We start from the raw sequence: 144,179 nt of genomic DNA, 5'->3' as shown, positions 1-144,179 counted from the left end.
TCTTGGCACGAAGGAACTTCTTCCACCCTGCCCTGCTCAAGACAGTGCGACCGTCCGTGTCCACTGTATAGGCACAGCTGGTGATGGAGCCCGTTCTGGTAAGGCGTAGTCCAGTAGCCATGCCTTCTTCGTCCGGGTCGGTGCCACAGCTATCAAATAACCTCTTAGGTAATTTCTGAAAACAGTTGACATGATCATATACATTAGTGAAAATAGCAAAACAGTTGACATGATATATGATCATGTCACGTGCAATTATCAACAAAGCATACACTTCAAGACACATATATCATTGGATTCAACACTGAGCATATATATCATCACATCAGTACACTATACGCCAAGCATCAAATTACTACAGTAATTAGGCATATCATTAGATTACTGCATACACTAAGCATATCATCGCATATTACTACACTACATGCATGTCATAAAATTCTTCACTAAATGAATTCTAAACTAGGCCTCTCATCACAGTACTACAACATGCATATCATATGAACTACTACACTAACTAAGCATGTATATCATGTAATTACCACACTAAGTAACATACCATGATATGCCGTTTAACATTCGTCCTTGTGAGGCGAGTCACGAATGGCTTCCCTAGGTAGTCTTCACATAGCGGAAGCATGTCCCAGAGGTTGCCGATTTCCTCGTCGCCCGGTCTGAGTCCTTGGGCATACAGGTATTCAACAAGTGGGTTCTCATCATCATTAGAATCGTCATCATCTGAATCAGCACCATCTTCCTCCTCATGAACTTCATCCTCACTATCCGGAATCAAATTTAGATAGATAACAGAAATCCTGGGCCTATCTTTTCTGAAGGAGAAGCTGATCAATTCACCCCCACCAAGACGCATGCGGGCGATGAAACGATCCCAATCATCTCCTCCTATCTGGGTTATCTTTCGCCCCTTCTCGACCTGCATAGTGTATGGGCCCCCAAGAGCATCGAAGGTCACGGTGTCTGCGACGAGCTCATTGAATGCCAATCTCACATTGCATGGCACGATCTATGTAAGATAAAAACAAATAACAGACACAATACATTAGTGGAAATAGCAAAAAAACAAAAAGAATGTACTGTCAGAAGGTTCATATAAATTGTTACCTCTGCAAAAACAAAAGAAGGCTGGAAGTAGATGCCGAACAGCGTGGCAGTAGAAAGGCTGGTCCGGCACCGTGAGTTGCAGCGTCCACATTGTGCTTCCTCCATTCTACACAGAACGTGTTGAACTCTAAGTTGAATTGTACATAGTACAATACAAAGATCATACATATAATAAATCATAGTGATAACCTATACTGGCAATGGCCAATCAATCTATTTTCTATCATCTACGTAATAAAGCAATGCCAATGACAATGGCAATGCCCGTCTCATCTAAACCTGGGAATAGTTCGGCATCCAAACTAAAACCAGTCCAATCCACACCACACATCAAAACCAAACCAATCCAGATATTTTCATTTAGAATCTAGACCAAACCGAACTATACATGCTCGTCATCCAACCCAGTCCAAACCGTTTTCAACTTTTGGATTGAATCCAAAGGTTCAAACCGTGGACAAAGCCATACGCGAGGGCACGTCATGAATCTAGATCAGACATGGCGTCAAAGCTCGAGAGAGGCGACGAGCTCCGGCCAGCAACAGTGGCTCTTGGATTTGAAGCAGTAGTAGCTGGTAGTGGTGGCTCAAACTAATTGATTGATTTGGTCTCAAACCATAGAAACCAAATCAAGATCCAATCCAAAAACTAAGTTTCAGTCCAAACCAATCGGCTCAAATCCGCCTCCGTAGGGAGACGCAGTTGGGGAAGGGAAGAAGAGGGGAGATCTCACGTACTTGCCGGAGTTGGCGGCGGCCGCGCACCGGCAGCGAAGAGAGGGGTCGTCGAGAGATGGCGGCGATGGCGGGGGCGCTGGTCGAGAAGGGGAGAAAGAAAGATGTGGAGTGGTCGAGACGGGGAGAAAGAAAAATGTGGTACGTGTGGTGGCTCGGTTGTGTGGATGACAAGGGGACCCACTTGTGAGACCGATAGCAATTAATGGCAAACCGCAGGAGGTGCACGATCGCGTGCACGACCGCCACGTCCCCACGTGGAATGGGGACGGCCGGGTGGGTGTGTCAAGTCAAATCGGCACCCGCGGCTTCTCGGTAACTCCAAGAGGCAGGAGCAGTGCATTTCTTCCCCAAATCAGGTAGAAAACCCTCGTCCTCTCCCCACCCTCTCTTCCTTCCTCACCACCTCACCACCCTCTCCTCCTTCCTCACCACCCTCCTCCCTTCCTACGCCTCCCTCCTCCTGTCTTCGACCGACGATGAAGCGCGGGCGTGAAGATGCGGCGGACGAGCCGGAGGCAACCATTGGAGCACAACAGTTTGCTGCCGTGGCTGTAGCCATGGGTGCACTGGCTGAGTCCGCCGTAGCGGCGGAAGCTGGCGGTGCAGCGACCGTTGTGCCTGCTCCCGCTGCCATCGCAGCCGTCGAGGCACCCGTCGGCGAGCACAAGGTCAGGGAAGATCTGGAGGAGGAGGAGATGAGAAGGCGTAAGCGCAAGGTGCATGACGAAATCGAAGAGCTCATGGAGGAGAACACCATAAAGGAGTTCAACCTAGATAGCAGGAAGGGCAGCGACTTCGACGAGGATGCCATCGACGAGCTATCTGAGGTAGTACTCTGTTTTTTGCTCTGTTTTTTCATCACATTGGTGTTTTTCTTGTAAACTAGATGAGCATCAATTTCACTTGGGCATGCTAGTTCTACGTATGTAGGATTGTATGGATCTAGCATAGATCTTCATGTTGGATGTGGATTTTTAAATCTGATTCACATTCTGATTCCAGCAGATACTCTGGTTTTTTTCATGGCATTTGGGTTTGTCTTGTTAACTAGATGAGCATAAGTTTCACAAGAGATACATTAATGAAAGAAGTGGGGTAATGAACCCAAATACAAGAAAATGTTCATGGCAGGGATACATTAATGAAAAAGTGGGTTAAACAATGGATATATGGCAGGATTCTCCATTGGCTTCCCAAGGACAGTGACAAAATGCTGCAGTTCCTGATTCATTTTAGTTTATGTAGATGAATTAATTTGCACACATGTTCATATATGATTAGTTTGCACACATGTTCATAGATGATCCATTTGCAAATTCTATACAGATTTCCATTTTGCAAAGGAAGTGATCGCTCCCTTAATAATTATGGGCTGACACTACATATCCACTGGATACCAAAAAATCAAAACATTTCATCTAGCCAATTTTCCACAGTAATAGATTAGCTAAGTTCTTCTATGTGTACTAATTCACTAATTCACAGGAGGATGACGACGACGTGGACTACAGCATGGAAAGCAGGCACAGCAAGAGCCGGTACACCCTGAGGCATCTGATTGCTGGGAAGATCAAGTACCGTTTCTTTGGCAAGATTGGGTGCCCTTTCTGTTGCAAGGTGATCGGTGGCGGCATAGATGGCATGATCCAGCATGCCTTCAGCACTGGCAATGGACATGGTAGGAAGCATAAAGCCACTACTCTGGCTAAACATGCTGCCTACGCACGCTTCCTCGAGATTGTCAAAGTCAATGAGCCCTACAACTTGCATTGAAGAAGGGAGAGAAGTGATGTGCTGCTAGAGTGCTGCTGCTGCCCCAGGACCACCGTGTCCTGTTATGTTATGTATGTTTGTTTGTTGTTGGAGTCTAAAACTGATGTCCTATGGTGTGTCTGAACCTATGCTGAGCGGCGGTTGATCTGCCGTTTATGTTAAGAGTTTGCTGCTACTCTGGTTTAGTGTTCCTAGTTGTTAATACTATTTTGGTGATGCACGTCTAAGCCTTGTACAATGCTAGATGCTTAGGGTGGTGCTTAAAAAATAAACAGGGTATTTCTGAAGCACCAGTGCCTATTTCTACAGGAGAGACGCCTAGTTATGCGTCTACCCTGTACAAATAAGCACATGTGCTTAAGAAAAGCCTGGTTTATTTCTATAAGCAACTCCACTAAGCACCTTGCATTGTACAAGGCCTTAGCAACTCAAGTATCATACGGTGGTCTATGTTATGGTTGCTGTGTTATTCTGCCGTATGGTGATGCATGCTAGGAACTCTCATAATATGACTATGGTAGTTATAGCTTGGCATGACTATGTTTAGTGTATAACTCAGCATGTTCATGCCATATCTATGAGCAATTACAACTGAACTATGCATTAATTTTTGACAAAATTAAAGCATGCAAATGATTGCCGATTCCACCTATTGCCAAATCAAGCTTTGTACTGATGATGCATTAGATATTGCAATAAGTCGAGGATGCTCATGATTGCCAAAAGTACCTATTTCCACTTTCTGATAAGAACTAAACGTGTATCAAATGATGCTAAAAGTAGAGCATGAGCATGAGAATGTATCAATGCATTAGATATTGCAATAAGTAGCGGATGCTCATGATTGCCAAAAGTACCTATTTCCACTTTCTGATAAGAACAAAATGTGTATCAAATGATGCTAGAAGTAGAGCATGAGCATGTATGAATTGATGATCAATTGATGCTACCTATTTGTGTTTGAATGGGCTCAATAAAGCTGGTGCTAGTTTATGCTCTCTGCGTGACCGTGATGGTAACGAAGACACTTGGTTGGCTATGGTCTTGCTGTCAAATTTAAGTTTCAGTTCTTTAAGACTCTTTGTTTTTGCTGCTTGCTCGGGATCGACTAGCTTTCTTGGGCGTCCACGTGCTCTCTTCCTTTTGGGGGAGTTGGGTGCACCATTATTGGGGGAGTTGGCTGCACCGGTATCCTTCTGGGAGTTGGATGTGTCAGGTTCGTTGGAACCATCGGGATTGTTGACTAATTGTACGTCCTCTTCTGAAGCATCAGGTAGAACTGCTTGCTGGGCATCGTACACCTCCTTCTGTATAAGAGAGAGTGCTGCGTTAGTTCTAATCATGAGACTTATGAAATAAATGATATATTCTTCATGTAGCGCTAACCGTTATGGGGAACTTATATGATTCGAGACGAAGCGCATTGCAATTTGAATGCAGTAAGGCTGTACATATTTTCCACCTGAAAATATCTATCCTTGCCTATATTGGATAACCGACACTGACGTTAGCATAGCTTTCAAGCTAAACAAAGTACAAATTTAAATTAGGCATTCAATTACCTGGTTCAAAATATCGGTCATTTCATCCCTGTTCCATGACAACATGTACTGTAGTGTCCAAACCGCATAGGAAGTCCTGCGATGTTTAGTTAAAGATCAGTAATCTTATTCGTGTACGCACATAATAATTTATGAGGCCATGCGTACCCATCGGTCTGTTGTGGTATGTTCTCATAGCGTTTTTTGGTCCATTTGGCAAAATTGATGTTATTAGCTGGTGATATCAACCCTTTCTTGACAGCTTCGTCAATGCAGAACTGAATCGAGTCCACCTAGGGTACGACGAGTTATACATAGGGTTACGGTACTTTGCGAGCTCATGTTCCATGCGGATCAAAAGAGGCAGCAAGAGAACACTTACAAGAGAATCTTCCTTGGTCTTGTCGCAATGATAATTCATGGAGTTCAGAGTCTGAATTTCTTTTTTGTCAAAATTAAACATCATTAGCATCCAATGGTTTTGGTGTACATTGAGTGCGACATGCACCTGCAGTAAAATTTGGGTTGGGTTGAGAACCGAAATTTGTCGTGTACAGTGTGTACGTAAACTATGAAAGTCTGGAAAACGTGTACCTTTCGGCGCCCTACAAATTTTCCTGCTACACGAGCTAACCATGAGGCTGCACGTCCAACAGAAACCACCCCCTTCATTTGTAACAGCTTTTCGGTTTCTTGAGGGGATATGATTGAGGTAGTATCATTCTCAATTTGGCTAATGCGAGCATATGCCATAATAACCTGCCAAATTTTCAATCATACAATAATAAGATAGTTGTTGCAGTAATGATGTAGAATAGTGTATAATGGGCTTACATCACCATAAATGTATTTGTCGTCCAAATTTCGCTTCAGATTTTCTGCTGTGAGGGAAATGTCTCCGATTCTAGCTATTTCAACAGGGTCATATGTTCCGCGGATGTAAACGGCTGTCTCTATGTCCTCATCCGTGAACTTGTAATCATTACCAAAGACAGGCTTCATCGGAGTTAATTGTGGTTCCTCATTGTTTTCCGTCACATTTCTTGCACTTGGTGTACTCGAAGTCCCTGCCGTGAATTGGCTAGCCCTAGGAGTTCCTGTCAGGGATGAATTGCACACATTGACTTGATCCTACAATGAACAAAGGTAGTTCATCATTAGTTTGTTAATTTTAGATATTAACGTGTTGGGCCAATTATGATCACCTGCACGCCTCCTTTCTGTGACACTGATTGTAGGTTCCTTGTAAATTCGTATTTTAAGTCCTGTAGCAATGCAAACAATAATGAACATGAAGGAATATATTCATAAAAAATACAAAATGCATAGTATGACATACATGGAGTTCCCTCCTTAAGTCTTTAATTTCGTCCTCGGCCTTCGACAACCTAGGATTAGTGCCAGTTTTAGTCTTCATGTCGATCAAGTCTTCACCTAGAGTCTGGTATTTGACATCAAATCTGTGCTCAATTTCCATTAACTTCCTGCATACCTTCTTTTCATGATCAGCAATGCGTGCATTCATGACTTCAACTACCATTTCAATCTGTGTAAACAAAATAAAACCCCGTTGATAACAATAGCTAAATGAATGAGGTTCCATGACACCTATTTGTGATATTGCAAAAACAAATAGTCTTTGGAGTACATACTTGCTGGCTACTAAATTGTTGTCCTTGTGATGGTGCTCGATACGAATCATGTTGATGCACATGTTCATCTTTTTTTCTTGGAAAATTAATAGAATTCTCGGACGGTCGTTGAGGAGCACAAATTTCCATGATAGCCTATTTTTTCAAAATATAATGAACCATTAGTAGCAAATAAAAAATCGGATATAGAAAGTTCAATTGTAGATAGGTACCAGCCCGTTATGAAGACCTCCTTTCTCATAAGCATCGCTTCTTAAAGTAGCCATCATTTCATCCCATCGTGCGATCAATGGAGGGGGTCTAGAAGCATACATTAATCAGCCACTACGCACGTGCTCCCAGTACCAATACTACACAATAAATTAGTTCATCACCATACAGATATGCAACAGAACAATAATTAAAGGACATTAAGTAGTGATCTATCACTAACCTGGAGCAGAATTAGATTTCCTTGTAGATTTACGTGATCTCGATTTCTAAACTTGTGAACGGACTTGAAGAAGTGATTAAGTGTGAAACATCCCCAGTTAAATTTCCGAAGGTTTTCAAGATCTGTAACAAGGTTGAGAAATTTCGAGTCCACATAATGTTGTGTTGTTGGTGCTACAACAGTACCAATTGCATACAGAACGAACCGCCTCAGGAAATCGCCGTCTGGGGCTTTGGAAGCTCGGATCGCCATTTCAAGGTCAGAAATCAAAATTTGCCCATTGTTTGCATAGGCGGTAAACAATTATGTGTCGGTTTGCATTTCCAGATGTGGCTCTATATCCTCCCCTTCTATCGGAATGCCAAATATACCTTGCACGTCCTCTTTTGTTATAGGAATTGGCGTTTTACCGATGGTAATGGATTGCGTGTCCATATCTATGCTCTTGGCTAGTCTGACCAACATTATGCTCTGTAGAGTCACTTCATGCATCTGGGTTAGACCGCCAAGACTGGTTTCTGATATGATGTACTTTTTGTGGTCTTGTGACAACAGTTTCATGGTTTTTCCGAACCTTGTCTGTGAGCATACTAACTTCATATGACCATGCTTTTCGGCGAGTTCCTGTTACATGCCATTAAATATTACTGAGTACACATGAATTATGTGTACGAAACGATTGTACACAAACAGTAAATTACTTACCGCATCGGTAATTTCGGAGATGGGCTTTTCTCCATTATTAAGGTTCGTATCTGAAACTGACATTGCTGCCTCATATGCAATGATAAAATCAGGCTCAATTAATCTGAACAAAATTGGAAAATGTATAACAAAATTAGCAGAGAATTAATTTTAACAAAATTAACTGGGTCATTTAACATATGATCCACTTATGGGTTTAAGCACAGAACCTATTTGGGTGCAAAACCTATGAGGGTTCAACAACTAAAGCATCGGCGGACAACGATTATAAAGAGTTACGATCAGCTAATACCTTATCTCGGAGATGGTGCCACCGAGTAGCTGGCGGCGGTTAGTGCGTCGGAAACTATAAGTGCCGGTATAGCGTGGTCGACGGTGCAAAGGAAAAACGGCGGGTTCACGCGAGGAGGAGGCGGCGAGAAGAACACTGACGTCCGAGCCCTCAGATCACGTTGGCGGTGGGCGGCGAGTGCTGGCCGCCGACTCCTGTATTCTGTGGGCGACCGGCGTCTCCGATCTGATCTTCCAGCGGTCGTGGGAGGTGCGGACGGCCCGGGTGGTTAGAATGCGGAGCTGTAATCGCGGGATTTAAGGAGGGGTGGGCCGTGTGAGTTATGTGAGATTTGGATAAATGATATAAAGAAATAAGAAAATCTTGTCAACTCGGTGTGGGGTTTACGGGGTTTAGGGTTTAGGGGTTTAGGGTTATTAGGGTTTAGGGGTTTAGGGGTTTAGGGTTATCAGGGGTTAGGGTTATCAGGGTTTAGGGTTGAGTGTTTACATGCAAGCCCGGAAATGCGCGTGTCAGAGAACGTACTTGCATGTATATGTACTAATGATCCCAAACTTTCTTAATGGCATCCCATGACCACATAGAAAATGAATGCATAATGGTTTCCATGTTGGGCAAAATTTTGAATGTTTTTACGGTTTAGTGGGGGGTTTAGGGTTATCAGGGTTTAGGGTTTAAGGGTTTTAGGGTTGACGGAACTATGTTTGTCTTACGGTGGACGTAGCACACACACCGGACATTGGTGGAGCGTTGGTCTACAATGGATTCCCTTCGGTAGCATCGATCCGATCCGTTGAATGGCTCGGCCGACAAACTTCGTGCCACATAGAGCATGCATCCATCCACTGGACCGGATCAATGTTGGGTTGGTTTCATACAGGTGAGGAAAGCAGCTAGTGCTTTCGGGGTGTTGACATGCTAGCCGGAAATGCGCGTGTCAGAGATCGTACTTGCATGTATAATCCCAAACTTTTTTCATGGCATCCCATGACCCCATAGAGAATGCATGCATAATGGTTTCCATGTGGGGCAAAAATTTGAATGTTTTTATGGTTTAGTGGGGGGGGTTAGGGTTATCAGGGTTTAGGGTTTAAGGGTTTTAGGGTTGACAGAACTATGTTTGTCTTACGGTGGACGTATCACACATACCGGACATTGATGGAGCGTTGGTCTACAATGAATTCCCCCCGGTACCATCGATCCGGTCAGTTGACTGGCTCGGCCGACAAACTTCGTGCCACATAGAGCATGCATCCTTCCACTGGACCAGATCGATGTTTGGTAGGTTTTCATACAGGTGAGGAACCCAGCTAGTGCTTTTGGGGTGTTGACATGCTAGGCCGGAAATACGCGTGTCAGAGATCGTACTTGCGTGTATAATCCCAAAAATCTTTCATGGCATCCCATGACCACATAGAGAATGCATGCATAATGGTTTCCATGTGGGGCAAAAATTTGAATGTTTTTACGGTTTAGTGGGAGGGGGGGTTTAGGGTTATCAGGGTTTAGGGTTTAGGGTTTAAGGGTTTTAGGGTTGACGGAACTATGTTTGTCTTACGGTGGACGTAGCACACACACCGGACATTGATGGAGCGTTGGTCTACAATGGAGTCCCTCCTATAGCATCGATCTGGTCCGTCGACTAGCTCGGCCGATATACTTCGTGCCACATAGAGCATGCATGCATCCACTGAACCGGATCAATGTTGGGATGGTTTACATGTACATGTACAGGGACCCGAAATGCGCGTGTCAGAGATCGTACTTGCGTGTACATGTACCATACGTTCCATCCAGTGGCTGGGCCGACAACCTTCGTGCCACATTGTTCACATTGTCCAATTAACACTTTGTATAGATTTTTTTTGGTAAAAAATGAACGAAATAATGCAACTAATCTGAACGTAACGTTTGGCATGTATCAAACCAAGTTGCCACTATTCCTCAAAAAAAAAAGAACCCAGTTAGCCACTAATTGCACCAAACATATCTCGTAATTACGAACGAAAATGGGTTGACAATTATATCTGGAAATTCATGGACTGAATTTATTGCTCTTCCTTTTTTAGAGAACAATAAGTTAGAATGGTGGGCGGCGGGTTGGCACGGGCACGGCGATGGCTCGGGCTTGTGTGATATGTGGTTCGACCCGCGGTCAGTGCACATGTTTTCGAAGCCCGGAAAGATCGCGCTCGTTAAAAAAAACTTGCATCGAAGCGCATTACTTTAAAATAAATAATTAACCCTACAATCACGGATATATACCTTCCCATTCTACCGCATATCTACCCTATCCTAACCACCCCCATCTACCTTGTTTCTCCTCACATAGCCATCGCCGGGATCGCGCCATCGCTTCTCAAGCAACCACGCCGACGCCGGATTAAAAAGGTCTCCTCCACGGCTTCTCTCATCTTCGATTGCAGTGCTCATTATTTTTTCCATTGATTCGACCAACAAGTAATTTCCGAAGAGATTAGAAAATCTAGCTTTTGCCATAGTTGAGTAGTTCTAGTGTGATTCGAGTACAGGATGTCATGCAAGAGCTTTTTGATTGATAGTTTGTACTAGTTGATCGTACGAACTGATTATGAATATTTTTTCACGGTCATATTGTTTCGAATTAGTTGGATGAGGGTGTAGTTTTCATACTATGGGTATATGTGTTGCTGTAGGGACCATGGTCTGAGAGGCGCATAACATCCGTGCGGAGTACGACAAGTCTTTGCATGAAGCGCGTCGGGAGATCGACTTGAAGGTGCAAAAGGATCGCGATGAGGTAGATAAGAAACTGAAAAAAGAATGTTCATACGTGGACAGGATGATAAAGGAGGAGCGTGAGGAGTTTTCCCGTAAGATGGCGAAGATGCGTCTTGAGATTGAAGAAAAGTATAAGAGGGACTGTGAGTACATGGAAATTTTTTTTGTCTTAGGCTACAAGGAAATGCATCAAACGTTGCAGAAGGACCGGAAGCTTGTGGACAGTATTATACAGACAGAGCGAGTCAGGATGGATGCCTATGTGTTGCAGGCACGTGCGGATATGGACAGTAAGCTGCTACAGGAGCGGTCGGACATGGATTATAAGGCCATGCTGGAGAAGGTCCGCTTGGAAGGACATATGTTGGAAGACCGTGCGATCTCACGGCCACCCCGACAACATGCCTTCAATTATTCTCCCCCTGTAAGTATCTCGCACCGATTCTATATATTAAGGACCTACGTATTCTACGATACAAACATCTTCAATTTGTGGCAACCTTATGTCCGCGATTGTATGTAGGCTAAGCATCATGAGACGGCACAGGCGCCATTCACTCGAGACATTGCAATAGAGTCACCCGTTCAATGCCACATCAGTCCACCCCAACAACATATTGTCAATTCTCCCCTTGTAAGTACCTCGCAATGATGCATACCCAAGATATGGTATGACCTTTCAAAACTTGTGTGTAAACCCACTATCGACGTTTCATACGCAGGATAAGAAACCTGTGATGGCAGAGTCCCCAGTCACACCACATGAAGGATACATTCCACATAACAAGGTGAGAAGGTTTGAGATGGCACAATCCCCAGTCACTCCACATGAAGGATACATTCCGCAAAAGCAGGTAACAACGCTGCAATGTTGCTATGCACATAAAAATTATGTTTGCCCCTTTACTCATTGAATGTAATAACTCTGATGTGAGATACTAGGTGCTGGTCATGGAATTTTTTGTTAGTAGGGATGATGAGATGTCACATGTCCCGAGAGCATACTTTGATGAACACCCGGCGGAAGTCAGAATTTTTGAACCCGCCAAAGTGACCTATGATCTCATTATGAGTGAAATGAGAGATACTTTTGGTTGCAAACTGGGAGCAGAACTGTACTACTTCTTACCCGGGTCTGCGTGGAAGCTGCCAGAAGGAATGTTCTTGATTGCAGGACCAGATGATGTACAAAAAATGCTTTCTGATCTGAATGGCAGCAAGACATGTCACCTGTACATTGTATACAATAGAACTACGGGTTATTTTCCCGAGGATGACATTGATTCCGAGGTTCAAATTTTACATGTTACATGCATCTAGTTTATGGCTACGTCTTTTTTGAGTTCTTCCTAATACAATTCCTATGGTTTTCTACAGGAAGTGAGAATCCAAGAAATGGAGGGACTTGCAAGAGAGTTGGCAGAGAAAGACCAAGAACAACTTAAGTTGTATGGTTACATTGATGTTAAAGAGAAAAAGATTGAAGCACATGGGTCGTCGCCAATGACGCAACGCAAGAGGTCACTGGATTTTGGCAGTGCAGAAGACAATATGGAGTAGGCTCAATTGTTTTTCAACCAGTTTAAGCTTCAAACCAGGATTATTTAGTTGCAAACAAACATTTTGTTTTCTGTTTCACACTATGTTCGCAATTATGGTACAATTTATTCATGAGACAGTTCTTTGAACAACAATGCATGTGTTTTATGATCAATCATACAGTTGTTTCTGAGTTGTTTTTGAGATGGCATTGTGTCTAAAGAAGTTTCCATCTATAAAACTTGGCACGTAGTCGCATCAGAATCGCGTATCACGCGAGAGGCGTGCGTCGCACGGGAGAGCGTCGCACGCGAGCTTGTTTTCGGGTAGAAATCATAACATATTTCGGATAGATAAAGTTCACGTCCGCCACCCGCGCATGCAAACCCACGTCGCCGCCATTCCCATGCATGCATGCCTCAAGCGCAAACAACGAGACGGCCCATCCGAATTAGGCCCATCCGAATTAGGCCCATCCGAAGTAGGCCATTAGAACCCTCCCTGCACTCCACCTATTCCCCTCGCACTGTGGCCTCCCTCCCTCCATCGCCAGATCCCCCACTCGTCCCCCTCTGTCCGCCGCCCCTGGACGCCGTCGGCGACTCCACCCCCGCCGCCCCCGCGCCCCCCGAACGGGATCGGCTGGATCCATCTCCTCAACCACCGCAGGACAGTGCAGGTACCCCAGTTTCTGTTCACGTCTCAATGGTACCCATGCTGATAATGCTAGGTATATCGACTGAGTGTAGCAATTTTGTGCCACCAATCCACTTTTTTGGAAAATACTTGCTAGAAAACCATCTGAAACTTGTGATGCTTGCTACTGTATAATATAGGACTTTTCAAAGTTCTGTTATGATGGCACTATTGGACACATACAGTAGAGCTGCGTTTTTAGTTGTTATACTTTCAGTTACTATCACTGCTTGGGAAAGGCCGAATTGGATGCATTTAGGTCTGCAGTTGATTGTGTATCATCATAATGTAGGTGCTGTGTTGGGTGATTCCTCATGCTGACAACTTCAGCATTTTCAGTTATAGTGAAAGGCTTCTGTATAAAAAAACTACTAAATGATCACAAAAACTTCTAGACAACATTCTGTATGATCTGACCAAAACTTGAACTAAATGATCACCAAAAGTTGAAGGATTTTGCATCACATCACAACCATAAGTGTTCTGCACCAGCATCATAACAATCACATAACTACATAACAAAAGCAAACTTGTTCATCATTACAAAAGCAAACTTGTTCAACATAACAAAAGCTAACTTGTTCAGCCTTACAAAAGCAAACTTGTTCAACCACATAACTGCAAACTGAGACACATAATACCACAAACAACTCAATATCCCCAGTAGTAGGGGTCATCCCAATGATCCTCCGCCTCTTGCCAGTACTCCAAACCTTCTTTGACGATTTCAATTTTCTTCCATGCCTCGTAGGTGACGTACGCATCTTTCGCTGCGTACTCGATGAGGTTGTTTGGCAGTGGGCTGTCCCCCCATAGTTTGTGGTCCAATTCCTTGTTGATCTTCTGCTTCATTTCCTTGTACAATGGGTGGATGAGGCTGGCTGCAAACTCAGCCAAAGCCTGCCACTTCTTTCCATTGTTTGGAACTCTCCATTTGCGCTGCATGTCGACATACTTGTCGGGGTTGATCTCCAAACCAGACAATTTCAACTTCTCCTTGTCACCTCCAATGGAGAAGCCAACAAAGGTGTACAGCTTCTTCTCCTGCAGGAGTGGGCGGAGTTCCTTGGGCCTGCATCAAATTAATCTGGTGCATCAAATTCATCTACTTCAAAAACTTCAGAAACTACTAATTAGACATAAAATTCAGAACTAGTATTGCATCTACTCCAGAACGTCAGAACTAGTATTGCATGTACTTCAGAACTTCAGAACTATTGCATCTACTTGAGAAACTTCAGAAACTTCAGAACTATTGCATCTACTTGAGAAACTTCAGAAACTACTAATTAGACAGAAACTTCAGAACTTCAGAACTAGTATTGCATCTACTTCAGAACTTCAGAACTATTGCATCTACTTCAGAAACTTCAGAAACTACAGAAACTACTAATTAGACAGAAACTTCAGAACTTCAGAACTAGTATTGCATCTACTTCAGAACTACAGAACTATTGCGTCTACTTCACAAACTTCAGAAACTACTAATTAGACCGAAACGTCAGAACTTCAGAAACTTCAGAATTGGATTATTTTACCATTTGGTTACCGCGGTGATGTGGTATACCAGGACGAGATCCTCCCCGCGTAACTGTAGAAGTGCAGCCTTTTGCGGAGGTTCGTCTTCCCTCGTATACTCGACATCAACGCCGATCGACCCAGAAAGCATGCCGCCGAGCCTCCTCCCGATCTCGCGGATCCTCTTGTCGGCTTTGTCTGGATTGCTGGTGCATACGACATCCAGCTTCTCCTTCTTCAGGTGGATATCAACCATGAGCGGCACGGTGTAGTCCTGCTTCTGCCCGGGGACCGGAACATCGTCGTCGACCACCAGCGGCTCCTTGCGAGACGCCTCACCTTGGTGGTGCTTGGCAGACGGAGGGGAGTTGCTCCATGATGCCTCCGCCATTCTCTTGGCAGACGTAGGGGAGTTGCTCCACGATTCCTCCGCCATTGCCCTCCTGGCCAGCATTGGTGGAGGCAAAGGGGAGTTGCTTGATGGTGGAGGCAGAGGGAGGAAGATGGAGCGGCAATGGAATGAGGAGGGAGGTAGAGGGAGGCATATTGAGCGGCAATGGAATAGGAGGGGAGTTCCCTACATCGTGGGGAGTTGCCAGTGGAGGGGAGTCGTGGGGAGTTGCCAGTGGAGGGGAGTCGTGGGGAGTTGCCAGTGGAGGGGAGACATGGGGAGTTGCCTCGAAAACTCAAACGTCCTGCCCTTTGGCCCTCGAAAAATCTAGAGGGGAGACGTGGGCCCTTTGGTTTGTCCTGTTTCTAAAGCAAACAAAAAATAACAGCCATATATTGCTCTCACTTCAACCATATTAAAAGATAAAAAATGGCACCAAAAAGTCACTGCAGCCATCCTAAATGGCACGAAAACAGCACCAAAACAACATCACCAAAACAGCAAAAAATGCATCCATCGATCGTTCTTTATTTTTTCTAACATTCCGTGTTCTGTGCAGTGAGATAGACACAACGCTACAAATGCAGGCTGACAACGCCCATGATTTCATGACCATCAGGACAGACGGCGGCTTCATCCACGCTCCGGTCTCATGAGTCGAGTCGAAAGTAGTGATGCTATGTGTAGTTCTGATACATTGATTGGCTCATGTTGTAATTAAACTTTAATGAATTGTATGTCTCTTTGGTTTGGACAGTCGTTCAACTTAGATGTAATCGATGCTATTTATTACTAGGACCATGAATTGTGCTATTAATGTCTTGCTTTTCTCTTCCGATCCTTTTGTTGCATACTTATTTATTGCTTATGTATTGTCTGTTGTTTGGCTTGTGCATAGAGATGCCGCCGTATGTCGTGTACAAGGGTAAGGTTCCCGGAGTCTACGACGACTGGGAGGAGTGTCGAAGATAGGTTCACCATTTCAGCGGTAACAGTTACAAAGGGTACACCACTAGGGCGGAGGCGGAATCTAGATACGCCCGCTATCTAGTGGGAGAGAGGAGGGAGCGTTGGAGGAACCGGATGAAGACCAGTTTCATCACGATGATGCTCATCGTGATGACCGCTACTCTCTTCTATGTGATGGTAGTTTAGCTGATCGATATCGACTTGTAATGTGAAGACAAACTCGCTACTCGCGGTCTCGAGACTTGTAATGTTCTATCTTTGTTTGGTCTTTTGAATTCGGAGACTAATATGATGAATTCTATTCGAAGAGCTATCTTCTATTGTATTCGAGGAATGTGCTGTTGCTGTGTGGTGTTGTCTATATTCTGTCCAATAATATATTTTGTAACCTGTGAAAATATCAGAAATGTGCATTTTTTCGACCACCTCCAAATCACCTCAGTTTTGGCACACATGATCTCTTCCACAAACAAAATTAGGTTTCCAAGTTTTTGTATTTTTTTTAATTTATAATGCCCTCTAGACTGACTGCTGAAAACATCGGTCTATGCCTCAAGGGGGCATTGTAAAATAATTTTTTTCAAAATTTTCTTGCATACACATGTTTTGCACATGTGGGTGACCATGTACAAGAAAATTTGGGTGATTTGGAGGTGGTGGAAAAATTCACGTTTTTTCAAAAACTGGCTTAAGTTGACCAAATGGTCCCTCCGGGATTGCGGACATTTTTTCGACCACCTCCAAATCACCTCAGTTTTGGCACACATGATCTCTTCCGCAAACAAAACTAGGTATCCAAGTTTTTGTATTTTTTTGAATTTTTTTTTGAATTTATAATGCCCTCTAGACTGACTGCTGAAAACATCGGTCTATGCCTCAAGGGGGCATTGTAAAATAATTTTTTTCAAAATTTTCTTGCATACACATGTTTTGCACATGTGGGTGACCATGTACAAGAAAATTTGGGTGATTCGGAGGTGGTGGAAAAATTCACATTTTTTCAAAAACTGGGTTAAGTTAGACCAAATGGTCCCTCCGGGAATGTGGGCATTTTTTCGACCACCTCCAAATCACCTCATCTTTGGCACACATGATCTCTTCCACAAACAAAACTAGGTTTCCAAGTTTTTGTATTTTTTTGAATTTTTTTGAATTTATAATGCCCTCTAGACTGACTGCTGAAAACATCGGTCTATGCCTCAAGGGGACCTGCATACAAGAGTCGGGGACCTGCACGCAGGAGTCGGGGACCTGCATGTGAATAGTGATTCATCAAGGCCTTGATAGCTACTAGCACAGCGGCTGCCGCCCGATTTGCATGCAACAAAGATGAACGTGCATGGAGGTTTTTCAAAGATTTCCAAGCACACCCCAGTGGGCCCCGCTTATTTAAAAAATACGTCAGTCATTATTGCTCTGTAAATGAAGAATATGCATGATGATTATGAATATGCATGACAACCATAGTAAGGGTGAACAATCATAGTGCCCAATTTGTCGAAATACATCATCATTCTTGAAGTTGGACATCAAATGATATGCACAGAAAATGGAAACGAAAGATGTCGAACTAATACAGTAACATGGTAGTACAACTGCACTTCACTAAATTACTGTCACGATGAAATAGAATGTAAAGACCACGTCACACAAAGCTGAATGGCACACGACTTTCTCTGGCTCATCGTCGGTTCATGTTGTATGTAGATATCACAGTTCAGCCTCGAGATCCTACACAAAAGAATACAATAAATCACATGGACATCAATTATGAGTAAAACACATGCAAAGAAAATATGAACATATTTCATACCTCTAGCAATTTAGCGCATTTACGTCGATTGTGACCTAGTTTCTTGCAATAGCCACAGATATTCTGTGATCTTGACTTCTTTGTCTTTGCCTGCAGCCTTTTCTTCGGTGCACCTCGTCCTGGCACATGCACGGGATCCAGAACCTTATCAACTTTCTGCGAGTGCGGCATCAACGGGCCAAACCTAATGCTGTTATGCTGAGCATTAGTTGATTCCTTGCTGTCAGCTTGTTCAAAACTTGATTCCTTGCCATGATGTTGTGCTTGCAAAAGCATCTTTAGATGGTGATAGTCCTCATCAGAGTGGCATGCTTGGAAACTTGCGGCGTGACTACAATTCCGCAACTCGCGGTACCTCTGCAGGCTTACCGAATAGTCATACATCTGGTTTTTTCTGGTAGGTGCGTATGCACATTTTGCATTCATAGTCCACCTAGTGGGAACGCAACAACCGGGCAGAATTGTTTGTTTTAAAATCCCCAATATGTAAAAAATGTGGGAACATGGTGTGCCTGCGCATTCCAGCTTACGGCAAGAACAACTCACCCTGTGCAAAAGACCTCCTTGCTCTTCAATGCGTACTCCAAACTTTTTATCCATTCTTTCCTGCTTGGACACAACATAAGTGGAATCTTCTGATCCATCTAGCATCTCTCTAATCTGACATTTGCTGACAGCATCTATGCTCCATAAGACCATCTTAAAGACACTAGGTGTGAAAACTATTGCGGCGTGTTTCTCAAGCGGCGAAGCATTTTCCTTTGTAAATGGAACGGACTGCAAGGCTTCGACGTCATGGAGAGCTTCGTTAATCCGTCGCGACGCAAGGCAACGCTCATAGTGCTATAGCATTTCAAACAACGACATCTTACCCTCAAGATGCGTATGTAGCACAGAGTTCAAGCTCTCACTCCTCTGATTGCTGCTCAATCCTAGGAAACAACGCCCCTCAAGATATGGAGCACACCACAACTTTCTCATCTGATACATCTGATGCAGCCAAGGCTCCTCACTGGTTACTTTATTCCGTTGTAAGAATTGTATCCATTTTATCTCATGCTTTTCAATGGAAGAAGTATCATAAATGAAAGATCTGAATTCCTCCTTTACGTCGTCATCATGCAGATGGCGTACAATGTTCTGCTGAATGTGCCATATACATAGTCTATGGTTTGAGTCTGGCCAGACCACCCTTATTGCTCTCTGCATTGCAAGGTCCCCATCTGTGATCACAGATATCGGATGCTTCTGTGCCATGCAATCAGAAAAGGTCCGCAACATCCACTCGTATGCCTGGCTTGTTTCATGAGAAATTATACCACAGCCAAATATAACAGTGCTGCGGTGGTGATTCAACCCGACAAAAGGCACGAATGGCAGATTGTATTTGTTGGTTCTGTATGTGCTATCGAAAACAATGATGTCTCCGAAAGCCTCGTAGTCAAGTCGCGATTGACTATCAGCCCAGAATAGTCCCTTCAGATGGCCATGCTCGTCTACCAAGTACTTGAAGAAAAAATCCACATCTCGCTCTCGCCTCGCCATCATGTGCATGATCACCGTTTTAGCATCACCGGCACTGATTGCCTCCTGCTTATTAGCATGGCCGAAATTATAAACGTCCCTCTTTATGCATCCAACCTTATCAAATCCACCGTATTGAAAGCACAAAATATCCATAATATGGTATTTGCGGATCCCACATTTTTCCATGTCCGCAATGTCCGCTTTCTGCTCATCGCTAATTCGTTTGTGCGAACGCAGCAGACAAGAAAGATCCCGTGGGGCTAGAGGATGGCTATGCTCATCGATGAAATCCTTGACAAACCACCGACTGGTTTCCTCCTGTCTCGTAATGACCAATTTAGCATTACACCCAACACGAGTTAAACTTCGTGGCCTCCTTTTTCTATCTTCCATCTTTCTTTTCATGTGCTTATCTTCGCGAAACCCTTGACGACTATGCACAATTTTCCTTAAAATTATGTATTTGTTGGATCCATCCCACTCAACGTAGCTTTTCCTCACACTAAAACCTTTTTCAAGAGCATATTTGTTGTAGAATTCATAACCTTCAGCCTCACTATCAAACATCTTGCTGACAACATTTACATACTCGAACATACTCTCATCACTTGCATACGCCATGTCTTCCTGCATATGACATGTGAGGGAAACCAATCATCAACATCTTTCTGTTTATCAATGTTGCAGGTGTAAAATAGCTCATAGGCAAAGACAAGTGCATGGAAAAGACTTTGCTGGTTTGACATGTGAGGGAAACCAATCATCAACGTCCAACAAGTAGTATCTCATCTTCCTTTAAACAATATTTCATGCGCTATGCAAACCTAAAGTGATGATGACTTTAATAAACTAAATTAAGTGAACTATGGAACCAGTATCTCATCTTCCTTTAGTATATCTCATCTCAAACGTCAACATCTTACTTAAACAAACCTGATGCGATTAGCTCAAGAGAAACTATGCCACGATGAACCTTTCCATTCGTTGTTCTAGTCCGTACCCGGATCTTGTGGGGTTGAGGTTGTACTGCATGCACGGTGGAGGGGCGCAACGGCCAAGAGAACGAGCAAAACGCCAAGCCGAATTCATACCTTAAGGATGGTACGCGCGAAGAGATGGGATCGCCCGCCGCGGTCGCCGCCGATTCAGCCGGCGCAGATCCGGCCTTCTTCTTCTTCGGTGAGGCGTGGGGGGCTGGGGTTCCTTGGGTGGAGGACGAGGACGATGAATTTATTCCTCTCGCCGGGCAGGTCAAGGATGGAGAAGGTCAGGAGCGGCGAGCGGCGACGAATAGATCGGAGGAGGATTCTGAACTGGATCGAGTAGACATGGATCGGTCCTCAGGTGATCGGTTCAAGGAAAGATATTTCCCCCTGGACCATTATGCCCTTATCGCAATTAACATATTAAATTTAATCAATTAAAATTCCCCGCAAGATCTGACGGCTAATAAAAATCAGACGTGATCAGACATGTAAGTACTGCTAAGTACTCCGAGTACTAACCCAATCACCGTAAAACAGGTCTCCCTTTTATTATCTATCTTGTTTATCGAATCCAAACGCATTAGCAACAACAGCTTGGCTCCAAGAAGAAAAATGCAGAGCATAGGGGCAGCAGCGTGCAACTGAGGGTATGGTCACCATTTTTTTGTAGGGATGCATGTACATGCTGCAGCCGAAGAAATACCATGGATCTTTTGCAAAAACAAACTATGAACTTTTCTGGAGCTTTTTGTTGGACTGAAGCATTTAAGAAAACACTTGATGGCATCAAGAAAACAAGTGACTACAACATCTAGCAATAAAAGCGATGGTATAGAAAAAATGAACTGATGTTTCCTGTCATTCCAACAAACCTCCAGCATATATATTTTTAACTGAATAGTTACATTATATATTTATATATATATATAAATAGAGAGAGAGAGAGAGATTAGTATAAAGTCACATTGATGTTACTGATTTAAACGTCTTTGGATCTATATTTGGCATTCATTCATTACAATTGACTGATAGTATCTCATAGCTACACTGGAGTCTGGCCTGACCGATCCCCACGTTTTCTCAGCATACTTCACGTACACACGCTTCATACGCACAATGGTCTTGCCTGAACTTACTTCCCTCTTTTCTGCCTAATTCGCTACTTACTCATGCATAATAAGGTAATGGGTTGTCATGAGCTGTCACATAATGTAATTGCTTTAAAAAGTTGGAACTACTTTTGGTAACTCATTAAGTGCAATAAACAGCATGGTGTCTCCATGATTTTGCACTTCTCGCGCCTGTCAAAAAAATAAACCAAAGTATTCACATACAAAACGGTTTCACCTGAGTCGGTTCCTCTCTTTTTCCCGCATATTTTACACATGCGACTGTCTCGCAGAACTCACTTCTCTCTTTCCCGCGTAATTCTCATGCATAACGGTATCATCCAGCTTGCTCCCCCATTTCCCATGTACTTCACTCACACACGCTTTCTATGCACAGTGGTCTTGCCCGAACTTACTTCTCACTTTTCTGCCTAATTCGCTACTTACTCGTGCATAATATGGTATTCAAAAATGATAAATTACCCACACAAGCAAATATTCATCATCATTATCATAAAGTATTTATTAGTGAAATGGGTTGTCATGAGCTGTCACATGATGTAATTTCTTTAAACAGCTGGAATTGTTTTGGTAACTCATTAAGAGCAATAAACAGTATGGTGTCTCCAAGTTTTTGCATTTCTCGCGCCTGTCAAAAAAATAAACCAAAGTATTCACATACAAAAAGGTTTCATCTGGGTCGGTTGCTCTCTTTTCCCGTGTATTTCAAACGCACAATCGTTTCGCAGAACTCACTTCTCTCTTACCCGCGTAATTCCCACGCATAAGGGTATCATCCAGCTTGCTCCCCCATTTCCCATGTACTTCACCTACACAAGGGTTTTCTTCCAAACTCACTTCTCGGTTTCCGGCATACTTCACGTACACAACGGTCTCAGTCCCATCTGTACTCGCTTCTCTTTTTACCGTCTCTTGCTTAGTAAGAATTTGATATTTATCCGCACAAAAGATGAATCTTTACCAATGATATGGAAGCAATGAAAACTGGAATGGCCAGGTTTTGAGCAGCAAAAATATTACTTTTTGACAAAATAGGAAGACTGTTCCAAAAATACAAATCGCACCAAGACCGTCGTAGGAAAATTACCCTAGACCTAGAAATTCTGCTGGGTCCCTCCCATCTCACAGCCTTCTATTTCTATCGCGTCCCTCCCACAGCCGATCGAGCAGTCTTCTATATATTTCTGTTGAGTATCGTGATTATTAGGAAAGACGAGATAGATTAGGATTTGTTCTTGCTTGTCTTGTACTCCAAGTAGATCATTGTACTCCTATATATATGCCCACGAGGCTCAAGCAATACAACGAACGAAACAACTATTCCATCAAATCCATCTCTCCCTTCTAACATCGGCGCCTCCTTGCGCCCGCGACTCCATGGCGACATCCTCGACACCGGCTCCCCGACTCGACATCGACCATGACATTCTTCGCGCGGCTACCTCGACCATGGCTCCACCACCCACACTCTCAGCTACATCGACAAACGGCACAAAGGGCTACCACCTTGCTTGAGCAACCTCATCGGTTGTCACTCCAGCCACGACTCCGTGATGCGTCGACCGTTACGACTGTGGGGGGGTGTCCGTCGGCTTGCCTTCGGATTCTTCTCCAGTCTCACCGTCTGCGTCGCTACCGTAGTGACTGTGGGGGGATGTTGAGTATCATGATTATTAGGAAAGACGAGATAGACTAGGATTTGTTCTGGCTTGTCTTGTACTCCAAGTATTTCATTGTACTCCTATATATATACTCACGAGGCTCAAGCAATACAACGAACGACACAACTATTCCATCAAATCCCTCTCTCCCTTCTAACAATTTCTATACATCCACCAAAAAATACAGCAGAATAGGAAAACACTAAACTTCACGACTCGCCGGAGCTCCGCCGCCGCTACTCCCTTCTCCGGACCAACCAACGCCCTCGATTCCATTGCCCTGAGCCGTTTATTGCTGGTTCTCCACCTCCCAGTCCCAGAGTTCTGACGAGGAGGTCGTCGAGGAGGAAGGTGCACTACTAGAGAAAAGCTTACTAGCGGCGCTGGTTTTTTACATACCAGTGGCGCGGGCACCCACGCTACTGCTAGGGCGCTACAGCTATTATTTACCAGTAGCGCGTTTCTAAGCAAGCGCTGTAGCTAAAATACTCATTAGTAGCGCCGACTTCTCCACCAACGCTACTACTATCATCACGTAGTATAGCGCCTTATTTTCTCCCCACGCTACAACTAGGCAAATAGAAATAAAAAAATAAAAAAGCAGTCAGGTGCAATATTCAAGGAAATCAAGACAAGTCCAGTGCAAATAAACTAAGTTCATAGAACCATCTCACAATCCTTAACGACAGTACCACATTTAATATAACCACACAATCTCACAAACTCATATAGTAGTCAACAATGCATGGATAGATCATAGTTGATAAGTCTACTAGGTAGTCATACTAGCATATATATGGTTCAACAGCCACACGCATGCATATGAAGTTCTAGATGATGTCGATGACGACCATCATCCTCAAGCCTGGGCGGTGGGTGTTCCTGATAGTAATTAGGATTGCCTGTCCAACATGAAGATTCTTGCCGACGAGGAAGTTCTTCCACCAAACCGAGTTGAGGTGTGTGCGACCGTCCGTGTCCACGCCGTACGCACAAGTGGTGACGGAGCCCCTTGCGTTAAGGCGTATTCCAGCAGAGCCTTCTTCATCAGGCTTGATACCACAACTCTTAGATAGGCTCTTTGGCAATTTCTGAATAAGAAAAACATATCAATTAATAAGTAGCCTCACACATTCTACACTAAGTATAACAAGAAAGCATATAATATTCACTAAGCACATAAGATTCACTAAGCACATAAGATTCACTAAGCATATATATCATCGGACTCCACACTAAGTATAACAATAAAGCATATAAGATTCAGTAAGCATATAAGATTCACTAAGCATATAAGATTGACTAAGCATATATATCATCGGACTCTACACTAAGTATAACAATAAAGCATATAAGATTCACTAAGCACATATATCATCGGACTCTACACTAACTATAACAATAAAGCATATAAGATTCACTAAGCATATAAGATTGACTAAGCATATATATCATCAGACTCTACACTAAGTATAACAATAAAGCATATAAGATTCACTAAGCATATATATCATCGGACTCTAAACTAAGTATAACAATAAAGCATATCATCAAATTACTCTAAAAACTACAGTAAATGCAACATACCATGATATGCCGATCAACCATGATACTTGTCAGGCAGGTCACGAATGGCACCCCGACGAAGTCAGCACGTGGCGGAATGATGTCCCATAGGTTGCACACCTCCTCCTCGCTCAACTTCATTCTTTGAGATACGATGGCATCACCGAGTGGGTCGTCATCATCCTCATCATCCTCATAATCTTCTACTTTGTTGACATAAATCACGGCCAGCTTGGGTCTTTCAGCTCTAAAGGAGAAGCTGATCAACTCACCACCGGTGATAGCATGTGGTCGATGAAACGGACTCATCCATCTCCTCCCACCCACGTCATCTTTCGTCCTTTTTCGATCTCCATAGTGTAGGGACCCCTAGAAGCCTCAAAGGTCACAGAGTCTACAGTCAGATTGTTGAATTCTGACCTCACATTGCATGGGATGATCTGTGTACAAAAAGCAAAATGATATATACATGATGCATTAATGCCAATAACACTAAAAACAAATTAGTAGTTACTAGTTTCATATAATTTATTACCGCCGCATGAAGAAAACTAGACTCGAAGTAGATGCCAAACAGCGTGCCAGTTGCAAGGCTACTGGCGCACCTTGACTTGCAAGTCGACATGGTGGTGGTGGTGGCGCCATTTACCTAAAGCAATATGATTAAAGGATTAACGATCCAAAAAGTAAACATAAAGTTTTCATAGCTAGAGTTCACATGGAAAGCAAAATAACAACTAAAAAGTAAACATAAAGTTCAGTCCAGGGGAACACTTTATCTATTCCCACATCCAAAAGCTGAACCATCTTAGAGTCTTCCAGAACACAATAAGTAAACATCCATTCCACCTTTGGCATCAGATGCACAATAATTAAAACTATAAAAGGCAAACACCCCCCTTTTCGATCAGATACAACTCTCTATCTATCTGTGTTTTCTTTTTCCGAAATTTACCAAAAATGGGCTCACTAACAGCATCATAAGAACTTAGCAATTTGAGCATCACCACATACAGATACTATCTTCAACCTGAAAGAGAGTATCGAATCAAGCATTGATTTTTCCATGAAACCACATAACAGTGAGGGCTTCTTGGTCATATCTTTATGTGCATCAACAAAGAAGCTAGTGGCAGTAGCCAAGAATTGAAACCCTCAACTGTTGCTGTCATATCAGAGCTAAAAAAATGCTCACGATTCTACGGTCGAGCGCTATGGTTGTTCTAGCAAAGGAATGACAAGTAGTTACAAGTACTACATCAATGATCCTAAATGTCGGAAACAATAGTCACGACATGGACGCCCCCTCTCTAAACCCCAGAACACTAGGCACCGCCGCCGCCACCACTCCTCCAGGGGTAGCGGCCAAGAATTGAAACCCAAGTTTCAATTATATGTGCTAAAAGCCTCTACTTCTCTAGCTACTTCTCTCTACTCTATCCTAAGTTTCGGTGAGCAACAAAAAGCGTCTACTTCTCTCACCTAAACCCTCTCTCTATTCTCTCCCCAATCACGCGAGGAGCATGTCGCACCGAAGTGCGGAGCCACCGTCCAATCCCTAAATCCCAAAACATGGCGAGCCACCGCGGCAAATCAATTGGAGCCCAGCTAGTGTGGTGCGTGCAGGGAGGAGGAGATCGAGGGGGACTTATGGGGTTGGAGCGTCGGAGTAGGCGAGAGGCCACCGTGTGTGGTGGCGGCACACGGCACCGTCGACGGGGGTGAGGCGGCCGAGGACGAACCCTAACCGCGGCGGCGTCGTCGGGCGGAGGGGATCGATTGCGAGAGTGTGAGGGGGTGTGGGGCGCTCGGGCCGGTTTTCTTTTGCTCTAGTAGTAGCGCTATTTAGAGGCCGGCGCTACTGCTAAGCCCACCAGCTGTAGTGCCCGTTCAAAACAAATGCTACAGCTAAGTGGGCTACTGCTTTTGCCCTGCAGCCCATGTAACAGTAGCGCGGCCAAAGCAAATAAACGCTGCTGTTATATATTAGTAGTAGCGTGTTTTCTGCCCAGCGCTACTGCTAAATACTAGTAGCGTGGGGTCATAAACAGGCGCTACTGGTAAACTTCTATCTATAAGCATTTTCCTAGTAGTGCTGGTGGCGGAGGTGGTTGCGGGCGGCGGAGAGATGGGGGGCGAGCCGGGGGTATCTCGCGTGCCGCGGGCAGCGCTTGCTGCGTTCTTGACGTGCCCGCTCTGCAAGGGATACTTCCGCGACGCTAACGCCTTCGCCGAGTACGGCCGCACATGTGAGTTCTCTCTTCTACCCCGCTCCGTCGGTCGCCTCAACGGGTTCGTTTCATCCTCCCCCCATTCGTGTCTGCACTGCGCGCGCTGTCTCCCCGCGGCCTTCCTACGCCGCCGCCCCGTCTTCTTTGCGACCTCGCGTCACGCTGCCGTCCCGTCTGCCATCGCCGTCGCGTCGCGCTACGTTTGCTTTCTCTCCCTGTCACGTCTGTCTGTCTCTCGGTCGGTGCTTGCCTGGTTGGCATTTGATGCGACCTCGTGATCTGATCCAGAAGAGCGCCGGAGGCGATGCTGTCATTGCTGAGCCTTATGATTGATTGCCTGGGCTGTGATCTCGCCGTGGCGGCCAAGCCTTTTGATTGCGTGCGCCGCCGCTGCGGTCTGGCCGTTGCGGCCGAGACGTTTCCTCTCCGGTAGGGCGCGCCGGAGCTACTCCGGAGAAACCCCGTGCCGCAGCCACCGAGCGAGGCCGTGGTTCCAGGTGAACGTTCGCTAACAGGTAGGGGCAGGCGGCCGGGGCGAAATCGCGATCGTTGAAATCAGTCGATCTTTCTCCACTAAGCAGATAGACGGGACGGGACGCGTCCATCCTCCTCCGCCTCCACCAAGCGAATGTCCTTGGCGATGGGCTCGCGCAAGCACACGATGATGCACGACGCACCGCTGTCGCCGATGTCATCGTACGTAGTCATAGACCAGCTCCACTGCCAGCTCGTAGTTGGCCACATACAACACGGCGCTGGGCCGGAGTTGGACACGCACGTCGCCGTCTGCGGAGATGGGGTTTACAGTTACAGGAGTGGGGAAACAAGTACGCGAGCAAACATCAGTCTAACCTGGCCCGTTGGCTATGCTCTCGGTCTGCGGCAGTTTCTTCGCTCGTGCTCTCACGGAGAAGCCCATCCGGAGCCGATGCCATGCTCTCGTGCTCTCGGTCTAACGTCGCCACCTCTCTTCTTTGGAAGTTTAGAGTGGACAACGCATCCGACCTTTGACGTTTCCAGGAGTCTTCCATGTCCCGACGACACGGTGGCCAAGAATTTCGTTACCAAGGAGGTCATTTTTCTCGTGGGTGACTGGGAAATGCGGTTACCACGGTTACCGCAAAATTCCGAGTAAATTTCGGACGAAATTTCATTTCAAATTTAATTCAAATTTGTGGGACCAAAAATAAAAAAAATGAGTTTTTGATAGCATGCCTGCTATATATATAGCATAACAAGCAAGTTTACACAGCACATATAGCAACAAACTACACTCCAGAGACCAACAACAAAATAAATTCAGTCCACAGTCCATAATACAGTCCCACAACAAAATAAATTTAGTCCACAGTCCATATTGCAGCCCCACAACATCAATTCAGTGCATTACATAGCATCGACCAACAAAACCGGTCATTCGATTCCTTTTAGACTTGCAAGTCTCCTTCCTCAACCCTTACAGAGAATCAAGCTGCAAGTGAACAAATTAAATGCCAAGTTGTTAGCAAGAAGATTTGTCTATAGTATTTGTTCTCAAAATAGAATAAATTGATGCATGTCATTAGATGGCAGCAAGCGAACAAAATTTTGGGTGGCAGCAAGCAAACGAACAAAGTCAGCACTTCATTATTACCGTCTTCTTCCTCCTCTTCCTAGTAGACTTCCGCAAAGGTTCATTGTTGTTGGGAAGCATCACATCATTATTAGCTACAAAAATTACTAGTTAGCACTTGAACCACATAAATAAATTCATATAGTGTTGATATAAACTAAAGGGCAATCACCTTCTTCCTCATCTTCCTCCTCTTCCTCTTTCACCCATTCCTCCTCTTCTTCCTCTTCCTCCTCTTCCTCCTCTTCCATCCTACTTGCCCTAGATCTCTTTCTTTGTCCCATCCCACCTCTATGACAACCGGATTGAAGGCATCACCATCATAGTCATTGTTCTGATCCATTGAAGGCATGGAGTCATCCGTTGTCCCCAACCAACCCATGATTTCATTACCACAGTCATAGAGTGAGGTATTCATCAACAATGCACAAGGAACAACCTCGTTCTCTTTAGGCTCACCAAGAATCAAGCGGATTCGCAGCCCAAGGTTGTAGTGGCAAAAAACCATCTTGTGCAGCCGTTCCAAACCAAGACGGTTCCTCACTAGTGTATGCACCAAAACATATTTGCTGCAATTTCATTCACAACCGCTTGAAGAGGTGCATTGAGAGACAATCTGAATAGCAGACTTCTGAAGCAATGGTGTACTATCTCCAAATGTTTCCCACCACTGAATTGGGGACACTTGGCTGGTTGCATTACAAGGGTACATGCCTTCAAAAGCCCCCCTTGTATTGGTATACATGTCAATTTCAGGAATCATTTTAATGAATTCCGAAGGACTAGCCAACTTCCTAAGTGCTGCATTGAGTGCCCTCTTGTGTGATAGACTTGTTCCAAAGTTTTACTTGTAGTGTCCTTCTGGGTCAAGAACACCGGCTTTAGAATGGAAAGATAGCACGGCAGCAGGAATTAGACGGTGACAATACTATGACAGCTACAATACTAGCAAGAACTATTACCATGGCAGCAAGGAAAGATAGCAGGGCACAAAAACTTCATGGCAGCGACAATATAAGTATGATAGCAATAAGAATAATTAGCATGTTATGTAGAACTATATGGCAGCAACAATACTATGGCAGCAGGAATAACAAAACTATGGAGCAAGAACTATTACCGCGGCAGCAAGGAAAAATAGCAGGGCATCAAGAACTTCGTGGCAGCGACAATATAAGTACGATAGAAATAAGAATAATTAGCATGTTGTATAGCACTATATGGCAGCGAGAATACTACGATAGCAGGAATAGCAGTACTATGGCAGCAAGAATAACATCAGTATGGTAGCAAGAACTATTACCTGCCCGGTCCTGCTAGATGCCGCTTGATTCGGGTTGCACCCCCACCAAGTTTAACAGCCCCACAATGAGAACAAGACCATGCATTTCCTTCCAACGATTTTGCATGACACCATATATTTGTTACATCATTTGCATTACCTTAAATAAAAATACAGAAGCAATGTAATGATTTTGCATGTAATTTGGATAACATTTGATTCAAAGAAAAATGAGTACACACTGGACAGGAAATTAGAGATAAAATATACCAAATATAACTGGTCAACTGAAAAACATCTCGAAATCTGAAGAAATAACCTTTCTTTGGTGTTGGAATTGGCAATGGAACCTCCGGGCCTCTGCTTATGCCACCATAACGAGCCCCGCCGGTGGCATATCCGCTCCGATTGATGTCATCTGTGAATCATGTGGATTGTCCTCTTCCTGACGAACGGTCGGCGGGGATGGTCGCACTGCCATTGCCATGACCTCTGCCTCTGGATCTGCTCAGTTGGCCATGAAGGAACACATCCCCTCTTCCCTGACCGACGGTGATAGACGCACGACCCGTGCCACGAACACCGGCGATGATAGCCATCCCTACAGTTCGCGGCTCGCCATCTCCATCACCATCACCCCGCCCCATCCCCCTTGCAACACCGGCCATGACGGGGAGCGCCCCAGGAGGCCGTGGAGGGGGGAAAAGCACGGCCGCGGTGGACCTGGACGGGAGCCAAGGGGTGGATTGGGTGCCGCCGCCGCCGCCAAGTTTTTGTGGGAAACGATTTGGGGAAAAAGATACGAGGGAGACTGGCGTTTTCGGCTTCTAGGGTTCGCGTTTGGGTGTGTGAGTAGCGAGACGCATCGTGGCAGCCGTGGCTTCTCGGGCTCTAGCTGGGCCGGACAAAAAATTCAAAAAAGGCCGAATTTATTTGCACGGGAGGCCCATTTACCGGAGGGCAGCGAGAAACGCGGTTACCACTCGATAACCGGTTTTCTCGAGCGGTACCCAAAACTGTGATGTTGGCCGCACATTGGACATCCCCGCGGTGGCCGCCAGGGCCATCCTCTTGGAAGGACTTTATTCGGTCCCATTTTCCTTTTGGTGCTAGGAGAAAAAGTTGTAAAGCATTGGCACCTATTGCAGGGTGAATGGAACTGTATGGTGTCGATGCACTCTAGTAGCTTCATAGGTAATGGTTGGGGAGGTTGTAGATGGTGGCATGAAATGTTATGTCCGTTTGAACAGGCATTCTGCACTGCGCTGGCCGTGGTCATCTTTTTACGAAATCAACGGCATTGCATTTCATTTCATGTATGAAGAAGAAGACACATTACAAAGACGAGACTGAGAGCAGACAAACCCAGAGCAGCACACAAAAACATCACACCAGCACCACAACAACACAACACTCTACAAGAGATGGAACCAAGCTCCAAATCACGAAGACTCACCCGGGAATCTGTGTCAGTTGTTGGTACTCCTTGTTGGACTAGTTGGTTTTACTTTATTCATAAAGCGGCGCGAAAGCCTATTTCGAGAAGACTCGATCGGGGGGTCCATCATTATCTGCTGGATTCCTTGAGCATTCGCCATCTGGTTGCCACCCAACCACACCCGTCAAAGAAAGGGAGGGGTGTCGTAGGGGAATGAGGTAATTCGAGAAGGATCACACTCACTAACCCAGCTTCAAAGCAAACATCGAACTGCCCACCAAAATGTCGAGAACTCGGATCGCATCTGGCAAACACCAACAACATCGGCAATGGCCTACCAATGGTCACTCGAACCAGTGGTCACTCCTAAGATGATGCCCCAAGAGGAGCATCGCATCGACGTCGTCATCTTCTAGGATCAAAGTTTCCCCCGAAGTTGTTGTCCCGAACGAAGAAGCAAGCACGCCGCCTTGATGCCGCCTTTAATGAGAGAATGCTCCACGGGCATCGCCATTGTCTACCCCGGCCACAACCGAAAGCAAGACCTTAGCCCAGCATAGTGCCACTGCCTCCGGCCCGAGCCAATACCGGTCAGACCACCACCAACACCCCCTGCCCAAGCCCAACAGCCGTCGGCCCCTCGCGCCCGACGACCGCCACCGCCACCATCAAATCTAGGTGTCGGGGCTCAAATCCATCGCACCTCCGCTTACCATTGCCGACCAGAGCGGAGCCCGAGTGGTGTGCTCTTATAGTTATTTGTATTAGGTAAGTATTCCAGTTCTATGTTTTTGCTATAGCCGCGCTTCACATTCTTAAATAAAATGTGGCTGCCCCACTTTTTTCTTTCACAAAGTGACTACACCACATGCTGTAGAGGCCAAGAGGATGATTATTGTTAAATAAAATGTGGTTGCACCACTTGATTGATAAGAATCAATCTAGATGCTACTGCTGCACCACTACTTGCCCTCTCAATCTGGATGCATGCCAAAGATCTAGTCATGTTGCATTGTTGCTAGTAGCTAATTTACTCCTAATATTGTTTTCATTTGCCAAGCACGTCAAATTCGGTTCTTTAAAATCTTTGCATGAAACTTGCATGCCTGCCTGTGGAGTTCCTTGATACGTCCATTTTGCATCATGCTTTTATATAGATATTTATTGCATTATGGGTTGTTATTACACATTATGTCACAATACTTATGCCTATTCTCTCTTATTTTACAAGGTTTACATAAAGAGGGAGGATGCCGGCAGCTGGGATTCTGGGCTAGAAAAGGAGCAAATATTAGAGACCTATTTTGCACAGCTCCAAAAGTCCTGAAAGTCCATGGAAGATGTTTTCCAAATATATAAAAAATACTGAGAGTAAGAACTTCACCAGGGGGGCCACACCCTGCCCACAAGGGTGGGGGGCACGCCCTACCCCCCTGGGCGCGCCCCCTACCTCATGGGCCCCCTGGTGGCCGTCCGGTGACCATCTTCTGATATATGAAGTCTTTTGATGGGAAAAAATAAGAAGCCATCTTCTCGGATGAAACTCAGCCGCCACGAGGCGGAACCTTGGCGGAACAAATCTAGGGCTCTGGCGGAGCTATTCTGCCGGCGAAACTTCCCTCCCGAAGGGGGAAATCATCACCATCATCATCACCAACGCTCCTCTCATTGGGAGAGAGCAATCTCCATCAACATATTCATCGGCACCATCTCCTATCAAAACCCTAGTTCGTCTCTTGTATACAATTCTTATCTCCAAGTCCGGGATTGGTGCTAGTAGGTTGCTAGTAGTGTTAATTACTCCTTGTAGTTGATGCTAGTTGGTTTAATTGGTGGAAGATCATATGTTTAGATCCTATATGCATATTAATACCCCTCTGATTATGAACATGTTTATGCTTTGTGAGTAGTTACGTTTGTTCCTGAGGACATGGGAGAAGTCTTGCTATTAGTAGTCATGTGAATTTGGTATTTGTTCGATATTTTGATGAGATGTATGTTGTCTCTCCTCTAGTGGTGTTATGTGAACGTCGACTACATGACACTTCACCATTATTTGGGCCTAGAGGAAGGCATTGGGAAGTAATAAGTAGATGATGGGTTGCTAGAGTGACAGAAGCTTAAACCCTAGTTTATGTGTTGTTTCGTAAGGGGCTGATTTGGATCCATATGTTTCATGCTATGGTTAGGTTTACCTTAATACTTTTTTTGTAGTTGCGGATGCTTGCAATAGAGGTTAATCATAAGTGGGATGCTTGTCCAAGTAAGGGCAGTACCCAAGCACCGGTCCACCCACATACTAGATTATCAAAGTACCGAACGCGAATCATATGAGCGTGATGAAAACTAGCTTGACGATATTCCCATGTGTCCTCAGGAGCGCTTTTCTCTATATAAGAGTTTGTCCAGGCTTATCCTTTGCTACAAAAATGATTGCTCCACCTTGCTGCACTTTATTTACTTTTGTTACTTGTTGCTTGTTACAAATTATCCTATCACAAAACTATCTGTTACCACTTATTTCAGTACTTGCAGAGAATACCTTGCTAGAAACCGCTTATCATTTCCTTCTGCTCCTTGTTGGGTTCGACACTCTTACTTATCGAAAGGACTACGATAGATCCCCTATACTTGTGGGTCATCAAGACTCTTTTCTGGCGCCATTGCCAAGGAGTGAAGCGCCTTTGGTAGGTGGAATTTGGTAAGGAAAATTTTATATAGTGTGCTGAAATTTACTGTCACTTGATATGATGGAAAGTAATCCTCTGAGGGGCTTGTTCGGGGTATCTTCACCCCGAACAGTAGAGCAAAGAGTTGCTCCTCGACCTACTGAAAATGAAAATGACTGCTTTGAAATTCCGTCGGGTATGATAGAAAAACTGCTAGCTAATCCTTTTTTAGGAGATGGAACAAAACATCCTAATGAGCATCTAATATATGTGGATGAAGTTTGTGGATTATTTAAGCTTGCAGGTGTACCCGGAGATGTTGGTAAGAAGAAGGTCTTCCCTTTATCTTTAAAGGGATATGCATCGACATGGTATAGGCTATGTGATGATATTGAAATTGGAATTTCATCAAAAGTATTACCCTATGCATCTTGTTCATCGTGAACGCAATTATATATATAATTTCTGGCCTCGCATAGGAGAAAGCATCGCTCAAGCTTGGGGGAGGCTTAAGTCAATGTTATATTCATGCCCCAATCATGAGCTCTCAAGAGAAATGATTATTCAAAATTGTTATGCTCGGCTTTCTAATAACAATCGCACCATGCTTGATACTTCTTGTGCTGTCTCTTTTATGATGAAGACTATTGAATTCAAATGGGATTTATTGGAAAGAATTAAACACAACTCTAAAGATTGGGACCTCGACAATGGTATGGAGTCAGGTATGACACCTAGTTTTGATTGTGTTAAATCTTTTATGGATACCGATATTTGCCGTAAATTTAGCACTAAATATGGACTTGACTCTGAGATAGTAGCTTCTTTCTATGAATCTTTTGCTACTTATGTTGGTCTCCCCAAGGAGAAGTGGTTTAAATATCATCCTCCCATAGAAGTGAAAGTAGCTGCACCTATTAAAGTTGGAGAAAAGATTGTCACTTAGAATGATCCTATTGTTTCCACTGCATATGTTGAGAAACCACCTTTCCTTGTTAGGATAAAGGTTCATGCTAAAGCTTCAACTGTAGTTCGTAAAAGCAATATTAAAACATATACACCTCCTGAGCAAGTTAAAGTTGAACCTAATATTGCTATTGTTAAAGATCTCTTGTCCGATATTATTGATGGGCATGTTATTTATTTCTGTGATGAAACTGTTAGAATTGCTAAACCCTGTGCTAAAGATAAACCTAGACCTATGGTAGGCATGCCTGTTATTTCTGTTAAAATAGGAGATCATTGTTATCATGGCTTATGTGATATGGGTGCTAGTGCTAGTGCAATACCTCATTCCTTATACAAAGAAATTATGCATGAGATTGCACCTGCTGAAATAGAAGATATTGATGTCACAATTAAACTTGCCAATAGAGATACTATTTCACCAGTGGGAATTGTTAGAGATGTTGAAGTCTTGTGTGGGAAAACTAAATATCCTGCTGATTTTCTTGTTCTTGGTTCCCCACAAGATAGTTTTTGTCCCATTATATTTGGCAGAACCTTCTTGAACACTGTTAATGCTACCATAGATTGCAAAAGGGATGTTGTTACTGTCGGTTTAGTTGATATGACTCATGAATTTAATTTCTCTAAATTTAGTAGACAACACCGTGAAGAACAATTACCTAGTAAGGATGAAATTATTGGTCTTGCTTCTATTGCCATAGCTTCTAGTGATCCCTTAGAACATTATTTGCTAGACCATGAAAATGACATGTTTATGAACGAAAGAAGGGAAATAGATGAAGTATTCTTTAAACAGGAACCTATTCTGAAAAACAATTTACCTGTTGAAATCATAGGGGATCCTCCTCGACCCAAGGGTGATCCCGTGTTTGAGCTTAATCCGTTACCGGATACTCTTAAATATGCTTATCTTGATGAGAAAAGGATATATCCTATTATTATTAGTGCTAACCTTTCAGAGCATGAGGAAGACAGATTATTGAAAACTTTGAAGAAGCACCATGTTGTTATTTGGTATACTCTTGATGATCTTAAGGGCATTAGTCCCACTCTATGTCAACATAAAATTAATTTGGAAGAAGATGCTAAACCAATTCGTGATCATCAATGACGGCTGAATCCTAAAATGAAAGAAGTGGTAAGAAAGGAAATACTAAAGCTCCTTCAGGCAGGTATAATCTATCCCGCTGCTGATAGTCAGCGGGTAAGTCCTGTCCATTGTGTCCCTAACAAGGGAGGTATTACTGTTGTTCCTAATGATAAAGATGAATTGATTCCTCAAAGAATTATTACAGGTTATAGGATGGTAATTTATTTCCGCAAATTAAATAAGGCAACTAAAAAGGATCGTTACCCCTTACCTTTTATCGATCAAATGCTAGAAAGATTATCCAAACATACACATTTTTGCTTTCTAGATGCATATTCTGGTTTCTCTCAAATACCTGTGTCAGCCAAGGATCAATCGAAGACTACTTTTACATGCCCTTTTGGTACTTTTGCTTATAGATGTATGCCTTTTGGTTTATGTAATGCACCTGGTACCTTTGAAAGATGCATGATGGCTATATTCTCTGACTTTTGTGAAAATATTTGTGAGGTTTTCATGGACGATTTCTCCGTCTATGGATCTTCTTTTGATGATTGCTTGAGCAATCTTGATCGAGTTTTGCAGAGATGTGAAGAAACTAATCTTGTCTTGAATTGGGAGAAGTGCCACTTTATGGTTAATGAAGGTATTGTCTTGGGGCACAAAGTTTCTGAAAGAGGTATTGAAGTTGATAAAGCCAAGGTTGATGCTATTGAAAAGATGCCATGTCCCAAGGACATCAAAGGTATAACAAGTTTCCTTGGTATTGTCGGATTTTATAGGAGGTTCATTAAGGACTTCTCAAAAATTTCTCGGCCTCTGACTAATTTATTACAAAAAGATATACCATTTGTTTTTGACTAGTAAGCGTGCATGTGTAATGCACGTCGCAATCAAACCATGTCAAATTCATGCGAGTATACAATTTTGAATTCATACTATAGGATGACCCTTTCTCTATAAACAAAAGAATACCTACAAACCCATACATTATATTTTCACGATTCCAATCATGCATCCAAGAAATCAGAAGAAAATGTCACAAATCAACTGGCTGAACTTCTCCACAGAGAATGTAAAGGCATAGCCTATTGAGTCTATTGTATAGTAAAAATGGAATCAAATACCCTATGAACATTTTAGAGTTTTTACTGTCTTGGGTGAAAATCAAAGGAACATATAAACATTGTCCAAGCATACATGGTGTCAATGCAAAGTTGGAACAAAGATACACAAAAAAACAGCAGTCTTGGCATAACTAAATTAGTTTTCTTCTTGGATTTGGGCTGCTTGTTATCTTCAAAATTTGAAGGTTTAATGGCTGTGGTAAAACCACCCATGGGAGTCATAACGGGCACCGCCTGCGAGTAGGAAGAGTCAAATTTTTTTGCCCCATTCTTAGTTTATCTCAGCTTCTCATCGAGTGAAACTACAATTCAGACAAACAATATATATTGTGTATATAGTTGCGGAACATCTGGAAGCTAAAAACAGATCAATAAAGCGTTAGATTCATGGTAAGGAAATGGAGAGAGGGAATATAAAAAGAATCCACACAAAATTTAGGATGACCAAATCCACTCAAAGACCTTCCTAACTAAGATGAATATACCAAAGACGCATAAGTAAGTTTAATGGCTAAAATGATGAAAATGCGTACTGTCCTGGCACTTTTAGTTATTCAAGTGCAAAGCCAACAGTAAGCATGATCTGATGAAAGACAGAAAGATTCAAAGTTATCAGTTCTATAAAATGTGCTGAATATATATATATATAGATGCACCTTGTTAGAGGAAAAGCAACTACATAAAATCCCGGTAAGTTTAAAAGAGATACGTCGCAAAGATCTGTAGAAAGATCTTACCGGTTCTTGGAAAGGACTCAATTGCAGTAGCAGTTGCGTAAGAGATTATGCACTGATCTCTTCAGAAGATTTCTTGCTTATTCACATTTCTTGAGTTCAGCCTAAAACACATCAGGATTTAACAATCTGGTCGGTTGTATATAATTTTCTGTGTGATGTTTTAACAAAATGTCGAAGCTCAGCAATATTGTTTCGTGGTTCGGTAGGTCAGTGTAAAATAATTATGTGGCCGTCAAGTCTCTATCCCGGGTTATTTACAATGTCGACGATGAAAGCTTGCATTCTCCGGTTCACCAAAGTTTCTAATTTACTACTTTTTACTCAAAGACATGTTATCTATAGATCTCTCTTAATCTAGTTTTTACTCAAATACATGTCATCTACAGATATCTCTTAATCATATGGCTGAGATTAACATAATTGCAGAAATCAACATCAACTCAAATTTTAGTCTGCATTGGATAGCACCAAACAATTTCTAGTAAGATGATATTTGAAGAACAAAGGGTATATATGACTTCCATTTGTCTAGGAATAATGTAGGTAAACCTATACAGAGAGCACACGTATATACATCCGGACCTGGTAATCTCTAACTGCTCATGACTTGAAACTAGCGGCAGAGTATACAAGGTAGAATTCCCATATATGGATGAACTTCTCATCATAGCCCAGTTTCAAAACTTGACTGCAAGAAATGGGAAGTGATAAGAAATTAATACTAAATGACCAACTGAGTGGACACATACATATATAATCGTCACAACAGTATTCTTCCGATAGGGAGTGTCAAGTGATACTCTTTGTTGGCCATGAGTTAAACATGACAAGTGATACTTACTCTTACCCCCACGGCCCCACCTGCACCTCCTTCGCGTTGTTGCTCGTCCATTGTGTCCATGCAGCCGCTGCCACTGCGCGCTACACATGCATTGTAGTTTGCCGATGTGTCGCTGCTCCCGCCCGTCGTCGCCTCCCCGACTGACCCCATAAGCCACAACCATTCATATCCTGCACCTTGTTATCTTATTTTTTAGCAAAAGTGCAATTCACACACTTGAAACATCATGCAATTTATTCACAAATTTTACTTCAGAAAATATTTTAAAATAAATGGTGCCTCAGCTTATGCCAAAAGTGAAATATTTGGAAATATAACTTCATAGACATAGTGATAATATAAAAATTACACCCCAAATAACTTTTTGAAACACATAACTGTACCAGAAAAACTTCATGCCCTTCTTCCACCCCGGCTTCACATGGATAGTCGGGATCTCCTCCATTGGGATCATCTTTCTACACATGTAGTCGCCATGAGGAAGTAGCCTTTAGTGTTTATTTTAGCACCTGAAATCACTTTATTGTTCTATTGAAGACATGCACCCAAAACAGAAACTAAACAATCCAAAATGACCGAGCAGGCTAAAAATTGAAGCTAGCTGAAGTATTTGATTAAACCAACAAAGATGTTGCACTGCTAATATTCTATCTTCAGAATATATCATGAATAATGGTGGTTGTAATTGCATGTACTAAAGAAATCAAACATACCCAACTGGCCTTGCAGAGGAGGGCCTGGGTAAGGGAGCCCGCTTCCATGGACAACACACACTTGGTCATCAAATCGATTGTGTTCGCATGCCTGTTGGATCAAGCAAGCCAACAGCTGCAGTTTCCATATGTGCATGTGCTCCTCCAAGAAAAAATCCAACCAGCTAGCTGTTTTTTATGGGCGTAGAGGAGAAGAGGGCACCAGATCTTGAACCTGCTACCGCCATCACCGTCAGACTGCTATCTACGCGTCACCCCTTGACTGTTGTGGCATGTGAGTCGGCGGCGGGGAAACCCTAGCACCCTGATCCAACTCTGAGCGCCAGGTGGCCGCCGGAGCCCGCTCATCGGCAAGCATCTCCTCGGACGCCGCCAGGCCTCTCCTTCTCCTGTCCTTTCCTCATCTACCGAAGATGCGCCGCTGCCCCGGCTTGACCCATAACCATCGGTTGGGACCCGCCACTGCCCGCGACCGGTGCATCCTGGGCGACCCGCTGCTGCTTGTGACCGTCGCATCGACGCATCCGTGGCGACCCATCGTGCGATGAAGCCGGCAGCCACCGCCCAACAGCTCGCTCGTGTGGAGCGGACGAGTTGTTTCCCATATATATTGTGCCTTTTTTCTGTCGCCTAACAAATGCGGGTGTGGGTGCGGATGGCAGAGTTTTCGTCTGCCCCCGCAAACTGCTAACCATACTTTTGATGACAGTGAGTTGTTATTTGGACAGCTAGATCTAAATGGATAGGCATAATCATGAGGCTCTAACTATCCTGTGTAGTTATGTGTTTGTTAGCAGGGTGCGTTTAGGGAAGAAAATGTTTGCTTGTTTAATAGTAGTAGAGATGATGATTGTGTAGAAGCATTTGAAATACTCAAGAAAGCATTGATCTCTGCACCAATTGTTTAGCCACCTGATTGGAATTTACCCTTTGAAATTATGTGTGATGCTAGTGATTATGATGTAGGTGCTGTTCTAGGACAAAGAGTTGATAAGAAATTAAATGTTATTCAATATGCTAGTAAAACTCTAGACAATGCTCAAAGAAATTATGCTACCACTGAAAAATAATTCTTAGCAGTTGTATTTGCTTGTGATAAGTTCAGACTGTATATTGTCGATTCTAAAGTAACTATTCACACTGATCATGCTGCAATTAAATATCTCATGGAAAATAAAGATGCTAAACCTAGATTTATTAGATGGGTTCTCTAGCTACAAGAGTTTGACTTACATATTGTTGATAGAAAGGGAGCTGAGAACCCCGTTGCAGACAACTTGTCTAGGTTAGAAAATGTGCTTGATGACCCACTTCCTATTGATGATAGCTTTCCTGATGAGCAATTAAATGTCATAAATGCTTCTCATACTGCTCCATGATATGCTGATTATGCTAATTACATTGTTGCTAAGTCTATACCACCTAGTTTCACATACCAGCAAAAGAAAAATTCTTCTATGATTTGAGGCATTACTTTTGGGGTGACCCACATCTTTATAAAGGAGTAGATGGTGTTATTAGACGTTGTGTACCTGAGCATGAACAGGAACATATCCTACGCAAAGTGTCACTCCGAAGATTATGGAGGACACCATGTTGGAGATAGAACTGCACATAAGGTATTGCAATCTGGTTTTTATTGGCCTACTCTCTTCAAGGATGCCCGTAAGTTTGTCTTATCTTGTGATGAATGTCAAAGAATTGGTAATATTAGTAGACGTCAAGAAATTCCTATGAACTATTCTCTCGTTATTGAACCTTTTAATGTTTGGGGCTTTGACTATATGGGACCCTTTCCTTCCTCTAATGGATATAAACATATTTTAGTTGTTGTTGATTACGTTACTAAGTGGGTAGAAGCTATTCCAACTAGTAGTGCTGATCATAACACTTCTATTAAAATGCTTAAATAGTTGTTTTTTCCAAGATTTGGAGTCCCTAGATATTTAATGACTGATGGTGGTTCACATTTTATTCATGGTGCTTTCCGTAAAATGCTTGCTAAATATGATGTTAATCATAGAATTGCATCTCCTTATCATCCTCAGTCTAGTGGTCAAGTAGAATTGAGTAATAGAGAGCTCAAATTAATTTTGCAAAAGATTGTTAATAGATCTAGAAAAAATTGGTCAAAGAAACTTGATGATGCATTATGGGCCTATAGAACTGCATATAAAAATCCTATCGGTATGTCTCCGTATAAAATGGTTTATGGAAAAGCATGTCACTTACCTCTCGAACTAGAACACAAGGCATATTGGGCTATTAAAGAACTCAATTATGATTTCAAACTTGTCGGTGAGAAGAGGTTATTTGATATTAGCTCACTTGATGAATGGAGAACCCAAGTCTATGAAAATGCCAATTTGTTTAAAGAAAAAGTTAAAAGATGGCATGACAAAAGGATACAAAAGCATGAGTTTAATGTAGGTGATTATGTATTGCTATACAACTCTCGTTTAAGATTTTTTGCAGGAAAACCTCTCTCTAAATGGTAAGGTCCTTACGTTATCGAAGAGTTATATCGTTCTGATGCCATAAAAATAAACAACTTCGAAGGGACAAATTCGAAGGTGGTGAACGGTCAAAGAATCAAACATTATATCTCAGGTAATCCCATAAATGTTGAAACCAATGTTATTGAAACCGTAACCCCGGAGGAATACATAAGGGACACTTTCCGGAACGTCTCAGACTCCGAAAAGGAATAGGTATGTGGTACGGTAAGTAAACGGACTCCAAAACAGTTTTTAAGGCAATATTTCTCCATTTTGGAATATTTAGAAAAATAGAAAAATAAGAAGCAGTTCGGGAAGGACACGAGGGCTCCATGAGGGTGGAGGGCGCGCCCTACCCTACTGGGCGCGCCCCCTACCTCGTGGGCACCTCGTGTGCTCTCCGGGCTCCGTTTTTTATACACGACACGTATTTTGGACGGTAAAAATTCATTATACACTACTAGGAAAAGGGCTATAGATATGATTGACACTAATGGCGCACCAGGGAGGCAGTGCGCCACTACTATATACTAATGGCGCACCAGTTGGTGATGCGCCATTAGTGTGGAAGACACTAATGGCGCACCAGAAAATAGGTGCGCCACTAGTGATAATTTTTTTTTCATTTTTACATACATACTAATGGCGCATCCTACCGAAGTGCGCCATTACTAGTTCTAACTAGTAATGGCGCACCAGATAGGGAGTGCGCCAGTATTGAATTTTTTTTTATTCTTTTTTTTTGCAAAACTACTAATGGCGCACCGCCTCACAGTGCGCCATTACTAGTTTAAACTACTAATGGCGCACCCTGTAGAAGTGCGCCATTAGTATATATTTTGATATCATGAATAATTTTAAATATCATGGGCACTTTTTAATATCATGAATATTTTTAAATTTCATGGGCACTTTTTGAATTCATGAATATTTTTTCAAATTGGATGATATTTTTTCATATTCAATATGATAAAATATTGAATATTCATGAGGACACTCGATCTCAATCCCCCTCCATCTCGATCTCGATTCCCCCTCCATCTCAATCTCGATCCCACCCGCACCTCCTCTCCCCTCTTCATTTTTAAAAAAATAATAAAAAAAAGTGTAGACTACAATTGTTGTTAAACAACAATTATTACTGATTTTATAAAAAAATATTACTGTTTCATATTCATATTCATTTTCTAAAATACCTCTGGCTGGTGCGCCATTGCTATATATGTAAAAAAAGATTACTAATGGCGCACCTCTGCCCGGTGCGCCATTACTATGTAAAAAAAGATTACTAATGGCGCACCGACCGATGGTGCGCCATTAGTAAGATTCCCCCTAGCTAATTCCCTCCCTCTCGCCAGATCCCCTTCATCCCTCTCCCTCGCCCCCTAGCTAATTCCCCCCGCTGCCCCGACCCACACCGCCGCCGACGACCCCCCGCACCCTCCCCCGCTCCACCGCCGCCGACGACCCACCGCACCCTCCCCCGCTCCACCGCCACCGCCGACCCCCCGCACCCTCCCCCGCTCCACCGCCGCCGCCGACGCCCTGCACCCTCCCCCGGCCCGCTCCACCGCGGCCGCCGACACCCCGCACCCTCCCCCGCTTTTTGATAATATTTTCATATAACAAATTTGATGATATTTTCAAATAACAAATTTGATGATATTTTCAATTAAAAATAAAAAACAAATTTGATGATATTAAAAAAATCAAATTTGATGATATTTGATGATATATTTTGTTCTAGTCCTCATGAAAATAACAAATTTGATAAAAAACAAATTATTAGATGCAACAAGAAATAATGAAAAAAGAAATTACTAATGGCGCACCAGAGGAGGGTGCGCCATTGCTATCAGAAAAAAAAGTTACTAATGGCGCACCAGAGAATGGTGCGCCATTGCTATGAGTGTTTTTATGGCGCACCCCTCGATGGTGCGCCATTACTAACATTCCCCCCTCTATAGCTGGATACCCGGCCCTTCGCGCGATACCTCCTTCCCTCTCCCTCGCCAGATCCCCTTCCATCCCTCGCCACACCCGCTCTGGCTCCCCCGCGCCGCCGCCCCCGCTCCCCCGCGCCCCCGACCCGCGAAGCACGTGGTCGCCGGCCTCCCCACGACCAACCGAGGCGCCCAGGAGGACCACCGTCGTCTTCCTCTTCGACTACGAGGCCCGGACGAGCTCGGACGCCCTTGAACCACCCCTTCGACGCCGCCGCCGACCCCGACCCCTCCGGCGACTGGCCACGCCCACCCAGGTACCTCTCCTCCTTCCTCCCTCTCCACCCTTCCTCCCCATTCCCTCCCTCCCTAGTTCTTCTTGCTATATGGATCAGAACATATGGAGCATTACTATTGCTATATGGAGCATTACTATTGTTCTTCTCTGAACCATTACCATTCCCTCCCTCCCTAGTTCTTCCTCCCCATTAATTTGCAGGATCAGAACAAGTTTGTAAAGGATGCTCTACAATGTTGATTAGGTGCATTACTATTGCTATATGTAGCAGCAATTTACTATTGCTATATGCTCTAGTTTGTATCAATGTGATTGTAGTTTTTCTTGTCATCAAGTTTAGTTGATTTTTATTTAAATATAGCTTATATGATCAGCCACTCTATGTATGATTGTGGCTTGAAGGTTCTGGAAGAACGTTTTTCCTTCAAATTCTATCTGGTGGCATTGTCCTAGACTCCCTAGTTGTGTTGTTAATTGTGCTTCTATTAAAAGAATTGGGAGTTACTCACTGTACTAGAACTCTGTAGGTTGAATTTTGGTTAACTAATACTGACGTTATGAGAATGTAAGCACCTATTATTGCTACTGATATCATTGGCTCATTGCTGCCTTTGTGCAATGCAGAACTGTTAAGAGTGATTTGGAGGATTCAAGATTCTGGGAAGCTCTTTTGACATTTAAAACTCAGAACTGAAGGTACTTAATAAACTCAAAAGCATTGATAATAACTCTTGTTTCCTAGAAACAGAGGTAGTTTACATATTGCATTGCTGGTGTTTGTTTATGTTCAGAGTTTAAGCATGTGTAGTGTAGTGTAGTGTAGTGAGCTTGCTCTAGTGTAGTGAGGTCTGAACCATTGCACGATGTAGTGTAGTGTAGTGAGCTCTGAACCATGTTTAGTGTTGAGTACTTCAAGTTTACTGAACCTATTCATTTTTGTGGACTTAGTGAACATGATAAGACAAGCCAGATGCTCTATTTTTAATTAACAGTAATCCATGATCAGCAACAGTTTCTTTCACTAATTTTCAGTTAACAGCAATCCATGATTTTTTTCAGCTAAAACTATTCATGATTTTTTGTTGGGTGACCTATTAGATCTGGAATGGAAGCTCACATAAGTTGAGCTGATTTTTGTCCATATGAAAGCAGAAGACCATATGGTTTGTGGCCTTTTCATCCATATGAAAGTAGAGGCACATTGTGGTGCTAGTTTGCTGGGTTTTGTCTCTGACCATCAAGTCATGATGATTTTGCAGGTACCCTGAGAGGCCCTTGAGTTTGTCGGAATGTCGATTAACTTCCGTTCCGGAAAATTCGGGTACTCCATATGTCTTATTTTCAGCAAAGGGCATGCTGAAATTTTCTGTGAATTTTAGCATGACTTTGCTAAAAATCAGACATATGGGGTACTTGCTACTAATGCATGGGCCGGGGTATCTTAGTACTTAATTAAGTAGGATCAACTGCCCTGCCATTCTTGCTGCATTAAACCATAGGTGGCAATAGAGCCAAGTGATTAGGCCCAACTTAGAATTCTCGTTAGCATCGATAAACCCTAGATGATAAACCCAACATAGGTGGCAATAGAGCCAAGTGATTAGGCCCAACCTAGGGTGCCTCGGCATCGATAAACCCTAAATGATGAAAACTTAACTTGGCTTCTATAGGGTGCCTCGGTGTCGATGAGATCCTAAATGATGTACGCTTAGGCTTTTAGGATGCCTCGGCGTCGACAAAACCTAAATGATGAAATCTTAGGCTTTTAGGGTGCCTCGACGTCGACAAACCCTAAATGATAAAACCTTGGCTTTTAGGGTGCCTCGGTGTCGATAAGAACCTAAATGATGAAAGCTTAGGCTTTTAGGGTGCCTCGGCATCGACAAACCCTAAATGATAAAAGCTTAGCTTTTAGGATGCCTTGGTGTCGACAAACCCTAAATGATGTAGTTTTGAATTATGAACGTAGGATATGTCGTCATCATCATCGGACGACGAAAGTCTCCCGGCGGAGTGCGACTGGTGCCATGACGATCGAGGTCTGTGCGACATGCCTCACCTGGACGATGATCGGCGCTTCAGCATTAAGCTCGAGGAGACCTTCGCAGTTGAAACGGTACACAACGACGACAAGTGTTATTTTCATAATTAAGCATGACTTCAACTATTTCAACGTGTAATTTTCATCTTTTACAATTCGAGTATAGCTTATCCCATGCCATGCAAGACGCTATGTCTTGGAGAGGATGGATTTTGAAGACCATGAAATTTCTGAAACAAAGAAAATTCACCTAAGGACTCATCACGATGTGGACTTTGAAGTAAATCTATATAATTCTGAGAGCGTAACCCATTTTGGTTGCAAAAATTGGGAAGCATTTTGCAAGATGTATGGTTTTGATGAGGGTATGCTTATCACCATGGATCTTGGTAATCCTGACATCAACCAAGACAATATGGACATTTGGGTCCTTGTTGATACGCCTCCAGTTCTACCGCTATGTGAGTTTCTCAAACATAGTTATTAGCTAATTTATATTGTTTATTTCAAAATAGTTGACAGCTTATTTCCATTGACAGCTTATTTTTATTGTTCAAAGAATGTGCGGGAGATGGTAGACAAAACCTACTACACCGATGGCTTCGAATTAACAACTTACCAGGAGAAAAATCATTTGGTCGGATTTTGTACTGACATTGAGAATTACAATATCTACAATCAAACTCCTCAACATTATGGTAAATACGTGCCACTAGTGCATGTGTTCAACTATGGTAACTACCATGGAGATACCCTGGTAAGATTTTTACTATTACGACATCCGTGCATCTTTTGCATACTTCTAAAACTAGTACATCATTGCTAACTATGAAGTTATTACTATGTTTTTCAACAGATAATCCCAGAGAATTGTGTGCCTCATATGATGTATCTGAAAGGTGGTGTTAATGTTTTGAACATACAGCCAGGTCGTCCTACGAATCTCAACTGTCCATACGAGATTTCTAAAAGAAGTGGAGACAAGAAAATCAAAGGATGGAAAAAATGTATGGACAGTCGTAAGGAGCTTCTTGGAAGCAAAAGGAAGCGTAGCACAAGAATTGGAGACAGGATCTTCTCCATTCTCCATAATGGAGAGTCAGGGTCTATATTGTTTTATGCTATTTTAGCTTAAATAGGGTATTTAGGTCCTGCCTAATACTGATGATCATGTGCTAAGAACAATTATGTAGGGTTGGTTCAATGACTATCAAGATGATGATCGTATGACTTGTTATGAATAACGAGTAGAAAGTTGTATGATGATGATTAGTAGGACTTGTTAGGATTAGTATTACTTCCGACAAACTCGATACTCGCGGTCTCGAGACTTGTAATGTTTTATCTTTGTTCGGTCTTCGGAATTTGGAGACTAATATGATGAATTGTATTCGGAGACTAATCTTCTATTGTATTCGATGAATCTGCTGTTACTGTGTGCTAGTGTCTATATTCTGTCAAATAATATATTTTGTATCATGTGCAAAAATCAGAAAAGTAAAAAAAATAAAACATAATATTCATACTAATGGCGCATCACTACAGAGTGCGCCATTAGTATGCCAAGTATACTAAAGGCGCATCCATCCGCAGTGCGCCATTAGTGTGCCAAAGCACATGGTTAAATATGGCCCCTGGGAGGCACACTAATGGCGCATGGTGTTATATACTAATGGCGCACCAGTGGTGCACCATTAGTAAAAATTACTAGTGGCGTGCTACTAATGGTGCACCAGTGATGCGCCATTAGTAGGAAAAACTAGTGCGCCATTAGTAGGCCTTTTCCTAGTAGTGATATAATCTCCCGAGGGTCTTAACTCCCGTATCACGCAAAAATCTCCTATTTTTGTTTCAGGCTGTTTTCCTGACAGATCCAGGTCATCATGTCGTCTTCAAGCGCCCCCAAGGACTAGTTCTTTGAGAAGGTCATCAACCCCTACCTCGCAGAAGTGCTGCAACACCCTCAAACCATTGAGATGCGTGAGGGGTTGTTGCACATCCGTGATGCTGAGGGACCAAGGAAGACCGGAAGCACGGAGGCAAGGCTCGAGGCATTGGAGCAAGAAGTTTTCTAGTGTCAGGAGATGGTGGAGAGTGGACTCGATTCCAATCACATCATGATCACGGAGTTCACCAACAACCACAAGCTGGACGTCAAGGACATTGGGGAGGGGATCTTCAAGCTTCATGAGAAAAACGAGCACCTCCAAGCCCAGATCTATGACCTGCAAAATCAAAACTGTGAGTATGAATATAGATTCAATAGGATGAGTTTGGCTGCAGATTTGAGGTTTCAGGAGACTCGGTCATCCTTCTATGATAGTGAGCCTATGCCTGGGAAGAAGGATGACAAGCCTACGCCATCAACAAAGTCACCACCGTCTCCACCAACAAAGAAGAATTGAGTATCTAGTATGGGCACTCCACTTGGCAACTGCCAAGCTTGGGGGAGTGCCCCGGTATCGTATCACCATCACTTTTATCTTTACCGTTTTTCTTAGTTCGATCCCTTTTGGTAATATCTTGATCTAGTAGAATAAAAGTTTTTAGTATGATCTAGTTGTGAGTTTTGCTTTAGGATCCTTCTATGTAATCGAGTCCATGAGCTATATATAATAAAGATTAGTGTTGAATCAAGGGCTTGATTCTTTTGCCATCATCTTAAGTGAATAAAAGAAAAGAGAAAGAAATAAAAAGAAACAAAGAGATCATATGGATCTCATGGAGAGTAATGAGCTCACATAGAGAAAGTATGATGGATAAAAGTTGTTGAGAGTTGACAAACATAGTTTTGGTCATCGTTGAAATTAATAGGAAGTAATAAAGAAAGAGAGGTCTTCACATATAGATATACTATCTTGGACATATTTTATGATTGTGAGCACTCATTAAAATATGACATGATAAAAAGTTGATGTTGGACAATGAAGACAACGTAATGGGTTATGTGTTCTTACATCTGAGATACATTATATTGTCATGGATCATCCAACATGGTTGAGCTTGCCTTGCCCTCTCATGCTAGCCAAATTCATCGCACCAAGTAGAGATACTACTTGTGCTTCCAAATACCCTTAAACCAGTCTTGCCATGAGAGTCCACCACACCTACCTATGGATTGAGTAAGATCATCCAAGTAAGTTGTCATCGGTGCAAGCAATAAAAAATTGCTCTCTAAATATGTATGAATTATTAGTGTGGGAGAAAATAAGCTTTATACGATCGTGTGATATGGAAGAAATAAAAACGACAAACTGCATAATAAAGGTCCATATCACAAGTGGCAATATAAAGTGACGTTCTTTCGCATTAAGATTTTGTGCATCCAACAATAAAAGCGCATGACAACCTCTGCTTCCCTCTGCGAAGGGCCTATCTTTTACTTTTATCCCCTACCCTGCATAAGAGTCATGGTGATCTTCACCCTTCCTTTTTACATTTAATCGTTTGGCAAGCACGGTATGTTGGAAAGATCCCGGTATATATGGCTAATTGGATGTGAGCTTTCATTAACTATTATCGTTGACATTACCCTTGAGGTAAAACGTTGGGAGGCAAAACTATAAGCCCCTATCTTTCTCTGTGTCCGATTAAAACTCCATACCCATAAGTATTATGCGAGTGACAGCAATTGTGAAAGACTATATGATAGTTGAGTATGTGGACTTGCTGAAAAGCTCTTATACATTGACTCTTTCTTATGTTATGATAAATTGCAATTGCTCCAATGACTGGGATTATAGTTTGTTAGTTTTCAATGAAGTTTACGATTCATACTTGAAATTGTGGTTGAATTATTACACTAAAATAAGAAAGCATATGACAAGAATTATATAAGTTGTTGTTCTAAGAATGATCATGATGCCCTCATGTCCGTATTTTATTTTTTATCGACACCTCTATCTCTAAACATGTGGACATATTTTTCGATTTCGGCTTTTCGCTTGAGGACAAGCGAGGTCTAAGCTTGGGGGAGTTGATACGTCCATTTTGCATCATGATTTTATATCGATATTTATTGCATTATGGGCTGTTATTACACATTATGTCACAATACTTATGCCAATTCTCTCTTATTTTACAAGGTTTACATAAAGAGGGAGGATGCCAGCAGTTGGGATTCTGGGCTGGAAAAGGAGCAAATATTAGAGACCTATTCTGCACAGCTCCAAAAGTCCTAAAACTCCACGGAAGACGTTTTCCAAATATATAAAAAATACTGACAGCAAGAACTTCACCAGGGGGGCCACACCCTGCCCACGAGGGTGGGGGCGCGCCCTAGCCCCCTCGGCGCCCCCCACCTAGTGGGCCCCCTGGTGGCCCTCCGGTGACCATCTTCTGCTATATGAAGTCTTTCGATGGGAAAAAAATAAGAAGCCATCTTCTCGAACGAAACTCCGCCGCCACGAGGCGGAACCAATCTAGGGCTCTAGCGGAGTTGTTCTGCCGGGGAAACTTCTCTCCCGGAGGGGGAAATCATCGCCATAGTCATCGCCAACCCTCCTCTCATCGGGAGAGGGCAATCTCCATCAACGTCTTCATCAGCACCATCTCCTCTCAAAACCCTAGTTCATCTCTTGTATCCAATTCTTATCTCCAAGTCCGGGATTGGTGCTAGTAGGTAGCTAGTAGTGTTAATTACACCTTGTAGTTGATGCTAGTTGGTTTAATTGGTGGAAGATCATATGTTTAGATCCACAGACTAGATTATCAAAGTACCGAACGTGAATCATATGAGCGTGATGAAAACTAGCTTGACGATATTCCCATGTGTCCTCGGGAGCGCTTTTCTCTATATAAGAGTTTGTCCAGGCTTGTCCTTTGCTACAAAAAGGATTGGTCCACCTTGCTGCACTTTATTTACTTTTGTTACTTGTTGCTCGTTACAAATTATCCTATCACAAAACCATCTGTTACCACTTATTTCAGTACTTGGAGAGAATACCTTGCTGGAAACCGCTTATCATTTCCTTCTGCTCATTGTTGGGTTCGACACTCTTACTTATCAAAAGGACTACGATAGATCCCTTATACTTGTGGATCATCATTCCTCTTTTTGACCGTCTTTTCGTAAGTAGTTTGCAGGGATTGTATCATGAAGAAAATAGATGAGGAGGGGATCGAATCCTGCCCCATTTGCAACGCTGCTCTTGGGATTGCTCCTCAAGAGAAACTCAGGTAAGTAATTGTTAAAATAACAAGGTTATCTATATAGTTATCTACAGCATAGTTTTTTCAGCTTGTCAGTTCTCAATTTCTTTAATTCTATGTATAAGTACTACAGCGGAGTTATGCAATACAAGTGTAAACTCTCACTAATACCCAGACGAAACTTGTTTTTTTTGTGAAGCAAAAGCTTAGAATGTACCTATAGAAGAAACTATCTATGTATACATACATTCTTGTTTTGTGAAAAAAAAGCTTAGAATTCCAGCCACTTATTATTTTTTTCCTGTGATGTCGACTCAGGTACTCTACTATATGCTGCTACCTAACATGATTGATTGTTTACTTGTTTGAAGGGATGATCCAAAAATTCAGGCTATCAGGGACCATGCGTTTCCACCTGAGACAGAAGTTGATTTTTCTAAGGCTCCAACTACTACACTACCATCGAAGATAAAAGAGAGGTCCATTTCTTCCTTGGTTGAAACCCCAAAGATGGCAACACAACCTACTCTGACAGGGCAAAGAGCTGCAAGAAGGAAATTCATATCCCATTTGTTTTTTGTCGATAAATTGCCAAATAAATCTGAAGAACATAATCAGTAGATTGAAATGGCCTCAGCACCAAAATCAACCAAGGTGACAACATCTCCAAACAAAAAGAAGCTACTACTAAAGTATTATCAGCACATAGTTTCATATGCAAGTTTGATGCCAATTGTCTTGCAACATTTGCTTATTCTGACTACACTTCCATCCCAAACAGAATAGTGCAAATATTTCTGAAGATGGAAAGAATCACGAGAGGATTGACAAGGAAGAGCTTCATAAGCCCTTATGGAGCTTAGTCGTGGCAAGTGTGATACCGTATATAGGTAGGTATGGTGGACTCATATAGAATAACTTTGGGGTTTATGGAGTTGGATGCACAAGCACTATTCTCGCTTAGTATAGGTGAAGGCTACCAAAAGACTGGGAAGCGACCAGCTAGAGAGCGACAACAGTCGTGAACATGCATTAAAATTTAATCAACACCGAATGCAAGCATGAGTAGGATATAATCCACCATGAACATAAATATTGTGAAGGCTATGTTGATTTTGTTTCAACTACATGCGTGAACATGTGCCAAGTCAAGTCACTTAAATCATTCAGAGGAGGATACCACCCTATCATACCACATCACAACCATTTTAATAGCATGTTGGCATGCAAGGTAAACCATTATACGCTCCTAGCTAATCAAGAATGGCACAAGAAATTATGATCTCTAGTTGTCATTGCAAACATGTTTATTCATAATAGGCTGAATCAGGAACGATGAACTAATCATATTTACAAAAACAAGAGAGGTCGAGTTCATACCAGCTTTTCTCATCTCAGTTAGTCCATCATATATCGTCATAATTGCCTTTCACTTGCACGACCGAATGATGTGAATAATAATAACAGTGCACGTGCATTGCACTAAGCTGGAATCTGGAAGCATTCAATAAACAGGAGAAGACAAGGCAAAATGGGCTCTTTTGTCAGATCAACAATAATGCATATAAGAGCTACTTCAACAATTTAATCATGGTATTCTCCTATCGCCCCCCAAAGAAAAGAAAAGAAATAAAACTATTTACATGGGAAAGCTCCCAACAAGTAAAAGAAGAACAGGAAATCTTTTGGGGTTTTCTTTTTACTTACTACTACCAGCATGGAAGGTAAACTAATTAAAAACTACAACTAATTTTTTTGTTTTTTCTTAAGGTTTATTAAACACACAAGAAGAAAGCATAAAAAGGAAAATAAACTAGTATGGATGATACAATGAAAAAGTATGAGCACCGATATCTAGCAATGAGTGTGTGAACATGAATATAATGTCGGTGGGTAATACGTACTCCCCCAAGCTTAGGCTTTTGGCCTAAGTTGGTCTATGGCCACGGCTGGCCTAGAGGATATCCATAATAATAGTTGGGGTCGTACTGAGATGCAGCGGCTATCGCCTCCTGAGCTGCAGTCTGGCGACGAGCGGCCTCCGCCCTCCTCTCGTACTCATCTGCCTCCTCTCTGGTAATAACATTTCTCCCTTTTGCCTGATAATCAAAGAAGGCAGGAGCAGGGAGAGTAATACGAACAGCACGGCGTCTGTCAAAGATTAAGAGATACTGGAGAGGTGATTCGTTCCTCTCGACAAACTGGTGGTGAACCATAGCCTCATAATCCAAATAAGCAGGAGGCAACTCAATATCATCTTCACGTATGGCTATACCAAGAAAATTAGCTATGCGGGTTGCATAAATTCCACCAATGAAATCTCCATTAAATCTATTAAGGTGCAACCTACGTGCAACAATGCCTCCCAAATTATAAGATTTATATCCTAACACAGCACTCCTAAGAATACTGAGGTCAGGGACACACATGTGACATGGCTCATCTTTACCATTGATGCATCTACCTATGAAGACAGCAAAATAATGTATAGCAGGAAAGTGAATGCTCCCTATGGTAGCTTGTGTTATATCTCTAGATTCCCCCACAGTTATACTAGCAAGAAAATCTCTAAATTCAGATTTGCGAGGTTCCCTGACACTACCCCATTGTGGAAGTTTGCAAGCAGTGGTAAAATCCTCTAAGTCCATAGTATAAGAATTTTCATAAAGATCAAACAAGACAGTTGGAGAATTACGTGAAGATGAAAATTCAAACCTCCTCACAAAGGAACTAGTGAGATAGTGATACTAGTGGCACTTTTCTTCCTCGAAGCTCACAAGATCAGCGTTACGCAAATATGCGTTAAATTCTTCCTTAATTCCCGCTTGATCCATAAAGCTTTCCGAAGGCCATTCACAAGGATGCACTGGAGCGTCTCTTGGTGGTTCTTCATCAGCATCACACATTGCAAACCTGGGTCCTTGCTTCCTTGAAGAACCACCTTGGTTCATTTTGTTAAGCATATTTCTTCCTCTGAAAAATTTCTGAAATTTTTAGTAACTTCAAAGAAAAGTGAAGGTGATTCGTTCCTCTCGACAAACTGGTGGTGAACCATAGCCTCATAATCCAAATAAGCAGGAGGCAACTCAATATCATCTTCACGTATGGCTATACCAAGAAAATTAGCTATGCGGGTTGCATAAATTCCACCAATGAAATCTCCATTAAATCTATTAAGGTGCAACCTACGTGCAACAATGCCTCCCAAATTATAAGATTTATATCCTAACACAGCACTCCTAAGAATACTGAGGTCAGGGACACACATGTGACATGGCTCATCTTTACCATTGATGCATCTACCTATGAAGACAGCAAAATAATGTATAGCAGGAAAGTGAATGCTCCCTATGGTAGCTTGTGTTATATCTCTAGATTCCCCCACAGTTATACTAGCAAGAAAATCTCTAAATTCAGATTTGCGAGGTTCCCTGACACTACCCCATTGTGGAAGTTTGCAAGCAGTGGTAAAATCCTCTAAGTCCATAGTATAAGAATTTTCATAAAGATCAAACAAGACAGTTGGAGAATTACGTGAAGATGAAAATTCAAACCTCCTCACAAAGGAACTAGTGAGATAGTGATACTAGTGGCACTTTTCTTCCTCGAAGCTCACAAGATCAGCGTTACGCAAATATGCGTTAAATTCTTCCTTAATTCCCGCTTGATCCATAAAGCTTTCCGAAGGCCATTCACAAGGATGCACTGGAGCGTCTCTTGGTGGTTCTTCATCAGCATCACACATTGCAAACCTGGGTCCTTGCTTCCTTGAAGAACCACCTTGGTTCATTTTGTTAAGCATATTTCTTCCTCTGAAAAATTTCTGAAATTTTTAGTAACTTCAAAGAAAAGTGAACCAAGCTCTACAAAATTGATAGCAACAACTCCTACAAGTGCCTAGAGCCTATATCATGCATTAGAACTACTTTTGACCATATAAATTTGACATGCAAGCTCAAGAACAGGGTCACCTAGGCAGCACAAATTTGCAATGAATAAAGCACTGGAACAAAAACTAATTGGACCAATGGAGGAGTCACATACCAAGGAGCAATCTCCCCAAGCAATTTTGTGAGAGGTGCTTTGAGCAAGGAGATCGAAAATCGCAGCAAAATGAGCTAGAACTCGTGCTTGAGCTGGATATTCATGTTTGTGGGAGGAAGAAGAAGTGTGTGGGTGCAGGAATAAGTGGAGGAGGGCCACCGTGGGCCCACGAGGCAGGGGGGCACGCCCTCCACCCTCGTGGCCAGGTAGATGCCCCCCGTGTTGTGTTCTCAGTGCCAAATATTCTCAAATATTCCAGAAAAAATCATATTTAAATTTCAGGGCATTTGGAGAACTTTTATTTTAGGGGTATTTTTATATTGCACGGATAATTGAGGTAACAGACGAAAATACTTATTCTTATTTTATTTAATATAAATAACAGAAAGTAAAAGGAAGGTACAGAGAGTTGTGCCTTCTAGTTTCATCCATCTCATGCTCATCAAAAGGAATCCACTAACAAGGTTGATCAAGTCTTGTTAACGAACTCATTCCGAATAACATGGAACCGGAGAAATTTTGAATAACACTATGTTACCTCAACGGGGATATGCACATCCCCAATAATAATAATATCATATTTCTTGTTGACAGTGGGAAGAGGAAATTCAAAACCTCTAAATATAATCGATGGAATTTTTCCAATAGAGTTGATACTATGAACTTGAGGTTGTTTCCTCGGAAAGCGTACCGTATGCTCACTACCATTAACATGAAAAGTGGCATTGCCTTTAGTGCAATCAATAACAGCCCCTGCAGTATTCAAAAAGGGTGTTCCAAGAATAATAGACATACTATCGTCCTCAGGAATATCAAGAATAACAAAGTCCGTTAAAATATTAACGTTTGCAACTACAACAGCCACATCCTCGCAAATACCGATAGGTATAGCAGTTGATTTATCAGTCATTTGCAAAGATATTTCAGTAGGTGTCAACTTATTCAAATCAAGTCTACGATATAAAGAGAGAGGCATAACACTAACACCGGCTCCAAGATCACATAAAGCAGTTTTAACATAGTTTCTTTTAATGGAGCATGGTATATTGGGTACTTCTGGATCTCCTAGTTTCTTAGGTATTCCGCCCTTAAAAGTATAGTTAGCAAGCACGGTGGAAATTTCAGCTTCCGGTATCTTTCTCTTATTTGTAACAATTTCTTTCATGTACTTAGCATAAGGATTCATTTTCAGCATATCAGTTAATCGCATACGCAAAAAGATAGGTCTAATCATTTCAGCAAAGCGCTCAAAATCCTCATCATCCTTTTTCGTGGATGGTTTGGGAGGAAAAGGCATGGGTTTCTGAACCAATGGTTCTCTTTTTTACCATGTTTCCTAGCAACAAAGTATTTCTTATCATAATGTTGATTCTTCGACTGTGGGTTATCAAGATCAACAGCAGGTTCAATTTCTATATCATTATCATTACTAGGTTGAGCATCATCATGAACATTATTATTATCACTAGTTTCAAGTGCATTACCAGATTGTGTTTCAGCATCAGAAATAGAAATATCATTTGGATTCGCAGGTGTTTCATCAATAGGTCCACTAGAAGCATGCAAAGTCCTGTCAATTTTCTTTTTCTTCCTTTTAGAAGTACTAGGTGCATCTATATTATTATTCTGAGAATCTTGCTTAATTCTCTTAGGATGGCCTTCAGGATACAAAGGTTCCTGAGTCATTTTACCACCTCCATTAGCCACTCTAATAGCATAATCATTATTCCTACTATTCAATTCATTGAGCAAACCATTTTGAGCTTTAAGTACCTGTTCTACTTGAGTGGTAACCATAGAAGCAAGTTTACTAATAATTTTAAGTTCACCTTTGACATTAGCCATATAATCACCCAAGTGTTCAAGCATGTTTGAATTGTATTTCCATTGTCTACCAAAATAAGCATTGAAGCCTTCTTGCTTAACCATAAATTTATCAAACTCATCTAAACATGGGCTAGCAAACTTAGTAAATGGGATTTCAGCTTTATCATATCTATAGAGACAATTTACCTTTACTACCTGTGTCTGGTTATCAAGACCATGAGTTTCTTCAATAGGTAATGGATTAAAATCATATGTTTCTTCAACAGGCGGTAAATTAAGACCGTGTATTTCTTCAATAGGAGGTGAATTCTTAACATCTTCAGCTTTAATACCTTTTTCTTTCATAGATTTCTTTGCCTCTTGCATATCTTCAGGACTGAGAAATAGAACACCTCTCTTCTTTGGAGTTAGTTTAGGAATAGGCTTAGGTAGTGTCCAATTATTTTCATTTGTCAACATATTATTCAATAGAATTTCGGCTTCAACCGGTGTTCTGTCCCTGAAAACAGAACCAGCACAACTATCCAGGTAATCTCTAGAAGCATCGGTTAGTCCATTATAAAAGATATCAAGTATTTCATTTTTCTTAAGAGGATGATCAGGCAAAGCATTAAGTAACTTGAGAAGCCTCCCCCAAGCTTGTGGGAGACTCTCTTCTTCAATTTGCACAAAATTATATATATGCCTTAAGGCGGCTTGTTTCTTATGAGGAGGGAAATATTTAGCAAAGAAGTAATAAATCATACCCTGGGGACAACGCACACAGCCAGGATCCAAAGAATTAAACCATATCTTAGCATCACCCTTTAATGAGAACGGAAATATTTTAAGGATATAAAAGTAACGAGTTCTCTCATCATTAGTGAATAGGGTGGCTATATCATTTAATTTAGTAAGATGAGCCACAACAGTTTCAGATTCATAGCCATGAAAAGGATCAGATTCAACCAAAGTAATTATATCAGGATCAACAGAGAATTCATAATCCTTATCAGTAACACAGATAGGTGAAGTAGAAAAAGCAGGGCCAGGTTTCATTCTAGCATTAAGAGATTGCTGCTTCCATTTAGCTAATAACCTCTTGAGTTCGTATCTATCTTTGCAAGCAAAAATAGCTAAAGCAGGTTCTTTTTCAAAAACATAACCCTCAGGAATAATAGGTGATTCATATTCATTAGAGGGAGAGTCTTCATCATCACTTTCATCAATATTATCAGATTCAATATTTTCATTCTCTCTAACCCTAGCAAGTTGTTCATCAAGAAATACACCAAGTGGCACAGTAGTATCGAGCATAGAAGTAGTTCCATCATAAGTATCATGCATAGCAGAAGTGGCATCATCAATAACATGCGACATATCAGAACGAATAGCAGAAGCAGGTTTAGGTGTCGCAAGCTTACTCAAAACAGAAGGTGAATCAAATGCAGAGCTAGATGGAAGTTCCTTACCTCCCCTTGTAGTTGAGGTATAAATCTTGGTTTTTAGATCTCTCAAGTTCTTCATAATGATAAGCAGATATAAATCCCAAGTGACTCAAAGAATACAGCTATGCTCCCCGGCAATGGCGCCAGAAAATAGTCTTGATAAACCACAAGTATAGGGGATCGCAACAGTTTTTGAGGGTAGAGTATTCAACCCAAATTTATTGATTCGACACAAGGGGAGCCAAAGAATATTCTCAAGTATTAGCAACTGAGTTGTCAATTCACCCACACCTGGAAACTTAATATCTGGAACAAAGTGTTTAGTAGCAAAGTAATATGATAGTAGTGATAACGGCAGCAAGAGGTAATGATAGCAAAAGTAATGTTTTTGGTATTTTGTAGTGATTGTAACAATAGCAACGGAAAAGTAAATAAGCGAAGAACAATATATGGAAAGCTCGTAGGCAATGGATCAGTGATAGATAATTATGCCAGATGTGGTTCATCATGTAACAGTCATAACCTAGGGTGACACAGAACTAGCTCCAATTCATCAATCTAGTGTAGGCATGTATTCTGGATATAGTCATACGTGCTTATGGAAAAGAACTTGCATGATATCTTTTGTCCTACTCTCCCGTGGCAGCGGGGTCCTAGCGGAAACTAAGGGATATTAACACATAATAGAGTACCGGACCAAAGCATTAACACGTAGTGAATACATGAACTCCTCAAACTGCGGTCATCATCGGTAAGTATCCCGATTATTGTCACTTCGGGGTTAACGGATTATAACACATAATAGCTGACTATAGACTTGCAAGATAGGATCAAGAACTCTCATATATTGATGAAAACATAATAGGTTCATATCTGAAATCATGGCACTCGGGCCCTAGTGACAATCATTAAGCATAGCAAAGTCATAGCAACATCTATCTCAGAATATAGTGAATACTAGGGATCAAACCCTAACAAAACTAACTCGATTACATGATAAATCTCATCCAACCCATCACCGTCCAGCAAGCCTACGATGGAATTACTCACGAATGGCGGTGAGCACCATGAAATTGGTGATGGAGGATGGTTGATGATGACGATGGCGACGGATTCCCCTCTCCGGAGCCCCGAACGGACTCCAGATCAGCCCTCCCGAGAGGTTTTAGGGCTTGGCGGCGGCTCCGTATCGTAAAACGTGGTGAATTGTTCTCTCTGATTTTTTCTCCCCGAAAGTAAATATATAGAGTTGGAGTCGAGGTCGGAGGAGCTCCAGGGGGCCCACGAGGTAGGGGGCGTGCCCCCCACCCTCGTGGCTAGGGTGTGGGCCCCATGGTCTTCATCTTTTGCAAGGATTTTTTATTATTTCCGAAAATATGTTCCGTGAAGTTTCAGGTCATTCCGAGAACTTTTGTTTCTGCACATAAATAACACCATGGTAATTTTGCTGAAAGCAACGTCAGTCCGGGTTAGTTCCATTCAAATCATGCAAGTTAGAGTCCAAAACAAGGGCAAAAGTGTTTGGAAAACTAGATACGACGGAGACGTATTAGATCTCTTGGCGAAGATGGGCACCGGCGTTGGGATGAAGATCAGTAAAGGGAAATTCGGTTTCATCCAAGACAACATCCCATGAAATATAAACACGGCCAGTGGCAACATCTAGGCACTTGACACCTTTATGTTGGGCGCTATATCCTAGAAAACACATTGTTTTGAGCGAAACATGAGCTTGCGGTTGTTGTATGGGCGAAGATTGGGCCAACATGCATACCCGAAGACACGAAGAGATTTGTAGTCGGGTTTAGTGTGGAGAAGTCTTTCTGTTAGATTTTCATTATTATTGACACGACTAGGAAGCATGTTTATGATATGAACGGCGGTGAGAAAGGCCTCATCCCAAAACTTGAGGGGCATGGATGCGCAACCTAGGAAGGCTAACCCAACCTCAACTATGTGCATGTGCTTGCATTCAGCAAAGACATTCTATTGATGAGCATGAGGGCATGACACATGATGTGATATGCCAAGGGTTTGGAAGAAGGAGTTTAATTTTTCATACTCCCCTCCCCAATCAGATTGTACTGCAATGATCTCACTATCAAATTTTCGTTCAATGAGAGCTTGAAAGTTTTGAAAACCTTGAAAGACATCGCATCTTTTCTTAAGAAGATAGATCCAAGAAAATTTGTTGTAGTCATCTGTGAAGCTCACATAATAAGTATGTCTATCAACAGAACGAGGGGCAGGGCCCCAAACATCACAGAAGATTAATTGCAAGGGTTTGGTAGAAACACTAGTAGATATGGGATAAGGTGTGGTTTTCTGGCGAACCGAATGTTTTATTTTGGTTCGATTTGATTCATAGGATCACCGCACTATCAAGAGGGGTCAAGGTGAGAAAAGTCGTGTGGGAACACCTTCAACATATACAACAGCCCTCCTACACCTACCATCTAAAATGTGTCTCACATTCCTCCATGTTCGATCTCTCGGTGTGCCAAAAGGGGTAAAGTCTAATGTTGCTTGTCACCCCGTGCGCACGCTGTCCTGGACCCCTGTGCACATGGTCTGGTGATCATGAAACCTTATGGACACCGCGTGCACACAAGGTCCTGGACAGCCTGTGCGCACAGGGCTAGACCACCCATTCACATGGGGTACTTGTTTCTTCACTGGACACTTGCGCGCACAGAGCTAACTTAAACATGTGCACAGAGTCCAACAGAAGGAAACGCTCACAAGAGAGGGAGCACTATATAAAGAGGCGTTCTTCAACCTCCAACCCTAACCCTTTAGCCTTTTGAGCAACCATCATTTTCAACACCCTATTTTTCTCAATCCCTCCTACCAAACTTGTTGATACTTTGGGGATTGAGGGAGAAAGGCCCTATCTACACTTTCACCAAACCAATTCGTATTCCCCACAAAAAAATTCACCATTGACTTGTTAGTCTTGGACCTTGAGCTCCTAGGTGGTTATGGTTCCTCTAGAAGCTTTATTGCTTGTGGTGTGCTCAGGAGACGTATGTAAAGGTGTCAGATTTGGATGGAATAAAACCAAGTGCTTGCATTTTGTGATAGAGACGAGAGTACCATGCTCTCAGTGCTTGCTTCAACCCATATAGTGCTTTGTCAAGTTTACACACATGAGAGGGAGAACTTTTGCTTTCAAACCGAGGAGGTTGGTTCATGTACACTTCCTCTTCCAGAACACCGTGAAGAAACACGTTCTGTACATCTAGCTGTCTGAGACTCCAGCCCCTAGAAACAGTAATAAACAAAACAAGACGGATGGTGGCAAGTTTAACAAATGGACTAAAAGTATCCTCATAGTCTGTGTCATACCGTTGTTTAAATCCCTTTGCAACAAGTCTAGCCTCGTAGCGCTAAATAGTTCCATCAGATTTTCTCTTGATCGTAAATACCCACTCATAGTCAATTAAATTTCTACCTTGCTGTGGAGGAACTAAGTGCCATGTGTTGTTTTTCCTTAGGGCCATGTATTCTTCATTCATTGCTTTCTTCCATTTTTCAACACCAAGTGCTTCTTCTAGAGTATGAGGTTCACCTGGCTCACCTGTAGAACAAACCATACCATAATTCATAATATATTTGTAATCAACATGTTGTATTACTCCATTTTGTAATCGTGTACGCCGTGGAGAAGTAGCTAGATTTTCAGCCGCAGAGGATCCCGTGGGCTGAACAGGAGTTTCTGCTGAAGCTGATCCCAAGGAAGATCCACGAGTTGCAGCAGCAGTTTCTGCCCCGCTCGAATCTTCTGTGGCACAGGGCAGAAGTTGTGCTCGTGCAGAATCCGCAGAATATCCTGCTGGAGCAGCAAACTCATCATGGCCACATGATGGCGTGTTAGCATTGGGTCGAGCATCGGCCAGGTGCGTGGGCACGCGCGCATTGACGCTGGGTCCCACACCAGCTCATGGCCCCACACTGGTCGAGCGAGTCGGGTGATGGCTCTTGTAGCACACCGGTTGGTTGGTGAAGCACACGCCGCCCAAGCGAACCACGAGATGATGCATAGCACGTGGTGATTGGCGTGAAGGTGGCATCGCGCCACAGCCCGTGGAGGACGACCGCGTGGCGCGCACCGGTTTGGAGGCAGGTGTGCGTGCGGCCGGCGCCCCTGGCGCATCTGCTGACGCTGATCCCGAGGAGGATCTGGTGCACTGCAGTCGGACGGATCCCGAGGATGATTTGTCTCCATATTCGGATCACATCAAATATGGATCTGGTGGAGGTTTTTTTCATGGTTTTCTTCTCTGTTTTCACCGCTTTCTTCTCTGTTTCACCTATAACAAGACAAGGCTCATGCACATCATCAGTATTGATCATTGTCGGTGTCAAAACCGGCGGATCTCGGGTAGGGGGTCCCGAACTGTGCATCTAGGAGGATGGTAACAGGAGGTGGGGGACACGATGTTTACCCAGGTTCGGGCCCTCTTGATGGAGGTAATACCCTACGTCCTACTTGATTGTTCTTGATAATATGAGTAGTACAAGAGTTGATCTACCACGAGATCGAAGAGGCTAAACCCTAGTAGCTAGCCTATGGTATGATTGTGTGTTGTTGGTCCTACGGACTAAACCCTCCGGTTTATATAGACATCGCAGGGGGCTAGGGTTACACAGAGTCGGTTACAAGGAAGGAGATCTACATATCCGTACTGCCAAGCTTGCCTTCCACGCCAAGGAGAGTCCCATCCAGACACGGGACAAAGTCTTCAATCTTGTATCTTCATACTCCAACAGTCCGGCCAAAGGATATAGTCCGGCTGTCCGGATACCCCCTAATCCAGGATTCCCTCAGTTGCCCCCAAACCAGGCTTCAATGACGATGAGTTAGGCGCGCAGATTGTCTTCGCCATTGCAAGGAGGGTTCTTCTTCAAACTCTCAGTACCTGTTAAATAGTGTCCGGCTTCTCGTAAATGTTGCGCTTCTTAGCTTCTGTGCCCAATAATGGCCATCTTCCACGTGTCAAGCGAATGTGAGGAGCCAGGGTGTTTTTACATTTACCACCCCATCTATGTGAATGAATTGTCTATTAAAGAGACGAGGATCCTCAGATCCAAACCACACCATCCTTCCTCAGCGAGCATTCATCGGAGCCCGCGGAAAAATCGGCGAGCGCAGCTCCTCCTCTAGCTCCCGCAGCCCCAAGCCTGGAGACTGGGAGAAGTGTTCCTTCCCGCACAGCCAATTAGTGAAGCTACAGACCCAGGGATTCCTCCCTCCCGCGTATATGGTCCCGGTTCGAGCCGGGCTCGCCACCTATAATGGCGGGGAGCAAGCGGAGAGCTTTCCCAACCCCTCTAAGGGAGAGCGGGTATGCCTTGCCCCTTATATGTTAATGGGAGTCGGGTTTCCAATCCATCCATTTCTCCGAGGGCTCCTGGAGTTCTACGCCCTCCAGTTGCACAACCTCACCCCTGCCTCCATACAGCACATCGCTGGTTACGTAGCCCTTTGCGAGCTGTTTCTGGGTTGTGAAGCTCATTTCACGCTGTGGAAGAAGTTGTTTTGCCTTGTGCCCCGTACACAGAGGGGATCCATATATCAAGTGGGCAGAGCCAAAGTATGGCGCATCGCTGGGACCAGATACCTATCTGGTACCCCGAAGAAGACGTCCGAGGACTGGCCTTCGAAGTCGTTTTATATGGAGGATGTTTCTCTCCAAGATCCTATCCGGATTGGTCTTCCTGAGTTTGACAACGCCCCTTTGAAGAAAGGCCTAAGCTGGCGCCGACGGAGCTCACAGGAGGAAGATGATAGAGACATATTTTATCTGATGGGCCGGATAAAGTTGCTGGCCAAATCAGGACTGACCATAACCAAAGTTATGGCAATATGCATTATGTGGGGGGTGCGGCCACTTCAATATCGAGGCCACCCCATGTGGCACTACAATGGGGAAGATGATGCCACTTGCTGCGGGCGCAAGGGACCGGACTTAGTTGCTGTTCTAGCAAAAATTCTGTCTGATTTGTATAAGGGGGAAGAAGAGGAGTTCCTCCGCATCAAGCCATGGGATGGATTCTCCATGAACAACCCTCGAAGCTGGGTGAGCTTCCGCTCTTTTTACTTCCATCCTACCCTTGTTTTCGTGATAAATATTTACCTTGCCGTTTCATCGCAGGAACTGCGTAAGGCAGTAGGGGAGATCAATGGCCCACCTCCACAACCGGAGGATCCTGAACGGGTCCTCGACACCGGCCTCAAAGAGGATCCAGACATATTCGTGGAGCTGATCGATAGGATTTTCTATCAGCTAAGCTGTGATGATGCCATGGATTTCCTTTTATGCACTTCACCTACCGTATACAAACGGTGTTTTATAGGGAAGGCCCTCGGGACACCATGCCGAGCCCGCGGCGACTCGCCAACAAGGGGTTTCAAAGCCGGACAGGCTAAAAAGGAAGGCGGTCCGGACGGAGACGCCGGCGCAGAGGTATGATGCAACACCTCACTCTGTGGTTGTCATCTTTAAAAACATAATAACACCATGTTTCCTAGAAGGAAGAACGCTAGCCGGACAATATCTGGAGAGGTCGCCGATCACGCCTCTACCAGTCGGGCTCCAGCGCCGGACACAGAGGCGTAAGCTAACACGAAGCACACGCCGGATACTCCTTCTACAAAGGATGAGGATAAGATATCCGCTACAAATTCCAAAGTGGAGAGCGCCATGAATCACAGGCATCGCCGAGCCATACTCCATGACGCTTGTTTCTCCCGAGAGCCGTTTGATGCATTCAACTCAGGAGATGCATACATCTGTGCTGCTCAAAATGGTCTAGCAGAGCCACGGACCAGTATGTAAAGGATGTATAGGTAAGAAAATTTGATGAGTATATATATCAGTAGCCCCTGAGACTTGAAACAGTTGGCACAACTGATTTAAGGATCATTTATTGTGCAGGTTCTTATAGAGAAGAATACTCGACTGTCACAGGAGCTGGAGGAATGAAAGACCCAACTTCGGGCCGCCGTTGCCTCATTGAAGGAACCTGAAAAGTCCCTAGCTGGTAACATTTGTTTCAAAGAATGATAGATACCATATATTGTGTGGCATGGCTACAGATCTAACAATAGGTATTGCAGATGACTCAGGAGAGAATCCGGAGGACCAGCATGTCGTACGACAGCTAAAGGCTGGTGAACGCGTGCTGACTAAGGTCATGCGGGGGAAAAACAATCTCCAAGACGCCAATACCAAGCTGAGCGTGGAACTGAAAGATTTTGAGCCCAGCTTGCGGACTCCGTGAAGGAGAATAAGCGGCTTCGACGCGGCATTTTTAGTAAGTGCTTGAACGAACCCTTAAAAGAGTGTGGCGGAGAAGCCGGCTAATAGAGTTATGTCTGCAGGTATGCTGACAGGTCGGCCCGCGGAGGAGATGCCCGGGTCTGCGGGTGATCTTCTACCCAAGCTCTCACAACTGCACGAACAAGTTCGGCAGGTGATGCAAGGTATTGGCCAGGCCTTGTGGCCATCCGTCTCCCTGCCAGCAGGCATTGGAGAGCTTGCGGAGAAGCTCAAGGGAGCACGGCGGTGCTTCCGATTATGGAAGATATCGGCCTGTCGTCAAGGTGCCAGGGAAGCCTGGGCCATGGTGAAGACGCGGTATACCAAGGCTGACCAAAACCACATGCCGAGGTCGGACCTGTGGGGCCCGATGGGAAAGAGATCCCCGTTAATTTAGTGTATGGGAAAGTAGAATTAGCCGCAAAGTATTCCCAACAGGATTGTAGGCTAGACAGCCTGTTGGATGGTATAGAAGAGGAATTTAGTCAGTCTACATGACTATGTAATTAAAGTGACATGTATAATGCCTTCTAGCCGGATGTAAATCATTTGTCATGGCGGACCTTTTCGCTTCAACCTCAGGACCCGATAGTCCGGAGTGTATCCGAATACCCGCTCAGTTATATAAGAACCAGGGTATGCATGGAAACCACGCGTAGGGGTCATTAGTGCTTGAACAGACAAGTACCCAACTAGTTATGTTATATGACATGGGTAGTAAGAAACATCTTCCAGGGAGAATAGTTTCGTTAAGGGTTCCTTTCCCTAGGTACGCATGCCCTAAAGTGCATGTCCGGACTGCGAGAGGAGACGCAGGCAAAAACATCTAGGGACACATATGGAAAATAAATAAAAATCATCTTTTGTTCACCGACCGAATATTCCCTTAAGAACGCTAGCTTTCGGCTTCACCCAGTCTGAGGTACACATCCGGCTGACCCGACAGTAACAATCGCAGAGGTGCTCCCCTTATGCCCTAGACGAATTAACGAGAACATAGGGCATAAATACAAGAGCCAGGCAACCCAGCTTGGCCAAAACTTATGTGCGGGGCATGAAGCCCAGATAAATAATTAAGCTTTTGTGTAAGAAGCCCCCATGTATAATGAGCGCGGTTAGCGCGTCAATAGTGTACAAGCAAGGCACAAGTTGGCCCTTGAAGGCCTTGAGAAAGAATAAAAGAAAGAAAGAGAAAAAAGAAAGATAATGTATATCCAAAAAATGGACAGAGGAAGGAGACGAACATAGAGTCCGGCACAAGGCGTAGAATCTTCAGAGCCTGGCTGCGTTCCATGGGTTCGGCTCAAGTCGATTATTCGATGCATCCCGCAGACGGTGCGCTCCACTGGTCAGAACTTGGTCAATAATGAAGGGACCTTCCCATTTGGGCTCGAGCTTGGTCTTTTTCTTCTCTGGCAGGCATAGAACTAGCTCGCCAACGTTATAAGTTTTGGCCCGTACTTCTCTGCTTTGGTATCTGCGAGCCTGTTGCTGATAGAATGCGGAACGGGCTTTTGCCATGTCGCGCTCCTCCTCCAGGGTGTCCAGACTGTCCTGCCGATCGAGCTCGGCTTCTCTTTCTTCGTACATGCGCACTCGAGGTGAGTCATGAATTATGTCGCAGGGCAGAACCGCCTTTGCGCCGTACACCATAAAGAAGGGTGTGTATCCTGTAGTATGATTCAGCGTGGTCCGCAGCCCCCAGAGTACGGAGTCGAGCTCCTCTACCCAGTGCGTGTTAGACTCCTTTAAGGACCACACTAATCTGGGTTTGATGCCGCTCATGATAAGACCATTTTCTTGCTCAACTTGGCCGTTAGTTTGTGGGTGATAGACAGAGGCATAATCGAGCTTAATGCCCATGTTGCTGCACCAAAGTTTTACCTCGTCGGCTGTTAAGTTCGTGCTGTTGTCAGTGATGATGCTGTGGTGGACGCCATAACGGTGTACAACCCTGGATATGAAGTCTATCACCGGTCCGGATTCGGCCGTTTTAACAGGTTTGGCTTCTATCCATTTGGTGAATTTATCCACCATGACCAGTAAGTATTTTTTTCTTATGGGTTCCCCCTTTAAGGGGTCCAACCATGTCAAGCCCCCAGACCACGAAGGGCTAGGTAATGGGGATTGTTTGGAGGGCGGTGGGTGGCATGTGGCTTTGGTTTGCAAAAAGCTAGCAACCGACACAGCGTTGGACCAAGTCCTATGCCTCTACCCGGGCCGTCGGCCAATAAAAACCTATACGGAAGGCCTTGCTTACAAGGGCTCGGGCTGCGGCGTGGTGGCCGCCGAGTCCGGTGTGAATTTCTGCCAAAAGCTTCCGCCCTTCCTCTTCGGAGATGCACCTTTGAAGGACTCCGGTAGTGCTTTTTTATACAGCTCTCCCTCGTGGACCCTATAGGGTTTAGATCGCTGCACTATGCAGCGTGCCTCATTTTGGTCCTCGGGAAGTTCCTGCCTAGTTAGGTAGGCCAAGAATGGTTCTGTCCACAGGGTGATGATGTCCATTATTACGTGGGCTAAAGGTGTTATTTCGGTGGCAGAGCCTCCGATTATGTAATAGTGTTCGGTATCGGACATTTTGGCCGGGTCCGGACTATTGTTACCGGTGTCCCCTTCCAATACCACGGATGGCTTAAAAAACCTCTCCAAAATGATGTTGGGGGGGGGGACCGCATCGCGTTTTGCGCCGATGCGAGCGAGGATATCCGCCGCCTGATTGTTTTCCCGAGCCACATGGTGAAATTCGAGCCCCTCGAACCGAGCTGACATCTTTAGGACGGCGTTGTGATAGGCCGCCATCTTCGGATCCTTGGCATCGAAGTCTCCATTTATTTGGGATATTGCGAGGTTCGAATCCCCACGCACCTCCAGGCGTTGAATGCCCATGGAAACTGCCATCAGAAGACCATGTAACAGGGCTTCGTATTCGGCTGCATTGTTGGAGTCTGTATACAGTATCTGTAGTACGTATTGAACTGTATCTCCGGTTGGGGACGTCAGGACGACGCCAGCCCCCAGACCAGCCAGCATTTTGGAGCCGTCTAAGTGCATGATCCAATTGGAGTATGCGCGGAAGTGCATTTCGGCTTCCGTCCATTCGGCGACAAAGTCGGCCAATACTTGCGATTTAATGGCTCGCCGGGGTTTGTATGTTATGTCGAACGGGAGGAGCTCAATGGCCCATTTGGCAATCCGGCCCGTGGCGTCGCGGTTGTTTATAATATCATTAAGTGGCACTTCTGAGGCTACTGTAATTGAACACTCTTGAAAGTAGTCTCGCAGCTTCCGGGATGCTAGGAATAGCGCATAGGCTATCTTTTGATAATGTGGGTACCGTGATTTGCATGGAGAGAGGACAGTGGATACACAATATACCGGCTTTTGAAGGGGGGATTTATGTCCGTCCGTTTCTCGTTCGACGACGAGCACTGCGCTTACAACCTAATGAGTTGCCGCAATGTACAATAGCATTGGTTCGCCGATGTTTGGCGCGGCCAGGATTGGGTTGGTTGCCAGTATGGCTTTTATTTCTTCCAATCCGGCTGTGGCAGCGTCCGTCCACTCGAAGTGTTTGGTGCGCCGAAGGAGGCGATAAAGGGGTAATGCATTTTCTTCTAACGGGAGATAAAGCGGCTTAGAGCCGCCACACGTCCGGTTAATTTTTGGATTTGTTTGAGGTCCGTTGGGATAGCCAACTGTGACAGAGCTCGGATTTTGGCCGGATTTGCTTCAATTCCTCTACTGGAGACAATGAAACCCAGGAGCTTTCCGGCTGGTACACCGAAAACGCATATTTCCGGATTGAGCTTGATGTCGTATGTTCAGAGGTTATCGAATGTGAGCCTCAAGTCGTCTATTAGAGAGTCGACGTGTTTGGTTTTGACGACCACATCATCTATGTATGCCTCTACTGTTTTGCCGATCTGTTTCTCTAGACATGTCTGAATCATGCGCTGATGTGTTGCGCCGGCGTTTTTGAGCCCAAAAGGCATTGTGTTGAAACAGAAGGGGTCGTATGGTGTGATAAATGCTGTTGCGGCTTGGTCAGACTCCGCCATCTTGATTTGGTGGTAGCCGGAGTATGCGTCGAGGAAATACAATGAATCGTGTCCTGCGGTAGCATCGATAATTTGATCGATGCGGGGGAGGGGGAAGGGATCCTTTGGGCCAGCCTTGTTGAGGTCCTTGAAATCGACACATAGGCACCAGGATTTGTCCTTCTTTGGTACCATCACCAAGTTTGCTAGCCAGTCCGGGTGTTTTATTTCTCTAATGAATCTGGCCTCCAATAACTTGGCTAGTTCCTCTCCCATAGCTTGTCTCTTAGGTTCAGAGAAACGCCGAGGAGTCTGCTTGACCGGCTTGAATCCCTTTAGAATATTAAGGATGTGGGATTCCTGGCACATCTGAGGGGTGTCAGGCAAATATGTCCCAATTCTCGAGCAGGAACTTTCATAGTGCGGTGTCCACGGCGGGGTTTAACTATACCCCGATGGAGGCTATTTTTGTAGGGTCCGTTGGGTGGACTTGGAATTTGACTATTTCATCCGCTGGTTTAAAAGAGGTGGACTTGGATCTCTTGTCAAGTATCACGTCGTCCCTGTCCACTATGGAGCGTAGCGCAGTTAATTCCTCGGTCGAAAGGGCTTCGGATAATGCCTCGAGGGCCAATGCGGCTGTTTTGTTTTCGGCGCGGAGTGCTGTGTCCGGATCACTAGCGAGAGTGATTATTCCATTGGGCTCAGGCAGTTTGAGATTCATGTACCCGTAATGGGGTATGGCTTGGAAGATCGTGAATGCCTCCCGCCCTAAAAGGGTGTGGTATCCGCTACTGACCGGGGCCACTTGGAATGTAATTTCTTCGGACCTATAGTTCTCCGACGTGCCGAATACCACATCTAGTGTGATTTTCCCAACACAGCGTGCTTCCCAACTGGGGATGATTCCTCTGAAGGTTGTGCTGCTTTGCTCAATGGGTTCCAGTATATTTCCATTTTTTGAAGAGTTTCCTCATAGATGAGGTTTAATCCACTGCCGCCGTCCATGAGTACTTTGGTGAGTCGAAAGCTGTCCACAATTGGACTGAGGACCAGTGCAGCTGGTGCTCGGGTTGTTCGGAATTTAGGTCCGTCACTGGCATTGAAGTTAATAGCCGTGTCACTCCATGGATTTATTGCTGCCACATGGCAGATTTCGGCAAGGCTGCGGAGTGTTCGCTTGCGCCTATTATTTGATGCGAAGGTTTCAAAGAGTGTTAATACCGTATTGTTATCCCCGGGATGGTGCTCTGTGGCATCTGGGATGAGAAGATCCTCACCACTTTTGGCCACCTGCCGGAGTACCCAACATGCTCTAAGGCTGTGTGCTGGTATGGTATCCGCTGTACTATGAATTTTGAGGGTCCGTTGAGCCATCCCTCCAATACTGTTCCACACCTTGTAGAGGGTTTTTGCTTCTTTGTAATTAACTCAGCTGTCTTATGATAGTGCACCCTTTTACTTCGGACTGGGTGTATATTTGGAGCCGGATTATCCCAAAATTTTGTTTCGGTTTTCCAGGCACTTTCCATCGCACAGTACTTTCGTATTATGGACGCCAAGTCAGCGAAGCGTGATATGTCACGGTGACTTAGGGCATTAAGGATTCCCTTGTCCGTGCAATTATTGCGGAAAAATGAGACTGCGTCTTCCTCGCGACAGTCCTTAACCTTGTTCATCACAAGGAGGAATCTGGCCCAATAATGATGTACTATTTCCTGGGGCGCTTGCCTGTTGTGGGAAAGATCATTTATGTTTGGGTGTGTGGGGAGATTTGAGTCCGAACCCTTACCCGATCTGAGACCCAGGGGCCGAGGAGTTTCCAATCCTAGAATTTCGGGTTCCGAGATGTTGCCCAATAAGTCTGGCCCGCCGCCTGACTCTAGGTTCAGGGCTTGGGTGATGTCCTCCCGTAAACGGGTATCCGGCTCGAGGAGCTCAGGAATCTGGACATAGTTAGTCCTCCAGATAGAGGAAGAATCGCCGCATTGTTCCTCCACCACCGCAATATGATGGGTGACCGGTGGAGAGTTAATCTCCCTTTGATCGGGTTTAAGCCCAATCCGATCATAGTCCGTAGCGACTCCCAAGGTGGTGATGCAATCCAAGAGCTCGTTTAGGGATGAGAGCTCCATTCGATCCATCTGCTCGGAAAATTCCAAGCCGACGTGGAGGCTGTTTTCGATGACCTGAGAAGTCATCGTCGGTGCAGCAGCCGAACGGGCGGTCATGATGAAACTGCCTAGCCGGAGAGTTTGGCCAATAGCCAGGGCTCCCCCGACGGTAATGTTGTTTTTAACAACGAGACGAGGCATCCTTCCTTACGGTGATGACACAGTGGAACTCTCAATGAAAGCACCAATGTCAGTGTCAAAACCGGCGGATCTCGGGTAGGGGGTCCCGAACTGTGCGTCTAGGCAGATGGTAACAGGAGGCGGGGGACACGATGTTTACCCAGGTTTGGGCCCTCTTGATGGAGGTAATACCCTACGTCCTGCTTGATTGTTCTTGATAATATGAGTAGTACAAGAGTTGATCTACCATGAGAACGAAGAGGCTAAACCCTAGAAGCTAGCCTATGGTAGGATTGTGTGTTGTTGGTCCTACGGACTAAACACTCCGGTTTATATAGACAGCGGAGGGGGCTAGGGTTACACAGAGTCAGTTACAAGGAAGGAGATCTACATATCCGTACTGCCAAGCTTGCCTTCCACGCCAAGGAGAGTCCCATCCGGACACGGGACGAAGTCTTCAATCTTGTATCTTCATAGTCCAACAGTCCGGCCAAAGGATATAGACCGGCTGTCCGGATACCCCCTAATCCAGGACTCCCTCAATCATAACAATTGTTTCCCCCTTGATCAACACGAGACATGAGGAGGGAAAAGAAGGATCTCTTGGAGAAGAAGGGCACCGGCGTTGGTATGAAGATCAACAAAGGGAAATTTGGTTTCATCCAAGACAACATCCCGTGAAAAATAAACATGGCCAGTGGCAACATCTAGGCACTTGACACCTTTATGTTGGGCGCTATATCCTAGAAAAACACACTGTTTTGAGCGAAACATGAGCTTGCGGTTATTGTATGGGCGAACATTGGGCCAACATGCACACCCGAAGACACGAAGAGATTTGTAGTCGGGTTTTGTGTGGAGAGGTTTTTCTATTAGATTTTCATTATTAATGACACGACTAGGAAGCATGTTTATGATATGAACGGCGGTAAGAAAAGCCTCATCCCAAAACTTGAGGGGCATGGAAGCGCAAGCAAGGAGGGCTAACCCAACCTCAACAATGTGCATATGCTTACGTTCAGCAGAGCCATTCTATTGATGAGCATGAGGGCATGACACATGATGTGATATGCCAACGGTTTAGAAGAAGGAGTTTAATTTTTCGTACTCCCCTCCCCAATCAGATTGTACTGCAACGATCTTACTATTGAATTTTCATTCAATGAGAGCTTGAAAGTTTTGAAAGACTTGAAAGACATCGGATCTTTTCTTAAGAAGATAGGACCAAGAAAATTTGTTGTAGTCATCTGTGAAGCTCACATGATAAGTATGTCTACTAACAAAACTAGGGGAAGGGCCCCAAACATCAGAGAAGGTTAATTGCAAGGGTTTGGTAGAAACACTAGTAGATATGGGATAAAGTGTGGTTTTCTGGCGAACCAAATGTTTTATTTTGGTTTGATTTGAGTGGCAGGATCACTTCACTATCAAGAGGGGTCAAGGTGAAAAAAGTCTTGTGGGAACACTTTCAACATATACAACAGCCCTCCTACACCTACCATCTACAATGTGCCTCACATTCCTCCATGTTCGATCTCTGGGTGTGCCAAAAGGGCTAAAGTCTAATGTTTCTTGTCACCCCGTGCACACGGTGTCCTGGACCCCTTTGCACATGGTCTGGTGATCATGAAACCTTATGGACACCGCGTGCACACAAGGTCCTGGACAGCCTGTGCGCATAGTGCTAGACCCCCCATTCCCATGGGGGACTTGTTTCTTTACTGGACACCTTGCATGCACAGTGCTAACTTAAACATGTGCACGGAGTCCAACAAAAGGAAACGATCACAAGAGAGGGAGCACTATATAAAGAGGCGTTCTTCAACCTCCAACCCTAACCCTTTAGCCTTTTGAGCAACCATCATTTTCAACACCCTATTTTTCTCAATCCCTCCACCCAAACTTGTTGATACTTTGGGGATTGAGGGAGAAAAGCCCTATCTAAACTTTCACCAAACCTATTCGTATTCCCCACAAAAAAATTCACCATTGACTTGTTAGTCTTGGACCTTGAGCTCCAAGGTGGTTATGGTTCTTCCAGAAGATTTATTGCTTGTGGTGTGCTTAGGAGACGTATGTAAAGGTTTCAAATTTGGATGGAATAAAACCAAGTATTTGCATTTTGTGACAGAGACGAGAGTACCATGCTCTCGGTGCTTACTTCAACCCACATAGTGTTGGTTGCTTCATGTACACTTCCTATTCTAGAACACCGTGAAGAAACGCATTCTGTACATCTAGCTGTCTGAGACTCCAGCCCCTAGAAACGGCAATAGACAAAACAAGACGGATGGTGGCAGCTTTAACAACTGGACTAAAAGTATCCTCATAGTGTGTGCTATATCGTTGTTTAAATCCCTTTGCAACAAGTCTAGCCTTGTAGAGGTAAATAGTTCCATCAGATTTTATCTTGATCCTAAATACCCACTTGCAATCAATTAAATTTTTACCTTGCTGTGGAGGAACTAAGTGCCAAGTGTTGTTTTTCCTTAGGGCCACGTATTCTTCATTCATTGCTTTCTTCCATTTTTCATCACCAAGTGCTTCTTCTAGAGTATGAGGTTCACCTGGCTCACCTGTAGAGAAAACCATACAATATTTCGTTATATGTTTGTAATCAACAGGTTGTATTACTCCCTTTTGTAATTGTGTATGCCATGGAGAAGTAGCTATATTTTCAACCGTAGAGGATCCCGCGTGCTCAACAGGAGTTTCTGCTGAAGCTGATCCCGAGGAAGATCCACGAGCTGCAGCAGCAGTTTCTACCATGCTCGAATCTTCTGTGGCAGAGGGCTGCAGTTGTGCTCGTGCAGAATCCGCAGAATGTCCCGCTGGAGGGGCAAGCTCATCATGTCCACATGATGGCGTATTAGCATCAGGTCGAGCGTAGGCCGGGCGCGTGGGCACGCGCGCATCGACGCTTGTTCCCGCACCAGCTCATGGCCCCACACTGGTCGAGCGAGTCGGGTGATGCCGCTTGTAGCACATTGATAACCCACAAGTATAGGGGATCCCAACAGTTTTCGAGGGTAGAGTATTCAACCCAACTTTATTGATTCGACAGCACTCCTCTTATACTCTTCCGCCTCCTCTCTGGTTATAAAATAACTCCCTTTTGCCTGAAAGTCAAAGAAAGTAGAAGCAGGGTGAGCGACGTGATAGGTGCGTCACCTGTCAAAGATTAGTCGGTACTGGAGGAACTGATCGTTCCTCTCAACAAACTGATGACGAACCATAGCCTCATAATCCAAATAAGCAGGAGGAAACTCAATATCATCCTCACGTATGGTTATACCAAGAAAATTAGCTATGCGGGTTACATAAATTCCACCAAAGAAATCCCCATTAAACCTATTAAGATGCAACCTACGTGCAACAATGGCTCCTAAATTATAAGATTTATCTCCTAACACAGCACTCCTAAGAATACAGAGGTCAGGGACACACATGTGACATGCTTCATCTTTACCATTAATGCATCTACCTATGAAGAGAGAAAAATAATGTATAGCAGGAAAGTGAATGCTCCCTATGGTAGCTTGTGTTATATCTCTGGATTCTCCCACAGTTATACTAGTAAGAAAATCTCTAAACACAGATTTGCGGGGTTCATTAGTATTACACCATTGTGGAAGTTTGCATGCAGTGGTAAAATCCTCTAAGTCCATAGTATAAGAATTTTCATAAAGATTAATCAGGACAGTTTGAGAATTGCATGAAGATGAAAATTCAAACCTCCTCACAAAGGAACTAGTGAGATAGTGGTACTAACGGCACTTTTCTTCCTCGAAGCTCACAAGATCAGCGTCACTACTAGGAAAAGGGCTATAGATGGAATTGACACTAATGGCGCACCAGACATGTGGTGCGCCATTACTATATACTAATGGCGCACCATGTGTTGGTGCGCCATTAGTGTGCAAATACTAATGGCGCACCCCATCCATGGTGCGCCATTAGTAAAAAAAATTAATTTTTTCAAAACTACTAATGGCGCATCGTGGGAGTGGTGCGCCATTACTAGTTGAACTAGTAATGGCGCACCACATCCACGGTGCGCCATTAGTAAAAACAAATTGATTTTTTCAAAACTACTAATGGCGCACCGTGGGAGTGGTGCACCATTACTAGTTGAACTAGTAATGGCGCACCATGCCACGGTGCGCCATTAGTAACTTGGTCCAAACATTCGCCCGAATGCACCCCCCCCCCCTGTGGACCACCTTTTCAGTTAAAAAAAATAAAAGAAAATGATAGAAATGTCAAAAAAAAGAAAATAAGATTCCCATGTGATATGTGGTCTAGTTGTTAGCAAAATTTACAAACATGAATTTTCGACTTTTTTGCAAAATCTCTCGAGAATTTGTAAAAATGGGCATAACTTTTGCGTACGAACTCGGATGAAAAAGTTTTTTATATGAAAAATCATCTACTCGAAAAGTTACATCTGAATTTAACGTGGGGAACCCCGTTAAGCATTTTCAAAATCCTCAAAAACCTAACAGAAAAAAAGATACGGGGCTTTTAAGATCTGGAGAGGCAAAAAAAATTTAAACTTACTAATGGCGCACCTGCCCATGGTGCGCCATTAGTATCTTCCCACCTTCAAAATTCAAAATAAGTCAAAAAAATAAAAGAAAAAGTTACTAATGGCGCACCTGCCCATGGTGCGCCATTAGTATCGTCCCGCCTTCAAAATTCAAAATAAGTCAAAAAATAAAAAAAAAAAGTAACTAATGGCGCACCTGCCCATGGTGCGCCATTAGTATCTTCCCGCCTTCAAAATTCAAATAAATCAAAAAAATAAAAAATAAAGTTAGTAATGGCGCACCTGCCCACGGTGCGCCATTACTATGTCGTATATATGGCTGGGCGCACCTCCTCCACTCCACCTCTCCTCCACTCCATCTCCTCCTCTCCTCCACTCCATCTCCTCCTCTCCTCCACTCCATCTTCCCTTCTCTCCTCCACCATACTACCCTCCTCCTCTCCGGCGACCTCCTCCTCCTCCTCTCCGGCGACCTCCTCCTCCTCTCCGGTGACCTCCTCCGCCTCTCCGGCGACCTCCATCTCTCCCGGGACCTCCTCCTTCCTCCTCTCCTCTCCTCCCCTCCCCTCCCCTCACGGTTTCTCCTCCCTCCTCTCCGGTGAGCTCCTCCTCCCTCCTCTCCTCCCATTCCCTCATGGTTTCTCCTTCCTCCTCTCCGATGCTTCGGTGAACTCCTCTCCGGCGACCTCCTCCTCCTCTCCGGCGATGTAGGCGAGCGCCTCACCGGTGACCTCCTCCTCCTCCTCTCCGGCGAACTCCTCTCCGCCAAAAGAACACGGCAAAAGAACGTACAAGATCCAAAAATAGGAACAAAATTTGAAATAATATCGTGCCAAAAACGAGCAAAAAAACTAGCAAAAAATGGGCAAAAAATCATGATCCAGATCCAAATTCAAAATTCAGAAATAGTAATGGTGCGGGATGGGGGTTAGACGGTGCGCCACTACTATTTTCCCGCCTTCAAAATTCAAAAATACTAATGGCGCACCGTGGCCTATACTAATGGCACACCAGTGGCCTATACTAATGGCGCACCATGGCCTATACTGATGGCGCACCAGTGGTGTGCCATTAGTATACCAGATACTAATGGCGCACTAGTGGTGCGCCGTTAGTAAAAAATACTAGTGGCGTGATACTAATGGCGCACCAGTAATGCGCCATTAGTAGGCAAAACTGGTGCGCCATTAATAGCCCTTTTCCTAGTAGTGCGTTACGCAAATATGAGTTAAATTCTTCCTTAATTCCTGCTCGATCCATGAAGTCATCTAAAGGCCATTCACAAGGCCGCACTAGAGCATCCGTTGGTGGCTCATCATCATCATCACGCATTGCAAGCCTGGGTCCTTGTTTCCTTGAAGAACCACCTTGGTACATTTTCCTAAACATATTTCTTCCCCCGGAAAATTTCTGAAATTTTTAGTAACTTCAAAATAAAAGTGAACCAAACTCAACAAAATTGATAGCAACTACTCCTACAAGTGCCTAGAGCCTATATCATGCATCAAAACTATTTGGAACCATATAAATTTGACATGCAAGCTCAAGAACATGGTAACCTAGGCAGCACAAATTTGCAATGAATAAAGCACTAGAACAAAAACTAATTGGACCAATGGAGGAGTCACATACCAAGGAACAATCCCCAAAGCAGTTTTGTGAGAGGTGCTTTGAGCAAGGAGATCGAAAATCGCAGCAAAATGAGCTAGAACTCGTGCTTGAGCTGGATAATGGTGTTTGTGGGAGGAAGGAGTGTGTGGGTGCACGAATAAGTGGAGGAGGGCCACCGTGGGCCCATGAGGTAGGGGGGCGCGCCTAGGGGGTAGGGCGCGCCCTCCACCCTCGTGGCCAGGTGGATGCCCCCTATTGTGTTCTCAGTGCCAAATATTCTCAAATATTTCAGAAAAAATCATATTTAAATTTTAGGGCATTTGGATAACTTTTATTTTCAGGGTATTTTTATATTGCACGGATAATTCAGACAACAGACAGAAAATACTTTTTTACTTTATTTAATATGAATAACAGAAAGTAATAGGAGGTTACAGGGGGTTGTGCTTTCTAACTTCATCCATCTTATGATCATCAAAAGGAATTCATTAACAAGGTTGGTCAAGTCTTGTTAACAAACTCATTCCGAATAACATGGAACCGGAGAATTTTCGAATAACACTAGGTTACCTCAACGGGGATATGCACATCCCCAACAATAAGAATATCATATTTCTTATTGACATTAGGAAGAGGAAATTCAAAACCTCTAAAAATAATTGATGGAATTTTTCCAATAGAATTGATACTGTGGACTTGAGGTTGTTTCCTCGGAAAGTGTACCGTATGCTCATTACCATTAACATGAAAAGTGACATTGCCTTTGTTGCAATCAATAACAGCCCCTACAGTATTCAAAAAGGGTCTTCCAAGAATAATAGACATACTATCGTCCTCGGGAATATCAAGAATAACAAAGTCCGTTAAAATAGTAACGTTTGCAACCACAACAGGCACATCCTCGCAAATACCGACAGGTATAGCAGTTGATTTATCAGCCATTTGCAAAGATATTTCAATAGGTGTGAACTTATTGAAATCAAGTCTACGATATAAAGAGAGAAGCATAACACTAACACCAGCTCCAAGATCACATAAAGCAATTTTAACATAGTTTGTTTCAATGGAGCATGGTATAGTGGGTACTCCTGGATCTCCAAGTTTCTTTGGTATTCCACCCTAAAAAGTATAATTAGCAAGCATGGTGGAAATTTCAGCTTTCTTTTATTAGAAACAATTTATTTCATGTACTTAGTTTAAGGATTCATTTTAAGCATATCAGTTAATCGCATACGCAAAAAGATAGGTCTAATCATTTCAGCAAAGTGCTCAAAATCCTCATAATCATTTTTCTTGGGTGGTTTGGGAGGAAAAGGCATGGGTTTCTGAACCCATGGTTCTCTTTCTTTACCATATTTCCTAGCAACAAAGTCTCTCTTATCATAACATTGATTCTTTGATTGCTGGTTATCAAGATCAACAGCAGGTTCAATTTCTATATCATTATCATTGCTAGGTTGGGCATCAACATGAACATTATCATTAACATTATCACTAGTTTCAGGTTCATTACCAGATTGTGTTTCAGCATCAGAAATAGAAATATCATTTGGATTCTCAGGTGTTTCAGTAATAGATTCACTAGAACCATGCAAAGTCCTATCATTCTTCTTTTTCTTCCTTTTAGAAGGACTAGGTGCATCTATATAATTTCTCTGAGAATCTTGCTCAATTCTCTTAGGGTGGCCTTCAGGATACGAAGGTTCCTGAGTCATTTTACCTGTTCTAGTAGCCACTCTAACAACAAAATCATTATTCTTACTATTCAATTCACTGAGCAAATCATTTTGAGCTTTAAGTACTTGTTCTAGTTGAGTGGTAACCATAGAAGCATGATTACTACTAAGTTTAAGTTCACCTTTGACATTAGCCATATAATCACCCAAGTGTTCAAGCATATCAGCACTGCGTTCTAATTCTCTACCAAAATAAGCATTGAAGTCTTCTTTCTTAACCATAAATTTATCAAACTCATCTAAGCATGGGCAAGCAAACTTAGTAAATGGGATTTCAGCTTTATCATATCTATAGAGAGAAATTACCTTTAGTACCTATGTCGGGATATCAAGACCATGTATTTCTTCAATAGGAGATGGATTAAAATTATGCATTTCTTCGATAGGCGGTAAATTAAGACCATGTATTTCTTCAATAGGAGGTAAATTCTTAACATCTTCTACTTTAATACCCTTTTCTTTCATAGATTTCTTTGCCTCTTTCATATCTTCAGGACTGAGAAATAGAACACCCCTTTTCTTCGGAGTTGGTTTAGGAATAGGCTCGGGAGTTGGCTCAGGAAGTGTCCAATTACTTTCATTTGTCAACATATTATTCAATAGAATTTCAGCTTCATCCGGTGTTCTTTCCCTGAAAACAGAACCAGCACAACTATCCAGGTAATTTCTGGAAGCATCGGTTAGTCCATTATAAAAGATATCAAGTATTTCATTTTTCTTAAGGGGATGATCAGGCAAAGCATTAAGTAATTGGAGAAGCCTCCCCCAAGCTTGTGGGAGACTCTCTTCTTCAATTTGCACAAAATTATATATATCCCTTAAGGCAGCTTGTTTCTTATGAGCAGGGAAATATTTAGCCGAGAAGTAATAAATCATATCGTGGGGACTACGCACACAACCAGGATCAAGAGAATTAAACCATATCTTAGCATCACCCTTTAATGAGAACGGAAATATTTTAAGCATATAAAAGTAGCGAGTTCTCTCATCATTAGTGAACAGGGTGGCTATATCATTTAATTTAGTAAGATGTGCCACAACAGTTTCAGATTCATAGCCATAAAAAGGATGAGATTCAACCAAAGTAATTATATCAGGATCAACAGAGAATTCATAATCCTTATCAGTAGCACATATAGGTGAAGTAGCAAAAGAAGGGTCAGGTTTCATTCTAGCATTAAGGTATTGTTGCTTCCATTTAGCTAATAACCTCTTTAGACCATATCTATCATTGCAAGCTAAAATAGATCTAGTAGCTTCTTCATCCATAACATAACCCTCGGGAACAACATGCAATTCATATTTATTAGGGGGGAGAGTCTTCATCATCACTTTCATCAATATTATCAGTTTCAATAATTTCATTCTCTCTAGCCCTAGCAAGTTGTTCATCAAGAAATCACCAAGTGGCACAGTAGTATCAAGCATAGAAGTAGTTTCATCATAAGTATCATGCATAGTAGAAGTGGCATCATCAATAACATGCGACATATCAGAATGAATGGCAGAAGCAGGTTTAGGTGTCGCCAGCTTACTCAAAATAGAAGGTGAATCAAGTGCAGAGCTAGATGGCAGTTCCTTACCTCCCCTCGTAGTTGAGGGATAAATCTTGGTTCTTGGATCTTTCAAGTTCTTCATAATGATAATAAGATATAAATCCCAAAGGCCTCAAAGAATAGAGCTATGATCCCCGGCAACGGCGCTAGAAAATAGTCTTGATAACCCACAAGTATAGGGGATCGCAACAGTTTTCGAGGGTAGAGTATTCAACCCAAATTTATTGATCCGACGCAAGGGGAGCAAAGAATATTCTCAAGTATTAGCAGCTGAGTTGTCAATTCAACCACACATGAAAACTTAATATTTGTAGCAAAGTAATTCAACCACACCGGAAACTAAGGGATATTAAGGCCTCCTTTTAATAGAGTACCAGACCAAAGCATTAACACATAGTGAATACATGAACTCCTCAAACTATGGTCATCACCGGGAGTGGTCCTGATTATTGTCACTCACTACACCACGGTATTGTATTCCCTACCGACATGTGTTGGGAAAGATGTCTATTACCGACCGATCATTGGTTGGAAAAACTCTCGTCAGACTGTTAGTTGGAAAAACTTTCATACGCTAAGAATCTATCGGTCGGGAATGCAGGCATATTTTCCATCGAGCGGTCGGTCGGGATTTCTCCTATTCCCATCGAACCGTCAGTCGGTAAATAACATCGACCGACCGCCTGTGGCTAAATGGGCCAAGCGCGCACAGGCGAAATTTTTTAGCGCTAAACTTTGGCCCAGCCCGCGAACCTCACTCCTCTTTCCCTCGAGGTACCGTGAAATCCCTAATTCCCCACCACAAGCCGCCACTTGCGCCGCCACCAACATCGCGACGCTCACTGCTCTCTCTGGTCGGCCGCTGCACCGCTCCGTCGTCCTCAAACCCTCCCGCCGCCCCACACCACCCATCCCCCACTAGCTCAAACCCTCTCCTCCGCCAAGTTGTTCCATCCCCACCTCGTCACCAAGAACACCGGCGTCATCGTCGTCCTGGGCACCGGGCAAATCCCGGCGAAGACCAGGCTCAACCTGTGCCGGAAGCTCTTATCGGCCGTGGCGGAGCACTGCTCCATGCCATCTCGCTTCTCCACTGCTGCCCCCGTGTCGTCCTGCCTCTCCACCAGTGCCCCCACACAACCTTGCTCCCCGCCGTCGCCACGTACTCCCTGCTGTTGCCGCCGGCAATTTCCCACGATGAGGCAACCTCTCTCTCTCCCTCCTGACAACCGAATTCATCTCCCAGATCGGAACTAATCAGCACCGGTGGTTTCTTTCTTCTTTAGAAGGGCAGACTTTTGTCGTTCATATTCAAGAGACCATATCCATTTGACGTGCAATGACACTCTGGTGAGTTTCTCTGCCTTGAGTCCTAACGACCTCTCTCTCTCTATCTCTCTCTCTCTAAAAAATCCTTCAACATTATATTTCTTCGTCTGTGATTTAGTGTGCTGTATGTGGTTGTTCTTTGCTTAGAAAACAATTTCATCAGATCTGTTGGTATATGCTGACTCGAAGTAATTTTAGTCTTAGATGAATTTTGTTCATAAGATGTGGTGTGTCCAATTTTTTTCTTTCAGTATACGATTAATGTTCTGATTTAGTATCTTGGAGGCTGTCACTTCAATTAAAAACTGACGTGAATACCTAAAATGATAAAAAGAGTAGGAAATGGTGGCTAGTAAGCATATATATTTTTATAAAATTTGTGAGCTAAATATCCAGACAATCACTTCGGTGAGTTTCTCCACCCCATGTACAGGCCCTCCTTATTTGTGGATGCCATGAATGTATACAACGTCTTTTCACACTTTGGTTTTTTTCTCAAACACCGATCATGCATGTTGATTGCTGAGGTAGATTACTTTGACAGTATTGCAAGTTGTTTTTACCTACATGTGACATCTGAACTAGCAGTTTTGTCTAGTACAATCTCTTTTAAAGCTTTGAATGATGCTTCGAATCCTGAAAGGTGGGTTATTATGCTTTGTTTGGCTATTAAGCCATACTGCGGGATCAAATATATACACATGGTATAGTTATCCCTGCAGGATCATGCTTGTGTGGCAATAATACATTCTAAGGCAAACAAAAACACGAGATTATACTCATATTATATTATATATGTACATCTTTGTCGCTGTACTGGTATTCCTATATTTTTCCATCTGTACAAAAAACAAAAGCACCAAATATATTCTTACCTCCGCTAGGTCAGGGGTACTTAGACAATAAAGGATATGGTTTCAGATATGAAGTTAGAAAAAATTTCAAGCCATCATCAAGCAATGGAGGAAGCTATAGATCCTGGAGCATCGAACATATAAATCACGCTACGCAACCCGCCATTCTAGAGGCATTATCCTTATGCAGCAGTATGGGTTGATTGATTCTTTTACGATTGTACTTTTTTGGATGCTGGCAGTCAGTACACCATTAATTGTTTCTCCACCTGAGTTGTACACTACCTTTTTATTTTTATTTAGATTCTTTCGGATTTCTAGCTTATTAGCTGCAAAAGCGGTCCAGTAAACTGCATTCTGCATAAAGCTTAGGCTTTAATTGATTGTTATGTCAAGTGAAATCATGCATGATAAGGATTATTGTTGTTGGAGGAAACATTGTGTACAATATGGTTGGTAGTAGTTAAAAGGAGGGGAACATATTATTGTGATGTTATAGTTTCTTGGAAGTAGTTTCATCTATTTGTTTACAACATTATTGGCTTGCTGCCTTTTAGTATTGGAATGTGTAATCACACACGTTCTTATATCTTCTAGGTTATTTCTCATTTTAACTCCTCTCCTGCGGATTCTCCTAGGTTGCAGGCAAAGATGAACTCAGGGATGGTCTATGCCGTCCTGCTTTGCCATGGAGGTAAATGAACCGAAGTGTACCAGGGAATATGCACATACACCACACCTAATCCACCACTATTTTCTTGTGGCGACTGGCGAGGAGACGATACAAATGCCTTCAAATCCACCACTTATCTCCACTACTATTTGGCTATTTTTTGTCCCCTCTCTAATTATGATTCTTTTGTCTATTTTTAATTAACTACAGGCTAAGCAAACCTTGACTCTGGCTAGTTGGTCTTGGAAGCTGGAAACCAGTTCATATATAAGATTCGTAGGTGGTGGTCTACGTCTCTTATTTCTACGAGTGCTCATTTTCCTGATCTGGAGCTATGGTATTATCTTTGGTTTCATCATATTTTCCTTCCTTGATTTTTATTGATGCTTGGCTATGTTAATGGATGGGACCTCCATGTGCCAGTATTTTTAGCCGATCAGTATGCAGTGCTGAAAAATTAATCTCTACATAATGACGTTGTGCACATCCAACTCCAAGCAATGTAAGAAACCTATCATTTGACTAGGTGTATGGTACATCTCATACAGTTTCTAATACTGGTGTCCCTATTAGTTGGATACTCCAAAGGGCAAAGTTAATGTTTTGTTCATCGCTTCTGTACCCATTTCTTCATGTTTCTTCATGTTTGGCAGTGACCTGGGTTTCCATGTACTTGATAGATACTTTCCTTATGCTATGTGTTTTATGTATGTATATATGTTTCTGGCCATAAATATATAGCTGGCTCCAACTTTTACTGCTTTCCGTGGAACTTTGACAAGTACCCTTTAATCCACTAATTCTGGACCTGTTAGTTTGGGCACTGGAACTTTCAAAAGTACCCTTGAATTAGAGGATTAAACCAACAGGTCTGAAATCCTGAAGCCCAAATGAATCAGTTTTCAGTCTAAATGAATGGTGTTATAGGAGAAGCTAATCTGAATGTCTGCACGGGATTACTTCACTTGACGTACATTATCTGGATCCTTGGCCACTTTTATTCAAAAGCCTTTGATCTCTTACTCCACTATGGAGTTTGATCGAGAAGTTTGGGCCTTTGGTCTTCTCTGTTACCTGAAACTTTAAATCTGACTACAAAGCCTAAAAATTCAAAACTCAATTCATGTAAAAATCAGCAAGAGTTTAGAGGATTTGGCTCCACATTTTTTGATCTTGTTAGTACTTTCACCTTGCTAATTCAAAATGTGTGAATGTAGAGTAGGAGAAACTACCACAAGTAAAGGTGAGACCCATGCTTGAAAAGGGGAAATCACTCTGGAGTCGGCTCAAGAACAAGGCTAGACCCGAATCTTGTTTACTCACTATATTCACTATCTATAAAGTTTTATGTTTATTTTCTTTGCAAACAAGTGTTGGAATATTGGCTTCTCATACCTATGTATAGTAACTTAAGTATATCCCCAGGATACTATATGATCAGAAATCATACAAAGTAATTAAATGATGTGTTTTCTTTCAAATAGATAGACAAAAGGTGGACCAAGGGCTTCTTTGCCACATCCATGGCTATTGTTGGAAGTTGATTGGAGGTCTTCACGTGTAGAAATGCTAGTTTTGTAGATTAGGCAAGTGTATTCTTCATTTTCTGTTGTTGTGTGCACAGAGCACATGGGAATTCTGCCTGCATTCAATTTCATAAATTAATTGAGCATTCTAATAATTGAGGCTTGTTTAACTTTTGTAGGAAGCAAACATAAGGAATCGACTCACAATGAACCATGAAGCCAGCGATCTGCATCAGATGGATGTTTTAGTTTTCATTTTGTACAACTGATGTCTCATAGTTGTAGCCTTTTCGCTGTCCTTTGTTGAACCTGATGTATGGTGTCCTAGTGGTTATGTTTGGAACAGACTGAAGTGTATGTATGTGACCATTAGTTAATCGAATAAAAAATGGTTGGTGCACCTGATGTATGATGTCTTAGTGATTATGCTTAGAACACATAAAGTATATATATGTGACAATGAGTACCATTTGTTTAATTAAAGTTGTGATTGGATAAACAAGATGTTAATGAACTGTTGACAGCAAAAGAAAACACCGTCTGACTGTTGGTCGGCAAAACAAACCCTGCCTCACAGTCGGCTGGGAAAGGCTAAAACCAGGCCCAACAGAATGTTGGTCAGGAAAGAATTCCCATCTAAAAGTTGGTCAGGAAAGCCCCATAGCTACCTCAACGGACTGTTGGTCAGTAAAGGCCCAACGGATTATTGGTCGGGAAAGATACAGCATAGCCGTCAAGCAATCGGTCGGGAAAGATATGCCGGCCGGGAAAGGGCTTTCCCGTCTGGACTTTCCCCAACAGACCTGATCGGTCGGCAATAGTCTTTCCCGACCGACTATGTGTTGACGAAAGCTATTTTCCCAACTAACTTGGCTGCTGGGAATATAGTGTTGTGGTGTAGTGACTTCGGGGTTGCCGGATCATGACACATAGTAGGTGACTATAGACTTGCAAGATAGGATCAAGAACTCACATATATTCATGAAAACATAATAGGTTCAGATCTGAAATCACGGCACTCGGGCCCTAGTGACAAGCATTAAGCATAGCAAAGTCATAGAAACATCAATCTCAGAACATAGTGGATACTAGGGATCAAACCCTAACAAAACTAACTCGACTACATGATAAATCTCACCCGACCTATCACCGTACAGCAAGCCTATGATGGAATTACTCACGCACGGCGGTGAGCATCATGAAATTGGTGATGGAGGATGGTTGATGATGACGATGGCGATGGATTCCCCTCTCCGGAGCCCCGAACGGACTCCAAATCAGCCCTCCCGAGAGGTTTTAGGGTTTGGCAGCGGCTCCGTATCGTAAACCGCAATGAATCCTTCTCTCTGATTTTTTTTCTCCCCAAAACTGATTATATAGAGTTGGAGTTGAGGTCGGAGGAGCTCCAGGGGGGCCACAAGGTAGGGGGCGCTCCCAGGGGGGCAGGCGCGCCCCCCACCCTCGTGGCTAGGGTGTGGGCCCCTGGTCTTGATCTTTTGCCATGATTTTTTGTTATTTCCAAAAATAGTCTCCGTAAAGTTACAGGTCATTCCGAGAACTTCTGCACATAAATAACACCATGGCAATTCTGCTGAAAACAGCGTCAGTCCGGGTTAGTTCAATTCAAATCATGCAAGTTAGAGTCCAAAATAAGGGCAAAAGTGTTTGGAAAAGAAGATACGACGGAGACTTATCACACACCGGTTGGTTGGTGAAGCACGCGCCGCACAAACCAACCACGAGATGATGCGTAGCAAGTGGTGATTGGCGCGAAGGTGGCGTCGCGCCGCAGCCCGTGGAGGACGACCGCGTGGCATGCACCGAGTCGGAGGCAGGACGGCGTGCGGCTGGCGCCCCTGGCGCGTCTGCTGCCGCTGATCCCGAGGAGGATCTGGTGCATTGAAGTTGGACGGATCCCGTGCAAGATTTGTCTCCAGATTCGGATCACATCAAATATGGCTCTGGTGGAGGGTTTTTTCACCGTTTTCTTCTCTGTTCTCACCGCTTTCTTCTCTGTTTTCACCTATAACACCACAAGGCTGATGCACATCATCAGTATTGATCATCACAATTGTTTCCCCCTTGATCAACGCCGGATACATGAGGAGGCAAAAGAAGGATCTCTTGGCGAAGAAGGGCACTGGCGTTGGGATGAAGATCAACAAAGGGAAATTTGGTTTCATCCAAGACAACATCCCGTGAAATATAAACACGGCCAGTGGCAACATCTAGGCACTCGACACCTTTATGTTGGGCGCTATATCCTGGAAAAACACACTGTTTTGAGTAAAACATGAGCTTGTGGTTGTTGTATGGGCGAAGATTTGGCCAACATGCACACCCGAAGACATGAAGAGATTTGTAGTCCGGTTTAGTGTGGAGAAGTCTTTTTGTTAGATTTTCATTATTAATGACATGACTAGGAAGCATCTTTATGATATGAACGGCCGTGAGAAAAGCCTCATCCCAAAACTTGAGGGGCATGGATGCGCAAGCTAGGAGGGCTAACCCAACCTCAACTATGTGCATGTGCTTGCGTTCAGCAGAGCCATTCTGTTGATGAGCATGAGAGCATGACACATGATGTGATATGCCAAGGGTTTGGAAGAAGGAGTTTAATTTTTCGTACTCCCCTCCCCAATCAAATTGTACTGCAATGATCTTACAATCGAATTTTCGTTCAATGAGAGCTTGAAAGTTTTGAAAGACTTGAAAGACATCAGATCTTTACTTAAGAAGATAGATCCAAGAAAATTTGTTGTAGTCATCTGTGAAGCTCACATAATAAGTATGTCTACCAACATAACTTGGGGCAGGGCCCCAAACATCAGAGAAGATTAATTGCAAGGGTTTGGTAAAAACACAAGTAGATATGGGACAAGGTGTGGTTTTCTGGCGAGCCAAATGTTTTATTTTGGTTTGATTTGAGTCGTAGGATCACTGCACTATAAAGAGGGGTCAAGGTGAAAAAAGTCGTGTGTGAACACCTTCAACATATACAATAGCCCTCCTACAGCAACCATCTAAAATGTGCCTAACATTCCTCCATGTTCGATCTCTCGGTGTACCAAAAGGGGTCTAATGTTGCTTGTCACCCCGTGCGCACGGTGTCCTGGAACACTGTGCACATTGTCTGGTGATCATGAAACCTTATGGCCACCGCGTGCACACAAGGTCCTGGACAGCCTGTGCGCACAGGGCTACACCCCCCATTCGCACGGGGTAATTGTTTCTTAACTGGGCACCTTGCGCGCACAGAGCTAACTTAAACATGTGCATGGAGTCCAACAGAAGGAAACGGTCACAAGAGAGGGAGCACTATATAAAGAGGCGTTCTTCAACCACCAACCCTAACCCTTTAGCCTTTTGAGCAACCATCATTTTCAACACAATCCCTCCACCCAAACTTGTTGATACTTTGGGGATTGAGGGAGAAAGGCCCTATCTACACTTTCACTAGAGCAATTCATATTCCCCAAAAAAAAAGATTCACCATTGACTTGTTAGTCTTGGACCTTGAGCTCCTAGGTGGTTATGGTTCCTCCAGAAGCTTTATTGCTTGTGGTGTGCTCAGGAGACGTATGTAAAGGTGTCAGATTTGGATGGAATAAAACCAAGTGTTTGCATTTTGTGACAGAGACGAGAGTACCATGCTCTCGGTGCTTTCTTCAACCAATATAGTGCTTTGTAAAGTTTACACACATGAGAGGGAGAACTTTTGCTTTCAAACCGAGGAGGTTGCTTCATGTACACTTCCTCTTCCAGAACACTGTGAAGAAACGCGTTCTGTACATCTAGCTGTCTGGGAATCCAGCCCCTAGAAACAACAATAGACAAAACAGGACGGATCGTGGCAGCTTTAACAACTGGACTAGTAGTGTCCTCATAGTCTGTGTCATACCGTTGTTTAAATCCCTGTGCAACAAGCCTAGCCTGGTAGAGGTAAATCGTTCCATCAGATTTTCTCTTGATCCTAAATACCCACTTGAAGTCAATTAAATTTTTACCTTGCTGTGGAGGAACTAAGTGCCATGTGTTGTTTTTCCTTAGGGCCATGTATTCTTCATTCATTGCTTTCTTACATTTTTCATCACCAAGTGCTTATTCGAGAGTATGAGGTTCTCCTGGCTCACCTATAGAACAAACCATACCATATTTCGTTATATGCTTGTAATCAACAGGTTGTATTACTCCCTTTTGTAATCGTGTACGCCATGGAAAAGTAGCTAGATTTTCAGCAGTAGAGGAACCCGCGGGCTGAACAGGAGTTTCTGCTGAAGCTGGTCCCGAGGAAGATCCATGAGTTGCAGCAGCAGTTTCGGCCCCGCTCGAATCTTCTGTGGCAGAGCGCAACAGTTGTGCTTGTGCAGAATCCGTAGAATATCCCGCTGGAGGGGCAAGCTCATCATGGCCACATGATGGCGTATTAGCATCGGGTCGAGCGTCGACCGGGCGCGTGGGCACGTGCGCATCGATGCTAGATCCTGCACGAGTTCATGGCCCCACACTGGTCGAGCGAGTCGGGTGATGATACATCTCCAAAGTATCTATAATTTTTGATTGCTCCATGCTATATTATCTACTGTTTTGGACATTATTGGGCTTTATTATCCACTTTTATATTATTATTGGGACTAAGCAACTAACCGGAGGCCTAGCCCAGAATTGATGTTTTCTGCCTATTTTAGGGTTTCGCAGAAAAAGAATATCAATCGGAGTCCAAATGGAATGAAACCTTCGGGAACGTGATTTTCGGAACGAACATGATCCAGAGGACTTGTACCATACGTTAGGCAATCAACGAGGAAGGCACGAGGTAGGGGGCGCCTAACCAACCCCCCCAGGCGCGCCCTCCACCCTTGTGGGGCCCACATTGCTCCACCGACGTACTCCTTCCTCCGATATATACCTACTTACCCCCAAACTACCAGATACGGAGCCAAAACCCTAATTCCACCGCCGTAACTTTCTGTATCCACGAGATCCCATCTTGGGGCCTTTTCCGGAGCTCTGCCGGAGGGGGTATCGATCACGGAGGGCTTCTACATCAACACCATAGCCTCTCCGATGAAGTGTGAGTAGTTTACTTCAGACCTAAGGGTCCATAGTTATTAGCTAGATGGCTTCTTCTCTCTTTTTGGATCTCAATACAAGGTTCTCCCCCTCTCTTGTGGAGATCTATTTGATGTAATCTTGTTTTGCGGTGTGTTTGTTGAGACCAATGAATTGTGGGTTTATGATCAAGTTTATCTATGAACAATATTTGAATCTTCTGTGAATTCTTTTATGTATGATTGGTTATCTTTGCAAGTCTCTTCGAATTACCAGTTTGGTTTGGCCTACTAGATTGATCTTTCTTGCAATGGGAGAAGTGCTTAGTTTTGGGTTCAATCTTGCGGTGTCCTTTCCCAGTGACAGTAGGGGCGGCAAGGCACATATTTTATTGTTGCCATCGAGGATAACAAGATGGGGTTTATATCATATTGCATGAGTTTATCCCTCTACATCATGTCATCTTGCTTAAAGTGTTACTCTATTCTCTTGAACTTAATACTCTAGATGCATGCTAGATAGCGGTCGATGTGTGGAGTAATAGTAGTAGATGCAGGCAGGAGTCGGTCTACTTGTCAGACGTGATGCCTATATACATGATCATACCTAGATATTCTCATAACTATGCTCAATTCTGTCAATTGCTCAACAGTAATTTGTTCACCCACCGTAATACTTATGCTCTCGAGAGAAGCATCTAGTGAAACCTATGGCCCCGGGGTCTATTTTCCATCATATTAATATTCCAATACTTAGTTATTTCCTTTGCATTTATTGTACTTGCACCTTTATTTCTCTTTATCATAAAAATACCAAAAATATTATCTTATCATATCTATCAGATCTCACTTTCGTAGGTGACCGTGAAGGGATTAACAACCCCTTTATCGCGTTGGTTGCGAGGAGTTTATTTGTTTGTGTAGGTGCGAGGGACTCGTGTGTGGCCTCCTACTGGATTGATACCTTGGTTCTCAAAAACTGCAGGAAATACTTACGCTGCTTTGCTGCATCACCCTTTCCTCTTCAAGGGAAAACCAACGCAGTGCTCAAGAGGTAGAAAGAAGTATTTTTGGCGCTGTTGCCGAGGAGTCTACGCAAAAGTCAACATACCAAGTACCCATCACAAACCCTTATCTCCCGCATTATATTATTTGCCATTTTCCTCCCGTTTTCCTCTCCCCCCACTTCACCATTGCCGTTTTATTCGCCCTCTCTCTCTCTCTCCATCCTCCCTCTCTTTCTCTATTCGCCTCTTTTTGCCCGTTTCTTGTTTGCTTGTGTGTTAGATTGCGTGCTTGTCACGATGGCTCAAGATAATACCAAATTGTGTGACTTTACCAATACCAACAACAACGATTGGTGCAACTATTGATATGACGGAAGGAAATATTAGATTCCAATTTCCATTAAGGAAAGGCATGGAACACTTTCCTAGAAAGAAAATTAAATTACCTTATGAATCTATTATGAGAGCCACTTATGGATTGCATACCAAAGATGGCAATACCTAGATCTATCCTTGCTTGTTATGCCTAGCTAGGGGCGTTAAACGATAGCGCTTGTTGGGAGGCAACCCAATTTTCTTTTTATTCCTTGCTTTTTGCTCCTGTTTAGTAATAAATAATTTATCTAGCCTCTGTTTTGGTTGTGTTTTTTGTGTTTAATTAGTGTTTGTGCCAAGTAGAACCGTTGGGAAGACATGGGGAAAGTCTTGTTACACTTGCTGTAAAAAACAGAAACTTTAGCGCTCACGAGGACTGCTGCCATTTTTATTTGGAAAGTGATATTTAGTTAATTCTTTTTGAAGATGATTCATAGATAAATTACTCACGTCCAGAAATGTATTTTATAATTTTTTAGGGTTCCAGATCTTGCTCTAGCTACAGATTACTACAGACTGTTCTGTTTTTGACAGATTCTGTTTTTCTTGTGTTGTTTGCTTATTTTGATGAATCTATGGCTAGTAAAATAGTTTATAAACCATAGAGAAGTTGGAATACAGTAGGTTTAACACCAATATAAAGAAAGAATGAGTTCATTACAGTAACTTGAAGTGGTCTTTTGTTTTCTTTCACTAACGGAGCTCACGAGAGTTTCTACTTTGAGTTTTGTGTTGTGAAGTTTTCAAGTTTTGGGTAAAGATTTGATGGATTATGGAACAAGGAGTGGCAAGAGCCTAAGCTTGGCGATGTCCACGGCACCCCCAAGATAATCTAAGGACACCTAAAAGCGAAAGCTTGGGGATGCCCCGGAAGGCATCCCCTCTTTCATCTACTTCTATCGCTAACTTTACTTGGAGCTATATTTTTATTCGCCACATGATTTGTGTGTTCCTTGGAGCATCTTGTATGATTTGAGTCTTTACTTTTTAGTTTACCACAATCATCCTTGCTGTACACACCTTTTGAGAGAGCCATACATGATTTGGAATTTGTTAGAATACTCTATGTGCTTCGCTTATATCTTTTGAGTTATATAGTTTTGTTCTAGTACTTCACTTAGATCTTTTAGAGCACAGTGGTGGATTTGTTTTATAGAAACTATTGAACTCTCATGCTTCACTTAGATTATTTTGAGAGTCTTAAATATCATGGTAATTTGCTTAAAATCCTAATATGCTTGGTATACAAGATTAATAATAAAACTTTCTTATGAGTGTGTTGAATACTATGAGAAGTTTGATGCTTGATAATTGTTTTGAGATATGAAGATGGTGATATTAAAGTTGTGCTAACTGAGTAGTTGTGAATTTGAGAAATACTTGTGTTAAAGTTTGTGATGCCCGTAGCATGCACGTATGGTGAACTGTTATGTGATGAAGTCGGAGCATGATTTATTTATTGAATTTCTTCCTTATGAGTGGCGGTCGGGGACGAGCGATGGTCTTTTCCTACCAATCTATCCCCCTAGGAGAATGCGTGTAATACTTTGCTTTGATAACTTGTAGATTTTTGCAATAAGTATATGAGTTCTTTATGACTAATGTTGAGTCCATGGATCATACGCACTCTCACCCTTCCACCTTAACTAGCCTCTCTAATACCGCGCAGCTTTCGCCGGTATCATACACCCACCATATACCTTCCTCAAAACAGCCACCATACCTACCTATTATGGAATTTCCATAGCCATTTCGAGATATATTGCCATGCAACTTTCCACCGTTCCGTTTATCATGACATACTCCATCATTGTCATATTGCTTAGCATGATCATGTAGTTGACATCGTATTTGTGGCAAAGCCACCATTCATAATTCTTTCATACATGTCACTCATGAGTCATTGCATATCCCAGTACACCGCCGGAGGCATTCATATAGAGTCATATTTTGTTCTAAGTATCGAGTTGTAATTGTTGAGTTGTAAGGAAATAAAAGTGTGATGATCATCATTATTAGAGCATTGTCCCAAGTGAGGAAAGGATGATGGAGACTAAGATTCCCCCACAAGTCGGGATGAGACTCCGGACGAAAAAAAAGAGAAAGAAAAGAGGCCATAAAAAAGGAGAAAAGGACAAAATAAAAAATGAGATAAAAAGAGAGAAGGGACAATGCTACTATCCTTTTACCACACTTGTGCTTCAAAGTAGCACCATGATATTCATAGTAGAGAGTCTCTCATTTCGTCACTTTCATATACTAGTGGGAAATTTTCATTATAGAACTTGGCTTGTATATTCCAATGATGGGCTTCCTCAAAATGCCCTAGGTCTTCATGAGCAAGCAAGTTGGATGCACAACCACTTAGTTTATTTTTGAGCTTTCATATACTTATAGCTCTAGTGCATCCGTTGCATGGCAATCCCTACTCACTCACATTGATATCTATTGATGGGCATCTCCATAGCCCGTTGATACGCCTAGTTGATGTGAGACTATCTTCTTCGTTTTTGTCTTCTCCACAACCACCATTCTATTCCACCTATAGTGCTATATCCATGGCTCACGCTCATGTATTGCGTGAAGATTGAAAAAGTTTTGAGAATGTCAAAAGTATGAAACAATTTCTTGGCTTGTCATCGGGGTTGTGCATGATTTAAATACTTTGTGTGGTGAAGATAGAGCATAGCCAGACTATATGATTTTGTAGGGATAACTTTCTTTGGCAATGTTATTTTGAGAAGACATAATTGCTTTGTTAGAATGCTTGAAGTATTATTATTTTTATGTCAATATGAACTTTTGCCTTGAATCTTTCAGATCTGAATGTTCATACCACAGTTAAGAAGAATTACATTAAAATTATGCCAAGTAGCACTCTGCAACAAAAATTCTGTTTTTATCATTTACCTACTTGAGGACGAGCAGGAATTAAGCTTGGGGATGCTTGATACGTCTCCAACGTATCTATAATTTTTTATTGCTCCATGCTATATTATCTACTGTTTTGGACATTATTGGGCTTTATTATCCACTTTTATATTATTTTTGGGACTAACCTACTAATCGGAGGCCCAGCCCAGAATTGCTGTTTTTTGCATGTTTTAGGGTTCCGAAGAAAAGGAATATCAAACGGAGTCCAAACAGAATGAAACCTTCGGGAATGTGATTTTCTCAACGAACAAGACCCAGGAGACTTGGACCCTACGTCAAGACACAAAAGAGGAGGCCACGAGGTAGGGGGCGCGCCTACCCCCCCCCCCCAGGAGCGCCCTCCACGCTCGTGGGCCCCCTGTTGCTCCACCGACGTACTCCTTCCTCCTATATATACCTACATACCCCCAAACGATCAAATGCGGAGCCAGAACCCTAATTCCACCGCCGCAACTTTCTGTATCCACGAGATCCCATCTTGGGGCCTGTTCCGGAGCTCCACCGGAGGGGGCATCGATCACGGAGGGCTTCTACATCAACACCATAGCCCCTCCGATGAAGTGTGAGTAGTTCAACTCAGACCTACGGGTCCATAGTTATTAGCTAGATGGCTTCTTCTCTCTTTTTGGATCTCAATACAATGTTCTCCCCCTCTCTTGTGGAGAACTATTCGATGTAATCTTCTTTTTGCGGTGTGTTTGTTGTGACCGATGAATTGTGGGTGTATGATCAAGTCTATCTATGAACAATATTTGTATCTTCTCTGAATTCTTTTATGTATGATTGTTTATCTTTGCAATGGGAGAAGTGCTTAGCTTTGGGTTCAATCTTGCGGTGTCCTTTCCCAGTGATAGTAGGGGCAGCAAGGCACGTATTGTATTGTTGCCATCGAGGATAACAAGATGGGGTTTTCATCATATTGCATGAGTTTATCCCTCTACATCATGTCATCTTGCTTAAGGCGTTACTCTGTTTTTAACTTAATACTCTAGATGCATGCTGGATAGCGGTCGATGAGTGGAGTAATAGTAGTAGATGCAGGCAGGAGTCGGTCTACTTGTGTCGGACGTGATGCCTGTATACATGTTCATGTCTAGATATTCTCATAACTATGCTCAATTCTGTGTCAATTGCTCAACAGTAATTTGTTCACCCACCATAGAGTACTTATGCTCTCGAGAGAAGCCACTAGTGAAACCTATGGCCCCCGGGTCTATCTTCATCATATTAATCTCCTACTACTTAGTTATTTCCTTTGCTTTTTACTTTTCTTTTACTTTACATTGCATCTTTATCACAAAAATACCAAAAATATTATCTTATCATATCTTTCATATCTCACTCTCGTAAGTGGCCGTGTAGGGATTGGCAACCCCTTATCGCGTTGGTTGCGAGGATTTATTTGTTTTGTGCAGGTACGAGGGACTGGCGCGTAGCCTCCTACTGGATTGATACCTTGGTTCTCAAAAACTGAGGGAGATACTTACACTACTTTGCTGCATCATCCCTTCCTCTTTGGGGAAAACCAACGCAGTGCTCAAGAGGTAGCAGGTGACGCCGCTTGTAGCACAACGGTTGGTTGGTGAAGCGCGCACCGCCCAAACCAACCACGAGATGATGCGTAGCAAGTGGTGATTGCTGCGAAGGTGGCGTCGTGCCGCGGCCCGTGGAGGACGACCGCGTGGCGCACACCCGAGGAGGATGTAGTGCACTACAGTCGGACGGATCCCAAGGAGGATTTGTCTCCAGATTCGGATCACATCAAATATGGCTCTGGTGGAGGGTTTTTTCACCGTTTTGTTTTCTGTTCTCACCGCTTTCTTCTCAGTTTTCACTTGTAACACCACAAGGCTCATGCACATCATAAGTATTGATCATCACAATTGTTTCCCCCTTGATCAACACTGGAGACATTAGGATGCAAAAGAAGGATCTCTTGGTGAAGAAGGGCACCGGCGTTGGGATGAAGATCAGCAAAGGGAAATTTGGTTTCATCCAAGACAGCATCCCGTGAAATATAAAGATGGCCAGTGGCAACATCTAGGCACTTGACACCTTTATGTTGGGCGCTATATCCTAGAAAACCACAATGTTTTGAGCGAAACATGAGCTTGCGGTTGTTGTATGGGCAAAGATTGGGCCAACATGCACACCCGAAGACACGAAGAGATTTGTAGTCAGGTTTAGTGTGGAGAAGTCTTTATATTAGATTTTTCTTATTAATCATACGACTAGGAAGCATGTTTATGATACGAACGGTGGTGAGAAAAGCCTCATCCCAAAACTTGAGGGGCATAGATGCGCAAGCTAGGAGGGCTAACCCAACCTCAACTATGTGCATGTGCTTGCTTTCAGTAGAGCCATTCTGTTGATAAGCATGAGGGCATGACACATGATGTGATATGCCAAGGGTTTGGAAGAAGGAGTTTAATTTTTCGTACTCCCCACCCAATCAGATTGTACTGCAATGATCTTACTATCGAATTTTCGTTCAATGAGAGCTTGAAAGTTTTGAAAGACTTGAAAGACATCGGATCTTTTCTTAAGAAGATAGATCCAAGAAAATTTGTTGTAGTCATCTATGAAGCTCACATAATAAGTATGTCTACCAACAGAACTAGGGGCAGGGCCCCAAACATCAGAGAAGATTAATTGCAAGGGTTTGGTAGAAACACTAGTAGATATGGGATAAGGTGTGGTTTTCTAGGGAACCAAATGTTTTATTTTGGTTTGATTTGAGTCGTAGGATCACCACACTATCAAGAGGGGTCAAGGTGAAAAAAGTCATGTGGGAACACCTTCAACATATACATCAGCCCTCCTACATGTTCGATCTCTCGGTGTGCCAAAAGGGGTAATGTCTAATCTTGCTTGTCACCCCGTGTGCACAGTGTCCTGGACCCATGTGCACATGGTCTGGTGATCATGAAACCTTATGGACACCGCGTGCACACATGGTCCTGGACAGCCTGTGCGCACAGGGCTAGACTCCCCATTCCCACAGGGTACTTGTTTCTTCACTGGACACCTTGCGCGCACAGAGCTAACTTAAACATATGCATGGAGTCCAATAGAAGGAAACGGTCACAAGAGAGGGAGCACTATACAAAGAGGTGTTCTTCAACCTCCAACCCTAACCCTTTAGCCTTTTGAGCAACCATCATTTTCAACACCCTATTTTTCTCAATCCCTCCACCCAAACTTGTTGATACTTTGGGGATTGAGGGAGAAAGGCCCTATCTACACTTTCACCAAACCAATTCGTATTCCCTGCAAAAAAAATTCACCATTGACTTGTTAGTCTTGGACCTTGAGCTCCTAGTTGGTTATGGTTCCTCCAGAAGCTTTATTGCTTGTGGTGTGCTCAGGAGACGTATGTAAAGGTGTGGTGGTCGCTTCAAGAGCAACCTCAGGTGATTCGAGACTCATCCATTGTGGGTAACTCGAGAAGAATACGGTGAGCTCTCCAGGGTATTTCAGAAGCATTAGCTCCGGCACTGATCGTACGAAGATTGGGACTTCCCCAAGGAAGTGTGAACTTCTGGATAAAATCGGTGTCATCGACTCACTTGTGGTTAATCCTTTCTCGCACTTTACTTTCCATTGTATGCTTGTTATTTATATTGTTACCTAGCTTAGATTGTTCTGAGATTGCTTGTCATATAGGTTGTGTTCATCTATTGCATGTGTAGAGAACCTATGTTATCGCGCCCCCCCCCCCCCCTAGTCGACCGTGTCGATCCTTTTAGCATGCCCGCGCCCTTCGCCCCAGGATTTAAATTCTGTATTTTCAATTTCAATTAAAAATTTGGGCTGAACGTCCCATGTAGTTTGATATCATATACCTTGCACATTGTTAACATATACATAATTCATCACACAATATTCACATTTCCCATAAACATGAGACATAAACATCCGGGTTCACATCCAAGTACACGTCACAATGAAAGTCATTTGGATTGTGTGCATGTTTCTCAATTCGCATGGTTTGTGTGCATGTTTTTCAATTAAAATTGGTCGACATCAACGATGATTGTACATGTAAACATGAAAAAAAAGTATTGCTTATTTGGTCATGTGAATAATTCTGGTCACAAGTTACACAGAGGTAAATTGTCTTTCCAAGTGTCGTTTTTTAACACCATTAGTAGTCAAAATGGATGTAAATATGACAAAGGGAACAAAATTTATACTTGGTGCTATATAAGGAAGAAAATAGTCCATGTCAAACAGAAACGAAATTTAGCGCGGCGTTAAATAAGGAGTTCTCTCCATCTACATAGCTCTGCCATTTTACGTGCTTCACATATACAATAGTCTTACCCAAACTCGCTTCCTCCTTTCATGTATATTTAACATCCACAATGGTCTCCTATGAACTAACCCTCCGCCCTTTCCAACAAACTTCACGTACACAACAGTGTCGCCCGTACTCACTTCTCGCTAATTTACATGCACAACAGTCTCATCCAAACTGATTTACCCCTCTCCCACGAACTTCACATGGACAATTGTCTCGCCTAAGCTCGCTTTTCCCTTTCCCGTGTATTTCACATGCACGACGGTTTCTCCCCCCCCCCCCCCCCCTCCTTCCTCCCACATTCTTCCCATACACCGCAGTGTTGCTCGAACTCGTTTATCTCTGACCCATTTATTTTACATACACAATGATGTCACTCAAATTCTCTTCTCCCCTTCTCGCTTAATTTACGTCCACAACAGGCTCCTTTGAACGCATGTCTCGCTTCCTCGTATAATATAACTCACATGCACAACAACGTCATCCAAACTTGCTTCCTCCTTTCCCATATGTACTTCACATACATAACTCTTAAGAATTCGTTACTTACCAACGCAAAAAAGAAGTTTGTTCTGTACATATTGAAAGTGGCGAAGAGTGAAATAGCCTTGTTTTGAATAGAAATATTGAGAAAGTAAGTTGAAACAAAAGGGAATTAACAAAAAAAAATTGAAAGCAATATAGAAAAACAATTCTAGTTGGCCATTTGTCACGTGTGCACATTTGTAAGAGCAACTCTAGCTAATCTCCTAAGATTTAGAGTAAACGGCCGAGTATCCTTTAGAGGAGTACATTTGCTCCTCTAAAAAAGTATCATTCTGACCGATCCCTTACAATTGGCTTACGCATTTCGCCGAACATTTGCTATGTGTCTCCACAGCGAGCAGTGACGATGGTAACCACATATGCGACGCGCCACCGACCACACATGAGAAAAGGCAAAAGTGGTACTATGACCTATAGGAGCGCCTTAGGTTTGACTAGCCTAGCAAGGCCGCCGAGTGTCTCATCAATGTCGCCTCTGCCGCCATCGATGAGCTCCCATCCCTCGACTCGGTCGCATTCACCGCCATACCTGTTGACCACCAGGTTGCACCCCGCACCGGCAAGCAGCAGCAGGGTAGCAGGTCCCTGTGCCAGTAGCAGCAGGGCAGCAGATCCTTGAGCAAGTCATCGTGGTTGGGGCTTGGGCTGGGAGACGGTGCGGTGGCGGCAACAATGGCAGTGCACTGTATGCATCAGCCTTCACGTTTCCATGGTGCATGTATGTATGTGGCTGACCTGACTGTGCGGAGGAGCAACAGAGATAACAGAGCTGGGAATGACGTTGTGTGATGGCGGTGGGCAGGGATGGCAACTGATGGAGGCGCAGGGGTTCGCATGGGATGTGGCACAGGCGGTGGTGACAGACCCGTGCGGCTCTACGCGACAGCATCACTCAACTTGTTCGACAACGTCGGGGGAAGCGGCTCTGGTGAGTCATTCCTTGCGGATGTGCGCGAGAACAGCGGCAGGCTTGGGCTAGAGCAGCATAGCAACGAGCCACTGTCCAACATGGCGCTGCACGACATGGGCGTGGGGAGAGCAGATTCGGGGTTGGAGGGGAGCGACGGGAGCCACGAGATTTATTCTCTAGACCTGCTTGGTCGAGTATATTTACTCCTCGAGGAGGTCGTAGAATAAAAAATTTACTCCTCTAAAGATTATAAAAGATTAGCTAGGTTTCGATTAGAGGAGTAAACTGGAATTTTCACTCCTCTAACCGGTTATAGGGGTTCGGTTAAAGTTGCTCTAATATGCACTCATTATTTCTATCCAATATAGGCGCCATTGGACCCAGTCCCAGACCTTCAGTTACATGGTTAAAGTTGTAGTGAATAGCCAGGTCACTGTACTAATCTGGATTTCCATGATGCAGTTGTTGAGTTCGTAGAGAGGAAGTGGTTGTTCAATTGTCAGCCGCCATGATGGTGTACAAAATACATAGATTTCATATAGCATCGGAGAACTCTATGGATGATGCCACATGTCAGTAGTATGTCTCCCCATGCTACTATCTCTCTAGCGAGTGGGTCTCCCTTGTTTTCCTCCATGCGCTATCCCTCAGTTTCTTTCTTAATTTCCTCCAATAAGATTGCGTGGAGTAAACAAGGCACCTCACTAAACGAATACCACCTTTGCCGGGAAGAGATATACTAGCTAGTATAAAGTCACGTTGATGTTACTGATTTAAACGTATTTGGATCTATATTTGGCATTCATTTTATTACAATTGACTAATAGTGTCTTATAGCTACACAACAATCTTGCTTGACATATCCTCTCATTTTTCCGGCATACTTCACGTACCCACGCTTCATATGCACGATGGTCTTGCCCAAACTTACTTCTCTCTTTTCTACGTAATTTGCTACGTACTCGATCGTGCATAATATGGTATTCAGAAATTATTATTTACACGCACGCGCGCCGGGGGTATCTCGTGTGCCGCGGGCGGCGCTCGCCGCGCTTTTGACGTGCCCGCTCTGCAAGGGATACTTCCGCGAGGCCAACGCCTTCGCCGAGTGCGGCCACACATGTGAGTTCTCTCTTCTACCCCGCTCCCGTCCGCCACCTCTACGGTTTCGTTTCGTCCTCCCCCCTTTCGTGTCTGCACCGCTGTTTTCGTAACCGAACGAAATTTTGCTATCTTGCCTGGTTACCACGTTTATCGCCCCCCTCGAGAAACACTCGTACCGGGCAAAAAATCTCGAAAGTTTTGAAAATTTTGAATTCAAACGCTCAGCGTATAGTTAAATATAGGCCGTCTCTTCTACTTTAACGTTAGTGGTCGTGGCCTAGTGGCAACGCCAGCCTTTCCTCAGCACGTCGCGGGCTTGAATCTTGACACACGCTTTTAAATTTCTTTTTGATACGCAAAAGTTAAAAAAAGCTAGAAATTTGTTGCAGTGGCCAGGGGTCGAACTCGCGACCTTTTACCAAGGGGCAGTTCTGCTCGAACAGCCACTACGCCATAACTTTGGAAGTTAAAATACTATCTATATGTACTTTAAAAATTTTGAATTCAAAATTTAATTTCAAATTTCGTCCGAATTTTTTCCGGTATTTCGCGGTTACCATGGTAACCGCAAATTCTGGTGCCCCTCGAGAAAAAATGTCCCCTTGGGATCCAAAACCTTGGTCTGCACGCGCTGTCGCCCAGCGACCTTCCTGCGCCGCCGCCCCGTCTTCTTCGCGACCTCGCGTCACGCTGCCGTCCCGTCTGCCGTCGCCGTCGCGTCGCGCTGCGTCTGCTTTCTCTCCCTGTCCCGTCTGTCTGTCTCTCGGTCGGTGCTTGCCTGGTTGGCGTTTGATGCGACCTCGTGATTTGATCCCGAAGAGCGCCGGAGGCGACGCTGTCATTGCCGAGCCTTATGATTGATTGCCTGGGCTGCGATCTGGCCGTGGCGGCCAAGCCTTTTGATTGCGTGCGCCGCCGCTGCGGTCTGGCCGTTGCGGCCACCTTGCGGCCGAGACGTTTCCTCTCCGGTAGGGCGCGCCGGAGCTACTCCGGAGAAACCCCGTGCCGCAGCCACCGAGCGAGGCCGTGGTTCCAGGTGAACGTTAGCTAACAGGCAGGGGCAGGCGTCCGAGGCGAAAACGCGATCGTTGAAATCAGCCGATCTTTCTCCACCAAGCAGACAGACGGGACGGGACGCGGCCATCCTCCTCCGCCTCCACCAAGCGAATGTCCTTGGCGATGGGCTCGCGCAAGCACACGATGATGCACGACGCACCGCTGTCGCCGATGTCATCGTACGTAGACCAGCTCCACTGCCAGCTCGCAGTTGGCCACATCATCGTGTCGTGTATTACCAGCTCCACTGCCAGCTGCACCACATGTTACAAAAATCAACGGAATTGCATTTCATTTCATGTATGAAGAAGAAGACACATTACAAAGCCCAGAATGAGCACAAAAACCCACAACAGCACAGCACACAAGAACTCACACCAGCACCACAACAACACCACCGTACTCTAGAAAAGAAGGGACCCAGCTTCAAAGATCACCAAGGCTCGACAAGGGGAGGGAGGTCTCCGGCTTCCATCATCATCTAACCAAGCAAGGCGGATCGCCTTGAGCGTTGGCCGTCTGGTTGCCACACCTGACCACACCCCTCAAAAAGAGGGAGGGGTGTCGTATCTCGTATGGGAACGGGGTAATTCGAGAAGGATCACACTCACTAACCTGGCTCCAAACGCAAACGTCAAACTGTTCACCATTGCCGACCAGAGCGGAGCACAAGTGGCTTGCTGTCTTATAGTTATTTGTATTGGGGAACTATTTCAGTTATAGTATGATTTTGGTATAGCCGCGCTTCGCATTCTTAAATAAAATGTGGCTTCCCCACTTTTTTGTTCGACAAAGTGGCTGCACCACATGTTGTAGAGCCCAGGAGGATGATTTATTCTTAAACAAAATGTGGCTGCACCACTTGATTGATAAGCCTCAATCTGGATGCTACTGCTGCACCACTACTTGCGCTCTCAATCTGGATGCAAGTCAAGTATCTAATCTTGTTGCATTGTTGTTACTAGCTAATTTACTGCTGATATTGTTTTCATTTGCCGAGCACGTAAAAAAACGGTTCTCTCAAATCTCTGCACTAAACTTGCATGCCTGCCCGTGGAGTTCCTCTTGTGACCATCTTTTTGTAAGCAGTTTGCCGGGATTGTATCATGAAGAAAATAGATGAGGAGGGGATCGAATCCTGCCCCGTATGCAATGCTGCTCTTGGGATTGCTCCTGAAGAGAAACTCAGGTAAGTAATTGTTAAAATAACAAGGTTATCTATATAGTTATCTACATTGTTTTTGCAACTTGTCAGTTCTCAATTACTTTAAGTCTATGTATAAGCAAACCAGCGGAGTTATGCAATACAAGTGTAAACTCTCACAAATAAGTAATAACCAGCCGAAACTTGTTTTTTTGTGAAGCAAAAGCTTAGAATTAATGTATCTATAGAAGAAACTATCTATGTATACATACATACTTGTTTTGTGAAACAAAAGCTTAGAATTCCAGCCACTTATTATTACTTTTCCAGTGATCTCGACTCAGGTACTCTACTATATGCTGCTACCTAACATGATTGATTGTTTCCTTGTTTGAAGGGATGATCCAAAAATTCAGGCTATCAGGGACCAAGCGTTTCCACCTAAGGCAGAAGTTGACGCTTCAGAGGCTCCAACTATTACACTGCCAGCAAAGATAAAAGAGAGGTCCATTTCTTCCTTGGTTGAAACCCCAAAGATGGCAACACAACCTACTCTGACAGGACAGAGAGCTGCAAGAAGGAAATTCATGTCCCATTTGTTTTCTGTCGGTAAATTGCCAAACAAATCTGAAGACCATAGCCAGAAGACTGAGATAGCCTCAGCACCAAAATCAACCAAGGTGACAACATCTGCAAACAAAAAGAAGGTACTACTAAAGTTTTTTTTTGGAAAAGGAGGTACTAGTAAAGTATTACCAGCACATAATTTCATATGCAAGTTTGATGCCGATTGTCTTGTAACATTTGCTTATTCTGACTACACTTCCATCCCAAACAGAATAGTGCAGATATTTCTGAAGATGGAAAGAATCACGAGACGATTGACAAGGAAGAACTTCATAAGCCCTTACGGAGCTTAGTCGTGACAAGCGCGAAGAAGTCACAAACTAGTTATCTGAGGGAAAGTCGAAAAAACAAAACAACCACAGAGGATAGTCTGAGGGAAAACCCAGAAGCAGACTCGAATGATGGAATAACTACCCCAGTCTGGTTTTCACTAGTGACTTCACGGAACCAGTAAGATTGCAGCATATTCAATATTTGTACTAATTCTTATGGATCGTGTTTTTCGTGTCCTCACATCAAAATGAAAACTGTATTGCAGGGCAGAAGCTAAACTGCTGCCTCAGCTAGAAATGAAATTCTACAAAATTAAGTGAGTTCCCCATTAATCTTCAAGTTTCTTTGTCAACAATGATTGTGGCCTCTCATACTTCACTTAGTAATTAATTAGTATCCTCTCATTTGTAGCATACATTGCTGAAGGTTTTTTCCCAGCTTTAGAATTTTAGATGGCGCAGTGCACTGATGCCCCTTTTCATGTTATGTTTTCTACTAGTAGCAACTGTGCTATGGTATCAGCAAGAGTTATTTCCTTCATTTCAAAATATGACGGTGAAGTGTCTAGAATAATGATTTTTATCAGCATTAGAGAGGATGTTTCATTCAAAAATCATGCGTGGTTTTTTTCGTTCATCCCTTCCAGCAATTCAGCTAACACGTAACTCGATTCCAAGAATTTAATACATTCTGTTTAATATGGATTTTTCTTCTTGTTTTAGAGATGGAAATATGCGGGTCTCCTCCATTCTGAAGCTCATTATGATAAAACTTGAGCTAGCAAGTGAAGTTAAGGTGAGCATTTTAGATGTCTTTGTGCTTTCATTTTGATTGTTGTGTTGGGCCTCTTGTCAAGGTGCTTGATTCCAAAGGATGGTGGCATATATAGTACGATTTATTTGCACCAATTAGTATCGTTTTTCTTGTTGTCGCTCGTGTAAGCCGAGAAACTATGTATGCATATGGACAATGTTGAATGTGCTATTTGGCCTGATCCCCTGTATGTATACTTGTGTGAAATGCAGGTGGAGATCTTATGCCATGGCAAGCCGGTCTGCCCCTCGACGACGCTGCACGGCCTACTCAAGCAGTGGCTGAGCCGCAAGCCGAAGAACAAGGTCCAAAGGCCGGTGGGTGCTCCGGCGAATGAGTTCGTAATGGAGCTGCACTACCGGCGCTGCCTGGCGTCAAAGTCCCTTTGCTGCATGAAGAAAACAGCCTCCCTCCCATGCCATTGCAGCTCCTAGCTAGCCTGGCATCCAGGTCCCTTTTGCTGCTAGCCCCTCCGTCTCCGTGGTCTGCTCATGCTCGTCATCCATCAGTCGGCCTAGCTAGGATATATATTCATATCTTTGGACCATGTAAAGAGAGAGGGGGGGATAGAATGTGGTTAGCGTCTTAGCGATGGCAGTAGTCTTGCAAGACTAAAACCTGAAACGCTACCATGACCACATTTTTGGTCTACAGTTATGACAAGAATTTGCAGACAAGATTGTTCCTGTTTTTGTGGTAATTTTGTTTTCGCCCCAGCAAATCAATATGTTATAGAGCTCTGGGTTAGAGCTGCGTCTTATAGACGCTGAGATCAGAAGCTTCTTTGGATCACATTGTGCCAGGAGCCGGCCAGTCTAGAGGAGGTTAAGCTAGGTAAGCATTTTTCTGAAAGCCCTATAGAAGCGGCTTGGTCAGTTTTATCGGATGTCCGGCGGTCTCTAGTGAGCTGATTTTTATGCTGGACCAAGCCATGGACAAGCGCATGCTCTTGGACGATGAGAGGCAATCCAGGACGATGCTCAAGGTTGACTTTCTCGGGATCACTACGCTGCAACGCTCTATGTGGAGGCAACGGTCCATGATCGCCCAGATTCAAGAGGGGGATGCAAGTTCAAGATTCTTTCAGGCCAAGGCGGCTAGCTATTAGGAGAAGAAAGAGCTTTATCCACCGCTTCACAGTTGATGGGGTGCCAGTTACCAGCCAAGTTAGCAAAGAGCAAGCCATGTTCGATTTCTTCTCGCAACTTCTTGGGCACCGACACATCAGGACAAGCATGCTGAACCTGCAGAATATTGGTATAACCGCGACTGAGCTCTCGGAACTAGAGAGGCCTATTTGAGAAGATGAGGTCAAATCTGTGTTGTTCGACCTTGAGCCGAGCAAGGCTCCGGGCCCTGACGGCTACGCTGCACTTTTCTTCCAGAGCTGTTGGGACACGATCAAGTTGGACATCATGGCGGCTATCAGAGAGATAGAGTGCCTGAACGCCAGAAAGCTTCATCTGCTCAATGTAGCCACCGTTGTGCTCCTCCCGAAGACCCCTAAAGCGTCAACCCCTAGAGATTTTAGGCCAAACAGCTTGGTCAACTTCATCAGAAATATTTTCATGCAGATCCTTGCCTCGAGATTAAGATGCCAGATGAACGACCTTGTTCAACCTTGCCAGAGTGCCTTCATTAAGGGTCGCACAATTCATGATAATTGTAAGTATGTTCAGTGCCTTGCCAAGATGTTCAAACAATCAAAGACGCCGGTCATGATAATGTTGAAGCTGGATATTGAAAGGCTTTCGATTCGGTCTCTTGGGTGTTCCTGCTGCAAGCTCTCGAGGCCAAGGGTTTTGGCACCAAGTTTTGTGACTGGATCTCTATCATGTTGTCTACTGCCACTTCCAGAGTGCTTGTCAATGGGGCTTTCACAGACTCAATTCACCAACAGCAGGGCCTCCGGCAGGGAGACCCTCTATTGCCGTTGATTTTTGACATTGTGATGGATTGCCTTGCTGCCCTCATCAATGCTGACGTCGAAGCTGAGGTGCTCAAACCTATAGGGCGCTCTCACATACAAAACGGTTTCATCCGCGTCGGTTGCTCTCTTTTCCCGTGTATTTCAAACGCACAATGGTTTCGCAGAACTCACTTCTCTCTTTCCCGCGTAATTCCCTTGCATAATGGTGTCATCCAGCTTGCTCCCCCATTTCCCATGTACTTCACGTACACAAGGGTTTTCTTCCAAACTCACTTCTCGGTTTCCGGCGTACTTCACCTACACAACAGTCTTGGTCCCATTTGTACTCGCTTCTCTTTTTACCGTCTCTTGCTTTGTAAGAATTTGATATTTATCCGCACAAAAGATGAATCTTTACCTACGATATGGAAGCAATGAAACCTGGAATGGCCACATATAACACGGCGCTGGGCCGGAGTTGGACACGCACGTCGCCGTCTGCGGAGATGGGGTTTAGAGTTACAGGAGAGAGGAAACAAGTACGCGAGCAAACATCAGTCTAACCTGGCTTGTTGGTTGTGCTCTCGATCTGCGCCAGTTTCTTCGCCCGTGCTCTCACGCAGAAGTCCATCCGGAGCCGATGCCATGCTCTCGTGCTCTCGGTCTAACGTCGCCACCTCTCTTTTTTGGAAGTTTAGAGTCGACAATGCAGCTGACATTTGGCATTTCCAGGCGTCTTCCATGTCCCGACGACACGGTGGCCGCACTTTGGACATCCCCGTGGTGGCCGCCGGGGCCATCCTCTTGGAAGGACATTATTTGGTCCCAGTTTCCTTTTGGTGCTAGGAGCAAATGTTGTAAAGCCTTGGCACCTGTAACCTGTTGCAGGGTGAATGTAACTGTATGGTGTCGATGCACTCTAGTAGCTTCATAGGTAATGGTTGGGGAGGTTGTAGATGGTGGCATGAAATGTTGTGTCCGTTTGAAGATGCATTCTGCACTGCGCTGGCCGTGGTCATTTTTTTTACGAAATCAACGGCATTGCATTTCATTTCATGTATGAAGAAGAAGACACATTACAAAGACCAGACTGAGAGCACACAAACCCACAGCAGCACACAAAAACATCACACCACCACCACAACAACACTACACTCTACAAGAGAAGGAACCAAGCTCCAAATCACGAAGACTCGGTCGGGAATCTGTGTCGGTTGTTGGTACTCCTTGTTGGACTAGTTGGTTTTGCTTTATTCATAAAGCGGCGCGAAAGCCTATTTCGAGAAGACTCGATGGGGGGGGGGGGGGGGTCCATAATTATCTGCTGGACTCCTTGAGCATTCGCCATTTGGTTGCCACCCGACCACACCCGTCAAAGAGAGGGAGGGGTGTCGTAGGGGAATGAGGTAATTCGAGAAGGATCACACTCACTAACCCGGATTCAAAGCAAACATCAAACTGCCCACCAAAAGATCAAGAACTCGGATCGCATCTGGAAAACACCAACAACATTGGCTACGGCCTACCAATGGTCACTCCAACCAGTGGTCACTCCTAAGATGATGCCCCAAGAGGAGCATCGCATCGACGTCGTCATTTTCTAGGATCTAAGGTTTCCCCCGAAGTTGTTGTCCCGAACGAAGAACCGAGCACGCCGCCTTCAATAAGAGAATGCTCCACGGGCATCGCTTACCCCGGCCACAACCGGAAGCAAGACCTTAGCCCAGCATATTGCCACCGCCTCCAGCCCAAGCCAATACCGGTCAGACCACCACCAACACCCCCTGCCCAACAGCCGTCGGCCCCTCATGTTAGAGTTGTGTCGAATATTGTGTACAAGTTAGGTTACAGTTGGACTCTGAGTAGTATTGTGCTTAGATAGGATATGGAGTCGTGTCCTAGTAGGACACTTGTATCCTAGGCCTCTCATATATAGCGGGGTAGACACACGATGTAACCTATGCCAACATAATAGCACAGGCGCGCAAGGGGGAGCCGGCGGCGTGTGCCGGCGCCCGGGTGGCCGGTATGCGGTATTGTGATGGTGTCACGGAGAGGAGCGCCCGTAGTCATGCCCCGGGGATGTAGCCATATCGGTGAACCTCGTTAACAAATCTCGGTGTCGTGCTCGTGTGATTGCTTGCTCCTCGGATGATCAACGGTATGCCTCGAATTTAATTCTAACACAAATGGCATCATGAGCTAGGTTGTGCGAAGGCAGTGGATCATTGATCTAGAGGAGAAAGAAAACAACGAAAAAAATCTGTGAAAAGAGGTCGTGATACGGGACGAAGTCGTCGGCGAGTTGCAACCTGAAAGCAGACGTTGGTCATTGTAATCTTCAATGAAGCGATCAAGTCAGTCGGGCAAACAGATCGGTCTAAAGCGGATGTGCCGCCGAAAGCGCACAGCGCGTACGTGGTGCGGCGGCCTAGACGGATTAACGGAGGTAGGTGGCCAGGCCAGGCGCGTGGCGCTCGAGATCATGGTCGTGGGTAACCGTAGCCAGGTCCAAGATGGGTCGTGCGGCCGAGTACAAAGCGATCGTGTTGAAAGATTTGTTTTGAAAAAAAAGGAGACCGAGTCCTGGGAAGAGATGTGTTCTCTTCGTGTACGAGCCGCAGACGACAGAAGCAAGTCCATGGGCGATACTAGTAGTATGCATTGGAGCAAAGGGCATTGATAAAAGCAAGTAGTACGCGGAGGTTCCGTTCATGTGCTTGGTGATCACGGAAAGACCGCTCAGTTATTTTTTTCACAGGGTCAATCATACAAATAACCATGATGTCAACGGATACTAGGTTTGAGGTGGAGAAGTTCAACGGAACTGGAAGCTTTGGGTTATGGCAGACAAGGGTGAAAAAATTGTTGGCACAACAGGATGCTTGAAGGCGTTGCAGGGTGTCAAGCCAGTTAAGATGGACGATGATGGTTGTAAGGAGTTGCAGATGGTTGCAGTCAGGAAAGTTCGGCTCGGGTCAGACACATAGGGCAGTTGGCCTGGACAGTCTGACGGATCGACGCATGTCGGTTGGTACAGAAGACGGTGCAGGATCAGCGACGGCGACATAGGAGCGTGATGCTGATGGTGACCGACTTCTGGGCGTGGAAACACGTGGCGCAGGTACAGAAGGCTTGTGTGGCTTCGACAAGATTATGGCGCGGGGTTGATTCAAGACGGTGCGTACTTGAGAGCTTGAAGTCGACAGGGCGCGAGGGTGGACTGATCAACCACCATGGAGTCATGTTGAAGGTGGAGCTGGATTGAGGGGCTATGGCGTAAGTGGACATAGAGTCGAAGCCTATTCAGCTGGGAAAAAGCGAGTGACATGCAGTTCGGACTGGAGCCCAGTGGTCTGATGGAAGCGTGAAACTCGTCATCGGTCGGTGATGATCGGTGGTACTCTGCAGTGAGGGTTGAGTGATGTGGGTTTGCGACCCTTGAGACTCGACCAGGACAACGGAGCCTCGACGCAGTAATAGCGGCGAGGCGTGCGGTATGCACGAAACATAGAGACGTGCCAGGGCTCTGGTGGTCATACATGTGGTGAGACAACTGCGAATTTGACTCAGAATGACTACAAGCAACGGTGAAATTCTTTCAAGTTTCAGACAGATGTTCAAGAAAGGAGCGGTGATGTTGAGTTTAGGTAACTCTTATGTGTGACACCCAACATGTGAGTTGTTCACTTTCACGCAGGTCAGTGATCAGTGTGTGATGGCGTTGGACTGATATTCTGGAAGTTAGGAGCACAAACTAGAGTAATAAGGAACTTAATTTTGCTCGAGTGTTGAGTGTGGTCATGAAAAGAAGGGACTACAAGTTGCAGGTGGAGTCACGTGGAGTCTTTGCAGTAGCAACGGTACTCATGGGATAAGCTCAAGTCCAATGTACATGAAAGTTTGACGCATGGACAAATCTAGGGTGGTGGAGAATATTCGCCAAGGTGGAGTTTGTTAGAGTTGTGTCGAATATTGCGTACAAGTTAGGTTACAGATGGACTCTGAGTAGTATTGTGTTTAAATAGGATATGGAGTCGTGTCCTAGTAGGACACTTGTATCCTAGGCCTCTCATATATAGCGGGGTAGACACACGATGTAACCAATGCCAACATAATAGCATATGCGCGCAAGGGGAGCCAGCGGCGTGTGCCGGCGCCCGGGTGACCGGTGTACGGTATTATGATGGTGTCACGGGGAGGAGCGCCCGTAGTCATGCCCCGAGAATGTAGTCATATTGATGAACTTCGTTAACAAATCTTGGTGTCGTGGCTCGTGTGATTGCTTGATCCTTGAATAATCGACGGTATGTCTTGGATTTATTCTAACACCTCGCACCCGACGACCACCATCGCCACCATCAAATCTAGGTGCCGGGGCTCAAATCCATCGCACCTCCGCTCACCATTGCCGACCAGAGCGGAGCCCGAGTGGTGTGCTCTTATAGTTATTTGTATTGGGTAAGTATTTCAGTTCTAGGTTTTTGCTATAGCCGCGCTTCACATTCTTAAATAAAATGTGGCTGCCCCACTTTTTTCTTTCACAAAGTGACTGCACCAGATGCTGTAGAGGCCAAGAGGATGATTATTCTTAAATAAAATGTGGTTGCACCACTTGATTGATAAGAATCAATCTGGATGCTACTGCTGCACCACTACTTGCGCTCTCAATCTGGATGCAAGCCAAAGATCTAGTCTTGTTGCATTGTTGCTACTAGCTAATTTACTCCTAATATTGTTTTCATTTGCCAAGCACGTAAAATTCGGTTCTTTCAAATCTCTGCATTTTGCAGGGATTGTATCATGAAGAAAATAGATGAGGAGGGGATCGAATCCTGCCCCATTTGCAACGCTGCTCTTGGGATTGCTCCTCAAGAGAAACTCAGGTAAGTAATTGTTAAAATAACAAGGTTATCTATATAGTTATCTACATCATTGTTTTTGCAACTTGTTAGTTCTCAATTTCTTTTAAGTCTATGTATAAGTAAACCAGCAGAGTTATGCAATACAAGTGTAAACTCTCACTAATAAGTAATAACCAGCCTGTGGAGTTCCTCTTGTGACCGTCTTTTTGTAAGCAGTTTGCAGGGATTGTATCATGAAGAAAATAGATGAGGAGGGGATCGAATCCTACTCCATTTTCAACGCTGCTCTTGGGATTGCTCCTCAAGAGAAATTCAGGTAAGTAATTGTTAAAATAACAAGGTTTTCTATATAGTTATCTACAGCATTGTTTTTTCAGCTTGTCAGTTCTCAATTTCTTTAATTCTATGTATAAGTACACCAGCGGAGTTATGCAATACAAGTGTAAACTCTCACTAATAACCAGACGAAACTTGTTTTTTTGTGAAGCAAAAGCTTAGAATGTATCTATAGAAGAAACTATCTATGTAGACATACATTCTTGTTTTGTGAAACAAAAGCTTAGAATTCCAGCCACTTATTCTTTTTTTCCTGTGATCTCGACTCAGGTACTCTACTATAAGCTGCTACCTAACATGATTGATTGTTTACTTGTTTGAAGGGATCATACAAAAATTCAGGCTATCAGGGACCATGCGTTTCCACCTGAGACAGAAGTTGATGCTTCTGAGGCTCCAACTACTACACTGCCATCAAAAATAAAAGAGAGGTCCATTTCTTCCTTGGTTCAAACCCCAAAGATGGCAACACAACCTACTCTGACAGGGCAGAGAGCTGCAAGAAGGGAATTCATGTCCCATTTGTTTTCTGTCGATAAATTGCCAAATAAATCTGAAGAACATAATCAGAAGTCTGAAATGGCCTCAGCACCAAAATCAACCAAGGTGACAACATCTGCAAACAAAAAGAAGGTGCTACTAAAGTATTATCAGCACATAGTTTCATATGCAAGTTTGATGCCAATTGTCTTGTAACATTTGCTTATTCTGATTTTCTGACTACACTTCCATCCCAAACAGAATAGTGCAGATATTTCTGAAGATGGAAAGAATCATGAGACGATTGACAAGGAAGAGCTTCACAAGCCCTTATGGAGCTTAGTCGTGGCAAGTGCGAAGAAGTCACAAAACTTAAGTTGTCTCAGGGAAAGTCGAAAAAACAAAACAATCACAGAGGATAGTCTGAGGGAAAGCGCAGAAGCAGAATCGAAAGATGGAATAACTAGCCCAGTCTGGTTTCACTAGTGACTTCACCGAACCAGTAAGATTGCAGCATATTCAATATTTGTACTAATTCTGATGGACCGTGTTTTTTGTGTCCTCACATCAAAAGGAAAACTGTTTTGCAGGGCAGAAGCTAAAACGGCTGCCTCAGCTAGAAAGGAAATTCTACAGAATTAAGTGAGTTCCCCATTAATCTTCAAGTTTCTTTGTCAACAATGATAGAGGCCTCTCATATTTCACTTAGTGTCCTCTTATTTGTAGCATAGATTGCTGAAGGTTTTTTCCCAGCTTTAGAATTTTAAATCGCCTTTTCATGTTATGTTTTCTACTAGTAGCAACTGCTCTCTATGGTATCAGCAAGAGCTATTTCCTTCATTTCAAAATATGAAGGTGAAGTGTCTAGAATAACAATTTTTATCATCATTGGAGAGGATGTTTCATTCAAAAATCCTGCGTGCTTTTTTTCGTTCATCCCTTCCAGGAATTCAGCTAACACGAAACTCAATTCCTGTAATTTAATACATTCTGTTTAATATGGATTTTTCTTCTTGTTTCAGAGATGGAACTATGCAGGTCTCCTCCATCCTGAAGCTCATTATGGAAAAACTTGAGCTAGCAAGTGACGTTAAGGTGAGCATTTTAGATGTCTTTGTGTTTTGATTTTGACTGTTGTCTGGGGCCTCTTGGCAAGGTGGTTGCTTCCAAGCATTAGAATTAGATCATCAATAAATCTCCAGTTTGCTGCATTCTTGATTTTATTTTTCTGAAATAATGAAGGGGCCACCACCCCAACCGATTTCCTGTTAAAGGAACCACCACCTTGCTGCATTTGTAGATTTGGATGGTGGCATATATAGTACGATTTATTTGCACCAATTAGTATCATTTTTCTTGTTGTCGCGCATGTGAACCGAGAAAGTATGTTTGCATATGGACAATGTTGAATGTGCTATTTGGCCTGACCCCTTGTATGCATACTTGTATGAAATGCAGGTGGAGATCGTATGCCATGGCAAGCCAGTCTGCCCCTCGACGACACTGCACGGCCTACTCAAGCAGTGGCTAAGCCGCAAGCCGAAGAACAAGGTCCAGAGGGCAGTGGGTGCTCCGGCGAATGAGTTTGTGATGGAGCTGCGCTACCGGCGGTGCCTGGCGTCCAAGTCCCTTTGCTGCACGAGGAAAACAACCCCCCTCCCATGTCATTGCAGCACCTAGCTAGGCCGGCATCCAGGTCCCTTTTGCTGCTAGCCCCTCCATCTCCGTGGTCTGCTCATGCTCGTCATCCATCCGTCGGCCTACATAGGATATATATTCATATCTTTGGACCATGCAAAGAGAGAGGGAGCGATAGAAAGCGGTTAGCGTCTTAGCGATGGCAGTAGACTTGCAAGACTAAAACCTGAAACGTTACCATGACCACATTTTTGATCTACAGTTATGACAAGAAATTGCAGACAAGATTGTTCCTGTTTTTGTGGTAATTTTGTTTTCGCCCCAGCAAATCAATGTGTTGTAGATCAGGGTGGACACGGTCCGGTCCGGTCCCTGACGGAGCCGCCGTCTGGATCGGCCGCCGGCGGTGCGCGCCGGACCGGACCGAGCAGTGCCGCGTTCGACTTCTTATGGACCGGACCGGCGATGCTAAAGCTCGGGCCGGATCGAGGGGACCGGCCATGGCATTGTACGGCGACGGCAAGCGATGGCAAGAGATTACGGGGCACGGGGAGGAGAGGAAGGAGAGTGGAAACAGTCGCGTGCGCATCATCAGGACGTTTACGATATCGGGAAGGCCGGGTACGTGAGGACCGGAGGTGTTGCCGTGGAGATGGTGGCGTCGCAGGAGCCGGCGGAGGTCACCCCCGATCCGCCTGACTTGGGGAAGCTGGAGTTCTTCCTCTGGTAAGCCCGCGCGCGGATGAAGTCCAAGGGCGGGTCTGTTCGTGGCGATACCAGTGTTAGGCAATTAATCTCGTTGCCTGGTTGATTCCTTTTTTTTGGGGTGTTTCCTGTTTTCTGTCACGTTAATTCTGTTTGTTTTTTAAAAGTATCACGTTAACCCTGTTGAGTCGATAGGAGTCTACATTGTAGGATCGTTGCCTGTGCCATAACTATCCTTTTTACAGTTTGCATGTTGCAAATAAGTAGAACCTGTAACGTGTATGCCCACATGGCCACATACAAATGTACCATTCACTCGTACAAATTCTGATCTGCCACTAATCGGTCTTCCGTTCCATGACATGGGTTAATAGGATCGTGGGGAGGTGTTGGATGGCAGGAACATATCCGATCGCGCCCATCTTTCTTGTTCGTTCTGTTTCTGTTTCGCTGAATAAAAGGAAAACTGCAGCGTTTTAGGCAACAGATTCCTATTCCTACGAAGTAAATCGTGGAGATAACTGTCTCTACAATAACGTGCAGTAAATCATGCAGAGAACTGTCTCTTCTTCTACCCGGAGCCAGAGAGTCCATCGCGTAAGTTTACTCGTGCATAAGAAACAGCCGTCCTCCTTCGGTCCATTCGAGTTAACCGAGCTAAGACCGGACCGGACCGGTCGTTTTTTGGGCAGATATTCCCGGCTCGGACCGGCCATTCTTTCCAGCGGGCCGGGACCGATCGGTCCGGTCCTAGTCAGTCCACGAGCGGGCCAAAAAGCCCGCTCGCTACGTCCAGCTTGAGTTGTAGAGCTCTGGGTTAGAGCTCTGCCTTATAGACGCTGGATCGGAAGCTTCTTTGGATCACGTTGTGCAAGGAGCCGGCCGGTCTAGAGGAGGTGAAGCTAGGTAAGCATATTTTTTTCTGAAAGCCCTATATAAGTGGCTTGGTCAGTTTTTATGGGATGTCCGGCGGTCTCTAGTTAGCTGATTTTTATGCTGGACCAAGCCATGGACAAGCGCATGCTCTTGGACGATGAGTGGCAATTCAGGGCGATGCTCTTGGTTAACTTTCTCGGGATCGCTACGCTACCACGTGTGCGATAGCGGAAACGTCTTACCCGATGTGGGCGACGTGTACGTGTTAATATAGCAGGGGCGCACCTCCCTGTACAACGCATACAAGTTGTTGGAGATTACATCTTGGAGAGGAAGAAAGAGATAAGAGGTTAGACTAGATAAAGATAAACCCCAACAGCCTAGTCTAATCTCAACAGGACTCCTAACAACCTAGAGCTACGCATAACAATAACAATATGGTGCGGCTGATAAGGTATGTTTGACATTCTCCCTTAATCATAACTTCATCAAATTGAGATTATGTTTAAAATTCTCAAAGCTTCTCACAGGCAAAGCCTTTGTAAATCCATCTGCAAGCTGATCTTTGGAATGAACAAAGCGAATGTCAAGTTGCTTCCGAGCAACTCTTTCTCGAACAAAGTGAAAATCTATTTCAATATACTTTGTCCTTGCATGAAAAACTGGATTGGAAGACAGATAAGTTGCACCAACGTTATCACACCACAGACATGAAGCTTGTGTGTTCTTCACACCCAGTTCTTTCAACATGGATTGAACCCATATAATTTCAGCTGTAGCATTTGCTAGTGCCTTATACTCTGCCTCTGTGCTGGACCTAGAAACAGTAGCCTATTTTCGTGCACACCATGAGATCAGGTTGGGTCCAAAAAAGACTGCAAATCCACCAGTTGAGCGCCTGTCATCCAGGCATCCTGCCTAATCAAAGTCAGAGGAGGCACTGACAAGATTAGAGGATGATTTGCTGAAATCTAGGCCAATGCTCAAGGTTCCTTTGACATATCTCACTGTGTGTTTTACAGCAGTAAAATGAACATTAGTGGGTGCATGAAGAAACTGGCATACTTTGTGAACAGCAAAAGATATATCAGGTCTGGTCAGAGTGAGATATTGAAGTTCTCCTACCAAACTCCTGTATTTTGTGCTGTCTTCTTGACTCAAGGGGTTACCTTCTGTGAGAGACACTTTTTCTGAGCTGGATAATGGAGTGGGTCTAGGTTTACAACCTTGCAGGTCAGCCTTTTTTACTTGATCAGTTGCATACTTTTATTGAGAGGGATGAAGTCCATTTGTATGTTTCTTCACCTTAATTCCAAGAAAATAGTGCATGTCACCAAGGTCATTTAGAGCAAAATCTGCACTCAAATCTTTCAACAGTTCTATGATTGCTTCATTGGATGAGCTTGTCACAATGATATCATCAACATATATTAAAATAAAATATGCATGTGTTGGACTTGTTGTAAATGACAAAAATGTGTCAGATTTGGATGGAATAAAACCAAGTGCTTGCATTTTGTGACAGAGACTAGAGTACCATGCTCTCGGTGCTTGCTTCAACCCATATAGTGCTTTGTCAAGTTTACACACATGAGAGGGAGAACTTTTGCTTTCAAACCGAGGAGGTTGCTTCACATACACATCTGATAACCCACAAGTATAGAGGATTGCAACAGTTTTCGAGGGTAGAGTATTCAACCCAAATTTATTGATTCGACAAAAGGGGAGTCAAAGAATATTCTCAAGTATTAGCAGCTGAGTTGTCAATTCAACCACACCTGGAAACTTAATATCTGCAGCAAAGTGTTTAGTAGCAAAGTAATATGATAGTGGTGATAACGGCAGCAAAAGGTAACAGTAGTAAAAGTAATATTTTTGGTATTTTGTAGTGATTATAGCAATAGCAACGGAAAAGTAAATAAGCGAAGCACAATATATGGAAAGCTCGTAGGCAATGGATCAGTGATGGAGAATTATGCCGGATGCGGTTAATCATGTAACAGTCATAAGCTAGGGTGACACAGAACTAGCTCTAGTTCATAGATATAATGTTGGCATGTATTCCGAATATAGTCATACGTGCTTATGGAAAAGAACTTGCATGACATCTTTTGTCCTACCCTCCCGTGACAGCGGGGTCCTTACGGAAACTAAGGGATATTAAGGCCTCCTTTTAATAGAGAACCGGAACAAAGCATTAACACATAGTGAATACATGAACTCCTCAAACTACGGTCATCACCGGTAAGTATCCCGATTATTGTCACTTCGGGGTTAACGGATCATAACACATAATAGGCGACTATAGACTTACAAGATATGATCAAGAACACTCATATATTGATGAAAACATAACAGGTTCAGATCTGAAATCATGACACTCGGGCCCTAGTGACAAGCATTAAGCATAGCGAAGTCATAGCAACATCAATCTCAAAACATAGTGGATACTAGGGATCAAACCCTAACAAAAACAACTCGATTACATGATAGATCCCATCCAACCCATCACCGTCCAGCAAGCCTACGATGGAATTACTCACGCACGACGGTGAACATCATGAAATTGGTGATGGATGATGGTTGATGATGACGATGGCGACGGATTCCCCTTTTCGGAGCCCCGAACGGACTCCAGATCAGCCCTCCTGATAGGTTTTAGGGCTTGGCGGTGGCTCTGTATCGTAAAACGTGATGATTTCTTATCTCTGATTTTTTCTCATCGAAACTCAATATATGGAGGTGGAGTTGGAGTCGGAGATGCAATAGGGGGCCCACGAGGTAGGGGGCGCGCGCCCTAGGGGGCAGGCACGCCCCCACCCTCGTGGCAAGACGGTGGGCCCCCTGGCCTTCATCTTTGGCAGGTATTTTTCTTATTTTCTGAAAAGTGTCTCCGTGAAGTTTCAGGTCATTCCGAGAATGTTTGATCCTGCACATAAATAACACCATGGTAGTTCTGCTGAAAACAGCGTCAGTCCGGGTTAGTTCCATTCAAATCATGCAAGTTAGAGTCCAAAACAAGGGCAAAAGTGTTTGGAAAAGTAGATACGTTGGAGACGTATCAACTCCCCCAAGCTTAAACCTTTGCTTGTCCTCAAGCAATTCAGTTGACAAACTGAAACTGATAAAAAAAACTTTTACAAACTCTGTTTGCTCTTGTTGTTGTAAATATGTAAATCCAGCATTCAAGTTTTCAGCAAAGATTATAGCTAACCACATTTGCAATAACGCATAGGTCTCAAGTTTACTCATATCAATAACATAATCAACTAGCGAGCCATAATAATAAAACTCGGACGACAACACTTTCTCAAAACAATCATAATATGATATAACAAGATGGTATCTCACTAGCCCTTTCTGAGACCGCAGAACATAAATGCAGAGCACCTTTAAAGACCAAGGACTGACTAGACATTGTAATTCATGGTAAAAGAGATCCACTCAAGTCATACTCAATGTAACCTAACAGTAATGAATGCAAATGACAACAGTGCTCTCCAACTGGTGCTTTTTGATAAGAGGATGATGACTCAACATAAAAGTAAATAGATAGGCCCTTCGCAAAGGGAAGCAGGGATTTGTAGAGGTGCCAGAGCTCGGTTTTGAAACAGAGGTGAATAATATTTTGAGCGGTATAATTTCATTGTCAACATAACAACCAAGAGATGGCGATATCTTCCATGCTACACAGATTATAGGCGGTTCCCAAATAGAATGGTAAAGTTTATGCTCCCCCTTCCACCACGAGCATCAATCCATGGCTTGCTCGAAACAACGAGTGCCTCCAACTAACAAGAGTCCCAAGGGGATTTTAGTTTGCAATTATTTTGATTTAGTTTGCATAAAGCATGGGACTGGGCATCCCAGTGACCAGCCATTTATCTCGTGAGTGAGGAGCGGAGTCCACTCCTCTTGAGAATAACCTGCCTAACATGGAAGATACGGACAACCCTATTTGATACATGAGCTATTCGAGCATACAAAACAGGATATTTATTTGAAGGTTTAGAGTTTGGCACATACAAATTTACTTGGAACGGCAGGTATATACCGTATATAGGTAGGTATAGTGGACTCATGTGGAGTAACTTTGGGGTTTAAGGAGTTTGGATGCAAAAGCAGTATTCTCGCTTAGTACAGGTGAAGGCTAGCAAAAGACTGGGAAGCGACCAGCTAGAGAGCGACAAGAGTCATGAACATGCATTAAAATTAATCAACACTGAATGCAAGCATGAGTAGGATATAATCCACCATGAACATAAATATCGTGAAGGCTATGTTGATTTTGTTTCAACTACATGCATGAACATGTGCCAAGTCAAGTCACTTAAATCATTCAGAGGAGGAAACCACCCTATCATACCACATCATAACCATTTTAATAGCATGTTGGCACGCAAGGTAAACCATTATAACTCATTGCTAATCAAGCATGGCACAAGAAACTATGATCTCTAGTTGTCATTGCAAACATGTTTATTCATAATAGGCTGAATCAGGAACGATGAACTAATCATATTAACAAAAACAAAGTCGAGTTCATACCAGCTTTTATCATCTCAGCCAGTCCATCATATATCATCATAATTGCCTTTCACTTGCATGACCGAACGATGTGAATAATAATAATAGTGCACATGCATTGGACAAAGCTGGAATCTGCAGGCATTCAATAAACAGGAGAAGACAAGGTAATATGGGCTCTTTTGTCAGATAAACAATAATGCATATAAGAGCCATTTCAACAATTTAATTATGGTCTTCTCCTATCGACCCCCAAAGAAAAGAAATAAAACTATTTACACGGGAAAGCTCCCAACAAGCAAAAGAAGAACATGAAATCTTTCTAGGTTTTCTTTTTAATTACTACTACAAGCATGGAAAGTAAACTAATTAAAAGCTACAACTATTTTTTTTGTTTTTCTTAAGGTTTATTAAACACACAAGAAAGCATAAAAAGGAAATTAAACTAGCATGGATGAGACAATGAAAAAGTATGAGCACCGACATCTAGCAATGGGTGTGTGAGCATAAATGTAATGTCGGTGGGAAATACATACTCCCCCAAGCTTAGGCTTTTGGCCTAAGTTGGTCTATGGCCACGACTGGCCTGGCGGATATCCATAATAATAGTTGTTGGGGTCGTACTGTGATGAGGAAGAACAAGACTCAAATTGCCACTGGCTGACAATCATCTTCGGATCCCACTGGTAATTAGACTGTCGTGAAGGATCAAATTGTGGTTTCGGCTCTGGCTCCTCGGCTGGTGCAGGGTTCCGGTAGGTGTGGATAGCCGTCAACGGAACAAGGTACGTGCCTACAGTCAAATCAAACAAAGAAGGAGCGGGCAAGGTAATAGTCTTAGGATGATGTTTATTAAAGAACAATTGATATTTGAGCTCTCCTTCCCTATTCTTAACAATAAAATCATGTGCCACCATACTTTTATAATCTAGATAAACACGGTGCATCACTTTTTCTTCCTTCTCAGCATGCCTAATAGGTATGTTAAAATATGCAGCTAGGCGTGTAGCATAGATGCCTCCAAAGATGGGGCCCTTGGTACGGTTCAGACTTAACCGTTTGGCAATAATGCTGCCCATACTAAAAGAGTTATCACCGTATAAACCATGGTGAAAAATAATAATATCAGGGATACTCAGGTTTCCACAGTTTCCGCAACCAATTAAGCAACGACTAGCAAATAATGCAAAGTAGCGTAAAACAGGAAAATGTATGCTAATGATTCGTGCATCGGAAACCTTCCTTGTTTCCCCTACAGTGATAGTGTCAATAAATCCCTCCACATCATCATGATGTGGTTCTTCTGTCTTGCCCCCAAAAGGGACTAAACAGATCCGACAAAAATCATAAAGTAACATCTCCTTATGCTCATCATATAAATGAAATTCCACCGTAGGTGGTGAGTTCCTAGAATGAAAATGAAAGTTTTGCACAAAGGTATTTGTGAGCAAGAGATACTGATCGCATTGGTCGTGGAGGAAAGCGGTAAGGCCTGCAGTATGAGCCAACTCATGAAAATCTTCATAAATCCTGGCTGCTCTTAAGAAATCCTCGGAAGGCCATTCACACGCCCGAACCTCCGCGGTGCGAGGCAGATTATACATAGGCTTCGATGCCTTTTCCTTCGAGCTTTGGCTTGATGAGCCCCTCAAAAGTCTCCTCATCATTTTCTGAAAAATTCTGAAATTTTTAGTAACTTCAAAATAAAAGTAAACCAAACTCAATAATATTGATAGCAACTACTCCTACAAAGTGCCTAGGGCCTATATCATGCATTAAAGCTACTTTTGACCATATAAATTTGACATGCAAGCTCAAGAACAGGGTCACCTAAGAAGCAAAAAATTGCAATGAATAAAGCACTAGAATAAAAACTAATTGGACCAATGGAGGAGTCACATACCAAGGAACAATCTCCCCAAGCAGTTTTGTGAGAGGTGCTTTGAGCAAGGAGATCGAAAATGGCAGCAAAACGATCTTGGACTCGGGTTTGAGCTGGTTATTCGTGTTTGGGGGAGGAAGATGAAGTGTGTGGGTGCAGGAATAAGTGAAGGAGGGCCACCATGGGCCCACAAGGCAGGGGGCACGCCCTAGGGGGGTGGGCGCACCCTCCACCCTGGTGGCAAGGTGGTTGGCCCCCCTGGTGTGTTCTCAGTTCCATAAATCCTCAAATATTCTAGAAAAAATCATATTTAATTTTCAGGGCATTTGGAGAACTTTTATTTCTGAGGTATTTTTATATTGCACGGATAATCAAATAACAGACAGAAAAATATTTATTTTTACTTTATTTAATATAAATAACAAAAAGTAAAAGTGGGGTACAGAAGGTTTTGCCTTCTAGTTTCATCCTTCTCATGATCATCAAAAGGAATCCACTAACAAGGTTGATCAAGTCTTGTTAACGAACTCATTCCGAATAACATGGAACCGGAGAAATTTCGAATAACACTATGTTACCTCAACGGGGATATGCACATCCCCAATAATAAGAATATCATATTTCTTCTTGACAGTAGGAAGAGGAAATTCAAAACCTCCAAATATAATCGATGGAATTTTTCCAATAGAGTTGATACTATGACCTTGAGGTTGTTTCCTCGGAAAGTGTACCGTGTGCTCATTACCATTAACATGAAAAGTGACATTACCTTTAGTGCAATCAATAACAGCCCCTGTAGTATTCAAAAAGCGTCTTCCAAGAATAATAGACATAATATCGTCCTCGGGAATATAAAGAATAACAAATTCCGTTAAAATAGTAACATTTGCAACTACAACAGGCACATCCTCACAAATACCGACATGTATAGCAGTTGATTTATCAGCCATTTGCAAAGATATTTCAGTAGGTGTCAACTTATTAAAATCAAGTCTACGATATAGAGAGAGAGGCATAACACTAACACCGGCTCCAAGATCACATAAAGCAGTTTTAACATAATTTCTTTTAATGGACCATGGTATAGTGGGTACTCCTGGATCTCCAAGTTTCTTTGGTATTCCACCCTTAAAAGTATAATTAGCAAGCATGGTGGAAATTTGAGCTTCCGGTATATTTCTTTTATTTTTAATAATATCTTTCATGTACTTAGCATAAGGATTAGTTTTGAGCATGTCAGTTAATCGCATACGCAAAAAGATAGGTCTAATCATTTCAGCAAAGCGCTCAAAATCCTCATCATCCTTTTTCTTGGATGGTTTGGGAGGAAAAGGCATGGGTTTCTGAACCCAAGGCTCTCTTTCTTTACCATGTTTCCTAGCAACAAAATCTTTCTTATCATAAAGTTGATTCTTTGATTGTGGGTTATCAAGATCAACAGCAGGTTCAATTTCTATATCATTATCATTACTAGGTTGAGCATCATCATGGACATTATTATTAACATTATCACTAGTTTCAGGTTCATTACCAAGTTGTATTTCAGCATCAGAAATAGAAATATCATTTGGATTCTTAGGTGTTTCAACAATAGGATCACTAGAAGCATGCAAAGTTCTATCATTTTTCTTTTTCTTCTTTTTAGAAGAACTAGGTCATCTATATTATTTCTCTGAGAATCTTGCTCAATTCTCTTAGGGTGGCCTTCCGGATACAAAGGTTCCTGAGTCATTCTACCAGTTCTAGTAGCCACTCTAACAACATAATCATTATCTTTACTATTCAATTCATTGAGCAAATCATTTTGAGCTTTAAGTACTTGTTCTACTTGAGTGGTAACCATAGAAGCATGTTTACTAATAAGTTTAAGTTCACCTTTAACATTAGCCATATAATCACCCAAGTGTCCAAGCATATTTGAATTGTATTCCAATTGTCTACCAAAATAAGCATTAAAATGTTCTTGCTTAGCCATAAATTTATCAAACTCATCTAAGCATGGGCTAGCAATTTTAGTAAATGGGATAGAGCTTTATCATATCTATAGAGAGAATTTACCTTTACTACCTGTGTCGGGTTATCAAGACCATGAGTTTCTTTGATAGGTAAAGGATTTGGATTATATGTTTCTTCAATAGGCGGTAAATTAAGACCATGTATTTCTTCAATAGGAGGTAAATTCTTAACATCTTCAGCTTTAATACCCTTTCTTTCATAGATTTCTTTGCCACTTTCATATCTTCAGGACTGAGAAATAGAATACCCCTCTTCTTCGGAGTTGGTTTAGGAATAGGCTCAGGAATTGGCTCCGGAGGTGTCCAATTATTTTCATTTGTCAACATATTATTCAATAGAATTTCAGCTTCATCCGGTGTTCTTTCCCTGAAAACAGAACCAGCACAACTATCCAGGTAATCTCTGGAGGCATCGGTTAGTCCATTATAAAAGATATCAAGTATTTCATTTTTCTTAAGAGGATGATCAGGCAAATCATTAAGTAATTGGAGAAGCCTCCCCCAAGCTTGTGGGAGACTCTCTTCTTCAATTTGCACAAAATTGTATATATCCCTTAAAGCAGCTTGTTTCTTATGAGCAGGGAAATATTTAGCAGAGAAGTAATAAATCATATCCTGGGGACTACGCACACAACCATGATCAAAAGAATTAAACCATATCTTAGCATCACCCTTTAATGAGAACGGAAATATTTTAAGGATATAAAAGTAACGAGTTCCCTCATCTTTAGTAAACAGGGTAGCTATATCATTCAATTTAGTAAGATGTGCCACAATAGTTTCAGATTCATAACCATGAAAAGGATCAGATTCAACCAAAGTAATTATATCAGGATCAACAGAGAATTCATAATCCTTATCAGTAACAAAGATAGGTGAAGTAGCCAAAGCAGGGTCAGGTTTCATTCTATCATTTAGAGATTGCTTACTCCATTTAGCTAATAATTTTTTAAGTTCAGTTCTATTTCTGCAAGCTAAAATAGCTAAAGAAGCATCTTGATCAAATACATAACCCTTAGGAATAGAAAGTGGTTCTTCATCATCACTTTCATCAGTATCATCAGATTCAAAATTTTCAATTTCTCTAGCCCTAGCAAGTTGTTCATCAAGAAAAGCACTAAGTGACATAGTAGTATCAGGCTTAGAGGTAGTTTCATCATCAGTATCATGCATAGCAGAAGCAGGTGTAGGCGTCGCAAATTTACTCATAACAGAAGGTGAATCAAGTGCGGAGCTAGATGGCAGTTCCTTACCTCCCCTCGTAGTTGAGGGATAGATCTTGGTTTTTGGATCTCTCAAGTTCTTCATAATGATAAGCAGATATATATCCCAAGTGACTCAAAGAATAGAGCTATGCTCCCCGGCAACGGCGCCAGAAAATAGTATTGATAACCCACAAGTATAGGGGATTGCAACAGTTTTCGAGGGTAGAGTATTCAACCCAAATTTATTGATTCGACACAAGGGGAGCCAAAGAATATTCTCAAGTATTAGCAGCTGAGTTGTCAATTCAACCACACCTGGAAACTTAATATCTGCAGCAAAGTGTTTAGTAGCAAAGTAATATGATAGTGGTGATAACGGTAGCAAAAGGTAACAGTAGTAGAAGTAACATTTTTGGTATTTTGTAGTGATGATAGCAATAGCAACGGAAAAGCAAATAAGCGAAGCACAATATATGGAAAGCTCGTAGGCAATGTATAAGTGATGGAGAATTATGCCGGATGCGGTTCATCATGTAATAGTCATAACCTAGGGTGACACAGAACTAGCTCCAGTTCATTGATATAATGTAGGCATGTATTCCGAATATAGTCATACGTGCTTATGGAAAAGAACTTGCATGCCATCTTTTGTCCTACCCTCCCGTGGCAGTGGGGTCCTTACGGAAACTAAGGGATATTAAGGCCTCCTTTTAATAGAGAACCGGAACAAAGGATTAGCACATAGTGAATACATGAACTCCTCAAACTACGGTCATCACCGGTAAGTATCCCGATTATTGTCACTTCGGGGTTAACGGATCATAACACATAATAGGCGACTGTAGACTTGCAAGATAGGATCAAGAACACTCATATATTGATGAAAACATAATAGGTTCAGATCTGAAATCATGGCACTCGGGCCCTAGTGACAAGCATTAAGCATAGCAAAGTCATAGCAACATCAATCTCAGAACATAGTGGATACTAGGGATCAAACCCTAACAAAACTAACTCGATTACATGATATATCCCATCCAACCCATCACCGTCCAGCAAGCCTATGATGGAATTACTCACGCATGGCAGTGAGCATCATGAAATTGGTGATGGAGGATGGTTGATGATGACGATGGCGACGGATTCCCCTCTCCAGAGCCCCGAACGGACTCCAGTCAACCCTCCCGAGAGGTTTTAGGGCTTGGCGGTGGCTCCGTACCGTAAAACGCGATGATTTCTTCTCTCTGATTTTTTTCTCATTAAAACTCAATATATGGAGGTGGAGTTGGAGTCGGAGACGCAATAGGGGGCCCACGAGGTAGGGGGCGCGCCCTAGGGGGGCAGGCGTGCCCCCACCCTCGTGGCAAGACGGTGGGCCCCCTGGCCTTCATCTTTGGCAGGTATTTTTCTTATATTCTGAAAAGTGTCTCCGTGAAGTTTCAGGTCATTCCGAGAACGTTTGATCCTGCACATAAATAACACCACGGTAGTTCTGCTGAAAACAGTGTCAGTCCGGGTTAGTTCCATTCAAATCTTGCAAGTTAGAGTCCATAAAAAGGGCAAAAGTGTTTGGAAAAGTAGATACGTTGGAGACATATCAATGTCCTCTTCCAGAACACCGTGAAGAAACGCGTTCTGTACATCTAGCTGTCTGAGACTCTAGCCCCTAGAAACAGCAATAGACAAAACAAGACGGAGGGTGGCACTACTAGGAAAACCCTTACCAGTAGCACTAGTTTTTTTGGCAATTAGTAGCGCGGGCAGGCGCGCTACTGCTACGGCGCTACAGCTATTTTCTAGCTGTAGCACTTGTTTGAACCAGCGCTACTGCTATCTGTATCTAGCAGTAGCGCTCATCTGTCCATCGCTACTGCTAATACTAGTAGCGTGTCCCTTAAAAAACGCTACTAGTAAGCAGAGCTGCTACTACTCCAATACCCCACGCTACTGCTAGTATTTTCTTTTTTTATGTTGCTGTATTCATATTTTTCAGGTTTTATACAGTTACAACATACACATACACTGGAACTATATGAAAAAGGAATGTCTCATCATCATCATTGAAGTGGTACAATATAGTCTCATCATATCAACATAGTCTCAACACAAATGATGTCGATCTCATCATCATCTCGAAATAGCGATACAGGTTAATGATCACATGTCTCTTACATTGTCACCGTAGACACATGTTTCATCATCTACCTAAACTAAGACATACACGATAAGAGCGATCACGATGATCAAAAGCGGTATGATGTAGTAGTTTTTGCAGCGGCGCTGGTTCTGAATCCCCTGTTGTGCTATGAATCTCAAGTAACTAGCTTCGGCTTCCGCTCTGCTATCAAACCCTTTCTGGCTTCCACCGGAGAAGCCAGAGACTTGGGCCTGACACTCTGGCCACTCATCATACACACCCGGAACATGCCCTACATACACGGCATACCACTTCCTCGCCATCGTTGATCTATATACCTGTCAGAGATGCACATATATATACCATGAAGCGAATTCAACAAAACAGTTATAAAATAGAAGCAACATATATAGTAAACATAGTTAACAAATTTCATCATACCGAAAGTATCTAACTAGAGGGCGGCACCATACATCTAATAGTTTCATGGTACTGACAGATTCGAAGTTTTGTTTCGTCGTACAGAAAGTAACAAGTAACTAAACAGACACATTGTTTTTAAGCAGTGCACTCTTCCCATCTGTCCATATCCGGAAGGGTGCACCCAAGCTTAGTGAAAGGCGTCATGTCCTGACGCTGTAGGGCAATGCGGGTTCGGACATCAGCTCGCGATATTGGGCCGCCGTAGAACATCCCATTCTCTTTGAGGACATCTTTGATGATGATGGACGCAATTTCCTGTTGGATCCGGTAGAAATCATTTCGAAGTCGATTATCCGGTACGGCTCCAAAGTCTTCGGCCCATCTCTTGATATGTATCGGATGAAGATTTCATGCAAAGTGATTGCACATCACTTCTGTACTCCATCATTAGATGGATGACGTAGAATCCATCATTCTCACTTCTTGCCGGTTGCTGGATGCAACAGAAGTCAGTCTTGTGGCTGAAACAAAGCCCGACCTTATTTGTTTTTTTGCATTGGATGTAGCCACCCCGCATGCTGAAGCCCAGCATAGCTCTGTCCAGAAGATAGTTTATGTGTGTGTAATCTTTCTTCTGTATGTTCTTCGACGGGTCCAAATATAGAGCGCGGGAGTAACGCGGGTAAAGAACAATGAGAACGGCACGACACCCCCCGCTGCGCAAAATACATGATCAAGTTTAGCCTCCATGAGTGCAAAGTAACTATTGAAATGCACGAAAGGATGTATGTGTTATAGTGCTATCCGCGGATGACTTACCTGGGATGATAAGGTAGGAGAATCGTTTCTTTGTCCTTATTGCTGAGCAAGAATTCTTCGATGTACTGACTCGCATATTGATGGTTGGCGTCATTGATTGACAAGAAGCCCTCATGCATGTAGTATGGGTCCGTGACCGCAAGACCTGTTACTTGCTCTCTCCTGACGATGTAGTTCACGTGCAGCGCATATAGGCGGACGAAGGTAAAATCAAGTGTCCTCATTTGAAACATCTTGAAGATGTAATCAAACCTCAGGAAGAAGAGGTCTGCGGGGCATGTGTGGACATACATCTTGCAACTGCTCGGCACATGAACCGTATAAAGTGGGTATCCTGGATCATCCGAGGCGAGGAGGCTTCTCTCTGTCGAAAGCACATGGTCATGGAGTCTCCTGAGATCCCCTTCTATGGCAGCTAGTGCATTTGCCGGCACCATTGCATGTCCCACGACATGGATTAATGGTGCATGTTTCATCGGTACATGATCAACCTTGGTCGAAGACGGCTGGCTGCTAGAACCAACATTGCCAGCTTCATTGGACTTTCTCGCGGCCGGTCTCTTCCTCTACTTCTTCTTGGGCTCAGGTGCTGGTGGGTCTGTTAGACCCTCCTTGAGCACCACCCCTAGTGTTGTCGGGCTCAGCTTTGGACGACTCTGGCTAATCAGTTGAGTTTGGGTGGAGCCGGCATCTGGAGGCGTGTCCTACGAGGATTGCATGAACAAAGACTTCTTGCACTCCCGAGGACGTTCCGGCTCTGGTACATGTATCTCATATTCATATGGTTGACTCATTGTTACTTCGTTGTCAAAGGCAGTATTGAAATACTGGTTAGGGTCACCGTCGGCCTCCTCCATGTCATGATCCCTATCCTCTTCCATGGGGCAGATGGCATCATCTGTCGGCGGAACGGTTGGCCCTCCTTCCTCATGTCTCTCGATCTCAGCAAGCAGCACAGACGATGGTTGTACTTGTGTAGGTGGTGTTGTGGTCATACCTTCCTGAGGTCCCGTTGGTGTGCTCCCGGCCACCTCGGCACGAACAAGATTTTTTGGCCACAGGATCGGCCAATTTTTGCATTGCCCAAGCTGCATGGGGGTCTCGTCATCCTCTCCATCGGTTTGTATCGGACGAGGGAGACCCTCGTAGCCCGCTTTCACACTCGCCACGGAGACCCTTAAGGCATTATCAGGCATCTGCTGGTGGTGAAACAATCGATCCTTAGGCTTCAATATAGTACCCTTCCCCACATCCACCAACCCGCCCTTCATGTTGTAAAGGAGGGTGCACGGAGTGGAGTCAGCCTACAAAGACATATACATGCGGCGTCAGAGATCCAAAAAGAACAGCAACTGAAGATTAATTAATTAGTTGAGTTGATGAAGGTGCGACGACGCATATTTACCGTGAGGGCGTCGAGCTCAGCCATTGTCGACGGCCCAACATTCAAGCCAGAGACGGAGCTAGGGCTACTGTGAGAGCTGGGTGCAGGAGAAGGTGCTGGAGGAGGTGCGGGTGCGGTTGCCATACTAGGTATGGGTATGGGTGCGGTGTTCATTGAGTTGCTCCCGGTGAAGCTGGGCATGGGAAAATCACTTGGTGGCGCGTTTGGATTTTGTTGCACCCATGTGACCACTGTTGAAATCAAGCTTGTAAAGGCAGCCACCATATCATCTCTACAGGCAACGATTATCTCAACTCTGGTCTCAGCTTTTGCTTTCTGCATCGCCCACGCCACCTTCTCGTCGATAGTCACTTGACTGAACTTCTTTCTCTGTCTTTTGGCCTCGGGGTCCTCGTTATAATAGTACTTCCAAGTGGCCCCATCCCCGGCGCCATGCACACGTCCATATTGCGGCCGCTGGCCGGGCGGGTGTCCCATCATTATGTTCATGGCCCAGTTGAAAGGAGTGTCCCACTTGTACTTCGCCAACGACTGAGTCGACGAGCCGCTCTCGGCCGCAAGCTTGTGTTGCTCTCTCTGCAAAATGGACCGTGAATCATTTACGAACGCAACTAGAATGTAGTAGACTTCGTTGATCAGAACCTAATATGTAAGCTGGTAAAAAGGATAATTACCAGTAATCTCATGAATTTCCTAGTCGGCCCGTCGGTGAAAAAAAATCTTTTTCTTGTGGTCCCACGAGAATCAGGCCCTGATGAAGTCGTGCTCCTACTGGTCAGTGAACTTAGCCAATGGGTCTGGGATCCCCTAACGTTCACGTTCTGCGTCCTCCTTAGCCCACACGGGCCTCTTTCGCGTGTAACCACGACTTCCAAGGCGGTGGTCCCCATGTTCTTTGCCTGCAGCTGGTTGCCTCTCTCCGACCTGGCCTTGGCAGCTTCTTCATTGCAAGTCTCCTTGAACCTTTCAAAGTCCTCTATCGTAATTTTCGGATTGTCTTCAACAATCCCGGCATAGGTTTCATGGTCTACTTGAATCGCCCTTTTCACCCTAGTTTTCCAAGCGCTCAATGCGTTGCTGAACTTCCCTAGGGCTTTTTTGTTGATTTTTTTCATGCCCTCATCATCCCATGGGTCGACATCGTCGTTCCGACTGGGGAACTGGAATCTCGCGTGCAACCTAGTTAGAAGCAGCTTCCTCAAATGTTCATCCTTCAGTATTTTTGTGGCGTTGATGTTAGCAGTATCCCGTAGGATGCATCCTAGTTGGTTGCCGTAACACGCTGCCACTTCTCGCGGCTCTATTGGCTCGAACTCGCCAGGGTGCACCGCCGTGACCACCATTCTTCCGGTGCCAAGCACATTTGGGCGTCGTGTCCTCTTTTCCTTCTGTCCCTCACTTGCTTGGGAGGTCCCACCTTCCGTGCTCCAGTTAGGAACATCATCAGCGCCAGTTTCAGTGCCGGTGTCGTTGGTGGCATCAGTGTCGGCGCCGGCGCCACCGCCGTCGTCATCTGTCATGACAAGGCGGTCCGGACACCCAGCTTCCTGTCTCTCCTGATCCACCAGAAAGTCGAGGTAGGCGTGTGCTTGACCTAACTGGGACTGAGAACCTCCGACCTCATCGATGTCGGTCATGTTTCCTAGGGTTCAATGTCGTAGTGGTTTAATTATCGAGCTTTATATAATAAAGTGAATAATGACAAAAAAAGTCACCTTTGTTTTACCGAAAATCTCGTTTCATTCCCGGAGCGAAAAATCTCGAGCAGTCGATATGTCCAACTTTCTAGCACAAGTCATGCCGAAATTCACGGAAAATTTCGGCACGACCTTTGCTAGAAAGTGCACATATAGAGCGCCTGAAATTTTCCGGAATGGAAATGAATCAACATTTCCAGCAAAGCATAGGTCACTTTGTTGCTGCTGACATATACACAATCATGAACATTGCTGCCCAACTGATGCAAAAAAGATCAACTATACCAATCTAACAGCTCCACTCCTTGCATCATTATGAACACTTTAACAGCCACATTATGAACACTCCCCCTTGCATCATTATGTGCTGACATATGAAGAGGGAGGGAACAGGGGGTGGCGCACCTCGGGGTCAGGGTCGCCGGGGCAGAGGGGGCCCGGGGGGGGGGGGGGTTGAGGGCGTCCTTCTCCTCCTCGTCGATCTGCGCCTAGCTTCGATCTGCAGAGAGAGAGAGAGTGACCAAATTTTCAAACACTTCCATTAAAAATCCTCATTTTCAAAATGGACAGCAACTAAATAAGCTAATTTTCAAAAACTGTAATTTTCATTTCCATTTTCATTTAAAAACAAACACTAACAACAAATTAAGATAACTAACACTAACTAACTATCACTGGGCTAACACTAACACTAATAGCAATTAACTAACTAGCACTAACAACAAATTAAGCTAACTAACACTAAGAGCAAATTAAGCAAACTAACCTGTCTAGTGCTTGCTGGCATTGCTGGGCGTTGCTGGCTGCTTCACGGAGGGAGGCGCTGAAGGGGTCGGGGTCGTCGGGGTCGCTGATCTGCAGAGAGCGGGAGGGGGTCAGAGAGAGAGCCAGGGCTGAGGGTCGGAGAGGAAGGAAGAGAGGGCGGGGGGGCATACTGGAGCGGGATGGGGTCGAGGCGGGGCGGGGCTGGCGTTGGCGGCGGCGTGGGCGGGGCGGGGCGGTGCTGGCGGTGGCGGCGGCGTGGGCGGGGCGGGGCGTAGCTGGTGTCGATGGTGGCATCAGAGGGGATCGACGAGCGGCGCGAGTGAGAGAGACAGAAAGAGGGGGCTAGCGGACTGGTGCTATAGCTAAATTAGCTATAGCGCTGTTGGCAAAACACGCTATAGCTAAGTTAGCTATAGCGCTTGTCCATAAAAAACGCTCTATTGCTAGTTTTTTTAATTTTTTTCTTTTTCTTAGCTATAGCGCTTGTCCAGAAAAAACGCGCTATTGCTAGTTTTTTAATTTTTTTTTTCTTTTTCTTAGCTATAGCGCTTCCTAGGATAAAACGCGCTACTACTAACTTTTTTTCTTTTTCTTTTTATTTTTTTATTTTTCTTGCATTTCATTTTCCACAACTTATTAGTTCCTTTTTCTTTTTCGTTTCATTTCATTTTGTAAAACTTCCTTTCTTTTTCTTTTTCTTTCATTTGCACTTTTCTTTTTCTTATGTTTCTTTTGCCCTTTCCTTCATTTAATTTGGTCTGTCGTTAGAGCAATACCACTGTTACCCTCCAGATAATATTTAGTTTGTCAGCTTGGGCGACGACGACGCATCAGACTAATCTTCTTCTCTCTTTTGTTCATTGTCGAATAATTGAGCCCATGGTCGTGACTTTTCCTTCTCCAGGGATTACGATCTTTCGTAGGTAATGTAGTCTTCGTTTTTCTTTTGACATATGTTTCGTCATCATCAGCATCATCTTCCCTCATCGGATCACTGTACTGGTCATAGTCTTCCTTGTTGGCGACTCCATCCATTCCGGCGATGCTCCTTTTGCTTCTCTTCACGACAACACGGCTGGGATTGATCGGATCAGTTATGAAGACACATTGTGTCACGTGTTTAGCGTGTATCCATGGCTCATCTTTGGCGATGGTGTTGACGGTACCGGTATCATCGGAGTCGGGTATACACATGGTAGTGAAATGTCGGTTTTCTCTGTGTACATTTTTAGCCCAACTGACATGGAACATCGTCGCGCGAGTAGTTAAGCTCCCATATCTCTTCGACCCTTCCGTAATATATTTCAATTACATTCGCGGTCATGGCTTCCATCGTCACCCCTGAGTTTTGGTCATCATTGTTTATATCTTTCGTCTCCGTGTAGAACGTGTATCCGTTGATATCATATGCTTGATAAGTCACGAGGTTGGTCGAGGGGCCATGTGCTAAGGCGTATATGAGTGTTCCGTTCAGACAACCCACTTCCGGGGGATTAGCCAAAACTCGCTCTTTGAACCAACACACGAAAGTGGAGTTGTGCTCTCTAATAACTTCAGCGTCCGTGCCGTGCACCCCATGGTCACGGTATTTCTTTGCGATGGTCTCTTTGTGCAGTGTCACGAAATCTTCTAGCACATCTAGGTGTTGTAGCACTACTAAGTTTGCCCTATCATTGTCGTTTTGTCAGCCCGAGCGTAACACATTCACATCCCTATGACCGTTGGTGTGACCTTCGCCTTTGAGCCTTCCACAGTGCTTGTTGACGGGCAAACCAACAACACGGTCTTTGGTCAGATAACTCTCACAGAAAGAGATGCACTCTTTGGTCAGATATCCCTGGGCTATGCTTCCATCTGGACGGGACATGTTCCGAACGAATCCTTTGATGACCCCATTCATCCTCTCGAACGGCATCATGCTATGCAGGAATGTCGGCCCTATGTCGATGATGTCGTCCACGATGTGGACACATAGATGCACCATGACATCAAAGAATGCGGGCGGGAAGTACATCTCTAGCTCATTCAGTATGACAACGATCTCTTCCTATAGCCGATGGAGTTGCTTCACATTGATCAACTTTCGAGAGATAGCATCAAAAAAGTGGCATAGGTCAGTAAGCGTCTCACGCACATGTGTGTCCATAATCCCTCTAAGTGCAACCGGGAGTAACTGCATCATCATCACATGACAGTCGTGAGACTTCATCCCACTGAACCTTTTTTCTTAGTGTCCAGATATCTGCTTAACTTCCCACAGTATCCGGAACTAACTTTGATTCCGGCAAGGCACTTGAACAATTGATCGACCTCCTTCGAATCTAAGGTGAAGCAAGAGGGGGGAGGGGCAATATTGTTCTTCCTTATTGTTTACTTTCTTGCCCCTATCTTCCGTCTCCGTCTCCGTCTCAGTCTACTTTGACGACCTTTTACCGAGCATTTGGAGATCTTTCCTGATTTTCAAAAATCCCAAGTATTTTCTTGCCTTCAGCCCATCCTTGGATCATTTGCGAAAAAATCAAATTCAGCATTTAATGCTCTCCACTAGCTAGCATCTACGAGGTGTCTCAGCTTTGGCTCATCTCCGTCATCTGGCTTCACCCTCTCCGCGTGCCAGCGCATAAGCTTTGCTTCCTTAGGATCTACGAAATACCGCTGTAGACGCGGAGTGATCGGAAAGTACCAGACAACTTTCTGTGGAGCTTTCTTCCGGCCTTTTTATATCGTGAAGCATTGCAATTTGGACAGATGGTTTTTTCCGCATGCTCGTTCCGATATATGATGCAATCATTGATGCATGCGTGATATCTAATATGTGGCAGATCAAGAGGGCACATGATTTTCTTTGCCTCCTCGACACTAGTAGGACACAGGCTTCCCGCTGGAAGGACCTTCTTTAGGTACTTCAGAAGCTCATCCAGGCTTGTAGCTGTCCATTTGTTTTTTGCCTTCATCTTTAGAAGTTCTAGTGTGAAACTCAAGCGGGTCACCTCAGGATTATTGCAACCATCATAAAAAGGAGTCATCGAGTCTACCTCCAGTTGCGCCAGTTTGGCCTCCTCTCTAGAAGCAGCTCTGTCGCTAGTCGTCTTCTTGTGAATCAGGTCTCGAACATGCGGGTCCCGCATGGCTGAACTTAGTAGCGACGAAGATGGTGGCGTGTCCGCGTCTTCTCCGCCTTGAACTGCCTGTTCGCCATCGACATTTCCGAGGCCGTCTTCCTCTTAGAGCACATAATCAGTCATCTCTTCGTCTGGTGGCCCCATGTAGTTATTTCCTGCCCCATCGACGTCCTCATCATCATCATCATCATCATCATCATCATCATCATCATCATCATCATCTTCACTTATCCACCGAGTATGGCCATGCATGAAACCATGCATGAGCAGGTGCGCCTTGAATTTACCACCCTTAAAGGAGTCGAGCCTGACTCTTCCTTTGCATTTTCGACATGGACATAAAACATCCTTCAGTCTTTTTTCATACATGTCATCCACAGCGGATTGCCAGTATCTTTCCACCTTCCTTCCATTGACCTTCATGATCACCTGTGGGCGGAGCAAATATTATAACCATGTATATATGCATGCATGGATCAAATTCATACAAAAATTCGGCATGACCTTCCCTAAACATAGGACATATTGAGTTTGCCCGAAATTTGCCGAAACGGAATTGAATCGACAATTCGGCAGAACATAGGCAACTCATGTCACCCACATTATTTCATCAAATACACAATGTAGGCAACCCAAATTATGCCACACACAATTCGGTATATTCTCATATCGCCCATATATATAGATTGTTTCGGTCCTATCCACACAAACACTTTTTTTTCTCACCTATCTGTCAAGAGGGATATCGAGCACCTTTCTTCTTAATTATCTAGTAGCTCTCTATATATAGCTCTAACTAGCTAGCTAGCTAGGGAGAGAGTGGGAGGAGAGAGAAAGGAGAAGAGGGAAGGCATTAATGGAAGGGGGTGGTGGAGGGAAAAGAAGAGGGGGAGGGAGGGCATTAATGGAGGGGGTGGTGGTGGAGGGCAAAGAAGAGGGGGAGGGAGGGGGCTCTAATGGAGGGGTGTGGTGGAGGGGCAAAGAAGAGGGGGGTGATGGAAGGGCAAAGAAGAGGGGAAGGAGGGCTCTAATGGAGGGGTGGTGGAGAGGGAGCATTGGAACAAGCAAGGTGCAAGGAAAGGGGGAGAAAGGAAGGGGGAGGAAGAAGAAAGGGGAGGAAGGAGGGGAAAGGTGGTAGGTGGGTGGCGGGCATAGCAGTAGCGCGGGTCTCCTATGCGCGCTACAACTATGGCAGCTTGCAAAATATCTACGGCTGCTGGTGCACTACCTATAGCGCGGGACAAAAAAACACGCTACTGGTAAAATTTTATAGATAGAAAAAATAGCAGTAGCGCATTTATACCAACAGGCGCTATAGATCCAGAACTAACAGTAGCGCTGGTTGGGCGACAAGCGCTGCTAATATTTATTGATTAGATATTGTGGTGTGTTACACTTAGCAGTAGTGTGGGTTTATATAACAAGCGCAGCTGCTAACGTATACCAGTAGCGCTCTTTCTAGCCAGCGCTACTACTAACTACTAGTAGCATTGGGCCATAAACACACGCTACTGGTAAAATTCTACGTATAACCCTTTTCCTAGTAGTGTGGCTCACCTGTAGAACAAACCATACCATATTTCGTTATATGTTTGTAATCTACAGGTTGTATTACTCCCTTTTGTAATCGTGTACGCCGTGGAGAAGTAGCTAGACATTCAGCCGCAGAGGATCCCATGGGCTGAACAGGAGTTTCTGCTGAAGCTGATCCCGAGGAAGATCCACGAGCTACAGGAGCAGTTTCTGCCCCGCTCGAATCTTCTGTGGCAGAGGGCAGCAGTTGTTCTCGTGCAGAATCCGTAGAATATCCCGCTGGAGGGGCAAGCTCATCATGGCCCCACAATGGTCGAGCAAGTCGGGGGACGCTGCTTGTAGCACACCGCTTGGTTGGTGAAGCGTGCGCCGCCCAAGCCAACCACGAGATGATGCATAGCAAGTGCTGATTGGCGTGAAGGTGGCATCGCGCCATAGCCCGTGAAGGACGACCGCGTGGCGCGCACCGGGTCGGAGGCGGGCGTGCGTGCGTCCGGCGCCTCTGGCACGTCTGCTGCCGCTGATCCCAAGGAGGATCAGGTGCACTGCAATCGGACGGATCCCGAAGAGGATTTGTCTCGAGATTCGGATCACATCAAATATTGCTCTGGTGGAGGTTTTTTTCACCGTTTTCTTCTCTGTTCTCACCACTTTGTTCTCTGTTTTCACCTGTAACACCACAAGGCTCATGCACATCATCGGTATTGATCATCACAATTGTTTCCCCCTTGATCAACACCGGAGACATGAGGAGGCAAAAGAAGGATCTCTTGGCGAAGAAGGGCACCAGCGTTGGGATGAAGATCAGCAAAGGGAAATTTGGTTTCATCCAAGACAACATCCCGTGAAATATAAACATGGCCAGTAGCAACATCTAGGCACTTGACACCTTTATGTTGGGTGCTATATCCTAGAAAACACACTATTTTGAGCGAAACATGAGCTTGCGGTTGTTGTATGGGCAAAGTTTGGGCCAACATGCACACCCGAAGACACGAAGAGATTTGTAGTCGGGTTTAGTGTGGAGAAGTCTTTCTATTAAATTTTCATTATTAATGACACGACTAGGAAGCATGTTTATGATATGAAGGGCGGTGACAAAAGCCTCATCCCAAAACTTGAGGGGCATGGATGCGCAAGCTAGGATGGCTAACCCAACCTCGACTATGTGCATGTGCTTCTGTTCAGCAGAGCCATTCTGTTGATGAGCATGAGGGCATGACACATGATGTGATATGCCAAGGGTTTGGAAGAAGGAGTTTAATTTTCATACTCCCCTCCCCAATCAGATTGTACTGCAATGATCTTACTATCGAATTTTTGTTCAATGAGAGCTTGAAAGTTTTGAAAGACTTGAAAGACATCGGATCTTTTCTTAAGAAGATAGATCCATGAAAATTTGTTGTAGTCATCTGTTAAGCACACATAATAAGTATGTCTACCAACAGAACTAGGGGTAGGGCCCCAAACATCAGAGAAGTTTAACTGCAAGGGTTTGGTAGAAACACTAGTAGATATGGGATAAGGTGTGGTTTTCTGGCGAACCAAATGTTTTATTTTGGTTTGATTTGAGTCGTAGGATCACCGCACTATCAAGAGGGGTCAAGGTGAAAATTTTTGTGTGGGAACATCTTCAACATATACAACAACCCTCCAACACCTACCATCTAAAATGTGTCTCACATTCCTCCATGGTCGATCTCTCGGTGTGCCAAAAGGGGTAAAGTCTAATGTTGCTTGTCACCCCGTGCACACAGTGTCCTGGATCCCTATGCACATGATCTGGCGATCATGAAACCTTATGGACACCGCGTGCACACAAGGTCCTGGACAGCCTGTGCGCACAGGGCTAGACTCCCCATTCCCACGGGGTACTTGTTTCTTCACCGGACAACTTAAACATGTGCACGGAGTCCAACAGAAGGAAATGGTCACAAGAGAGGGAGTACTATATAAAGAGGCGTTCTTCAACCTCCAACGCTAAGCCTTTAGACTTTTGAGCTACCATCATTTTCAACACCCTGTTTTTCTCAATCCCTCCACCCAAACTTGTTGATACTTTGGGGATTGAGGGAGAAAGGCCCTATCTACACTTTCACCAAACCAATTTGTATTCCCTGCGAAAAATTCACCATTGACTTGTTAGTCTTGTTCCTTGAGCTCCTAGGTGGTTATGTTTCCTCCAGAAGCTTTATTGCTTGTGGTGTGCTCAGAAGACGTATGTAAAGGTGTCAGATTTGGACGGAATAAAACCAAGTGCTTAGATTTTGTGACAGAGGTGAGAGTACCATGCTCTCGGTGCTTGCTTCAACCCATATAGTGCTTTGTCAAGTTTACACACATCAGAGGGAGAACTTTTGCTTTCAAACCAAGGAGGTTGTTACATGTACACTTCCTCTTCCAGAACACTGTGAAGAAACGTGTTCTGTACATCTAGCTGTCTAAGACTCCAGCCCCTAGAAATAGCAATTGAGAAAACAAGACGGATGGTGGCAGCTTTAACAACTGGACTAAAAGTGTCCTCATAGTCTGTGCCATACCGTTGTTTAAATCCCTTTGCAACAAGCCTAGTCTTGTAGTGGTAAATAGTTCTATCAGATTTTCTCTTGATCCTAAATACCCACTTGCAGTCAATTAAATTTTTACCTTGTTGTGGAGGAACTAAGTGCCATGTGTTGTTTTTCCTTAGGGCCATGTATTCTTCATTCATTGATTTCTTCCATTTTTCATCACCAAGTGCTTCTTCTAGATTATGAGGTTCACCTGGCTCACCTGTAGAACAGACCATACCATATTTCGTTATATGTTTGTAACCAACAGGTTGTATTACTCCCTTTTGTAATCGTGTATGACATGGAGAAGTAGCTAGATCTTCAGCTGCAGAGGATCCCGCGGGCTGAACAGGAGTTTCTGCTGAAGCTGATCCCGAGGAAGATCCACGAGCTGCTGCAGCAGTTTCTGCCCCGCTCGAATCTTCTGTGGCAGAGGGCAGCAGTTGTGCTCGTGCAGAATCCACAGAATATCCTGCTGGAGGGGCAAGCTCATCATGGCCACATGATGGCGTATTAGCATCTGGTCGAGCATCGGCTGGGCGCGTGCGCACACGCGCATCCACGCTTGATCCCACACCAGCTCATGGCCCCACACTGGCCGCGCGAGTCGGGTGACGCCTCTTGTAGCACACCAGTTGGTTGGTGAAGCGCGCGCCGCCCAAGCCAACCACGAGATGGTGCGTAGCAACTGGAGATTGGCGCGAAGGAGGCGTCGCGCCGCAGCCCATGGAGGACGACCGCGTGGCGCGCACCGGGTCGGAGGCGGGCGTGCGTGCAGCCGGCGCCCGTGGCGCGTCTGTTGCCGCTGATCCCGAGGAGGATCTAGTGCACTATAACATCCAAAAAATTTCAATTTGGAATGTTATACACTAGATCATCATGCATATCATATTTTCCTGCATTTTGGTCGATCCTAGAAATTTCACGCAACTCAAGGACCTTCGGAGAGAGTTGGAGATTTGGTTATTTTCATATTTGAGAGTTTTCTCGAATTTGAAAAAGAGGATCATTTGATTTATTTATCTCATCTTCAATAATTTTTCCGATATCAAAAATATAAGAGAGGGAATAATATGACTTTCCCAAAATTGAGGAAAAATGAAGATTTAATAAATAGATCAAATTTTGTTTGCCGGAGTTCCTTTTGCATTTTTATTTGGATAGGGAAAAATGCGCGTTTTCGAAAATTGCATTGTAGGTCCGTAGAAAAGTTCATTTTGTTCGGCTCATTTTTAGGGTCGGGGAAAATTTACTTTAGAAATTTTGGAGCCCGTTTAGATTTTCTTTTCTGTGTTTTTCTGCGCGCAGAACCGTTTAAACAAAATCCAGCAGGCTGGCCGGCCAGGCCCCAGCCCCAGCCGCGCGCGCGCCAGGCGCCAGGCGAGGCAGCCAGCGCCGCTGCCCCAGGCCGAGTCCTAGTAGGACTCTAGGCCGGTAGCCCCCCTCTTTCCTCGTTTCTTTTTTCTTTTGCTTGCCCCCTACCCCAAGTAAATCCCCCCTCACCTATATAAATACCCCAACACCCCCCCTCTCCTCACATCAAAACCCCAAGCCCTCTCCTCCTAAGCCACGGCAAGCAGCAGCGCGCAGCCCTAAGCCGCCGCCTTAGCCGCGCCTCTCTTTTTCTTCCCCGGTTCGGTTTTTCTCAAAAGAACCGTTCCGTTTCTTTTCCGTTTCTTTTCCGGTTTCTGTTTCGGTCTTTTCCGAAACACTAGATCGGTTTTGTTCTTCTTTCGGACCGTTCGTCTCAACGAACGTGATCACCGATTCTTCCCCGGTTAACGATGCCCGTTTGTTTAACCGTTCGTCTCTTTCTTTTCGTTGGATTTATTCCGCGATCGTGATCTCAGATCCGATCTTCGTTCTAGTCTTTCTTCTCGCTCGTTTATCGGAATCAGGTGATTCAAGCGCCTGGAGTTTCATTTCGAAACCGCCATTCCGTCTAATCAACTTAAACAAGTTTTTGCCTCGGTAAAATTTGACCTAGATTTAACTTGCTAGAACCGAGTTGTTTTCTTCAGCCGTTTGTTTTCCGTTTCTTTGTTCGGTTCGTTCTTTCTTTGCAACCGGAGTTCTGAAGTTGAACTTTCTGGTTCGATCTCTTGTTCGAGTTTTACCTGTGCATTAGATGAGTACTTATTGTGTGCTTGTTGTTTGTCTGCGATAGATCACCCGGATTGTGCCGCCTGTTACTTCGAAACCCTAGGACTCGCAGATCATCAGCAAGGCAAGTAACACTTTGATCATACCTTTTCTACAACCCAGTTTTATTGCATTAGATCAATCCTCACACATTGCATGATTAGGATCTAATTAAATTGTGGGATGGAATTAGATGAGGTAGTACCTATTACCTGTATTATTATTATGAAACCTTTGGGAGTTACTTCTACGTTTGCTTATTATGCCATGCTATGCTAGTAGACGTGGATTGGGTGAGTGATATCCATGACAGATGTGAGTTGATAATTTTAATGGTTTATCTAAGGTGGCAACTTAAACACACATCTGGGTGGATTGAGGCACCTGATGTCTATCAGGACTTGCCTGTTTTGTTTTCGGACCGCCACCCAGGCTCAAAGGGATCATAAGATAATTCATGCTAGAAACTTCCGTGTGCAGCCACATGCTACTATGGGCTCTGGCATAGTTGACTAAGTTGTGCGAACTCTTACGGGGTGGACTAGCAGATGTAGGGGTTGTAGGTGGTACGGTCTACCCCACATGTAAGGTGCTAGTGCTTCCGAAAGACTATGTCTCGGTCATCCGTTTCTCAAACACCCTGTAGTGCGAGAAAACAAACGGAGGCGATCGAGTCATGTGGGGAAAAGTGCGCAAACCTCTGCAGAGTGTACAAACTAATCATGATTAGCCGTGTCCCCGGTTATGGACAACTTGAGTAT

General features: G+C 43.9%; 4 protein-coding genes, 1 long non-coding RNA gene and 1 pseudogene across 7 annotated transcripts in view; 3 read left to right on the top strand and 3 right to left on the bottom strand.

Annotated features, from left to right (window-relative positions):
• The window catches only part of LOC147972859 (uncharacterized), a 1,316-nt gene extending 89 nt beyond the window's left edge, over positions 1-1,227 (bottom strand). Inside the window, exons 1-3 of the mRNA XM_087523794.1 lie at positions 1,123-1,227; positions 560-1,024; positions 1-175 (exon numbers count right to left, since the gene is read on the bottom strand). The exon at positions 1-175 is cut by the window's left edge and continues 89 nt beyond it. Of these exons, the coding sequence (XP_087379920.1) occupies positions 1-175; positions 560-1,024; positions 1,123-1,227 (745 nt within the window). The remainder of the gene's footprint in view (positions 176-559; positions 1,025-1,122) is intronic.
• Positions 1,228-18,784: 17,557 nt separating this feature from the next.
• On the bottom strand, positions 18,785-20,178 carry LOC147972858 (protein FAR1-RELATED SEQUENCE 5-like). Its single transcript, XM_087524481.1, has one exon. It carries the CDS (start codon positions 20,099-20,101, stop codon positions 18,785-18,787), a length of 1,317 nt encoding a protein of 438 aa, XP_087380607.1. The 5' UTR covers positions 20,102-20,178.
• A 6,761-nt stretch (positions 20,179-26,939) lies between these two features.
• On the top strand, positions 26,940-101,055 carry LOC125507346 (E3 ubiquitin protein ligase DRIP2-like; annotated as a pseudogene).
• Positions 28,328-30,523, bottom strand: LOC147972857 (uncharacterized). 3 transcript variants are annotated; one of them, XR_015603514.1, is made up of 5 exons: positions 30,256-30,523; positions 29,958-30,096; positions 28,827-29,533; positions 28,676-28,749; positions 28,328-28,513 (listed from the first exon to the last, which is right to left on the bottom strand). It is a non-coding gene; the product is annotated as an uncharacterized LOC147972857 (long non-coding RNA). The 3 variants fall into 3 exon arrangements; XR_015603513.1 differs by having other exon boundaries at positions 28,827-29,515; XR_015603515.1 differs by having other exon boundaries at positions 28,827-29,512.
• Positions 101,056-101,262: 207 nt separating the features above from the next.
• Positions 101,263-106,874, top strand: LOC125507345 (E3 ubiquitin protein ligase DRIP2-like). The gene is made up of 8 exons (XM_087524480.1): positions 101,263-101,507; positions 102,357-102,490; positions 104,618-104,717; positions 105,070-105,379; positions 105,511-105,749; positions 105,838-105,888; positions 106,295-106,367; positions 106,598-106,874. Exons 1-8 carry the CDS (start codon positions 101,263-101,265, stop codon positions 106,817-106,819), a joined length of 1,374 nt encoding a protein of 457 aa, XP_087380606.1. The 3' UTR covers positions 106,820-106,874.
• A 4,263-nt stretch (positions 106,875-111,137) lies between these two features.
• On the top strand, positions 111,138-115,655 carry LOC125507344 (E3 ubiquitin protein ligase DRIP2-like). The gene is given in 8 exon segments (XM_087524479.1): positions 111,138-111,271; positions 111,419-111,474; positions 113,048-113,180; positions 113,819-114,128; positions 114,237-114,477; positions 114,566-114,617; positions 114,998-115,070; positions 115,434-115,655. Coding segments are annotated over 8 exon segments (1,221 nt in total).
• The last annotated feature ends 28,524 nt before the right edge of the window (positions 115,656-144,179 follow it).

The sequence above is a fragment of the Triticum urartu genome, chromosome 5A, assembly GCF_056163025.1.
Source record: "Triticum urartu cultivar PI428250 chromosome 5A, HENAU_Tu73, whole genome shotgun sequence".
NCBI lineage: Eukaryota > Viridiplantae > Streptophyta > Magnoliopsida > Poales > Poaceae > Triticum > Triticum urartu.
The sequence above is the reverse complement of the archived record's forward strand: the minus strand, read 5'-3'. Positions and strand labels throughout refer to the sequence as shown.

What these genes read in the sequence shown, in the direction of transcription:
- LOC147972858 (XM_087524481.1), bottom strand. Translation starts at nt 20,101, where the DNA reads ATGCAGGAAGACATGGCGTATGCAAGTGATGAGAGTATGTTCGAGTAT.
- LOC125507345 (XM_087524480.1), top strand. Translation starts at nt 101,263, where the DNA reads ATGGCAACTGATGGAGGCGCAGGGGTTCGCATGGGATGTGGCACAGGC. An exon ending in GCTCCTGAAGAGAAACTCAG is followed by an intron (nt 104,718 to 105,069) that starts GTAAGTAATTGT and finishes CCTTGTTTGAAG; the next exon opens with GGATGATCCAAAAATTCAGG. An exon ending in CATCTGCAAACAAAAAGAAG is followed by an intron (nt 105,380 to 105,510) that starts GTACTACTAAAG and finishes CATCCCAAACAG; the next exon opens with AATAGTGCAGATATTTCTGA.